The sequence below is a fragment of the Chionomys nivalis genome, chromosome 2, assembly GCF_950005125.1.
Source record: "Chionomys nivalis chromosome 2, mChiNiv1.1, whole genome shotgun sequence".
NCBI classification, from domain to species: Eukaryota; Metazoa; Chordata; class Mammalia; order Rodentia; family Cricetidae; genus Chionomys; species Chionomys nivalis.
The window spans coordinates 2,463,091-2,607,269 of record NC_080087.1 but is presented as its reverse complement, the minus strand read 5'-3'; the positions used below and the strand labels follow the sequence as shown (position 1 = coordinate 2,607,269).

The 144,179-nt window shown below is 37.1% G+C and overlaps 1 protein-coding gene across 1 annotated transcript; it reads right to left on the bottom strand.

Annotated features, from left to right (window-relative positions):
* Positions 1-36,530: 36,530 nt before the first annotated feature.
* Positions 36,531-130,608, bottom strand: Lnpep (leucyl and cystinyl aminopeptidase). Its single transcript, XM_057755752.1, has 18 exons — positions 130,377-130,608; positions 86,811-87,651; positions 81,224-81,362; positions 79,908-80,039; positions 74,821-74,941; positions 73,764-73,918; positions 71,451-71,564; positions 69,898-70,029; positions 66,422-66,553; positions 64,208-64,368; positions 63,907-63,995; positions 56,041-56,224; positions 54,693-54,849; positions 49,418-49,602; positions 47,578-47,739; positions 45,812-45,952; positions 45,139-45,220; positions 36,531-44,408 (listed from the first exon to the last, which is right to left on the bottom strand). The coding sequence occupies exons 1-18, from the start codon at positions 130,393-130,395 to the stop codon at positions 44,277-44,279; spliced, it is 3,078 nt and encodes a 1,025-aa protein (XP_057611735.1). The 5' UTR covers positions 130,396-130,608; the 3' UTR covers positions 36,531-44,276.
* Between the last annotated feature and the right edge of the window lie 13,571 nt (positions 130,609-144,179).

Below are 144,179 nucleotides of genomic sequence, written 5' to 3'. Positions count from 1 at the left end.
TTTTATAACTGTCATTATAACAAGCATTCTAATCTCAGAGTTATTAGGCATCAATCACAAAAATTGTTAAAAACAGACCTCTCAATTTCAGTGGGAAATACTCTGCTTTTCTTAGCAAATAGATATGAAGAGAAACTGAAGTTCATGATTATGAAAGATGAAAGAAATATTTCAAGCACATTTGGCATGCAATTGGTATGTAGGAAGTTTGCTGACCTTTCCCAAGCTATCTGATAAGATGTCATAGCTGATCTACTCCAAGCCACTGAATTATTTCTCCTCAGACTTCTTCACCTGCACAAACCAGAGTTAGAGGTTTCTACTTAATGGTTTGAAGCTCATAATTTTCTGCTTCTAGTCTGTGTTATATGAATTTGCAAAACACAAATACCTGTTTCTCTTACTATACATCAAATGCTATGCTAATGGGTTATAATTATCAGACTTTTTGTATTTCAATAGCTCTGTGATATTGGGAATACTGTTATCTCCATTTATAGAGTGTGAATATAGTAAGAGGGGTTACACAGATCTAAAAAAACATAAAATGAGAAGTTAGATGGATTTGAGTGTAAATACTTCCTCATCACTGACAAATTTAGTATTTCTCAGACTTTCATGAACATAAGAATCAGCTGGGGATTTTGAGAAGTCCAGTCTCTGATTCAGTAGTTCTGGATGAAACACAAGAATCTGAAAGTTTCCAAGTGACACTGACATTATTGATCTGAAGAGCATGCTTAAAGAAGAGTGTCCTCAACCACATCTGTCAAATTCTTGGCTCTGGCCTACCTGGAGGCCAAAGGGCCATGCGATGAGCTTTCTGATATATATGTTAAATGTGGAGGGAATTACATCGATATGTTGAGTCTTGCTCTGCCAATTATCATTACCTTTTATTTGCCCCATTAAAAGTCTTTGGAATCATAGGACCTATCGAAGTTTCTGGTCTCCTGTCAAATCCATTCACCATCACCAGTAGAAAAAACAGGGTTACTTAGCATTTGCAGTCTTTTTCAATTTATTTCATATAACTGCACTCACAAACTTTAAGGACTTAAAAGCTGGTGTAAAACTCTGCTACTTTTGTCCTGGGAGATTTTTCCAGGTTGAAAGCTACTGACAGAACCTCAAATCCTCAAGACAATTATGCAGCAGCTGCTCTTGTCTAGGAAGTATACGGTTTTGAAGTATGCTTACAAAAGAAAGTACACAGAATTTTGTGTAGGGCTGGGTTAGTGGCTAGGTATTGGTAAAGTCTAGGCACTCAGCCTGCAAAGTAGTCTATCCTTACGTTCTGTCTACCTTACTCAATGCCTGGAAAAAGCTCTCTTTTCCCTAAAGACTGAGCCATGAACCCACAATGCCTAGGTTTTAAACATCTGCATCCTCTTTATCTGCAGTGTAACTTCAGGTCAGCACTTCAAGAATAGCCTACATTGGACCTTAATTCTGGGTCAAGCTTAACCCTAGGGTTGTATTGGTATACCTGCTCACATACAAAGCTCTTCTCATAGTCCATGCTGTTTTTGTACTTTTTCTATACTCTTATACTAGACACGGGAATAATGCTTAATTCTTATAAAATGGAGAGCTAGAATAAGTGTATAGTGTTTATGAACCACAGTGTTCATTAACTACAGTTTATGAACTTCCATAGACTACTCAATGTTTTAGGTTGGGATGTAGTCTAGTCCCTTTCTAACACTGGACGAGTACCCAATATCTAATTAACTAAGTTAAAACACATAATGAATATTTAACATTTCATTTCTACTGCAGGAAGCCAGGTTCTGTAAGCCTAGTCCAGTGTCCATTGGCAGAGTGATCAGTCCTCCACGCATTCATAACAAGTGAGCCACTAGCAAAAAGGTACTATTTGAAATAAAACAAATAGCTCTTACCCATGGAAGGTATCAGCCTCAGGGCATCATAGTAGGCCATGACCTCAAAAGAATGACTGTTAAAACTTTCAAAACAGAGAAAATTGAATGTTAAAGACAACGGTGTTTTCAGCCAGGTGATTGTGACATACCTCTTTAATCCCAATACCCAGGAGGCAGAGACAGGCAGATCTCTGTGAGTTCGAGGTCAGCCTGGTCTACAAGAACTAATTCCAGGACAGCCATGGGTCAGGGCTATTACACAGAAAAACCCCATCTCAAAAAACAAAAACAAAACAGAAGACAATGGTGCTTGCTTCCCAACTAGGATCCTTAACATAGTAACAGACATAGAAAAAGAGATAATAAGAAAAGACAAAAGTCCTAGGTGACTACAGTAGGTTGAAATCACTTTTTTAGCTTTGTTTTTAATATAATCACTTTTATTCTTGAAAAGGATTGTCACCAAGCTCTCATGTTGGGACTAATGAGTCCTGGCCTTCAGATGCTCTTCCCTCCTAGAACTTTCTAATTAAAGTTACTAGAAGCTGTGCCTAGCTTAGAGGATCAGAGGATAGGATTTTCACCTGTTGGCCATTGTCTGCAGTGTATTTAAGCCTACATGGTGCTAATAAAGAGGGGCTTTTGGTACCAGTGTAAGAAAGTCTGTGTGTCGGTCTGTCTCTGTGTCTGTGTTCTCAACCTCCAGCCCCTTGCCCGAAGCTCGTGAACTGAGGTCTAGCGCATAGAATGTAGACAGGGGCCGCCGTGCGCGGCACTCTCATGCCCAGATATCTTCAAGTAATTGACATATGTGACCTGTCATTCAGTGTGTATGTGTGGGTGTAAGCACTTGTACATGGAGAGGCCAGAGGAGGACATCCTATCATTGAGCATGGGGCCAACCACTTTCTTTTAAAACTAGACCTGTTAACCAGAGATGCCTAGATATGCTCCTGAACTGCTATAGTTATACAAACTCGTGGTTAAATGCACCTTTTACATGTGTGCTGAGGAGCCATTAATCTCCATGCTTACACAGCAAGAAATCCTAACCACTGAGCCATCTCTTCAGTCCTTTTGATTCCATTTAGCAAGGAAAGAGAAGACCTTCTATGCTAAAGATTGGCGGAACCAGCAGTTGATGTGGGAGTCCCCTCTGTGTGCTGTGATTACCATTAATGAATAAGGAAACTGCTTTGGACCTATAGCAAACTTAGGTAGGCAGGAAAAGCTAAGCTGAATGCTGAGAAAAAGAAGGGCAGAATCAGAGAGATGCCATGGAGCCACCGCCAGAGATAGATGTGCTGAAAGGCTGCTGGTAGGCCATGACCTCATGGCGATACACAGCTTAATAAAAATGGATTAAATTAATATGTAAGAGATTAGCCAATAAGAAGCTAGAGCTAATGGGCCAAGCAGTGATTTAATTAATACAGTTTCTGTGTAATTATTTTGGGTCTAAACTAACTGAGCAATCGGGAACTAACTAGCAGCCTCCTATAAGCAGTAATTTTTAACATACAGTCTTCTAGTTTTAAGCTTTGAAAATCACCAGGAATTTCAACAGACAGATCCATATAATTTAAAACTAAGCAAGGGAAAAAAAACTTGTAGAAACACTTTATTGGCTTAAATATTGGCATGACATGCAAAGAATCTTAAGTAGTTCATATGTTCGATAAAATAGAGGAAGTGACAGTAAATTAAACCAAAGTTAGCATTTATCTATACAGAGTTTAACAGAATAATATAACTGAAAAGACAATTTATGAACAAAGAGCTTTATAGATAATTTATAAGGCGATCAAAAACCCAACTAATGATCTAAAAGCCAGACCAACAGAATCTTCCAAAATAAAATAAAAATATTCTATATCCAATATTTTCTTTAAATTAAACATAGATTTTTGAAAATTTATATCCCTTAAGTACATCCTTTTTGAGATGTTGCTCTCTATGTAGCTCTGACTATCTTAGAACTCACTACTTAGGTGAGCAAGAACTCAGTTTTATAGGTAAACCAGGCTGGCCCTCAAATTCACCATTATCTGCCTGTCTCTGCCTCACCAGCGCTGGCACTAAAGGTGTGAGTCAACCATGGCTAACCCTCAGAGAAGAAAATCTTAGAGGCATGTCATATGCTTCATGGTATTGTCTGCTTAGAAGTTCAGATTTTATTACACCACGCTGATGTCTCTAGAGAGGAGTACAGCCCCTGGTGTGAATGATGTCCAGTTCCTGTGGTTGTTAGGTAAGTCTCCTTCCTGAGGCTTCATTCACATGCAGGGAGTGACACAGAACAGTCGCTGTTGCTTGTAGCCTAAGATGTGGACTTGTTCCAAGGAATGAGGACTTTTCTCACACCCAACTTTCAAAATAAAGTAACTGAATAACTCTAAAAATAACAGCAATAAACAATATATCACCAAAAACCAGGTATCAACTGAAACAATAAACTTCTTCTCCCTCTCAGTGGGTGGGAGTCAAAACCAGCTGTCAGATTCACATGTCTGTTTCTTTTCTACTTAATTCAGTGTCCCTTTCAGTATCTTGGAATGGGCTTGGCTGCTCTGGGTGTCAGGGAAAAAAGCCAGGAAAAGCAACTGACTGCTACGTACACATGACAGTACGTAGACCCATCCTTAGACAGTCAGCCTCTTTCTCTGTCTTCCCCATCCTGAAAGCACATTTCTTTCTCCACAGGCTACTCTCTTGCCATAAGAATCATTTCACAAAACAAAATATGGGATGAAATATATTTCAGGCTAATGTAAGTCATTACTCCCTTGAAAAGAATTCACACAAAAAAGCCAGCATTTTGTAGGTAGGAGGAAAGGGTAGTGATTACCTGGCAATTCTGTTCAATTTAAAAGCTTTTTAAATAAGAATACTTAATGGGTTGAAAGGGGAAAAGAAATACCAGTTAGAAAATGAGTTTGTTTTGAGTAAGAAACAATTAGAGTAAATAGACCAGGTTTTTCAAGTCTGTTTCAAGGGTTCTACTTCAAAATTCATTAAAGAATTCTAAGGAAATAAAAATTTCAAGTACCATTTTATTCAACACAAAGGTGTCTGAGATACAGAGGAGAAGGAAAGTTAGATCACATCTGTAAGAGTTTTACAGGCAGCCAGTGTAGGATAAACATACAACAAGAGCAGCAGGGATTCTGGTTTCAAAATATACTTTAACTTGTCCACGAAAGCATCTTGAGAAGGTTAGCCACCTAGTTTAGTAAACAGTAATAGCAATGATATAACAAATCTTACAGTTCACAAAGCTCGTGTGTGTGTGTGTGTGTGTGTGTGTGTGGGTGTGTGTGTGTGTGTGAGAGAGAGAGAGAGAGAGAGAGACTTGGATGAAACAATGGGGAAAATGATAAACACCTACCACTTCTTTCTTCTTTTCTTTCCCTGTCCAATGTGTGATTTTAAGTGAAACTCAATCATTTCCTTTTCTGCCTTAACAGCCCCAATATACTAAATTATGGCCACCATAGTGAAGTCGTTTGTCATCTCTTGCTAATTGGCAAAATTTAGGAGGTGTTTGTACTCTTGGAGGTAGTGTTTCTCATTATAAGGCACATTCTGGCTAGTTCTCTACACTGAGTCAGAGACACAATGTGGTTAATAGACTTATTATTTGAGTTAATAAACAGTTTGGGGACATAGTTTTAAAAAATTTATCTTATTTTGGAATGTTAGTGGCACACTGCCTAGCTAGTTTTTCTCAAGATAAGAAAAAAAAAATGTGTTATCCACTTTACAACACATTTATCTGCCTTTTTCTGCATCTTCAAGTAAAAAATGTAAAAATGAGGTAAAAAAGAACATATTTAAGTTGTTTTAAATTTTTTCTGTTTTCTTATTTCTGGTTTTATTTAATTATGCTTTTAAAACTCATCATAAAATAGAACTGGTTAGTTAAACATCTGGGGCAGGTGTCCCTTTCAGGAGAGCATAGCGTCTAGAGACCTGAGGATTCTGCTGAATAGAATGCTTCTCAGACAGTTTTGTTTCAAAGAGCCTTAGCTACTCAGAGGCACCTTTCCTACCCTTTCTGTTTGCATTCCTCAGAGTCAGTTTTCAGCTAAGGGATTGGAAATTAAATAAAGGTGCATTAGAGAACACACATTCCCCAAATCACATAATTTCAAATTCATGAACTTTATCAAAAATTTAGCCATAATTCTTTAAGGAAATAACTCTATCAATCTCTTCAGGTTTTCACCCCAAACACAACATGAGCATCTTACAAAAATGATTATTACTCAACAATGTGCTTTTGTACAAGGCTAAGTGTTTTCATAACAGTCTTTTTCATCTGAAGAATAAATTAATTTACAGAAACTCATTTTCTCAGACATGTTATCATATGAAGACTGATTCAAGTTCTTTCTTGGACTTCCAACTTTCTCTCAGTTGTTTTTTAGAAGTTGTTTCTCTTGGTAAGCATACCACTAAGTGGCTCTAGAGCAATCACAAAGCTCCTTTGTGTGTCTGTCCGCTTATGTAAGAGTCACCCTGTGAAGAGAAAAGATATCATATCCCATGAGGAAATATAAACTAAACTAAAAGGAAGTAGAGGTTTCAATTAATAGCATTTAAAAGTAAATTACATTAAAATTGTACTAGTTTTACAACCATCATCCTTCTAAACCTATAAACCCAATCAAAACACAGACAAGAAAAAAATAGAAAGAAAAAGAAAAAACAAGAATGAGAAAGATAATCAAATACTTGAAGTAAGGTCACAAAGAGTGTACCTTGGAAGGGGATATTAAGACTCTAGTCCTTCATTCTTTCTTTGTTTCTTGGCTGCCATGAGGTAAGCAGCTTCCTCCCTCCATCATTTGCCCTCCCTAATGGCCACAGGCTATAAAACAATAGGGTCAACTGGCTGTAGCTGTAAACCTCGGCACATGTGATCCAAAACAAACTCTTCATCTTCTAACTTGATTTATTTTCAGTATTTGTTATGCAGTTGACAATCATACCATTATACACCAGAATTCAACCCAACACTCACCACACATGGTATTTCTCTGTGCCTTTATGTGAAAGTTGAAACTATATGTAATACTTCTACTAGACATTAGTTTTTTATGTTCCAAAAATATCACAAGTTATTTAATGAAGTACTAAATAATTATAATTAATGAGAGTTTTGTTGAAGTTCTTATTAAATTCTGTTATGTAAAAGTCCAAAGTTATAAATTTTGTATGTTTGCCTTCTTTAACACTCAAAGAAAGATCTAGGTTGTTGGTTTCCAAAGGAGTTCCTTTGGTGGTACAAGGACACGACCTATGATTTGGAATCCATTTATGTGCCCACAAAGCAAAAGCCTCTGTCAAAGGGCCATAGATTCATAAAGTGATAATGGAATTTTTCATGATTCTATGAAAACATTCAGAAATCCGAGGTCTTCTTTATTTGCTGAAAGTTAATTTTTTAAAGGACTCCCAACATATATATCAGTCAGTGACTGTAATGAGTACTGACATAAACAAGAATACACCATTTTAAAACTTTGGAATCTGGCTCAATCTACTCAGTGGAGTTCTCCAGAGAAATGGCAGTCTTGACCACATTGCTCTAAGACAAAGATAGAACTCACAGATTATGAGAAGGGTTAACTGTGTTTAAAAGTAGGAAAAAATATCCAGCCACCTATGTTAACTGTGAAGTTCACAGGGAAAGGACCGTACATATTTTTCAATGCAAATGATCATGAAAGACACCTTACCAAGAGTGAGACCACAGTGAACTAAGCAGACATCGGTCGCCTGGAGGAGATAGTGCCCTACTGTTTTCATGTAGGAAGAAATCTAATTCAGGGAATCACTGGAATAGCTAGAAGAACAGGCTCTAGGCTGTATTTCAGAGAATGATTTTCAAAATAACGAGATAACCTAGCACCCTAAGGAAACGGTTGCCTCCGTTACAGTCAGAGAACTGGGGATCTGGATGCTACAGTGGCAACTGCCAGACCCAGAATCAGACGACTTAAGTTGAAATCTAGCAGTGAAGAAGCTGCCGCTGCACTGTGAGCATCAGGAACGCCTCACCTTGAGGGAATAATTGAGGGAATAATTTTTCCAAACTCTAGGCTCTAAAGTCATTCTGTACTTGCTACAATGAATGCTCCCTGCTCACTCTTCCCTCTTAACTCAGTCTGGGAACAAGCCTTGCATTTGTACAACAGCAAAAGAGAACTAAATTTGTCAAAAAGCTACAGTATCAAAAGAAACTGGAAAATGTGGTTTTTAACTTTGCCTGGGAACTCTTAATGTTCTCAATCCTACCATCACCCACTAAGGTCAGGGTATAGGCCTAACTATAAATGGAGACTGTACTTTCGCTTCCTGGCTGCCCAGTCCTGAGTAATAACACAGCAACACATTAGTTACAAACTGTTTGGCTGATGGCTCAGGAGTATTCCTAGTTAACTCATATCTTAAATTAACCCATTTCTATTAGTTTATATTTTACCACAAGTCTCGTGGGCTTGTGGCTTTTTTCCTCATATCTTGCTTCCCTGGCAGCTGGTGGCATCTCCTTCACTCTGTCTTCTTTTTCTCAGTGTCTTTACTTGGATTTTCTACCTCCATTTATTCTGCCTGGTCATTGGCTGAAGAAGCCTCTTTATTAACCAGTGGTAATAAAACATATTCACAGCATATAGAGGGATATCCCCCATTACATAATAATTACTCAACCTAATTTGCCAACAATTCCCCCCCCCTTTTTAAGTTAAATTTTATTTATTTAGTATATGTGAGTCACAGTGTCTGTGGAGGACATGAGAGATTTACTCACTGGCCTGTAATTCTCTAAATAGGCTATGCTGGCTGACCAATGAGTGTCAAGAATCTACCTTTCCCTCCCTCCTCAGCGCTGGGATTATAAACATGTGACATCATACCCTACATTTTCCATCTACATCCTGGGGATCCAACTCTAGTCCTGTATTTGAAAGGCAAGCACTTTATTGAGTTATATTTCTTCAGCCCAAATATTAAATTTTCTAAACAAAACTTAGAAAGAATGTACTGATAGATTAACATTAAACATTATACTGCCAGTGTTAATTTTAAAAGCAATAATCGTGGAGGTTTAGGAGTATAACTCAATGATGCAGCTTATGGTCGGCATGCATGAGGTCCTATGTTCAAGCTCCACCAATAACAACAAGCTCAGGAGGGAAGTCAAATTATTTGAATACCATTCCCATGTGTGGCCATTTTTCCTCAAGGAAATTCTCACAGAACGGCCTGCACCTTTCCTGGACATTGTGATGTGCTGTTGACAGCCCATCAACACAGCACCTAATTACTTCCATAGGCAGGTTGCTGGAGTTTGCAGCAGAGCCCTAGGGGAAAGGCTCACCTCCTTTGCATTAAATTCCCTTCAGCATCCCTTTACAAACATGGTCAAGTGTGAGACAAGTCGTTGGCCCTGCCTATGTAAAGGCACTTTTTTCCCTTGAGCAAAAATTGCCAGCCTTAATGGGTTCCAGCTGTTGCATGGACGGTTGCCTGTTCAGATAGCCTGCAGCTTGTCCTGGCATTTCAAAGGGCTCCTACCAGGCCTGTATCATGTCTCCCTCTCCCGCCCCCATCCAGATGGCAAAGCTACCTTTGAACATGTGGTCCTACCCAGTTGCTGAGCATTGCCTCCAAGGGAAAGGAAATGGCTTCTTTCCACCACCTGGGATGGCCAGAGAACTGGGGGACTCAGGTTACTGGATCACTCCTGAGCCCAGCATCGGAAGGCAGGCCTGAACAACTCGATTAAGGTGCCTGTTTCAACTGTGCAAGCTAGATCCATAGAATTGGAAACAGCGGGAATTTTTTCGTCTGTAAATCTCTGTAGCTTTTGGGAACTTTTACACTCCAACATATGAAAATCCTGTGGATACTGGGCTACACAGAGGAGTGATCAGCATTTGATACTCACTGCACAGAAAACAAATGTGTATGTGGAGGGAGGAGACAGGCCAAACATAGAATTCTATGTGCAAGCTATGTCTATTTTCTCACCAGCATTACCATGTTGTGATCACTGGAAGATTCACAGACACCCTGCTTCCAAGCCTAGTTGTGGATCATCACGTGAATCAGTGGACTTTACTCTTTCCAGCTTAACTGACATTTTAACTCTTAGCTACACAGCTGAATTTCTCAGAAAACTTAGGTTATTCAAACATTTTGGGGTATATCTGTTTTTCTTGACAGAATTACTCTCTCTCTCTCTCTCTCTCTCTCTCTCTCTCACACACACACTTCTTTAGTTTACTAAATTATTTTACGTTTCAATGTAAAAAATATATGTTAACAATTGTCAATAAAATGACCCAAGGGTAAATCTTTCCAAGATAAGCCATATAGTCTGAGCCTCCAAAACTGTTAGTTCTCGTCCTTCTCTGCCAGCAGAAGACTAGGTTTAGCCTGCACAGGGGTTTCAAGTATAAGTAAGCAAGTCATAATCTCAGGAAATTAAGAAAGTGTACATTATTTTGGAAACTGGGCAGCAGAGGTGGTTGCTTCACAGGAAGGGACCCAACTCTTGAACTGTTTCTGTCTTCAGAGACTCCTGCTCTTCAGGAGCCAAGATTCCACGGCTGCCTTGATCATACTCCACAGAGGAGCAGCTCCTGGCCTTCAGCATGCCAAGTGTACAAGAGTTTTGTCTTATAAATGCACTGCTCCCAAACCAAATTAACACAAACATACTGAAGCAAAGGAGTTGGACATTGAGAAGATGATGGTAGAAGGATGTGATTAAAAATAGTAGAATTCTTATTAAACAAATAAGTTAAGCATCACTGTTTTATAGCTAAATCATGTTGCAAGGGATGGGGAGTATGATAAAATAAAAGGGCTTCCTATGGGGAATCCTGGGGCCATCATTCTGGACACTTCTTTTTTTGTGCCTAATTAAAAATAAAAGGTTTCCCCGGAGGTCTGCTTTAAAAATAGTAATGAGTTAATGTGCTAAGCTGGTTGGTACTAATCCACAAAAGCTTTCTCTGCAGTTAAATGTGTTTGTCTGTATTTGTAAGTAATTTCCTTAAAGAGACAATATGGCCATCATTCTGAAGAATTATCTATACAGGCAGGAGCCAAAGGCACTTGACAGAAATACCTGGAGGAATTCTGAACCAAGGGCTGTCTGCAGAGTATCAATTAGGCTAGCGTGATTTCCTCCTCCCTCTAGCATTATCCTTTCCTCAGTCTTTACAACCGACTCCCAACTGAAGCCATTTAAGTCAACATTTTAAAAAGTGATTTAATTACTCGTACGCAAAACAATCTTCAAGATCCCCAGGCAGTCTGACAAATAATAACTACTTATTTTGGATAAATATAGAACTTCACAATCCTCTATAAATGTTGATCTCAGCACTCAGTTTTAATCTTATCTATTTGCTTGTTTGTTCTGTGTCTTCTCACAGATTCTCAGACGTAGGCTCCTGTTTCCTCCTACCAGTTTCTGGTTTGGATCTTAAAACCCCCAAAGGCCTTGAGTTTGGATGGGAGAGAACCATTTAGGAGATGGGACCCCTTAAAAGGAAATAAGGTCATTGGAGACATATTCTTAAAGAGTATACTGAGGACTCAGGTCTCTGCCTCTCTCACTTCCTGATTGGCCTGAGATCAGCAGCTACCTCTGTTTTGAATTCCTACAATGATGATCTGCTTCAACCAAAGGCCCAAAGGCACATAGCCATGAAACCATGGACTAAAACATCTGGACACCTAAGTTAAAACAAAATCTTTCCTTCTTTAGTTGTTTATCTTAGGTTTTCTGTCACAGTGACGGGAAGCCATTTAACAGCTTTAGCAGCTACCTTCAGCCTGAGACCACCAACCTCAAGCATCTACTAATGGTCAGAATTCTCTTGGAAACCAGCCATGTTTACATGATTTGCGGGACTCCTGAAAACCCCATGTTATCACCCCAATTTGGCCTAACACATGAAGGTATACCACTTACTCTCTGCTCTTCATGGTCACACATGAATACATGATCATACCTCATGCTTCTCTGCTGTGGGAATCCCTCAGCTAGTAGCCTTTAAGATACCAGCCTACTTGGGCATGACCTCTTATAGTAAAAATGCCAATGTAAAGCACACACTTGCTCTCTTCTGACTGCTGGATTCAGTTTCTGTTCCCTGTTCACACAGAGGACTGTGATCTGTGAGTCTACTACTAAATAAATAACTCTTTAACTATTATACTCAATTAGGAGCTAGTGTGGGTTTTATTTTTAGTGTCCATTTTCATCTGGTGACCATGTGGATCACGACTCCATACCTCCCAGGTGGACTGGTTTAAAAGGCCCAAAAGGTCAGCGGCCCAGAAGGTCTCCTACTCCCACCCACCTGGCTTGATTTCACCTACTAAGCATTTTTTTTTTCCAAAACGCCACCACAGCAGAGCTAATCAAGATGACTCTGAAATTTCCGAGGCTTGTGCACAGTCTCCCCTCCCCCTACCGCTTTCCCTGCCATGAGCAGCAACTTGTGCAGCTTCCAGTTTGTGCTCCCTGCTTGTGAGCTCTGGATTCTTTGCTCCATGTACGAAATTGATTTAATTGCTTTAATTTGTCAAGCAAAGCATATTTGCCAGTATTTAACTAGGCACCAACAAGCAAAAACAAAGCGGTACAGGACTGTTCACGCTGCTGCCGGTCACATCCCTTCACCATGTGACTTCAACTGTGATACCTGCTGGACAACTATTACACCTACAACAATTTACTGAAATCTCATAACAAAAGTAACTATTTGATTAAGTAATAAATCAAAACTTAAAAGTTATATAATTGTAAACAATATTATCATCCAGGAATTTAATAACCTTTTTTGCTTATACTATGGATTGTATAGGGTTATAGATTGTAAGGCTTATATGGTTTTTCTAATACATTCATTTATTGGACATTGGGACTCAGTTTTCTTTTTCATATTATATTTTTAAGAAAATGGTTTGATAACAGAGCCAAGAATGAGGTATTTTTAGAAATGATATAGTCTTTACAGACTAATAATGAACAGCTAGCTGACAGGATTAATACCATCAAAAATCAAAAGTTACCTGATAAAATCAATATTATTTAAAAGGATAACATTAATTTTACAGACAAAATTCAATCCATGTCAAAGGATACTGAGAAATTATCTGAAAGAATTCATACTGTTGAATTCGACAACAAAAATCTATTAAAAAGTTGTTAAAGGTCAGCAGTTAGAATATCTCTCCAGGAAGTCAGTCTGCATGCTATCCAAATAATGTCCAATGATGAGATGTTATCTTTAAAGGAAAAATTTCAGACCTTGGAATCACGTGTGATGAATGAGGACCAGAGGCTAGGTGCCTCAATGAAATAACTAGAATAACTAGCCAAGAGATTCAGGCTTTACAAAAGACAGTAGTTAAAAGATTTGAAATGATTAAGGAAATTATTGGAGCTGATGAGCAGGGAAAGAAGGTACAAGGACTATATTTAACATTGCCAGTACCTATCAGAGATGACTTACCCAGAGTTTTTTAGCTTCCTACCCTGAAATCAACTCTGAAAAAGCATCAAGTTCTAAATGCCCAAAAGGATCCAAAGAATGTATATGGATACCTATAGGAATGCATGATCTAAGAGAAATTAAGCAAGCAGTAGTATTTTATGGCTTGCATTCAGCATTTGTTAGGGAGATGGTAAAGACATGGGCTTCTATCAATAAGGTTACCCCACATGACTGGCTTCAGTTAGTTTCAGCAGTCCTGGAAGATGGGCCACAACTACTGTGGAAATGATATTTCAGATAAGAGGCTAACATTTTAGAATAACATGGAAAAGCAAAAGGATCTGAGGCTTCCCAAGATCAAATTCTTGGTGCGGGCACTTATGCTGACCCATAAGATCTAACTCTTTACGATGAACAAATTGTGTATCTGCCACACAGCAGCCTTAAATGCTTGGGACAGGACTCAAGAACTAGGAAAATGAATTGAATCATATACCAGGGCTAAACAGGGCCAGAGAGAACCCTTTAGTATTTACAAAGATTAACTAAGGTTGTATGAAAAGGAATAACAGACCCAGAAGCTACACAAGTACTTATTTGTTGTGGTCCAGTGGCAGTCTGAACCATAAATTATTTCTCTGGACCGGCATGGAGGTGCAGAAATAAAGACACAACTCACATGACTTTATTGGGAGGGAGATTCTCTGTGATCCCTCATGAAATCCCTGAGTTCACATCCTGAAAATTCCTCTCATTTAGTCTCCAAACAGCCTTTATACCAAAACATAAACTGAGGGGGAAATTCATTATCATTCTGTTTCCTAGGTAACCAGGTGAATGGCTTTTAGTTACGTCCACATTTACCTGTGCCTGCTCTGTCACATCTTTCTGGTCTGTATGCTTTGTCACATAGGCTTGAATTAGCATCTCTATTCAGGCATCCTCCAAATTACAAAAAGGAGCATAACAACATCCTGACCCTTTGTTAGGGTAGTGACAGCTTGTCTGGAAGGCTATGTGACCACTTCAGGTACTAACTATGGCTTGAGAGTCTGGCTGTCATACCATGTAGAAACATGGGCCTATGCTTATTGAACCTGTGGCTTTTGAAAAGGCAAACTTAGAATCCAAAAACATACTTGGGCCTTTAAAGGTTAGATCAGCACCAATGGATGAATGGATCCTGCATACTTTGACTATAATACTGAGACTTAAGTAGAAGAAGCAATTTCCAATGGTATGAGGAGACATCAAAATGCCAAATGTTTAATTGTGGTAGAATAAGACATCTGAGAAGGATTGTAGACAAGGAATTCCTAGAAATAATGTCTCCTCTGGGAATGGCAAAAATAATGGATTAAGTAGCAGGTATGGCAAAGAACAACATTGGACCAATGAATATAGATCAATGAAAGACAGAAAAGGCAACTCAATTTCATCAGGTAACTCCTTGGGGGCCTCTTGTTGCAAGGAGCCTGCTTGTTCATCCTGGCAGCCTAGTTAGCTTAGCCCCAAAATAACCACACAGAAGTTGTATTAATTAAACACTGCTTGGCCCATTAGCTCTCACTTCTTATTGGCTAATTCTTATATTACTTTAACCCATTTCTATTAATCTGCGTATTACCACGTGGCAGTGCATAACCAGGTAAAATTCCTAGTGTCTGTCTCCAGCGGATCCATGGTGTATCTCTGACTCTGCTTTCTTCCTCTCAGAATTCAGTTTTATCTTCTCTGCCTACCTAAGTTCTGCCCTACCAGGCCAAGGCAGTTTCTTTTTTATTTTTAATATTTATTTATTATGCATTCAATATTCTGTCTGTGTGTATGCCTGCAGGCCAGAAGAGGGCACCAGACCCCATTACAGATGGTTGTGAGCCACCATGTGGTTGCTGGGAATTGAACTCAGGACCTTTGGAAGAACAGGCAATGCTCTTAACCTCTGAGACATCTCTCCAGGCCCCCGAGGCAGTTTCTTTATTCATTAACCAATACAAGCAACACACATAAGGGACTCCCACATCAGCCTCTTGCAAGCCGCCAGGTCAAACATGGTCAAGTCATTGCCAGTCACTGCAGAGGACATGTTTCCCCAGGAAAATTAAAAAATTCATTGCCTGCTGTAAAAAACCATACTGTTCTAGATGATGGAACAAACATGGAGGATTAATCAAAATTTTCAATAGGAAATAGGAAGCATATATTGAATGGTATAATAGGTTACTCACACTAATTATAACAGTAAATAGTAGAGTGAATACTTGTGAGCTATTATTTATAGGCAATTTATTGGTATAGATTCTTGCATATTGATACAAATTCAAATTATATTGAATATGTTCCTCTTTCTATCTACAATATTTGTACATCTAGGCAAAATTATTTTGTCATATTTTATGCATGTATGCTTCTACCTCTTCTTAAGACATTTTGTATATTGATACAATTTTAGGATATATTTATCAAATTGTACTATAAATTTATACCTTTGATCAAGATACTTACACATCATTTACATTTTGAGGTCATATGCTCATCTGTGGCACAGCTGTTTAAAGATTGTTTAATTTTCTAATGTGAAGTTTTAGTGTTAAAGCTATATGGGTATTAAGAATTATAGGTCAATAGTGATCCATGTTTGTCATACTTAGAGTTAGACTAATTAAGCTCTTTAGACACATAGAGATTGTATTCTTCATAGATAGGTAATCTTCAACCACTTCAAAGAGCTGTAGAGTATGGCATGTAAATAACTTAGGGTTCTGTTGAAATGAGACACAATTGCCCCACCAATCTATTTCCAAGAGAATGTTGAGCACTGAAGACACTCCACTCAGAGCTTGTTTTCTTCTTGGAAAAAAAAATGGACTTTGGGCAAAGAACTGCCAATGCATCAACCGCTGAAAAAATGCATGACATCCAGACAGCACAAGCAGTGTATAAGAAAAAAGACTATCAAATCTTGCCAAGACAGGGTAAGAGTTTTGAAAAATTTCCTGCCTCTGAAAATGTCAGTTACTCTAGGCCTTAGCCAAAGTTGGTTGTTCCAATGTTGCAAGTGAGACTTTGGGTAATTGCCCAGGTAGCCAGCTGTCTCTATCATTTATTGCACATTTTGGAAGTTGCTTGATTGCACTTCCTGTTTACTCAAGTAATATTACTTCCTTTCTCAGATCTTCAATGGGGTTACTTTCCTCTTATTACTTGGTCAAGTTATTTCTAATAGAAGACTTAGACTTCTTAAGTTAGGATAATTATTAAAATATTTATCATATGTTTCTTGTTTGATATTTTTATGGTGGTTGTAAGTCTAATTTTTATACTTGATATTTGTTTTTATTGTATATAGTTTTGTATTATGCTTAGAACTATCTTATTTAAACAAAAGGGGAAGGTGCTATAGGAACTCCTTCAGCCAGTAGCCTTTAAGATACCAGCCCTCTTGGGCATGGCCTCTTATACTATAAATGCTGATGTACAGTATGCACTTGCTCTTTTCTGGTTGCTGGATTCAGTTCCTGTTTCCCATTCATGCAGAGGATTGTGATCTGTGAGTCTACCCCAAAATAAATAACCCTTTATTATTCTCAATTCTGAGCCAGTGTGTAATTTCTTTAGCATCCATATTCACTTCTCAGCTTGGCCGGGTCATAGTTTAGCACCTGTAATACCAAGCTGATGTCTGACATGAGACCTGTCTTTCAGTTATACTAAGTCCACTGCAGGGTCAAACTTAACCTGTTTTTCTGACTTAGTCCTTATCCTTAGACATACATTTTTGGCTTCTCTAATATCTGAAGCTATAGTGTGAATAACCAAGTCTCTTGTATAGGAATAGCCCCCAAACCTGACTCACTTCTGCAGGAATAGCCCACATTGCTAACTTTGCAGGACTAGCCCACATTGCTGACTTTCTGGGGCATCTTCTCTCATCTCTGGCCAGACATCCTAGAATTAGATGTTTGATACATTGTTTCTTTCAGCAATGTCTGCTTATTCTTTATACCTAGCTCATTAGGATTATCCCCACTCTTAGTTGCAAGTCTCATGCTAGTTCTCTCTCCCCTTCCCTGTTTTCTATTCCTAGACACAGTCAGCAATATCTTGTACTGAAGGAAAACCAGAGTGTGATACATGCACAACAACAAAAAGGAATCAGTTGGCATTTGTTTTTATCTCTTTGTTGTCTGTGAAGTGAGGCTCTTGTACTTCATGTTTCTCCCATGTAAGGACAAAGTGCTTAGAATACATTCTCCATGTGTTCAATATCTTTGTAATCATCTACTTTATGTTATTTTCTTCTAGGTTTTTCCAATAGAGCCTGTGTGTCTTTCTGACTAGCCTGTCATATACAGACTGAGAATTAACAAGGAACTATAAAGGCCTACTGGTCTTTTTGGTTTCCACAAAGTGCTTCCATTCATGGGCACAGTAAATATTAATTCTGTCCTCTAAAGTTCTTGAACACAGCATTGTTTTTCTGACACAGACAGAAAACTGCTGCAGATTTGTTAAGAAGTGAGCTACAACAACAATGATGAAAGAAATTAAAAAGTTCTCTTAGATTTTTTTAGATTATAATTAGATTTCTCCTTTCCCTTCTCCTCTCTAAACTGTACCATAAACACCCCCATGCTCTCTTTCAAATTCGTGGCCCCCTTTTTATTACATACATATATGTATAACATATATATTCTTAATATAACCTTCTCCATCTGCATACTGCTGTTCATATGTGTGTTTTTAGGGCTGACCATTTGGTATTGGGTAACCATTGACATGTTCTTCCCCAGAGAAGATTAGTTCTCTTATTCTCAGTATTCTTAGCTGCCTGTAGTCTTTGTGTAGGGTTGAAGTTTTATAGACTATCCCCCATCCACTTGGCATGTCTACTGATGGCTCAAGCTTAGGCAGTCATGGTGAGACTTTGTGGATGTAGCTTCTGATATTACTAGGAGACACAATCTCACAGCAAACTCACTGATCCTCTGGTTCTTATAACCTTTCTGTCTCCTCTCTTGCAGTGTTACCTGAGTTTTAGGTGCAGGAATATTGTAAATGTCTCCATTGTACTGGATAATTTTTTTTTCTTAAGCAATTACAATGGGATTGTACTCTGAGCATTACTTTTGGCTTTGGACCAAACAGATAACCTAACTTGGTTTTTGTTTTCCTGTGAAAGAGAATAGAGAGTTAAACTACCTCCAAAGTCAAATTGAGTGTAAAAAATCAACCCTTGAACTTAGGCAAAAGGCTAAGATGTGATTAGAGGAATCATTGGGAGTCATGTCACTACAGAGTGTACTTCATAATAACAGTTCCAGTAATATCAGATGCTGTATGTAGCATATCAGAGCCTGCTAAGTACTCTACAGGGAAACCTTATGAGGTGATGCCTCAAAGCTGAGAAAACTTAGATTTACTGCAATGTCCCATAACTTGCCATATGACCACAGTTTTTGTTTTCATTTTTATATTTTTCTGTTAATAAAGTTAAAAAATTCAAATAAGTGTTGTATAGACAAATTGGGAAAAATCCCCATAATGCTAACTTAGCGCGTTCTTGAAGCTTATCCCCCAGGAATTCATGGCCATGTTCTTCACATTCAATTTTTCTAAGATGCCTCCATTGAAAGTGATAATTTAGGGCTGTGTGACTCATTAAATCTCCCCTAAGCACTCACAATTACTGAGTTTCAGAATCCTCATATTTGCTCAATGAAGTAGCGAAGTTAGATTTTATTGGTGCAATATAATAACATTAGCCCTCTGAAGAAAATCTAGTCCCTCACAGTTAATTTAAAATAGTCCTATTTCTGTCCTCACTGGTTTCCCAACACCCCACAGTCAACTTTACACAGCTAGAATTATCTGGGAAGAGAAACCTCAATTGAAAGAATGTTTCCATTAGATAACCTGGAGGAACTGTCAGGTGCCACCTCTGTGTAGTGGTTCTGGGTTGTGTAAGAAAGCAGACCGAACAAGTACTGGGAAACAATCCAGTAAGAAGCCCTCTTTCATGACTTTTGGTTCAGTTCCTGCCTTCAGGTTCCTACTTCAAGTTCCTGCCCTGATTTCTCTCACACGAGTATAACCTGAGAGCTACCAAGTGAAATAACCCTTTCCTCTCCAACTTGCTTTTGGTCATAGTCTTTATTACAGCGACAGAAACTTAACTAAGACCATTTCTAATGTTTATTCCATATAAATTTTTATTAGGAATTTATTCCTCACTAAAATAAAATAGAACATTTAAAAATTATTGGTGCAATGTTGCAGTATGGGGTTATAAATATTATAGATATGGCATTTTGTTTTCAGGTCTATGACTGTATTTCTCCAGAGAGTCTCAAATGGATCTATGTCTCAAAAGATGCCAACAACTGCTGATTTAGATATGATTATTACTTAAGGACTTCTCTGAGTACCATTGTTTTTCTACTTCTTACTACTTAGTGAATGCTCTTATTTGAGGAATTTGCATGAGTGGTAATACTTACATATCTGATGTGGAATTCTTCTCTATGTGTTGTGAATGAGTTTAATTGTCATTGGTTATTAAATAAGCTGCTTTGGCCTATGGCAAGGCAGAATATAGCTAGGCAGGAAAACTAAACTGAATTCAGGGAGAAAAAAGGCAGAAACAGGGAGACATCATGTAGCTGTCCCCAAAAGCAAGATGTGAGGTAACAAATCATGAACCTCATGATAAAATATAAAATAATAGAAATGGGTTAATTTAAGATGTTAGAGTTAGTAGGAATATGCCTGAGCCACTGGTCATACAGTATTGTAATTAATATAGTTTTTGGGTGATTATTTGGGTCTAGGTGGCAGGGAAATGAAAGTGCAGCCTCGATTTACACATTCAATAGAATTAGTCTCTGGAATCCTCTCTCTCTCTCTCTCTCTCTCTCTCTCTCTCTCTCTCTCTTTCTTTTGTATAAAAAGAGAATATAACTAAAGATGAAAAGCATTAGGAATTAGCACCAAGAAACAGGTCTGGAAAAGGTTGATTCTAGTCTCAGGCTACATCTGAAACTATTTAGTGTTTTCTCCCTCTTTGTTGCCAAGCAACTCTACTTGGCATTAGTAATAACTTTCTGAAGCTTAGAGTTCCTTTCTCAGTGTTAGGTTTTGTAGTAACCAGTTCTGTAGCAAGTGATTATATTCAGCTTTTCTAATTATACTTACAGATAAATTGTGCATATTATTATCACATTTGCTTCTGTAACAAAGTACCAAGAATTTCAGTGGTACATTCACAGAATTCCTGAATTCCTGTCTGCTTCTGAGGGTCCTTGTGATTCAAGTGAGACCAACCAGAAAATCCACAGTAATCTCCTTGTTTTCAGGCCAGCAGATTAACATCCTTAATTTCATCTGCAAACTCTGCTTTGCTATGCCAGGTAATAAATTAACAGGTTCTGGGATAAAGCATGTGGATTTTTTTAGGGTACCATTTGTTTATTACACAGTAGTGCTAAATCTTAATCAGAAATAGAAATAAGAAGGCAGAGAATGCTGCTTAGTGGTACAGTATGTACTTAGGGTGTCTGAAGCCCTGGGTCCAATCTCCAGCACCAAAAAGAAAAAAAAAAGAAAAGGAGTGGGGGCTAAAATGTACCTACATAAAACAGCAAAAGAATAATATCTTTGCTCCTTCTCTACAAATGTTCCTGTGCTTAATTGATTTTGGAGTCCTTGACAAACTGATTTAGCAGGGATAACTGCTACCCAGGAATGCACTTTTCTCTGGGTGGTAGAATAGAAATTTTTATCTATCTGTACCCTGTGACACTATGAAAATGACAAATTCATTTAGTGGATTATAAACACTAAATAAAGGAATAAGGGGCCACTAAAATGGCTCCCCTGCCAAAGGCTTCTGTGGCTAAGCCAGAGGACCTGAATGCATCCTCGATACCCATAGCATGGAAGGAAGAAAATGACACCTTGAAAGTCGTCCTCTGACTTCCACACACATTTTAAAAAAGAAAGCAGGAAGAAGAAAAAGTAAAACTACAAAACATTGAAATTAAGGCAAATAATTATGAAGCAATTGTTATATCTAGGTTTATATTTTGAGTTGGGAGGTAAAATAAATTTTAATACATCAGAATTATATTAGTTACTCTATTTTATAGTTTTCTGTCAACCAGCACAACTTTTTTTCCCCCTTAATTTCTTTCCTCAGTTCCCTGCCCCTCTTGACTTCTTTTCCCCCAGGTATCAATTTCAGTGTGATTACATATTTGTTTTACTTCATATGTGTTCTGGCATCTTTCAAAAATATATTTTATAGTTCACAAATTAAAAAATGATATGTGTACATATGCTTAATATCACTGCATTGCTGAAGAGCAACCCATAATGCTAAGTACCATACTTCTAGTCTGCCTTTCTCAGGCTAAACAAGGTTTAAATACAAGTGGTTCAATAGACGTACCTAGGATTCCTTAGAGAACTCTTTCGCATTCAAAAGTGACTGCCTAATTATACTGTTTTCAAGCATTACAATGCAAAGATGTCACTATTCCAAAACAGGCCACACCCAGGAGGGCATAGGTTGACATATGTCACAGGCAGGAGAGTTTGCTCAGGCTAATTATAGCAGGAAAACTCACTCACCGTAGGCGGCACCATTCCTTAAGCTGGGATTCTGGACTGCAGAGAGAGGAGAAAGCCAGTTGAGAACAAATGATCATTGCTCTCTGCATACTGATTATAAATGTAAAATGATTAGTTGCTTCAAGTCCCTGCCTCCTTTACTCCCCATCCCCGCAGTGGAACTATGAACTAAAATCAATTCTTTCCCCTTGAGTTATGTTTGCCATGATATTTTATCACAGCAGCAAGAGAAGAAGGTAAGACAACACGCAAAGTCTTTTCTGGGGGAATCCTAGCTCGCAACTGCTTTTCTAGCAACATTGTTACTTTTTACTATATTGACATTTTTGCTGATTGTGTAAAATTACTGGTAGTTAAAGCTACTGGTGCTACAGAAAGAGTTAGTGACACCAAACCATTCTAGTAGGTTTAGTTTTCAAAAACATGTGGTAATAGATATGAAAGGAAGGAAGGAGGGAAAAAGAAAACAATAGTAGGGTATTAGTATATAATTCTCTAAACTATTTTTTTCTGTAAACCTAAAATGCTTTAAAGTAAAATTTATTTTAAGACAAACAAAATATCGGTTTCTTTGCACAGTAAAAGGTATTCATCTTACCAAATCTAAATCCCTAAGTTTGTATAATTTAAATGTTTTCCACAGTGAACTGGAAATGCTTTACCACATAGCTGTTTCTATTAATTTCTGAAGCAAATGGATATATAAGGCCAAATTACTTGCACAATTAAGAAGTGAGGCTAACTAGTCAAAGAACACTAGTGTTAATTGAAAGAACACTTGCTGGAGTCCGGTGCTAGCCCAGACTCTAAATTATTTCTCTTGACCAGACTCCAACATAAACTATCTCTCTGGACCAGCATGGAGGTGCGGGAATAAAGACACAACTCACATGGCTTTATCGGGAGGGAGATTCTCTGTGATCTTTCATGAAATCTTGAGTTCACATCCTGAAAAATTTCCCCTCTTTATTCTCCAAACAGCCTTATATATCAAAACATAAACTGAGGGGTAAATACATTAGCATTCTGTTTCCTAGGTAACCAGGTGAATGGCTTTTAGTCATGTCCACAACTACCTGTGCTTGCTGTCACGTTTTCCTGGTCACTAGGCTAGCTGTCACATAGGCTTGAATTAGCATCGCTATTCAGGCTTCCTTCAAATTACAGAGAATGGAGCAAAACAACATCCCGACTCTTTGTTAGGGTAGCGACAGCCTGTCTGGAAGGTTACGTGACCACTTCAGGTGGGCAACTATGGCTTGATAGCTTGGCTGCCATATCATATAGAAATATGAGGCTACAAACACTAAAAAAGTGATTTTTCAATCATTAGTATTGAGTGGGTACTTTCTCACAAATTAATAAAATAATAACATATAAGATTCTGTAAAAGATGCTCTTCACTAAGGAAATGCAAATTAGAGTGATGATATTGAATAGTCTAATGTGAAAACAAATGAAAACTCCATAGAGAAAGGTTTAAACAAACTGCCGTGCATTCATACTGTGCAGTATTGTCTGTCAAAAGGAAGGAATGAGCTTCTGAAACTTGCAAATACTTGGGTGGCTCTCAAGGGAACTATGATGAGTGAAAAAAGCAAAGATGAAAGGCTCATGTACTATTTTTTGATATTCTAAAAATCAAATTATAGATTGAAATCAGATTAATTTTTTTCTAGAAGTTAGGTTATTAGTGGAGAAGGATAGAGATGAGAAGGATCTATAGGTTATCACTAGTTACATAAACCTATACACGTAACCAGTTTCCTTGCTTAGATATTGTACTATAATTATCTAAGTAGTCATTAGAGAACATCAGGTGTAGAATATATAGGATCTTTTCTGCTCTATCTTTGGAATTTCTTGTGAAACTATAATTATTTTAAAATTAAAAATTTTAAAGCCTAAAAATAGAAATGAGTACTGAGGATATAGCTTTCTTGGCAGAGTACGTATTTGATGTGCATTGATCCCCGGGTTTAATCCAGAGCGTTGCATAATCTGGGCATGGTGAGGCACACATACAATTCCAGCTCTGATGAGATGAAAGCATCCAAATGAAAAGTTCAAGGTCTTCTTTGGCTACACAGCTAGTTCAAGGACAATCTGGGCTTGTGGCGTGAAAGAGAGGAGAAAGGGGATGAGAAAAGGAAGGAAACGAATAGGAAAGAATTAAGCTTGTTACTTTAAGAGGCAATATTGCCTATGATATCATTTGTATATCTGTTACGACATACAGACAACTTCTTAACAGCTACATCTTTTAATATTGTATAATAAGAATAGTGACATTAATAAGTGTGACTTTCTTTTTGATGATATAATGAAACTAGTGGCCATCTGGAGTATCTTCATAATTCTGAACAAAGCTATTCTAGTGACTAGTACATATTTCAAATTGTTCATGAGTAGCAGGCTCAGTTAAAGTTTTAGACATGCCAAGTGGTCTCTAAACAGATAGAAGACAAAATGTTCATTGAAATGGCTTCATATCCCATAAATATTGCAATTAGTCTTTCAGAAATTACAATTTGTGGGTTGTTGGTGATCCACAAAGAATATTAATGGCTATCTGAACCCCCCTTACCTAACTGCTTATTTACATGAGGCTGGATCTTCTTTTATACTTTAACCAAAAATACATGTAACAGAGCCATGAAGAAGCAGATCTGAGAATCCAGCTGCCTTCTATTAGGTCAGGCATTGAAAGAGATTTACAAAAATGAAAAGCAATAGCTTTTTGTTTTGGAAAATGTAGTTATTTGTCATAAAATGTAATTTATGTTAGTCAGTAATCAGATACTTCTGTTACAAAATAAGTTTCCAATAAAATATATTTTTTAAATCTTAGTTTTAATTTAAAATAGGATTAGTATTAGTTCTAATGCATATAAATAAACTCTTACCGGGGTCTTAAAATAACTTGAAGAGCGTAAAGCAGTCCATTGAACAAAGAGTCTGAGACTTGCTGTTCTGCTATTTGTAATTTTAGTTTTTGTTGAGATAAAATTCACACACTATAAAATGTGGATAAAGTATAAAATTCAATAGTTTTGAGTTAATAAGATTGTGTCTAATTCCAGAAACATTCTCATCACCCCATAAGGAAACCTCATGCTCACTAAAACTCATTCTATACACGCCTCCTCCCTCCATCTGGCAGACACAAATCTGCTTTCAAATGAATAGTTCTAAGTAATGTAAGGGCTTTTGTGTCTATCTTTTTACATTTAGCACAAAATTTTCAAGGTTCATTCAGATTGAGGCATTATCTTTTATAATGAATAATATTTTAATGTATTGATGTGTTATTGTCTAAATCCAAGGCATTTGACACTAAGTTTTTATTTGTATTTTCTAGTGACTAATGAAGTTTAGTATTATGTATTTAGTGTTCATTTACTTATTTCCTGTGGAAAAATGTTCAGATTATTTGCCTGTTTTATTCTCTAAATTTTTTCTCTTTAAAAATTTAATATGTGTGTTTGATGTTTTTTTCTGCATATGTCTTTGTGCGATGCTGTTGGACATCAGAAGAGAGTGCTACATTCCATGAGACTGGACATACAGATGGTTGTGAATCATCATGTGGATGCTGGGAATCGAACCCCAAAGTGTTCTTTCTTCACCACTGTGTTGTTGCTCAAATCCCTCTTTGCCTGTTAAATCTGGGTTATCTTTTTATTGTAAGTCATTACGAAAAATTTTGAAATATATTGTGGCATTCTTTGTTGTTACTTCATTTTCTTAAAAGTGTCCTTGGGTCAGAAAACTTAACTTTGGTGTACTTTCTTTTTACCTATGTTGTCTTGCTATTTATGCTTTCATTGTCATATATTAACAACTGTTCCTTAATACAAGGTCATTAAATTTATTCCCATTTTTAAGAATTTCATAATTTTAGTCACTAAAATTGTGGTTTTGATCCATTTTGAATTATTTTTTATAGAACATGAGAAAGTGATCTCAATTTATTCTTTCACATGTGGATACCAAGTTAGTGCAATATTGTTGCCAAAAACTTTCCTCCACTGAATTATCTCATCAAAAATCACTGTCTTTAAATGTAATGGTTTATTTAGGGTTTTCAGTATGTGCTGTTGATTGACCTGCCTATCCTTCATAATTCTAACTACTATTGCTTTGTGGTGAGGTTGAGAGTGTGTGAGTCTAAGTCCTCTGTCTTTCTCTTAACTGAATACTTATTTTGTCTTTTCTAGGTTCTTTGAGGTTCTGTGGAACATTAGAGTTAGTTTGGCAGTTTCTACAAAGGTACCAGGTAGGATTCTGATAGAAATTGTATTGACTTAACAGATCAACTTAGAGATATTTTCATCTTAACTCTATTCAATGTCCCATTCATAAACACACAGAACATTTACATCTATCACATTCTTTATCTGAGCAATGTTTAATAGATTGCTCTTGTACCCTGTAAAGATTTGTCACTTGTACTGGTTTAATAAAACACTGATTGGCCAGTAGCCAGGCAGGAAGTATATGCAGGGCAACCAGACTAGGAGCATTCTGGGAAGAGAAAAGCCTTAGTCTGCAGTCAACACCCAGATGCAGAAGAAGCAAAATGAAAATGCTCCACTGAGAAAAGGTACCAAACCATGTAGCTAAACATAGATAAAACTTATGGGTTAGTTTGAGTTGTAAGAGCTAGTTAATAATAAGCCTGAGCAAATAGGGCCAAACAGTTTATAATTAATGTAAGCCTCTGTGTGTTTCTTTGGGATTGAACAACTGTGGGACCAAGTAGGACAGAAAATTCTGTCTACAATAGCTTTCAATGGACAAATGCTGAATAACCTCCTTCTCTTCCCCCTACTCTTCTCTTTTTTCATGGTCCTAGGAATTGAATTCTGGACTACATGCACATTAAACATGGACTGAAGTACATATTTAGCCTGCAGGATAATTTTTTCATTCATACTGATATTGCCCATTGTTAGTGTTTAAAAATAATACTGCTTTTATATACTAATGGTATTCTCTTCAAGCTTATACCTGTAATAGGTTTATTTAGGTTGGTGGAGCTGCACTTTGGGGCTTTTATTATATATATATATATATATATATATATATATATACACATATATATATATACATACATATATATATAATCATGTCATTTGTAATAAATATTATTTTATATGTTTTTTTCTAATATTGATACCTTTTATTTTTTTCTTGACATAATTTCTTGGATTGAACTATGATGTTGGATAGAAGTAGCTAGAAAAGATGCCTTTGTTTCTTAATTAAAGGAATACATTTCATTTTTTTCAGCACTAAAGATGATTCTAACTGTGGGCTTTTCACAGTTTCTTTTTAAAAGTTGAGGAGGCTCTCTTCTACAACTTGTGTTTTTAAACATGAAATGATTTATTAGCATCTAGTCAAGTGCATGGGTTTTATGTTTAATTCTTTAGCATGATATATTACATTAATTGGCTTTTAGGTGTAATCCATCCTCTCAGTTCTGGTATGTCTTACTTTGTAGTGATGTGCAATTTTTCCTGTGTTGTTGATTTCAATTAGCCATTACTCCATTTGGTATTTTTGTGCCTGTATCTATATAAGATGTTTATTTACCTTTACCAAGGACATTTACCTGTAGAGTGTGTGTGTGTGTGTACTTTATTTCTTTGTTTTGACTAGGTTTCAGTGTAATGGTTGCATCACAAAATTGGTTAGAGAGTTGAACCTTCTCTAACACTTTTATTTTTTCTTTCTTTTTCATTTATTTATGTATTTATTTATTTTTGTTTTTCAGGACAAGCTTTGGAGCCTGTCCTGGAACTTGTTCTGTAGACCAGACTGGCCTCAAACTCACAGAGATCCACCTGTCTCTGCCTCCTGAGTGCAAGGATTAAAGGCATGTGCCATTACCACCTAGATATCTATTGCTTTTCTTAAGAGTTTGCCAAAATTGCTGTTAAGTATTTGATATACTTCACAACAAATTTCATGTCTGGTTATGGATTTAACTGTGCAGGCAGATTTTTTGAGCAATACCTCATTTTCTACTTATTATAGGCTTATTCAAATGTTCTATTTATTCTAAAGTTTAGTTTAGTAGTTTATGTATTTCTAGGGTTTTGATCATTTCATAAAGCTATTTGACTTGCTGCACACAACTGTTCATACTATTCCTTGCAATCCTTTTTATTCTGTTAAGTCCTTTGTATTGTTCCTCTTTTAATTCCTGACTTTAGCAATCAGTCTTTTCTCTTTATTCTTGTTTAGCCTAAATAACCCTTTGGCTATTTATGAGTGTAGTACTTAAGTTTCTGCATATCTTCAACTCCTTCACATTTTCTCACTAACAATTTAATTCCAATGTGATAAGAAGACATAATTCATATTGTCATTAGGTTTGTTTTATAACTTCAATGTGGTCTGTGTTAGATAATGCTTCATGTGCACTTGCAAAAACTGTATATTGGGATGTATTATGGCGATCTTCTAAGCCAAGTTAGTTTGTGCTGTTTTCAAGTTCTCTGTAGTTTTGCTTCCTATGCCATTTCTCTAGCCATCATTGGAAGTACAGTTTAAAATTTCCAGCTACTGTTGGATTTTTTTTTCTTATTTTAAGTCAATTAGGTTTTGCTTCTTGCAATTTGTGGCTGTGTTTTAAAGTGAATATTGTTTATAATTCTTGTTTCTTGGTATTTTATATAAAGTAGAATACTGTGTCTTTAGTAAAAATTTGGTATTCAATTTATGTTATTTTTATCAGTTTAACTACTTTAGCTTTATTTGGTGATTATCATATTTTTTTTCCTCCTTTGACTATCAATCTATTTGTGTCTTTGAATCAAAGTGTGTTTCTTATAGACAATATAGAGTTGGGTCATCTAATCTAGTCTACCAATTTTTGATTTTCAATTGGAGGGCTTAATTTACTTATATTTCATATGAACTATGATAATAAAGTACTATTTCCAGCTACCATTTATTTTCTATGAATTTTGCCCTTTTGTACTTCAGTTTCCTCATCATTGAGTACTTCTGTGTTAATGTACATATTTTAGTGTACTATTTCAAATATTGTTCATCCTGGATCAGCAGTTAAAAGCACCAGCTGCTCTTCCAGAAGGACCTGGAATTTATTCCTAGAACCCACATAGTGGCTCACAACAACCTCTAACTTCAGTTCCAGCCTGATGTCTTCTGAACTCTGCAGGCACTGGGCACATACACAGTGCACAAAAATGCATGGAAGTAGAACACCAATACACATACACAAAACTTAAATTTTGTTTCTTCTACTTAATAATTGCATATTAATATAAAACAATCTAACAGTTGGGAAACAATACCTATTTAATTTAAATAGTATAAAAATCTGTCTCCTTTCATAATTCCAGTCCCTTTCTCATGATACTGTTTTTATGTGTTGCCAGCTTTGATTTATACTAGTAATAATGTAGTTGTTTTTCTTTTTTAAAAACATAGAATTTACGTATTCTTTGAGAATTTTATCTATGTTTGCAATGTATTTTGGTCATGTTCATCCTATTCCCATCCACCTCATTTCTGTGAGGCCCACCTGTGAGGTCAATAAAATAAAAGAAGAAAAGATTAACAAATAAAAAAGAATATTAACAAGTAGAAAAAGAAGAAAAGATTAACAAAAAATTATTTGTACTATGCAGTTAATTATGCTGTATCGTTTTTTGCTTTGATCTTTTTATTTCAACTCAAAAAGTCCTAGTGATTCATGTACATGGTTATGCTAACAACAAACTCCCAATTGTTCATCATCTGGGAATGTCTTTTCCTTGTTTATGAAGAATAGTTTTGTGGAGCATAGAGTTTTTTTTTCTCCTGTCATTCTCTCAGCATGTCATTACACTCCTTTTGATCTCCTTGGTTTCTGGTGATTTTACTATGTGGAGGTTGTTATTTCCCTCTTGTTTCAAGAGCCTGTTTTGGGATGTAGTGATCCCTGCCTGCTCTATATCCTCTCAGAAAACTCTCTGCTCCCCACCCCCTGGGGAGGTATCCCCTTACATAGTTCCTGCTGATCATAACTTTACCCAAGAGGATTGCCTTCCCTTACTGCTCATTTTCTGGCTGGTGACAATTTCTAAGCTATGTAAATTGGACTATAGGTCAGTTCAGCTATGTTCTAGGAAGGTATAGGATATCCTTTAGATCTCCCTTTAAAAAAAAGATTTCCCTTTAAAATGTAAAAGAAAAAGTGTCTATTTTAGATCACTTTATTTGAACTTCCTTCTTAACCATCTTCTCAAATAAGAGCACTGCCTTTGGACTCTCTGAGCATGGCGGACAATGAAGGCTGATGAGAAGCCAAGGACAATGGCACTAGGTTTCGATCCTAATACATGAACTGGCTTTGTGGGTGCTTAGCCTGTTTAGACGCTCACCTTCCTGGACATAGATAGAAGACCTTCGTCTTCCCGCAGGGCAGAGAATTTGGACTGCTCTTCAGTATCGAGAGGGAGGGGGAATGGTGTGGGGGGAGGAGAAGAGGAGTGGGGATAGGGGGAGGGGAGTGGGGGGAGGGGGCAATATTTGGGAGGAGGGGAGGGAAATGGGAAACGGGGAGAAGGTGGAAATTTTAATTAAAAAAGAATTAAAAAAAACAAAAAACAAAACAAAACAAAAAAAAAGCTTCACTTAAAAAGTACATACATACTCGGGAGGCAGAGGCAGGCGGATCTCTGGGAGTTCGAGGCTAGCCTTGTCTACAAGAGCTAGTTCCAGGACAGGCACCAAAGCTACAGAGAAACCCTGTCTCGAAAAACCAAAAAAAAAAAAACCAAAAAAAAAAAAAAGTACATACACGAGCACTTTTGTCAGGATTCCTTTGATTCCCGAGACTCTTCCAGTTTCTGAGTCTGGATCTGCTTCCATGAGGGCTATGTGAACTCTAAGCCTTCTCAAGAACCAGGTATTCTTACCAATCTGTCCAGCTACGGTGAGATTTAGGTAAGGACAAAACTACCAACTTCTCCTCCAACATCCCCAAATACCATCTAGCTACACCCCAAGCAGAGTTATATTAAAGCAAGAACCTTGGAGGTATAGAACGTCACAATTCCTTCCCTTATTACTAAGGCTAGAGGTCAAGGAAACAAGGCAGGCAGTTGTGCTTGTCATCCAGATACCAAACTGATGGGAAGGAGCATTTCCTGTCTGATTCATTTAACTGACTATATTCAAGTGTTTGAAGACCCCTCTTCCCTTAAACTCAAAATTACCTGCTTTGAGAATCAGTCTTGAAATGCTGTCTTCATTCTTGCTTCACCACACAGAGGAAGGCAGAGGAGAAAGATACTGTCATAGATCAGACTGAGGTGAGCCAAGCTAACTAACTGGAATTTAAGAAAGCCATGGGTTAAAACTGCAGCATTAAGTCAATTCCTTGCCTCTTGTCACTCACTTGGAACATTGTTAGGAACCAATACTCAACTGTGTGGTTTATTCAATGAGGAACAAAGTGCCTTTAGGTTCCAGACAATGATGTAGATGCTAAATATGGAATGTATGTAGCCTCTGTATGGAGAACTCAACTTCTGGTCATCCAACTGAACACCCATATGAGTAGAGGGGAACACTGGCTGGGGAATAATTCTGTGTCCCCTATACTCTGGCATCTATTAAGTAAAGAGAGTACAGCAACACCAGCCTCATATAACTTACAACCTTTCATTGTGACACCCCTTGTATCTGCTCCTTGTGAACTCAAATGGCCTTGATTATCTAACCACCACACAGTCTACATTTGTAAAACCCAGGAGGCACTTGCAGCTCATACTGTAACTAAGTCTCATGCACCTACCTAGCACCCAATCTATGCACAGTAGATAGATCACAAGAGGTATGGAATAAATTACCCATTTACAAGTACATCCTGCATGCCTCTTCAATCTGAGACTGGTTTCTCTTACTCAAAGTCTGGGTGTGCTCAGGGATTGTAAGCCAATTTTCTTGTTATCCTAGAAAATCATAAGAAAAATCCTTGCCAATATAAAGATCTGAAGTCTCCTCTTAGAACAATAGGTTTCCTCATAATAAATACTTAGGGGCTTGTAACAAGTGACACCAAGATATGACCAAAGTACAAAAGGACACAAACCAGTTTTTTTTGTTTGTTTGTTTGTTTTTAATTGTGGGACCAATTTTGTTGAAGTCCTGACATATTGGCCATGTGCATTTGAAATCCACAGTACTTTAAAGAAGAAAAATATTTCAAGTTCAAGGTGTTCAGAAGTGAGGAGTCAGCAAGGGGTCTGTTCTGTGTGTCTGTCTGTGTGCCCTTATGTGCATACACATGAATGTCTGTGAAAATGTGTGCATTTCATGTCTATGTAAGAAGATCCCTGAGAAATTCCCAGGTAAATGAGAGGCTCTTGGGAAGATAAATATCAAGAGACTCAGAATGGTAAATTTTCTTTTGGATGTCTGGGAAATCCTACATTGTAATGGGATGTTTTACTACCACCCAGTTCCTAAATAAATACACAGGGGTTTATCATTACTTATAAATCCCTGGCCTTAGCTTGGGTTGTTTCTTGACATATTATCCCATCTACTTTTTGTTTTTGGGCTTTTATCTTTCTCTATTTCTGTATACTTTACTTCTTTCTCTGTGGCTTGCTATGTAGTTGGGTGGCTGGCCCCTGGTGTCCTTTCCTTCTCTTGCTCCTCTTCCTCGTTTTCCCCTTCTATTTATAGTCTCTGCCTACCATCCCCACCTATCTTTGCTCCCGCCTTTCTATTGACCATTCAGCTCTTTATTAGATGATCGGGTGTTTTAGACAAAGAATCACAGCTTCAGAATGAAACAAACACAGCATAAACAAAAGCAACACACCTTAAAATAATATTCCACAACACTACATTGTTCAGCAATATGTTGGCTTTATCACATTTTGTTTCCTTCTGCTTGGCTTGGCACTTGCCACCTTACCAGTGATAATTACTCTCCTTCCTATGTATGATTTGGTGGTGACAGAGTTGGAAGCTATGCCACCTCTTTTGATAGTGAAATCATAATAGGATAACTTTTTTATTGAAATAATTCTTTTCCGAAAAAACAGTGTCCTATGGGCAACTGCACATCATCTGCCTCTATGTTAGATACATATATATTAAATGTATGTTATGTGAGATTTTAACTAAGGTGTAATCTCTGGTACCCTTAGTCTACAAATTGGTGTAGGGAGACTAAATCATTTAGGAGGTTTATTCCAGCACTAGCAATCAGAGAGTCTAGGACATTTGGCCAATTTCTCTGTATATGATTTTTTGTCTTAGTTAGAATCTGATTCTTTTACCTATTAAAAGCAAATAAGTTGAGAAGTACTACATTTCTTGAATACCTTTCAAGTACCAGGCCCATCTTCCCATATATTTGTGCTTCATGATTTGATGGTCAAGTAAATAATTATCTCAATTATAAATCAATCAAGAATGTAATTTGTAATTTTCTTATAATTAACCAAAATCCACCGACAGTGAGGGTTTTATTTCAACTGTGAGACCGACATGACTACATGCACTTTCTCTTCTCTTAGTTATGAGTGTGTGGGAACAGGATGCACACACCACAGCTCGTGTGGGAGTCAGAGGACAACTTGTGGAAATCAATTCTTCTTCCACAATGTGGCTGAGACTCAGGTTGCCAGGGTCACAGTAAATGCCTTTACTGAGTAAGCCATCTCACTGGGCTGTTTGCTTTTTTTTTTAAACATATAGTACTCCCTTAAATAAAATATAAGCAAATTCAAGGCTTCAAATTGCAAAAAGCATACTTTAGACTTTATTCCTATAATATCCTAGCTAGTATGTTGTATAACCTTATTCAATTTACAGGAAACACTTCCATTTGCAACAGGATGTTAACACACATCTCGTAATTTTAACCACCAGAGTTGAATTTATGCTTTCTGGGATGGGCAGAATGTTTTCATGGAATGTTACAGTTCCAGATGTTTTTATTTCATGTTAACACTCCTGCAAGGTAGGTAGGTGAGAAGTATCCTAACTAGTAAGACTAAAATCATCTTTTCCTTTAAGTAGGGAAAAACAGGTGTGAAAGAAGTCCTGGTTCTGACTCGTGTCCCTCTGTCCTGAAGTTTTTCAATATTATAATTTCATCAAATCATGAAGCTTTAGTTAACCATGTAGTAACAGTAATATCTCAATAATTTCTGCTGAAATAAAAATTGACACCATTGACATAGACAGGATGATATCAAGATAGGGCAGTTACTATGCAAGGCTGCACATGGCAGCCCCATGTGTGGAGAAGAGATACTGAAAGCAAAAAAGGCTTCCCATTTCCCAGCTTCAGCACGTACACCAACTTATTGCCTAAATAAGCAATACACTGGCACCCGAGGTCTCCTGCCTTTCTTTGGCCTCTTCTAAATACCCACTCTTCCCTTCAAACTATAGCCACCTGGTGCTTGTCAACAGTTTAATTTTGGTAACTATTTTACTTGCATTATGTTCTTTTATAAAAATGAGTTGGAAAGACTGAAAATTACTATAAGTAAAGGTCTTGCATATAATTCAGCTCAGCCCAAACCAAATATAATATGTTCTCAAAATTGCATTTAACCTCAACTAGACTTTGACCAGCTAGCTGGATGTCATACACAAAGGAAAATAAAAGTACATAAGCACAGGCATTGGAAACTTACCACCAATTATCAGATTGAGGTGAATGAAATTGGTAATTTAAAGGGATGTTTTTGCTCTGGTAATAAAACACCAATCTATAGCATATGTCAACTGTTCAATCCACACACAAATCTAAGTAAACACTGGAGGCTTTGTGTGTGATGGAAAAGGGGAGACTTTATGGAAAGAATCAAAGAAAAGCAGAAGGCCAACATTAAATCAAATTCTTTTGGGCCATTATTTTTAAAAATAGGGAGTTTATCAAACCCATTATCGGCCCCCAAAATCTAGTGGAATTAAGTGTTCTTTATACTTCTGAATTTTAGTTAAATTATTTACTGTTGATATTTGTAAATATAAAGCATGTAGCCAGCTTTTAAAAATAAAAATTCTTGCAATTTCTGAGCATTCTGTAAATGCTCGCAATGATCATCAGAATTTTCTTTTTAAAAAGGCACAGCATAACAGCTTTTAAATTCCCAGAACAGGGCTGTGGGTGAGAATTAAAAGACTCATTAAATTTGTCTTCAAATGCCCAACATTAACTCTAATAATTACTGTAAAAGAACACCAGTTTTCATTCCCTATTTGGAATGAAATTTGAATTCTTAATTCAAGACTACTCATGGAGAGGGAAGACCACTTTTGTGACCCTAGCTAGGAACATAACTGTAACAGAGTCCTTCCAGAAGGGCTGGTACCTGTATTCCTACTCGCATGATCAAGCAGGGGCAACTGCTAGCCTTCAATGGATTAACGCTAACCTAGGTAGTGTATTAATTGATATGGAGCTCATTGCTACTTTCAGGATCTGAGTGTTCATAAGAATTGCTGCTGTGCAAAAGTAACTGTCCTAAAACCAGCCCCCTAACCGTTACTGAGCCTACTGTCCCAAACATTCACATGTGTAACTGCCAGTGCAGAGACCAATCGTCTATATATGAAATAAGCATTCTTTTGTTGTTTTCCACACAAGGGCCAGGGGAATGAGGGGTTGCTATGGGCAGCTGATTATCTGTAGATGCTACTGACATCAATAGTCAGGGTGGGTGCTGAACAATCTATGGTGTGCACAACAGTCTCTCAAAGCAAATAATTATTCAGCCCAAAATGTTGACAGTGTCAGTTTGGGTTATCTTTGAGTTTTATGTGTTAAAGACACTAGGTGAGGCAGGAAGCAAATTAGATACATTAGTGTATATGGGTGCAGCTCTGATGGAACTCAGAATCTAGGATGAAATACAACATATATTCTGTCTAATTAGATGAATCCACACAATGTTTATATTTAAATACTTTATTTTCATTTCACAAAGAAAGCAAGTGTTTGCAGTTAAACATGCCGTTTAATTAGTGCTGGTCATATGCAAAACAAGTACAAAGAAAAATAAGCATTTTCCCTTTACAAGTAAAACAACACAATTTGCATATACAATATTACACATACATACTATTTTTAAAATTTCCCACAAAAGACAGAATAGAATACAAATTTAGAATTCTACCCACAAACTCAGACTGAAGGAACTGAAGGTCTTTAGTGGTGTTTAAAAAAAAAAAAAGTAATACCTTTTTAAGTTTCCAAGTAATTACTTTCCAAAGTATTTGCAAGAGATTCTTCCTCACAGCCACAAGGAACACTTGGCTTTAATCAAGAGAGCCCTGACTACAGTTTGTCTTAACGTGATTTGTTGATGAAGGCAAATGCTCCAATTATGTAGCAATTCTCCTCTCTCTCCCTCTCCCTGTCTCTTCCTGTCTCTCCCTCCCTCCCTCCCTCTCTCCCTCCCTCCCCCCCCCCCCTCTCTCTCTCACACACACACACACACACACAAAATTATTTTACTGATGATTTATACAGTCCAACTTCTGGAGCATTTCTTTGAGCTAAGCCATGACCTTTACTTCCTTTGAAGTATTTCAAATTAAAAGCAATTCAAAAATATCACTAATGACTACCATGACTAACTCCAAAAAGGTGGCCCTTTCTCTTTTATTTATGATCAAAGGTAAATGTGTCATGAATAACTTTTTCCTACAGCAGCAGGTATAAGTAACAACAATGTTACTAGGCTAATTTCCAACACATTCCTGAGAAATCTGATATGGTAAATAAGATGTCTTTGAGAATTTCTAGGAGTCCTATCTATCACTCAATGTTTCTTAAATGGATATGGCAAATCTTCTTCATGGAATATTGGTTTAAAAAAGTAGTGAGAACAAAAGAAAGCTAAGACATAGGAAGGATGGGGGAGGCATGTACATGCATTTTCTTTGATGCAAACAAATGTGTAGTCATAACTTTTACCATGTGGTGGATGAAAAGACAATGTGAAATCTAAAAATGCTGAGAGCATACAGGCTTGGTTGCATGAGATGCACACAGAAACACAAAGCTAACTAGGATGTAGCATTAGCTTAAATTTGTGAGTACAACTTAAGACAGAAACTAACAACAATAAAGGCACTGAAGGCAAAAGGAAACAAACAAACAAACAAAAAACCAGAATAGGGATGATTCAATTAATAGAGAACTAAGGGAAGAGATAAAGCCACACAAAAGAGTTCTGGGTAAGAGGGGGCCAATTGCCCTGCCATCTGTGGATGATCTAAGATAGAAAGGTCTTGCTTCTGAAATTCTTTTTGGGACCATGTTGTCTGTCAGTCACCAGAGGAGTAGCAATCACTCAAATGGTCATTTCTAATAATCACAATGACTTCTTCTGGGTATACAAGAACATGCAATAGAACTCTGGAGATAAATCTGAATTTTGGGCCTCACAGCAACACCATTCTTAAGAGGTCTTCAAATCAGTTACAGTAAATACCAATATTGGCTCATGAACTTCAATAACTTACCTCAAGCAATAAGGAGATTTAAACACACTTTTACTCAGCACTGCCCTCTGTTTTTTCTGGTATTTACAAAACCAAAGCTGGCCTTTCACTGTCTCAGGTTAAATCAACACTAGAATTACTGGGTCTGATTAATTTCCACAATGCAGCCACATCTAAGCATCTTCTCCCATCTTATTTGGTGCATACGCATTGCCACTATTTGTCATGGAGTCACAGGGCTACACTTCCAGTCAGGTGCCCAAGATATAACAAGTCTTTGTTTTTTTCCTAGGTGTATGTAGAAATCTTCAAGGGAATAAATATTAAGGGAAACAATGAAGGCAAGGGAGAAAATTGAGTATGTATGTGTATATATTTGTATCCTTAAAAAAATATATATCTCAGAGAATAACCAGAAAAAAAAACCCCACAAACTAGTTAGTGCTAAGTGAGGAAATAGGCAAGAAAGGATATGCTCTATCATATTATAAAATTCATTTTCACCATGGCCTTTACAGTTAGGCAAACGACTACAAAATAAAATAAAGAAACAAAAAATATTTATACTAAGAATAGTCTAGTATCAAAAATATAAATTCAAAATAATTAAGTAAAAACCACAACACTGCTTAACTCACAACTGCCAACAGGCATAAGGGGATGGGGAGAATCGGAGGTATGTTATATACCGATCCTCAGTTTTGATTAAGTACCCATTTATTCATGCAAAGGACTAGGGGCCTAATCAGTACCATAAAAAATATATTTTAAAAGCATGCATTCTATCCCTTTTTCCTAACCACTACCCACATAAGAAATCCCCCCTCCCACTGCCAAAAAAAACCCCCAAATTATAAAATTACTGCCTTTCTAGGCAATGAGGAAAAGGGAGCAGGGGAGAGTTATCATACGTCTGGACCTCCACGTTTCATTATGTATCTACAAACCCCAGCAAAGAACTGGTGCTATGTGGAATAACATATAGAATGTAGCAATTATTTATATATATTCAAAATATATGTACACCCAGACCCCCCCCCCCCAAAGCAAACAAAAGAGCTAGTCTACCACTGCCCATCAGGCAATGAGGGATAGGGAGTGTGGAGAGTTTTCATAGAATCAATCTCAGTGTTCATTAAGTAATATTTAAAAAAATAGTCATGACAAGGACCAGGTTCAAAATGATGTTAACACCACAAGGTATTTACAATATATATAATACAATATATATATATATATATACACACACACACATACATACATAGACATGGTTAACTTTTTCTCTAACAAACTGTGTTATAAGCAACAGACAGACAAAACAAAGACCCAAGCCCTATAGTGCTCACACACCACTAGAGTACGGCACAGGTGACAGTGAAGGAAGATGTTCCATGACTCTGGGTACAGACTCACTTCATTTGACAATAAGTTGAAACACAGAAGTACATTGGAAGTGAAATAATGAAATAACTGTTGACAAACTTTTAAATACATTTAAAAAAGTAAAAACCCAGAACTCTTTCACCCCATACTGCTATGCCAAAGTTACACAACTACTCTAAAGCCATTGCCCAGACAGGCAATGAGGGAAGGGGATAGGGAGATTTTTCATAGAATGAACCTCGATATTTCTTATGCACCTAAGTGTCCACAGACAGATTTAGGTACAAATGAAGTTAACAACAACAAAAAAATTAAAAATTTATATTTACATTTTAAAGTATATACATATTCCACCCCTCCGGTGGAACAGAGTTAGAAAATCTCTGCTATTCTACAATTGCCTACAGAGGCAACGAGGAAAGGGGAAAGAGGAAGTTTTCATACATCCGGACCTCCACGTCTCATTAGGTACCTATATGTCCATGTAAAGGACGCAGTACCAAATGAAATAATATAGTATAGTAACAAAATTATATACATTTGTAAGAGTGTATTTCCCGCCCTTAGTCCCCCCTAAAGCTAAGAATAAAAGGAAAATCTTTCTCACACTGAAGGAATAAGAATGATAGGGCACTAAATTCAGAGCTCAATGCTTTGTCAGAAACCAAGTCCACGTGAAGGATAGCTACCCAACGAAATGCAGTGACCAAGAAGCACATAGCAAAAACACAGTGAAAGCATATGCCAGAACTCCACCTCCAGTAGTAGCCCCAAAGCACTGCCTGTGCTACTTGACACTCACTGCAATGCATGTCCAATGCAAGAGAAGGAAAAACCTTCTTAGAAAGATCCCCCACTTTCCTCATAAATCCACAGAAAGGACAGGGAAAACAAGAAAGTAAAAATGCAGCAATAGCATGTTTATGTTAAAAAAGTATATACCATTGCCCCAAACTACTTTTCTAGTCTAGCAAAAACCAACCAATCAAACAACAATCCTCAACACCCAAATCCAGCTATCAAAATACTTTAAAAAGTTTTGCAGCCAGACAATAAGACAAAAGAAAAGAGGGCATTGTTATACATCTGAACCCCACTGGTACCTTCCACTCTGAGCACCCAGTGAATTAATATAACACAGTAGTAAGAACATATATACAGACATTAAGTACACTTCCCTGCACACACTCATAGCCATTCTAATGGCAATAAGAGGTGAGACGAATATGTGACTGTTTACATCCAGTCTTCCACATTTCATCAGGTATTTTCACATGCATTTCAAGGGTATAGGACCAAATATAATTAGTAATAAAAAGGCACAGCAAGCAGTACTCTACTCTCTCGCACACTATACCAAACAGAACAGTTAGATGTTGTCTTAAGAGGCAACAAGGAAAAGGTAAAAATCTGTCATACTCATTCACAATGGTTATTAAGTTATCTATGCAAAGAAAAAAGTCTAAGTGAAATATATAAAAAGTAGTATTGCATTTATAAATGTGCTTGAAAGGATAAGAGGCAACTTATGTTCTGAAGACTAGAGCAAAACAGTAGGCACTATTACCACTCTGTTACTCCAATGCATCGGTGTGGACTTGCATGGTTTATGTACATGTCCACAAGAATGCATGGAGAGCAGCAATAAGTAAGTCCCAAATAGCAGCAAAATTGTTGCTAAACACTTTTAAAAGAAGCTACCTTGCTCCCCTTTTGAAACTCATGACATCATTTCAAAAATTAAAACCAAATTACTCTATAGCTGTTACCTACAGTAGGCAACATGGAAGAGGAGAGATTATCAGAGAGCAGTATTTCACTCTTTACCAGGACAACATCTGTAAAACAAAATAGAAAACATACAGAAGTACATGTGTATGTCTCAAAAGTATCCATCACCCCCTCAAATTCCCACAAACCCTCTAAAAACCAATCACTTATTCTGCTAATTATTGCCCAACTAGGCAGTAAGGGATGGGGAAAAGAGTAGATTTGTCATACTTTGAGACTTCCACTTTTCATTTTGTACTTCTTTGATATTTCACAGATTTTAGAACAAAATAAAAGAACACAAAACCCAGAAAAATATATACCTGAGTTTTAAGAACTACAAATCTAAGAAGACAGAACATTTCCAAAGCAGAGAATTCATTCTGTATAAACAAAAGTAAGGTCGGGGCGGAGGGGAATCTACATTATACCTATGATCCCAGTTCTTAGAGGCCCATATAAATCAACCCTTTCCTATCTGTGAACTCAGTCTGGGACTGCAGTCCTCAGTAATAGTGCACTTGAGATGTACTGTGCCATCCCTGAAATCCACAGAACACGTTCATATATAAGTGCTCAGCAGTCTGGTTGAAAATTATCATTCAATGTTCTTTAGATTAAGTACCTTTAAAATCCAATTCAACAACAGAATATCAATCATGCAACAAACACAAAACTTAATTTTTATTTCTTGTTTCCCAATAATCAATCAGAAAGAATTGTTTGGTACCCAGTAAACCTGATGCAGCTAGATTTGTTTTTTATACCCAGGACTCTTCTGGAAGCTTTTGTTCTAATAGTGGCTAAAGTTTCATAAAATGAAAACACACATGGCAAAGAAAACTAGTTAGGTAGAACCTGTGACAGCAAGAAAGTTTGTAAACACTGAACACTGACAAATACAATTTCATTTTAAAGACAAAATGAGACAGAGAAGGCACAAGTTTCTGGGGGTAAACTGCCATTACTTTATCATAGCTAACTCCATATTAGTAGAGTAAATTTACCTCTTCCAATTCCTAACTTTCAGATCTCCAAATGAATTTTTTCCACAAATCTAGAATTTCTATTTTTCCAGCTCTATTTTTCCTAATAATCAATATATGCCTTCACATTACATTCAAGTACACCCTTTCTCTGTAGTCAACAGAACACTCTTAACTGCTTGCTACCCAGTGATGTCAGGTATTATACTCAAAGCACAAGCTGACCCCTGTGAGTCAATCTTCCTTCCTAGAAGTACAGAATGCAAGGTAAATTTTGGAGGAGGAAAATCTGAATGCTACCAATATACTTACGAGACTATAAATGCTACCTCTCAGCCTACATTCTTGACTTTGAGTTAGCTGTAAGAAGATGCACATAAGCAGGCTAACAAAACATGAAAATCTACAGAATTCTGTGGGGAAATTAAGAGGAGGTCTATCAAAATTAAAAACAATTGAGGTGAGGATTATCGGTAAGAGTGAAAATACTATGGCTCCAGTATCCTGGGAATGAATAGCTTCTGACAGCAATACATCAAGAATTACCTCTTCTTTTTTTTGCACATATCCTCATAAGACTCTATGTACAACACTGCACACCACACACATTCACATTCATACATGGAAGAAAGAGTTATTTAAGACAAAATTTGCCATATGCAGAGTTACATAGATTTTAGGATCAATGCAAAGATGGGCAGATAAATCTCAAGATTGAACTGGTCTTGAGAAGTAGCAAAAGTTAAACTCTGTATCAAAGTAGAATTTAGTAATACAACATGGTAAAAAACCAAAAAGAGGCAACCAAACCCACAAGAGTATTTTTCCTTCACTCTAAAAATACAAAACCCCCCTAACCTTCAATATCAACTAAACTACCATTCATTTACCAAAAGCACAAAGGAAATAAAGATCTACAATTAACTATTTCACGAAGATATCAAGATGATTCTGAGATTCTCAGGAATAACATTTTCTACTCAAAAACACAAAAATGTTTAGAAAAGACTAAACTGGGAGCAAACACTAGGATTACAGTAGGCTATTTTCAGATTGTCAGCCATTAAAATTTTGTTATATAAAAATATTTTCATAAAATAAACTATAACTTTGTATTCAACTCCACGTATTCTAACTTTACAACAGCTGAATAAAAAAAGTGGTCTTTCTATGGTCTGACTGTGGAGTGTTTTCAGTGTTCACAAATGAGTAATTCCCTTTTATGTACATGGACAGTTTTCAAACAAAATATAGAATTCTCGTGAGTTATTAAGAAGAAAACTCCTCCCCTAAGAATCAAAGAAACACAACAACCTAGGAATAAGTCTGCATAGCTCAAAAAATTCAAGTACAGTATTTCTCCTTCGAAAGGAGTGAAAACGCCCGCATTCTGCTCTGGATACCCTCCCTCACGATTCCTTTGCTTGATCCTTGGCCACTTTTTAATATTAGTTTGGCCAAAAGAAAAGAAAAAAAAGCTATTTTTTTTAACTAAACAAAATCACTGTTTTAAACAGTGAAAAAAAGAATTCATAGCCCACCATATGTTCAACTATTCCTTTTCCACACTCTCATTGTCCCTTTAAGGTACTATGGTGAACTTCAAAATAAAATGCTTTAATTTCTTGAGAAATGTTTCTAATACACACCCTAACATAAAATTAAAAAAAAAAAACACATGGGTATGATTCACAGAGAAAATAGTATGATTTGTTAGGTCAAAAGGCAACTTAAACAAATTACATTCTTGGTGGGAAAATAACGACAAAAACACCAGTGCTACTCAACAGAAAGCTTGCCAAGGCATAGAAGTACTCCTCCACAGCAGACGTCTACCAGCAGGACTAACCACGTGTATGGAGTGGGAAGGTACTGGAACTCATGATAAAATAATGAACATCAACTCAGTTCAGAACACCTTACAGTAGTGCCATAAAGATGAAGCTGAAAGTGTTAAATATTTGGAAAACTGAGATTTTGGACCTGTATGTTCATCTGTTCAATTCAACAGAAACAAGAAAAATCTTTAGAACCTGGTTATTCTGCAGGAAAAATTATAATATAGATATAAACATTTTTAAAAGACCCCCAATCAGGGCAGACCTGCATACCTGAGGTCAGTTGTCTACAGCTGTATCTTCAATGCCTTTTTTTGCTTGACTCTTCCAGGCTAACTACCACATTCCAGGAGCATCTATCAACAAGACGCAGCAAACAGCTGACCAATCAACAGCCTGCAAATAGGGTAGCTCTTACAGCAGACTTTCCTTGGTTGCACTGTGTCAACAACTCTCTGAACACTAAGAAATGGAACACAATTTCAAATATGATTTTTTTTCTCCATTTGTGTGTCCAAAGTAAAATTACTCACTGTTTTTGTAGACGGTGGGCATACAGGTGAATATAACTTTGTAATAAATAATTACTTACTGCCTAAACACATTTCAGAAAAGACATGAAAAACACAATTGGGCCCTGAGCTAACTAGAACTAACAGTGCAAAACAACTCAGTAGCATGCCTGCCTTCACTTCAACCTTTACAAAACCAGCAGAGCTGTGGGCACCGGAAGGTCAGCTGTGTGTGCTACAGCCACAATGTCAGAGTTTTCAGATTCCTTGACATCCACTGGATATTCAGCTGAATAACTTCCAAAGCCTCTTGGACACAGCGAAGCTGCAAGGTTGCCTCTGACTGATTTTCAAAGAATGCCTGGACCTGTAAACACCAGAGAAACATTTTAAACAGGAGAGACCGAGGTTCCCCTGACCTTGTGACACCTTGGAATCAGCAGCCCTACAGCCAAAGCATTTGCATCTATCAAGTGTGGTAATATCTTTTCTTCATTGCTGGTGCCTTTACTCCTGTGTCTATTACTTCTTTCCATATTATTTCTTTCTTTCTTTCTTTTTTTTTAAATATTTATTTATTATGTATACAATATTCTGTCTGTGTGTATGCCTGAAGGCCAGAAGAGGGCACCAGACCTCATTACAGATGGCTGTGAGCCACCATGTGGTTGCTGGGAATTGAACTCAGGACCTTTGGCAGAGCAGGCAATGCTCTTAACCGCTGAGCCATCTCTCCAGCCCCTCCATATTATTTCTTAAAATAAAAAAAAGAACTCTGAAGAAAATTAAAGCAATTTAAAATTAGGCTTGATAAATAAATTCACATTTTGAATGGAATTCTTCAAAAATAATTTCATTACTACTTCAATTATTTTACTGAGGAGAGAGCAAGTAGTGCTGAGAATGGAACCAGAACTTCACTTCACCTCCTTGCTATATATGCAACTATTTAAAAATAATCTCAATGCAGAATCATTACCACTGATGAAAGAAGATGGAAGAGACTAGAATTAGCATGAAAAGTCTCTATTTCACTTAAACAGAGCAGCCTAAGGGGAGACCATGCAGCTTCCTTCTTAGAATTGTGTACAACTAACCTCAGACAAATGTGCCTTCGTTGAAAACAAGTGAGTTGACCCAGCAACAATACTCTGTATGGTATAGGAGCCCAGATGGAACCTGAAGAAACACAAATAATAAGAGAGAAAAATTAAGCAGGTTCTGACAACCAAAGAACTGTTGTTCTAGAGCATGAAGGAAATGCTATACTGTAAAGTAGGGGTTTCCTCTTGGAAATGCAGCACAGAAGTTGGGGTGTCTTTACACACTACTGCCAGTGGGCAGGAAAGGAGGTGGGAGCTTGGGGTATTGAGGTAGAATCTTAATCTGGCTCTCAAAAATCATCTATACCCAGAAACATTATTATTGTTTTAAGAGACGAATGAAGCACCTACATGTGCTACCTAGCTAAGTGTGGTTCCTTAACTGATGTCTTGGCAATCAAGAAATAGTTCTAACACATATAGCAACTATTCTGAAATAGTCTGGGCTGTGCTAGAATGAACAGCTTGTAAGGTATACTTGGCCTTGACCAGTGTTTCAATGGATACCACTGCTGAGTGCAATGCTTCTAAATATAGAAAGTTGTTGCTTAAGAAGTGTTTTCCCACTTAGGACAAATCAGAACCCAGGAGCCAGCAAAGCACCGGGAGCCTATTGTAAATGCACAGTCTGAGGATATGGAATTCAGTCATTCCCCAAGAATCTTACTTATGTACAAGCTTATTCCAGTTTTCTTTAACAAAATCCCATGCCAGCAAGTGTCCAGGAAAGTGCCTGCCCACTGTCCTGATGATAAGTGACAACTTCTGTGTTCGGATGATATCACCATCAAGGCTACTTTTCATTAACCTGAAGAAAAAAAACAGATTTAGCCTTCAAAATTATTGTATTTGAAGTGATGACCAAACTTGTATTAGCACTGGGTTCCAATGTAAACCTCTATCAATTCAAGCTAAATCAGGTTGGACTAGGCTAAGATTAGTACACAAGTTAAAACCTGTCAATTATTTTAATCATCATGATACACATATTCATGTTGTTATACAACGATTTACAATAGATCAAGGAAGAAAATTCTGCAACTTACTACAATTTTGGAAACTAGCATATTTTCTGGTTTTTCAGGTCAGGAATACTTAGCCTGTATACTTCAGCTTGCATACCCACAGACCTGATACTATTAAAAAATAAAGGAAAAGAGGACCAGGTGAAGGGTCCTAAGAAGCATTTTCACATTTTACTCTTTGTGCTCAGGTGCTGTTTGTATATGTATAATGGGAGTTTATAGTATGCTGTGCTAAGGTCAGAGTCTAGCCGTTGCTTTAAAGATAATGCTTATTCAGCCCCAGTCCAGCTGGTCTTGGTGAGCTCCCAACAGATCAGCCCCACTGTCTCAGTGGGTGGGTGCACCCCTCGGGGTCCTGACTTCACCAAGGCCAGCTGGACTGGGACTGAAAAAGCATGGGATAAAAACCGGACTCTGAACATGGCGGACAATGAGGGCTGATGAGAAGCCTAGGACAATGGCACTGGGTTTTGACCCTACTGCATGTGCTGGCTTTGTGGGAGCCTAGCTGGTTTGGATGCTCACTTTCCTAGACATGGATCGAGGGGGAAGGTCCTTGGACTTTCCACAGGACAGGGAACTCTGGCTGCTGTTTGGACTGCAGAGGGAGGGGGAGAGGGATGGGGGGAGGGGGAGAGGAGTGGGAGGGAAATGGGAGGCTGGGAGGAGGCAGAATTTTTTTTCAATAAAATAAATAAATAAATAAAAACGAAAAAAAAAAAGAAAAAAAAGATAATGCTTATTTACAAAGTATCATTTAGAAAGTGGATCTGGGCAGGGTCCAAGGATGTCTCTGGGACACTGTTAGGATTTAGCTGAGTGAACGTATATAAGAGAAGCAGTGACGCTAAGATGCTCTCTCTATCCCTGGTATGACTTTCAGTACCTATGTCCTAAGGTGCATGCGCTTTGACTCTCCTTGGACACTTGAGCCTTTAACTCTGTCTCTTCCTGTTCTCTTTGTCAGGGCTGACTGCCTTTTTTTCACCCACATGATGTTTCCATTCCTAGGCCAGGTAGCTGGACATTAGGAAGAAGTTAAATTCAAAGGAAGATAGAAAAATAGTTCTCTTTTTCTGAAGTGTTTACATTTGCAAAGTGACAGCATGAGTAGATTGATATGTAGTACAGCAGATTTTAGCACATCATGCCAAGGGAGCACAACATTTTCCAGCAGGGCACAGATGGGGTTTATGATTACTAATATCTTCAAATCTCTCAAACAAAGTGCATTCTGAACCATCTGTTAAGTTCAATCCTCAAGCTGAAGCCCGGTTCGTGAAAACTCATCACAACCTTGTCCAATTCAGGTCTAAGAAGTCAGTGAGAGTTCAAGAGAAAGTGGGCTCCTGTCCTAAAAAGCAAAGTGCTTTTATCTTTTGGTTTCTTTGTTTGAACGGTTCCATACCAGTAAAGTTTCTGTACATCCTCTGAGCTGGCAAGAGCTTCAAGTATTTTGTTCTTTTCTGCTTCAGAGCCCATGGAGAAATACATGCTTAAGAGGAATGACCAGCCTGTCTCGGTTCTTGCTCCAACTTTGAACACAGTGGTCATGACATCAGTAGGCAGGCTACAAAAGAGAGTGAAACATGAGAATAACAAGGAAAAATATCTGACTACAAAGGCAAGGAATTGACTGGTAGTGTCTCTGGGTCCAAATAATAATTGTAAATCTTCATACAATTTTTAGAAATGAGTAAAAAGGTAATTCAATGACTGCTACCTTTCTATAGTTATGACCTTAAAGAACACAAGTTGAATTTAATATAATAATTATTTACTGAGTAGACATGTACCTGCATACTGGGAAGGAATGAGACACACCCCTTTCTCTGTAGGAGATCATGGGCTATCCCAAAGTATACAGAATAACTATATGCATTATGATACAGTGTGCTAAATGTGACGGTATAAATAGAGCAGCAAATGTGTGCTTGGGAGGCAGGAAGCGGATGAAACACAACTGCCTTTACTTAGGTCTCAGAGCTAGGACAGATTTCAGAACCTTATTCAAATTCCCTGTCTCAGCTTTCCAAATATTTTAATCATTGCTCCAAAATGTTCAATAAGGAACCTGGAAAGAATTAATCATATCCAGAACATTTCTCCTAACTGCTCACTCCTTTCACTTCTAAATGAAAGGAGACAGCCATCATACTCTGAGAAATAGCTGTTATCAAAACCTCAGAAAATTAGGGTTTCCTGTGGAGATATCGTGCATCACCACCATTTAAAGTACTTGCCACACAAGCGTGAGGACCTGAGGTCAGTAACAGCAGAACTGGGTTTACATGCACTTGTGATTCCAGTGCTGGTCAGTTGGAGACGGGTGGATAGAGAGATCAATGGTAGAGCATTTGTCCAGAAAGTGTGAGACTGTTAGATCCTCAGCACCACAGGGGAAAAAAAGTTTTAAATACAAACAAATGAAGCAGAAAACTAGGCAAAATATGAAAGTGCTTGCTTTAATCTCAGTACTCAGAAGGCAGAGGTAGACCAACAAGGGTTACACAGTGAGACCCTATCTCAAAACCAAATCAACCAAACAAAACCAGAAAACATGTTGTGGTAACATTGTGTAAAAACAAACAAACAAAAACAAACAAACAAAAGCAAAACAATACAAACACACAAAAAACTCTGGAGTATTTATACTCTGTTAGTGGAAACATAAAATCACATACTTACTATGGGAAACATATCATGAAAGTCCTTAAAAATTAAAAATGGAATGCTAGGGAAAATAGTTAGATCAGTACAGTGCTTGCTGAGCATGCATGAGTACTTGAGTCTGATCTCCAGAACCAACAGAATAAAGTCAAAGGGTGGTATAAACTTGAAATCCCAGGGGCTTTCTGGCCAGTCAATCTAGACTATTTAGGGGAAGTCACTATCTAAAAAAAAGTGTTTCTGAGGATTTGACATGAAAGATTGTTTTCTGGCTTCCTACACATGAGTTCTCACACAAACACACATATATATGCACATGATAAAAACAAAACAAATAAAAGTTCTCTATGATCCAGCAATAGCACTTTTGAATATATACTGAAAGAATTTAAATCAGATTTGCCAAAGCTAATTATATGCTCAAATTCATGGCAGATTTACAATGCCAAGAAGCAGAAGCAATTCAAATCTCATAAAAAATGTATTAAATTTGGCACATGCATATAGTGGAATATCATTCCTTCCTTCTTTAGGAAATAATGAAGGAAAAGATCCATTCAAGTATATGTGCACTTCACCTCTGAGTTCCGTTTGATGCCATCCAAATGTCAAACAGCTTTGTGGCTTCAGTGGTACAATTATCTAGGTTATGGGCACAGGCAAATTCCAGCAAGGCTGAACGGAGCTCTCGAGCAGATGGCGTGCCCTCATCAGTCCAAGTCTGCTGCTGGATTTGGTTCTGGAGCAATTTATATATTCTGGTCTACAATAATGAAATGTGATTATGATATTAATAATTCAATAAATCATGAAATCAGTACAACTAGATATCTTTTCTCTAAGATTTACCCAATAAGAAAAAAATGACAAGATATTACTTATTAAATATTAACTGACATATAAGGCCTACATTTAGCTGGTATGGAGTAACCAATAACAAAGCTACAGACAAGTAAGACTTAAGAATGATACAACTAAACTCAGGAAGATTTTATGGTGTCTACACCGTAGAGAACCTTTATTCTGTGTGTACCTGACTAAAAGCTACCTCCTTCCTACCTAAAATATCATCCAACTGCTGGAATTTCCTTGCCTGATGACTTCTGTATTGACAAATTCAAAAATAAGAGAGAGAATATACCACCATTACTATTTATTGTAATAAATATAGACCAGGCTGGCTGTGAACGTACAATTTTCTTGCTGAGATTACAAGTAAATGTTACCATGTTCTGCTAAAATACGTTTCTTTACTAATGATTTAATACTTAAACATATTTAACATACCACCTAGTTTAAGGTCATAGCAAATTAACCTAAAAAAAAAAACTTAAAAGAAAATGAGGTCTCTAGGGAATAGTATATATTCCCATTTTTAATGTAAAATAGTCAAAGTTACAGAAAAATATAAAAATAGATGTATAGTGCACATCCAAATGTTATTCATCTAGATTTATGTTTCTAACTCTTCAGTTTTGTGTACATGGTACATATACACTACTTTGTTTTAGTAGAATTGTTTGTAAACTATAGAGACAATAAAATTTCATTTACATATACTTAATCTACATGTGATCAAAATACCCTGTGGACAATTGTTCAATCTCATCTGCTATTCTATACAATTCATTGTTACAGTTAGTTCTGAATGAGAAGCCATTGTGAAATATGTGTGTATTATGGAATCAGCAACCCCCCTTTTAATCTCTCTCCTACACAGAATCATAAGAGCTATTCACAGGATATGGAAGTCCTTTCATGTTGCAAGTTATTGTGCACCACAGAGGGAGAAGATACACAAGATTTAACAATACTGTAAAAAATATGCACCCAGGAAATCCTAGAGGAGAAAAACTTTGATATAAAATGCTTAGTTTTTTTCCTCTGTAAAGAATATATCTACAAGCTATACATGAGGAGGATCAAATTTAAACAAACAAACAAAATCAATTGATGTCCCTTTTCCTCAGTATCTAAGCATCAGTGAATTTCTCCTTACCAGTTACTTTACATCACTACCACCATCCTACCTGTGCTGGCTACTTTTATGTCAACTTGACATAAACCATAGTTATCTGATTCTCAAATGAGAAACTATAGTTATATGGATCCTCAAATGAGAAACTATCCCCGTAAGATCTGGTTGTAGGTAGGCTGGCAGAGCATTTTCTTAATTAGTAATTGGTGGCTAATTGGTTCTGGGCGTTAATGAAAACAGGATGAGCAAGTCATGAGAAGCAGGCCAGTAAGCAGCACTCCATGGCCTCTGTATTAGCTCCTGCCTCCAGGTTCCTGCACTATCAGAGTTTCTGATTTTCTGCAATGATGGCCCAATATCTGGAAATATAGTGAAAAACAATTTTACCCAAGTTGCTTTTGATCGTTGTGTTTCATCAAAGCAACAGAAACCCTAACACACTACCTCATCCCAATAATAAAGTATCATAGATGAGTTATGAAAAACTCTTTTAATCTCCCAAATTCAGTTTAAGTTCTTTCAAAGTATTATGCTCTTTTTGAAGACCACCATCCATCCCTAAAGACAAGAAGAATTGGTATAAGAAGTTCTCAAGGCTTGTGACAACACATCAACTTGCCTTTGTTTGTTTAAAGACAAACAGAGACTAGATACCTTGCGGAATGTTTGAGGTGGTAGAGTTTGAGAGTTACTGGGAGAACGTGGAGAAGATACTGGCTGTGCTAGCTGTCAGTGCAGGGCATTCCACTGGGCTCCTGTGTCTGTATTGGTACCTGCTGTCTTTAATTGATAGACCCACTCAAAAGCATAAAGACAGCACTATCCCTGACTATTGACACAGACCATATGTCTACTGTTTTTGTCCCAAAAGAACGAAGAATCAAAGAAAATTTAAAGGTACTTATAACCAGAAACAAAGAAACAATGTGTGGGAAAGTTACAACTTAGAATTTTATCTTCATAAACCTCAGTGGAGAGACACAGCAGCACCAGTGGGAATGGCACTTTGAAGCACTAGAGGAGAGAAAGCCTGACACTTGAGGATGCTCAGACTAAGCTTTAAGCACCCACACCCCACAATGAGAGGGCTTGATTTTGCTAGTCTCCTTATACCAAATGATTAAGAGAGATTCTCAAAATATTTTAAGTATATTTGAAAATATGATAAACATTTTACTAACATAATTCTACTTTCATAAAAATCCTGCTATTTTAAATGTGACTATTTAAATAAGTGAATCAGGTTATGTCTTCAATATTACTTATATTAATAAGAGTATAGCAGGTGCCTCAAGTTGCCTTTGTCTCATAAAATGAAATACACTTTTCATATGGTTTCTAAATTAGTCTCTTGAAGTTAAGGTGATTAAACAACAGGATTTAACACTATTTTCATTAAGAATGGCAAGAAGAAGAAGGTAATAAAGAGATGTGTCACATAAGCAATAAAATGCAGCAACAGTAACAAAATTATTTTAAAAATAAAACAGGAAAGAATGATGACACTTGCTATATATTAAATTTTGATTTACTGTTTTAATTTTACATCAATACACTCAGGGAGGTTCTTTCCCAAGTTAACAAAATTTCTTAAAAGTGATTTGTCAGTTTTATTGCAAAGGTTTATCCCACCAATGCGTCATATTTAAGAGAATGACAGATTTGTAAGTTATAAAAGAGGAATATGGCTAAAGCCAGACATTAACTTCAGATGTTAACAATTTAACACAATTCAAATGTACCTCCAGACCCTACCCACCACACCACAGCATACTCCACAGAACGCTGTATACATTATGCATAACTTTCATAATAAAATGACAAATTAATCTGTATAGTGTTCTGGCTATAATGACATAAATATTAATCAGATACCAATATTAAACAGCAATACACTTGAATATTTGACTCAAGGGCTTGAAATGCCTGCCATTCCACTTCCTAAATACAAAGTGGTAATAGTTTTGATGCTATCAAAATCCCCGAAGAATAAACAAGAATTTTAAAGCTTCCCTTCTTTGTGAACTAAAGTCAACTTGGTATTTAACTATGAATTTAAGGTGAAATAGTACTAAAAGGGTCCAAGACTTAGAAACAGACACCAAGTCTCCAATCCTTGTTCTTTACTCATCAGTTCCCTGAATCCTAGTCTATAGTATGTTCCAAACAAATACCTGAAACCATAGAGGATGAAGATGCAACAAGACAAGTTACTTGAACACCAACAGGAAAATATTCCCAAGACCCAATTTGCAATTTCAGCAAAGGAATAGCTTGAGATAATTACCAAGTGCTTCCTAAGACTAATCTTAGATAGAACAGAGAACAGTAGATGGAATAAAGGCTTCTGCTACCATGGAATTAACTACCTAGATAGCTTTAGAATAGGCAGACATTCTGCCTCCCTTTAGGGTATTTTTTTAAACCCTTCAAATCAGTGTCCTTCAAGTGTGGTAAAAACGAGTGATGTGTAGTAGTATTGTCTGCTACGACTGATACCACATGGAGTAGTGTACCTTAGCCCAGGTCACAAAACCGTAAATGGGAACAGTCTCTGTAGACATAACCAAGTGAAAATGAAGCTATACAGGGTTACTATGGGGTCTAACTAAGGGTTGGTATATCTATGACAGCTGTCAAATCGGGGTACAGAAACACAGTACAGTGCCTTGTCAACAGAGATAGGACAGGAATGACAATAATTTAAACAAGAAACACAAGGATTACTCGCATTCACTTAAAGTTAAGAGAAAGGTAGGTAGTAGATTATCCTTTACAAGGCAGTCTACCCTGGCAACACCTTGACTTCTAGCCTCCAGAGGCATAATAAATAAATTCCTGCTATTTCTGTATATCAAGTTTGTAGTAATAAATTAAGGCAATACTAGGAAACTAATATACTACCTTAATTATTATTGAAGCATCAAAAGTAACAGCTGAACACTATCAGGTGACTGGTTTTAAGGTGAAGTCTAATACTAAGTTGAAGACTCCTTGGAAACTGGTACAGTCACTGCTACGTACCAGCAGCATTGCTCATGGGAGGTTAGTCGGTAACAACTCCTAAGCAGGTAATTTTCAGAACATACTGCATTTTAAAAAGACCACTAACAAATTAATAAGAGATTTATTTTCTAAAAGATGTTATTTTAATGTGTGTAAAAACAAAAGATGGTTCCCAAAGATATTTTCCTTTTAGATGGCTCCATTTGGTAGCAGTCAAATGTCTATATTTTGATATTCAAATAATACTATTTCATATAAAAGCTGAACCAACTTTTCATCATAAGGATTGGCATTTTTCATTCAGAGCAGAGATTTTTATAATGAGTAAAATAAAGAAATTGGAATCTAACCATTTGATTTCTTTTTTTTTAAAAATAACTTCTATTTTTTTTTAAAAAAAGAAAACAAACTTTTTTTTCACTTTACATACCAATCCCAGTTCCTACTCCCTCCCCTCCTCCCATTCTGTCCACCTAATCCCCACCCTACCTCCCATCCACTCCTCAGAGAGGGTAAGGCACATTGCTTTGGGGAAGGTTCAAGGCCCTTCCTACTATATCTGGGCTGAATAATCCATCCAAAGAGAATAGGTTCCCAAAAAGCCAGTACAAGCAGTAGGGATAAATTCTGGTGCCACTGCTGGTGGCCCTGCAGTATGCCCCAGCCATACAACTGTCACCAACATTTCAAGGGTCTAGTTTGGTCCTACGCTGGTTCCTTTGCTGTCCAGCTGGAGTAGATGTGCTCTTAACCGCTGAGCCATCTCTCCAGCCCTGTTTCATTTTTTAAAAGGCATGTTAGGCCTGAATAGAAATTCAAATAACAGTATCAAAGGTAAGTCACAAAAGACTGAAAAAAGAAAGACTTACCACCAATCTTGAGGCCAGGTCCATATGTCCCAGTTTTTCCAGGAGGTTATAGATGAGGCCTGTCTGGAACAGGGCTTCAGTGATGGGTGCAGTGTGGGTCTCATTTCTAAGATAGTCAATCAAATCAAATGCCATCCGAATAGGCACTTTGCCAAGGCTAAAGAATAAATAAATAAGAAGTGTAAATTTGCCGAGATACACATAACATGGAGGGAAACTTTAAAGTGAGTCAGTGAGTCTGCAGACAAGAAACTTACGTTTATAGTAATATTAGGCAAAGTTAGACTGATGTAATTATATTTAAGTGGCTCACAGGTAAAGATGCATTTTAACAGATAGACAACAGCTCATTTTTGGATTTAGAAGTCACCTATTGCTACTGACTTAGTAAAAGTATCACACAGACTTGGAAAAGATGACTACTACTGATCTTATCCACTAATCCCTTCAATTTACCCCATGGTTGGGAGTGTCATACTCAGTATCTGAATCAGAAAAAGACAGATTTCATTTCTTGCTGTAATAAGTCTGCCACATTTGTTAAGACATGGTCCATTGGGAGTTTACAGTGAGTAACTTTTAAAAACTAAGCAGTTAGGTGGGGAAGAGAGGTAAACCTCTGAGATATTGAAGTCAAACTGTTCTACATAGCCAATTCCAGGCCAGCCAAGGCTACACAGTGACACTCTTGTCTCAAACAAACAAACAAACCCAATAGGCAGTTTGTAGAAGTTATAACAGTAATGTTTGAAAAGATATAATAAGGCTACTTCATATTTAAAACACAAGTCAAAAATGGAAAGTAATAATAAGTATTCTTTGTGTTTCAAGGCCTAGAATCAATCTAAAATTGAAAATTACTCAGAAGATACCTTTATTAAAGGCCACTGCCATTTTGGGCTTTGGGTTTCTATAATGTACATGGTGGGGAGGCAAGTCACACACATATAAGGACATTCCAGTTATTAGAGATGCTATTCAATTAATAGGTTAGCACTAAGCTTTAGACAGAAGCCAACTACTTCTTGAAGACAATTCTCTCATGAATTAATGTGAAGTTTGAATTCCTACAACATTTTTACTGAACAAAGTATGTATCCTGCTTGTTGGTATCTATTCTTGAACTAATAGTTGATCCTGTTTTATGCTATCAATGTGTTTACAGCTGGTATTTCCAATACATTATAAAATCTCTGAAAGCCACAAACATGCCTCCATTTTCCAAATCTTCTAAAACTATACTTAACAGTCATATATACTTGTTATTTAAAAATGTGTTCTGAATTGTTCTTTACTGCAATAAAATCTTAAAAAATAGCAATAACAATGTAAATCAAGTATACTCTACCCTGCAAGTTCAAAGATGTTATTGATGAGGTTAGCTCGGTCTTTGTCACTGAGAACATAAGGATTTCTTTTCAACTGATTGATTAGAGCTGCCCAGTCATCATCAGCATAGTGAACAATGTAATAGCCAGTCATATTTGTGTTGACTTTGACCCACTGTACTTGTTCTGTAAGATTGATGGTATCTAAAAGAGAGGAAAAATTAAAACAAGAGAAAAAACAATAGAGGGCTTTTTGTTTGTTTGTTTTGGTTAACAATGCATGTTTTCATATCCATGATTCTTTTAAGAAACTAAATGCTGGTACAGTATGTTTCAATGAAGTTTGCTAGTCATTTAAACATTATTTAATCCTCATAAATTATTGGCTCTAGAACAGGCACTGGAGATCAAATGATGAAGAAAGCAGACAGACCTGTTTTTAAAATCTGATAAAAACATCTAGATATAATATCACTTAAGTGTCACTGGTGGAAAAAGAAAACAAACCATTCCATGGAAGCACACAGAAATATTTCACACTGAAGGGCAGTCTGGAGAGGCTTCATAAAATAAAAGATGCCTAAGATGTCATTCTTTTAAGTGACTTCAGAAAACACAAATCGTAAGAAAATATGCACAGGAGAGAGATGGTGGGAAAGGACGCTGTGAAGAGTAGAGCAACGGTGTATAAGATAATATGTCCTATATAAGATATGTCCTATACAAAATATGTCCTGTACAAGATATGTCCTGTACAAGATATGTCCTGTACAAGATAAGTCCTGTACAAGATATGTCCTGTACAAGATATGTCCTGTACAAGATATGTCCTGTACAAGATATGTCCTGTACAAGATATGTCCTATATAAGATATGTCCTGTACAAGATATGTCCTGTACAAGATATGTCCTGTACAAAATATGTCCTATATAAGATATGTCCTGTACAAAATATGTCCTGTACAAAATATGTCCTGTACAAAATAGGTCCTATATAAGATGTGTCCTATATAAAATATGTCCTGTACAAAATATGTCCTGTACAAAATATGTCCTATATAAGATGTGTCCTATATAAAATATGTCCTGTACAAAATATGTCCAATATAAGATATGTCCTATATAAGATATGTCCTGTACAATATATGTCCTATACAAAATATGTCCTATACAACATATGTCCTGTACAAAATACGTCCTGTACAAAATATGTCCTGTACAAGATATGTCCTGTACAAGATATGTCCTATACAAGTTATGTCCTATACAAAATATGTCCTATACAAAATATGTCCTGTACAAAATATGTCCTATACAAGATATGTCCTGTACAAAATATATCCTGTACAAAATATGTCCCTTCTCAACTTTTGTCTTTTACTATACTAGTTAAGAAAAAAAATGTCATTTAGAAAATACTTCAAGGCTAACAAAATAAAAATTAGGAAAGGTTTAAGGTGTTTTTAGGCACAAGTTAAGAAACAATTGAGTTAAAATAACAGAATAATGCCAAGTATTTTTTAACACAAATATACATACATATGTGCATGCATGGGTGTGTGTGTGTGTTTTGAGAAAATTATTAAAAATGCCAATTTTGGGGAGGAAGGGGATATAATATGCAAACAAGAAGCAACTGACTACAGAATATAGTGATGAATTTTCAATATGCTTAGAATTACTAATAAAAACGTTATTAAAAGTTGACAACAGGATGTAGGTGCAGCAGCAGATCATGCTTGAAAAGACCTTGAGGTGATGATTTGCTAGAATAAAAGCCCTGTGTGCTCACTGATCCTTTACTGCTAACCTCTCAGTTGATATAGTGAGGTACCTAGCAGGAGATTACGAATCTTTACCAAGTGAATGAATAAATGACTAAAGTCATTACAAATAGTTTCAAATCATATTAAAGTCTGAATGATAAATTGTGATCTTAAGATAAAAAATATTTTTATTAATTTTAAAAAAGAAAAAACTAATCAAAACCAACGATACTATAGTGGAGTATATTTAGTGTCATGTTTCCCTGTACTTGTTTATATTAATGTAGTGTCTCCTACAGTCGTCCTACGTGTGACCCTGTACTCGTTTATATTAATGTAGTCTTTCCTACAGTCGTCCTACATGTGACCCTGTACTCGTTTATATTAATGTAGTCTTTCCTACAGTCGTCCTACATGTGACCCTGTACTCGTTTATATTAATGTAGTCTTTCCTACAGTCGTCCTACATGTGCTGGTGTTCTTCCTGCATTTTTGCCTTCAAGAATTCCCAACCCCTTCACTTCCACTGTCTTCATGCGCAATACTCAACTACCCAACTTTCCATCTCGGGACTCGTCCTACTTTGGCTAGTCTCCTATTTTAATACATTACTTAAAATACTTGCCTATCACAATACTTGTATAGTGAACTATTTTTATACTAGGTGTTTTAGAAACACATTTTAAAAATGAAAGACATATTAGTACTTGAAGCTTTACTTATAGTTCGTCAAGTTCAAAAGAATGAATTATTAAAATTTATCTGATTCCTTTTATTACTCTAATTTTGCTGATATTTTGGATATTATGAAGATGGAAATGTTTCTAATTATACCTTAATAAAACTATCATTTTATCATTCTTCTATATTAAAAGATTCAATATTAATTTTTCTTTTATTTTTGACATAATAACAGACAGGAATGATCAGTTAGATGAAATAAATTCATTTCTTTTTCCAGAGTAGTATGGAGTTCTGAGGAGTATTTGTGATGAAAACAGTCATGGTTCCAGGTTAGGGACATTATAAACAGGCTTATAACAGATGAGAATAATTGTATAATAGTTAATCCAAAAAGTACCAATATTTTCCATTTGGATTTGCAAGCAGAATCTTCTATGGAGCTTTTAAAAACAAATTCTCTGAAAGAAGGATCACATAGCCCTATCTCCACTGACTTAAAAATGATAAGCACGACAATTGTTTCATTGGATAGGTTCAGGAAATAGTGACATAATGACTATTTTCACTGATGAGCATGTGCTATACTACAAACATGGCCAACTCCAGATGGCAGAGAGAAGAAATGCAGCTGGGAGTATATTATTACTGTCATTAAGTTGCCAGAACATAAGCAACACAGCCAACAGCAGAAGGTGAGACCTTTCACGTCTTCTGAATGAACTAGAATGCAGGACCTCAAAACCATAGGTATCAAAAATAATTGTTTTAATAAGAGACCTAACTGGTTGCCAGTTCAAATGTAGATGAGATGAGAATACTCTCATATGTTTTTAATTTATTATAATCATTAACAGATTAGCAGTTCAGTTTTCAGTCTATTGTATAATAAAATAGTGAGCAATTTAATTTTAAATGGCAAAACCCAGACAAAATAATCTAATTGTGATTTTAAAAACCATTTGTAAGTTATGAAAATTAACTACTGTTTTATAAAGAAATAACAAAGTACTGAAACAAAAAGAATACATGTTTTTATTAAAAAACTAGAAAAATATGACATCAAGTCTGTTCCAGGTGTTACCACAGTACATAATTTAACTGCACTCCATGCAAAAGTCCCCATCCTTGCATCACTCCTTTACTCTGTATCTTATTAAGTAGAAAAAAAAGATCAGATAACAGCATATAAAGGTATGTTAGTAAGTCACCTCCCCTTCTTTATCTTTCTAATTGCTTTTCCTTCCAATGATATATCTTTTAGTTTCATAGCAATATTTCTGGTATGGTGATACCCTTTTTCAGAAACGTAACATTAAAATTTCCAGTTAAATTAATTATCTCCTACAGTTAAGAATTTTAAGTTTGGAAAAAAATATAGGTAACAGAAAGGTAGGAAGAACAAGGTTGAAAATTTTAGGGTAACCTGAAAAATGATCCCCTTTATCCTGTTATTATGTACAACAATTATTCAACAGTGGAAATGGGGGCAAAGAAGCTAATTGAATATAACTTCTACACAAGATTTAACCAGCAAGCTAAGTGCGGAGCCCTACTGTAGACTGAAGAAACCAAAGAGGAGCCTATATTGTAGCAATATATGAAATAAAATAAGCCTAAAGTCATTTTCTCTGCTACATTTTGAGGATAGAAAAAATTAAAATGCAACTAAATTGAGAGAAATTACTGCTGGGGTATCAGGAGCCAAGAAGATTCAACTGTCCACAGGGTCAAACATTTTCTCCTAAGAGCAGTGTGTTTTCAATATGCACTCTTAAATTTGAACTGGCAGAAATTAAAGCAGCAACAGCCACTGGAGAACTACATAGTTACTAACAGGAAACAGATGTTGCTTACATCAAATTGGGCCAGTTCCAGTCTCAGATTCAACAATTTTATTCCTTTTTTTTATATTCCCTTTTACTATGAGTCTTTTCAATGAAGGGAAGTAAGGCATCTCTTTTGGCTTTCAGTGTTTTTTCCTTATACGTTTTTATAGTCAAAATTAACATTCAGTGATTTCATTTATTCATTCAGTAATTGCTTGTGTACCTACTACATACTAAGTTCATTAAAGCAATTTATGAACCGCAATATTTACCCTCAATGGGAGATAAATATAACATGGAGAGAGACACAAGTGCAGAGTACTTACAGAATACTCTGAGTGAAAAGTACAAAATGTTATTTGAAACTATAAAGTGGAATCTACCTTGTCTTAGGATGCAGACTGGAACAAGCCATGGCTAAGGGCAGAGAAATGAATGGGAGGAGGTCAAGGGAAGGGGTGTCAGGGTGTTCTTCAAGGAGAGACAACAACACACAAAAGGATTAAACACAATAGACAGTGTGGCTTGTTAAGATACTGGAAAAATTTCTGTGCAGCAAAATTAGAGTACATCAGGTAAGGGAGATAGAAAGGGAGTAGAAGAGAGGGAAAGGGAAAAAAGGGAGACAGAGGGAGAATAGATGGAAAAGAGGGAGAAGGTAGTGGGAAGAGGAAAGAGAGGGGAAACATAGATGGAGGTGGAGGGGAAGGAGAGAGGGGGAGAGGAAAAGGGGGAAGAGTGAAGAAGAGGGGAAGAGAAAGCATAGTGGGGAGAGGAAAGGAGGGAGGCTATGGTTCGTGTATATAGTATGTCACTCCTACACTCATGAATTGAAGGCTTGGTCCAAAACTAGAGAATCTAATCATTAAGAAGTCACTAGTTAACTCACTGTTAAGTTGGTAGAGAATGGGCACTTATGAGGTAGGGTCTGGAGGAAGAAGAAGGTTACTACTTTGGAATGTTTCTAAGATATAACTCATCAATGTTTTTCTTCTCCTCCCCATCTCCCAAAGCCAGGAACTAAAACCCATGAAACACCGAGCTGAAATAAATCTTCCCCCCTTTAAATTATTTGTTATTCTGTTTCAGTAACAGAGTTGACTAGTGTAAGGACTAAGTAGGGAAGTTGGTGCTATTTTATACAGCATGAATCTCAAATAGAGTTCACCACACACATATAAACAGTTTTTTAAAGAACAGACAGAAGCAGATTTCTTATTACTTATTTCTAATACCAGCAAAAATTTAAATACTATTTGGAAGTCTGCAAATTTTCCTTGTTGGGTCTTTTTAATGTTCTGTTGTATTTAGACTATACTGCTGAAGGAACAGAGGGGAAGGGTATTCTTCTTCCTCAGCTCAGAGTACCACTTTAGGGACTCTAATCTTTAGAGTTCTGTTTCACCAGGGAAAGCAGCACTTTTTCACACATTAATCAAAGAGATGGGATCATTTTCTGCTCTGAGGACTTCAAACAGTGAGACTGATGCATAGGTGCTGTGACTCTTCTGCAGTGTGTGACACATTCATATATTGAAGCTGACAGCCTCCACTGTCACCATACAATACAGACGGGTAGCTTAGTTTTGAGTATCCACTCACAAAAGGTAATAGCCCTCAATTTTTTTTTTTTTTTTTTTGGTTTTTCGAGACAGGGTTTCTCTGTGGTTTTGGAGCCTGTCCTGGAACTAGCTCTTGTAGACCAGGCTGGTCTCGAACTCACAGAGATCCACCTGCCTCTGCCTCCCGAGTGCTGGGATTAAAGGCGTGCGCCACCACCGCCCGGCAATAGCCCTCAATTTTGAGAAGCACTGATAAAAAGAAAAAAAGATAAAATGGGGGAAATATCTTAACATCTGATATCTTCATTAGGAAATATTTTTAATAAAAAATTGATGAATCATGGGTATAAAAATGAAAGACTGTGTCAATTACCATATATGTTTTTAAAGGAAAGATATGGAAATCATATGTATATAATGATTTCAAGTAAAACATTTTAAAATGACAAAGAAAGCACAAAAAAACTTATGGTAGCATTAGAAAACTTTTCCCATAATTTATGTAATGCAGATACACTATGCCTAAAGGTTCTTTAGTAAGTGCCTTAGCAATGGAATCTAACATAAACTTAACATACACCAGACATGATTTTGGGCACTCCATATAAATAAACTCTAAAAATCCTTATCACAACCCTATTTTGGAGTAGGCTCTGAGCCAAATACCTAATCTAAAAGCCGGTTAAGTGGTAAATGGGAGAGGCATGGTGTGATCAGGCAATTGGGCTTTACTCACCTATCAAAAATGTACATTTAAAAACATATCCAGATCTAAGCAAGAACTTTCCCTTTTTCATAAATCTAAAGTATTCATGGCTGATTTTCACAGAACGCAAGAGTCTTATGTTCTTTTTGGATGTAAATAAAATTGATATATGTGTAGGTATCACAGATGTATTTCACAAATGGTTAGAAATTATACTTCAGTGGCTTTTTATGGATAGCTTATGGGTAAGCATATACAGACCAATTGCCTCTTATCTGAAAAGCTTTGGACCAGAAGTATTTCAAATCTCGGAGCATTGTAGATTTTCTGCTATTTGCACAGATTTTAATAGTAGAACATTCCCAATGTGGAATCCTGAAACCTAAAATGATCTAAATATGAAATATTTTGACCGTTATAATGAAGCTCAATTAGGGATACTCAGCCTCTGTCACTGTTGTGACTTATTATCTTTTTGTTATGATAGTTCCTTATTCTATTTTTTATTGCCAAAAAAAAGGGAAATGTGTTATGAGATATTCTTTTTGTACAGTGTGAAGATGTGTTTCTGCTAAGGCACCTCGTGATTGCTTTATTAAAGAGCTGAATGGTCAGTAGCTAGGCAGAAGAGGATAGGTGGGCATTTCAGGGAGATAGAGGAACTTGGGGGAAGAACCTGAGAGGTGGGGAATTCACCAGGAGGCACAGAAGTTAGACATACTGTACCGAGGAGAGGTAATGAGCCATGTGGCAGAGCATAGGTTAATATAAACAGGTTAATTTACATTTTAAGAGCTAGTTGTGAACAAGTCTAAGCTAAGGTCAAGCTTTCATAATTAATAAGATGTCTCAATGTCATTATTTGGGAGCTGGTGGTCCAAACAAAGTCTGGCTACCTTCATGTCTACAGGATATGTTGTGATGGGCATTCATTGTAAATCTGAGTTATAAATCAACCTTTATTATGCATATAAACAATCTATAAAATGCCTGTTAAATGCACTGGCCCCAGACTAGGACTTGAAAGTAGATAATAACACTTAATGCAAATGCTCTGGTTCTTTTACTTATTTTAAAACATAAAATATTTATGCAGTACTTAACAATAAAACATTGTCAAAATATTCTTTGCAACTTCTTAACCTTATTTCTTACAACTAAGAGCCAATTCTATAATATAAACAGTCAGTCTTATTGTAGTAAAGTGTTAAATAATTATTTATGACACTAGATCAGAGAATTACACACTGTAAAGTAAAATCTATTATCTGCCCTATGGTCAAATTTTTAAAATTACATTACTAGTAATTTTTTATCAGAAAGGAATTAGCTATTATCACACCTGATTTCTTGTCCAGTAGTGAAACTGATCGATATTCTGAATAGTTTCTTCCATCAGTGACATAGGATATTGGAATATGCCAAAGGTAGCTGCAGAAGTAAAACATTGGAGGGTTAGTTCTTCCTAATACTTCACCTATTTATTTAGGAGATGATGGTTTAGGACACTAACAAAGTTTCCAAAATTCTTCCAGAGAGGAAATCCCTCATTAGGATTCACAAGAATGATGGTTATATGACACCTAAAATTCTTATACCTGAAGGTGGAAACTAGATGGGCTGAGAAGAAAGAAGGATAATACCTGGCATCTGAAGCCTGAATTTCTGGTTGCATGTTTAGAAAAAATCTTTCTTGTTGTAGAAGGAGTTCAGTCCCCTTCCTCTGGACAGTCACTATTGGGAATCCTTTCTGTAGGGTCCAGGTTTTCATCATTTTCTTTACATCTAGTGTCTTGTTCGTGACCTATTAAATTAAGAAGAATTAATTTTGCTTAATGATAAAATTGTTTAAAAGTTTTAGTTTAATTTCCCTGTTCCTTTTCCTCTTTCCCTAATGTACTTCATGGAGACCACAAAGAATCAATGCTTAGTTGAGTGTACATTTAGAAAACAAACTAGCTTGGAATCTAAGTGAGTGTTTCATAAGGCATGAGTGGGACCATGCTGAAAAGTAGCAGATGTGCTACCAACCTGTAGAATTTAACATTAGAATCCATAAAAGATGAAAGTGCACTTTCAAGCCACAGAACTACTATTTCAGAGACACAGCTGGTGAGAAGCAGTACAGGATGGAAGCACTGCCACTCCGTCCAGAGAAACAGCAAGCCCAGACTCCTCTTTTTTTTTCCTACTCTGCTTCTTCAGTGTCAATCTGTTAAAGAACCAGTCTTGGGGCAGAGCTACAAGGTTATGAGGGCCAGCTGCAGAAAACTCTAGTCCCTTAACCGAGTCTCTTAGAGAACAACAGTAAATTCTTTTTGATGATGATAGATCTTATTTTCCCCAAATAAATTAACTTTTCTGCAAAACCTAAAATCTGATGTCTCATATTATTAGACCCTGTAAAGCTCACGAACCCCCAATGATCAAAAAGAGATTCACACATACAAAAAAGGTGGTCTCTTTAAAGAAAGAAGGCTAAATTTTATGATTTAGCTCACTCTTCTGGATTACATATAGGTGTAAATTCAAGCCACTACAACATCATAAAACCTACACTATTACATCACCAAGGAAGGCCCTACCTAAAGCACCATATGCTGCTTAAGCACAAAAGTATAGAACAATGTCTTCCATTTTCATTAAGGTATTAATCTTATATTTATTTCAGGACCAGAGGCTGGGAAGAAAAGCAAGGTACTTTGAGAACTTTAAAGAAGAGACTAGTATACAGTCTGATATGAATGCTAAAAAAAATAGTAACTAGGTTGGGATGGGACAACATCACTATTTGCAGTGAGTGATAAAGGCAGGCATATATGTTCCAAATGTCAAAATATGTATGAATGGGAACTAAGTAAGTGATAGCTCTTCAATGAAATGCCAACATATGATTGGAGTAAAAAAAATACAGAAGCAGGTGTTAGGGAATAAGAATTAATTCCTTATCTCAAACAAAACTCAGTAGGGAAGTCCTATCTTCTAGGCAAAAACTTAACACTAGAAAATACCAACAATTCAGAGTGGGCAAGAAAGAATAAATGAGGCACATTCAAAGCAAAGGAGTTCTTGACTCAGCATCCATAAGACTCTGAAACTATGTGTGATGTCTTGCATGTATGGGTTTTTCTAAGGCAAATGACAAGAACTTTATCAGATTTTCAGATATATCTGTGATCTTGAAGAGCACAAAGAACCACCAATTTAGATCAGAATAACAAACTCGAGCCTATGAGAATTGTGCAGCCAATATATGTACCATAGACATGCTGGGCCCATACACTGCTCTGAAGAATAATTCTACCTAATTACACTGCTTGTTAGAAAATAGAAGTGTAACAGATTCCAAAGAGAGAAACAACTCAAGGGAAGTATGTAACTCATGGTACTCATTGATTTGATGTCATCTTGTGATATATCATCTCCCAAGAAGGATTCGAGCCTCAAAATCAAGAGATTCATAAGGTTGCAAACAGTATCATTAACTGAAGGTAGAAAAACTAGAAAACATATAGGAAAATAAATTTTTGCAAATATCAAGTATCAAAAATATGCAATATTCATTAATACTGAGAAGAAAATTTTTCCTTACCCAACAAAAGGAATGGAGATTAAGGTACAGAATGATTATAGCTACCCATGGCCAGATCCTTTTTTTGTAACAATAAGCAGTATTTTCATTTCTTGACTTTAATAACAAATATTTATATGCTAAGCTCTATCTTCTCTCTCTTAAATAACTATCATTGGTACCATGTATATGTGTGATAATTGGTACCATTTATATGTGTGATAGAAATATAAACAGGGGACCTCTCATAGTTCACAGACAGGACTGAACTATCCAGACCACTTACCTCATTAAAACTGTCCCAGAGATCATCGCTTTGAATGGATGCATAACTGTGATTGTGCAGGTAAAGAATGATAGCATGCTGAAACACATCTTCACTAAGGTAAGTCTTCAACATCAACAAGAGAGAAGCTCCCTGTCCACAAATTGAAAAAATAGGGGAGAAAATGACGGACTATTGCAGGCCATAGGATCAAGAATCTAAATGGAAAATATATTATCTCTAAAACACATGATTTCATATATGCAACATATTATAATACATTATTAGTCTTGTATACATAGATGTAAACCGTGTTCAAATACAATTATTTAAAGATATAAACATTAACAAAAGGAGTTAGATTCCTATGCACACTAAATCTATCATGAGCCATTCTTTGTGGTCTATCAGTGTACGTTGTTTTCATGTCATTATTAAAATGATAAACATTTGTGTATTTTTAGTAGAAGCATATGACAAATTTTCTATGGCATCTCATCTCATCTCCCACCTCCAATTCTTAAAGTGGTAGCTGCATCCATGCACATACACCAAGGAAGTCATAGTTAGCAGAGCTTTCAAGATCTCTCTGATGGTAGTAGCAATTACATTCTAATTTTAGCCTCCCATGTTGCAGAAATAATCAGGATCTTTCTTCTTCTGAAGGATGTCTATGCTAATGAATATATAGAGGAACAAGCAAATACTAAGATTCCATAGCTGGGCTTGCAAGTGTTCAGGCATTACTATACCCCTCACACACATTACTTTTCTAACCAGGAAGCAACTACCTGTTTGGTGTCTTTTCTAAATTGAGAGAGAAGTCACATTGCCCTATTTGCAATTGATATTATTTTCTTTATCTGGTTTATGTTTATCTCTTCTATACTGAAGGCTAGTTGGGTGAACAATTCAAAGATACAACTACAGAAAATAGTGCCTACTACAATGCCTAGCAGCAGACATTAAACAGTGTTTGAATAAATTTCACTTGTTATAAAAATGTAGCACTATCAAGTTATCAAGATTATAAGTATAGATAAATTTAATAGCTATTCCACTCTCTTTTCACTCTATAGCTATATTTATTCTATACATTTAAGCATTCTTATTCTTAATAGTCCCTTTTTTCTACACGATGAATGTCTTCTCTATAATATTCCCATCAACAAAACACAAATGTTAAATATTCTCTTACACACACACACACACACACACACACACACACACACACACATCAATGACTCTCACCATTCCTTAATTTCATGCCTCCTCTAGTTACCACACTAGTTCTTGCTTCTCATTTGTAATAAAACTCTACGGTCATCAACATTTGCTCTCTTCCCATGTTCTTTTATACCACAGATGAACTACTACTCTACTACCAATATCATAACCAAGGTCACTGGTGAATTTCTGGTGCCAGATCAATCTCACTTCTCTTACTTGCCTTATTAACAATGCACTGATAGAAGTTAATACGATTGATTTCCCACTCCTGCTTGAAAGTCTTTAGAGACCCAGCTTTGGGATAGTGTTCCTAACTTTATCTCCAATCCATGGTCTTTTTTTACTGAATCTTATCTTCCCAATGACTAAAGTTTGGTGTGCCCTGCCATTTGCTTTTTCATTGCTTCCAACTCTAGGGGCTTTAGCCTCCTGACTTATATATCTAACTAGATTTTACTTCTGAATTTCAGACTCATATTCAACTACCTACTTGTGCATTAAGGATCATTAATAAATAAAGTAAGAGATACTGGCTTAGGCCCTCATTGAGTCAGTTGATCTGATAACTGAGATGGTACTTAGTGATGAACAGGTAGGAGGCATACACAGCACTGATGCACTGGAGAAAAGGTTGACTTGTACCAAGGCAGGACAGCATGAACTTTTCCATAACTCAGAATGACATGCCATTCAAAATTTATGAATTGCTTATTACTGGACTTTTCTTTTTAATATTCTTCATAGGATGATTAGTAATAAGTAACTGAAGCCACAGAAAATAAAACTTCAGATAAAGGGAAAGTAGGGTATATATTTTTAGGCCAAATTAAACTGCTGACTTTTTTTGTTGTTGTTGTTAAAAGTACTATTAATTTCCTTCCTTCCTGATGAAGGCTTGAATCTGGAAAACATTTCTGCCTTACCCTGTCACCCACCAAGGTCTTCAAGTTCAAAAACTCATCTTACTTTTAGATCTACTTTCTTCCCATTGTTATGACCACTCATTTTGAATGTTCACCATTGCATGTCTGACATTCGGTGTCACGTCTCATTTTTGTTTCCTCCCTACTATAATCTACTTTATAAATTGAATCCAATTTAAGTTTTCTAAATATCAAGTTTAAATAAGTCATCCTTATATTAAAAAATGCCTAGATTTCTTATGGCATTCAGGCCCTGCTGCAGCTGAGGGTCATGCTTCCTTTCTTACCTTCCCAACTCACTCTGACCCCATCTCTGCATAAACGTCACTGCCCCAGCCATCAGCACTCCTGATTCTTCTCTGTGGAGCACACTATTCCATTCATGCCCCACCCTGTATTGTATTCTTAGAAACATTTCAAATCTCTTCTTCAGAGTATCTCTTCAGTGTGTATAAATTCTCTGTACTGGTTCAGCACATACACCTTCTCTTACTCTTCCACATGTATTTACCACCCAATTTTGAGCTTTTTTCTAATATGAGTTCTATCCTCAAATGTTCGATGTGCTTTCTTCTCTATCTAGCACAGGGATTTACTAGCTAAGTAATCTGGCAATCAAACACAAAGGGCTAATCGAGAAAAAAAAAGGCTAATTGGTTTTAACATTATCCTCTGACATTATAAATTCTAGTAACACTGGTACCATACTTCCTCTGTTCTCCAACCTGCTCAGATCCCAACAGAGCTTCTACTTTCCATCCACAGACCTGGTGCTTATACTTCACACCCTGAAGGGTAATCATAACCGTCAATTATTAAAATAACCTTTTTGAATAATTATTTTGGTGATCTTGATTCTGGAAAGTATTTTGAGTAACAAAATAAAGGGCTTTGCGCAGGTCCTTCTTTTCTCAGAACACATTCTACTTATAGAACAATAGATAAAACTAACTTTGAAAGATGAATTATAGAATCTGCTTCATTGCATGAATACTAGTCACAGTGACTGAGAGGGAGACAGAGAAATACAAAAGTTAAGACAAAAGTTTAAACAGCTTGACATGCTTAAAATTTAAACAGTATAATAGGATACCCCCAAAGCAATATTTATGCAGTTTTTAATATGAATTAAGCTGTTTGCTGACTTACAAAATGAATTTAAAGTCTATTAAAAGTATACTTCTTAGCTAGGTGGTGGTGGTGCAAGCCTTTCTTTAATCCCAGCACTTGGTAGGCAGAGTCAGCCAGATCTGAGTTCATGGTCAGGCTGGTCTACAGAGTGAGTTCCAGGACAAAGAAACCCTGTCTCAAAAAAAAAGAACTTTTCTTTGTGCATAGTAATACCTTAAAATAGGAAAGAGAATCAAACATCTCTTCTATTTGTTCTGAAGACTGAACAGATGATGATATTGGATGAGATGAATTCAAGGAATCTTTCCTCATGGTTTTCAATCGAGCATCTAGGAAGTCTTCATACTAGTAAAAAAATTGAGTGGTAGGAAGTCATTATCAGTATAAAGGCAATTTTACATTTGCTACAGGATTTTACAAATTGCTACAGGATAAAAAATTCTGGGTTTACTAAATTTTAGCATATAAGTTTATATGCTAATTATAAATATTTATAAATACTGAAAATATAGTATATAAATATTCCTTAAATTTAAAACTGTACTTAAAATTGAGGGACATAAGAATTAACATTTCCAAATGAAGAGCACAACTTTAAAATTAAAAATCTACAACTAATGAAAGTGAATTTCCAAATCTGAATATCCAAGATAAATATTCATTCAACAAAGACTAAAGCATACTTTTAAAATAAAAGTTGAAACTTAGGACAGAAACTTGGTCCTTACCTTGAGTTTCTGTTAAAATAATATACAATTCTTAGTTAAGGTTATTTTATATAAAGTACAACTCAGTCTGAAAGCATAGCTCAGTCAAGAGTGTCCCTAGAATGCATATTAGAATTTTAAGCATTCTGGGCACCCCCAAGTGGTGAGACTGTGTATTTCATTGCTTAATTAAGTAGCACACTTAATACTACTTAGTATTCCAACTGAAAATTACTTAAGTTTTAAACAAGCCCTGTATACAGAAATGTCAAACTGGAAATTCTCAAGAGTATTACTTCAAGAACCTGAATAATGTCTGTGGGGAGTCTAACAGCAAGTCACAGAATTTTAGGGTTGAAAACATTTCTATGTGGGAGGTTTTCCTATAGTTTGAGGGACCCATGTTCATGCTTTCTCTCAGCTGCCCAATAATGCTTGAATTATTTCAGCAATATCTGTCAAATTATAGCCTACTATGTCTGAACATCTGTGAGTATAGGAAATATCTCCAAACTCTAATGACACAACTCACAGCATAATAGCTCTCTATAGGAGGATGTTATTCAAGTCTTTGAAACAGGATGACGTGGTGTGTACCCAGAAAGGACAATTTATTTATTTATTCATTCACTTATTATTTTAGCAACTTATATGCTGCTTAAGAACTGCTGGGAGAATGCACTCAGTGACTATGCAAAGCAGTATTGAAGTCAGTCTTCATTTCATTTCTCTTTATAGAAATACTTTAAGTTTTTTAACAAAACAAATTTTCCACCTTTATCCAAATTCCTTCAAACAGAAAACCACTTTAAAAATAAAAGGTAGCAGTTAAAATATTCATCCTGAAGTAAAAAATATGATCACACATAACTATTTCAACATTCAATGAACTACATCAATAAGCAAGAGTGTGATTCTAATTGTAAAATCTCCAGAATTACAGATGTGGCTATAGCTTTCTAAAAATATTTTCTTGCCTCAAATGCATAGAAAATACATGGTAAATAACTCATAACCTCCCTATTCCCTCCTCATAGGATAATGAAACACAGTACTTACACTGTTGAGCTCTTTGAATATTTTTTCCACAGAGAAATACTCCATGAAAGTTGCAAAGCCTTCATTTAGCCACAGGTCATTCCACCACTGCATTGTAACCAGATTACCAAACCACTGTAGGAAAGACAAGCTAGTAACTAGTATGACATATATATTCAAAGGAATTTCTTAACTGGATTAACTATCGAGCTAATTACAGATAATCATATAAAAATATCTTAAAATAAACTGTATCCAGAGCAATTAAAGACATAAAAGTTATACAAACTGTATAAAAAATAAAGAATTTTAAAAGTTATATAAACTTATTTTAGAAGTAAAATAAAACATCAACATTTTACCTTAGCTGAATGGGAAAAGAAGCAGGAAAGACTATGAATATATTTATTTATTAAAATATGTATGAACTTTTAACATACAGTATACATTAAACTATATAGATAATGACTATTTTAAGTTGCTTCATTAAAGTGAGACTTCTTAGATAATTAAATTATCCGATCTAATACCAAGTTAGTAAGATTATTTTCCATTATATGTGCAAACTTCTATGACAACTAATGATTTTCCTATTGTCAGAGGGTCTGGATTTCATGCTTCTTTTCTATTACCTGAGTTCAAGACACAATTCACACAAGATTCGAGTAACATTCTTATAGAAACCTGGCACATGTGTCCACACACACACAGAGAAGAAATCAGAGAATTCTTTAAATGCTTTTTTACATATAGTAGTAAAAAGAAGGGAAAAGGTAACAGATCTTCCTAGGTCTCTTTTGGGTATGGAGAGATGGCTCAGCAGTTAGTACTTGCCCTGCAATTCTAAGGACCTGAGTTTGGATCTCAGCAATCACGTAACAAGCCCTCATGCAATTCTACACAAATATCTGCAATCCCAGCTCTAGGGAGGAACAAACAGGCAAATCACTGTGGTCTGTGAGCTCCCAATCTCACTAAATGTGAGTTTTATGTTTGTGAAGAGACCATGCCTCAGAACAGGTAGAGGTGAAGAGGACACCTGATGCTCTCTTCTCTGCTTTACATGTGCACTCACATACTCATACATTCACAGACAGACAGACACAGACACACACAGGCACACATACACAGACACATACAGACACAGACACATACAGGCCCCCACACATACACAGACACAGACACATATAGGCACACATACACACACACACACACACACACACACACACAGACACATACAGCCCCCCCCCCAGACACATACAGGCACACACACACACACACACACACACACAAAGACACATACAGCCCCCCCCCACACACACAGACACATACAGGCATACATACACACACACACACACACAGACACATATAGGCCCCCACACATACACAGACACATACAGGCACACATACACAGACACACACAGACACAGACACATACAGGCCCACACACATACACAGACACAGACACATACAGGCACATATACACATATACAAATAAACAAAGTTCTTTTTAAAATACTTGCAATAAAAAGTGGTCATAGGGTATACAAATTTTTCAGTGTAGTCTGGGTTTTATTTCAAATCAGTAGCAAAAAAATAAGGTTATTACTACAACAAAACAAAATTACTTTTGAGAGTTCAATCATTAATTTTTCTAAGATACTATCTTAAAAATATATTTAACAGGAAGATGTGTTATAAAGCCCTAAACAAAAGAAAAAAATAAGAGAAATATTCTAAGTGGTAATGAATGGTCCCAGAAATAACAAGATTCGAAAAAAAAGCTTCATTTATCAGCTTGCCAACAAGTTTTTACAAGGGTCACACAGCCATCTACAGAGTTAACTACTACATCTTCGTAGTTCCTAGATGTGATGCAGATATGTATTAATAAGGAAAAAATTATATTCAATGGTTAGGGAATTTAGCTCAGCAGTAAAGTACTGTCTAACAAATACAAAGTTCTGGGCTTGGCCCCAGCACTGAGGTAATAAAAATGATAATCTGAAGATACATTTCTTCTTCAAGGCTTAATGGTAAAATTTAATAGCTGTATAAGTTTAAACAAATCTTTTTTTTTTTAAATCATTTCTTAGGGCTGAGTCTCATTTTCTATACATGTAAAATGGAATTACCACTCACCTTAGACATTTGTGAGATGAGATAATGGATGTGAAGATGACTTAATATGAAGTTCTAACAGATATTATTTTCCCTTGGCCATTAAGTTTGTATTTAAAAAGCATTATTTTCTATGTAATAGCAACACTAAAAGCACAGGAGGTGTTTACTAAAACTCTAGGGCTTTGGTGTAAGAGCACTGGTTGGTAATACCTGGTGTGCCAGCTCATGAGCGATGATTTTTGTAACCAGTTTTCTATCTGCTACTGAAGAACTGGCATTGTCATACAGAAGAGTCTCTTCTCGGAACGTAAGCAGGCCCCAATTTTCCATTGCTCCCGCTTCAAAGTCAGGAATGGCCACCAAATCTGGACATAACAAGAATGAAGAGATCAATTCCTCATCTAAGGAACACCCTAAGTCAAGATTCTCTACCCAGTAAAGACAATGACATCTTCCATGATCCTTAACACTGAGAATCTTCCTTTTTCTAGATCTACATGCTATGTACCTGGTTGTCAGCTGACGGAGAAATGATAAAACCCTTTTGTGATCAACAATTCTAATGTCTCCAAAGGAAAAAAAAATAGCCTATTTCCCTCACAATGAATCAGACTGGAGTAAGCAAGACAGAGCCCAGGTCAAATCCTTCTATGTTCTTCAGAACCAGCATCACACTGAACAGAAATCTTGCTTTCATAGGCTCCCAGTATTTACTTTTTAATATTTGAATTGGAATTTTCTTGAAAGTTAGTTAAACTCCAGATGGAGCTCTAAGCAAATTCCTACAACCCCATAAACTTATAAGTTATATAAGTAACTTAAAGTTCAAGTTTAAAAAACTTATAGATTGTAAATAATCTTAATAAATACAATTTTTACAACATAAACAATGCTTCTTGGTGGTGGTGGCACACGCCTTTAATCCCAGCACTCGGGAGGCAGAGGCAGGCAGATCTTTGTGAGCCATGTGAGTTCGAGGCCAGCCTGGTCTACAACAGCTAGTTCCAGGACAGGCTCCAGAGCTACAGAGAAACCCTGTCTCGAAAAAACAAAAAAAAACAAAAAACAAAAAACAAAACAAACAAACAAACAAAAAACCCAAAAAAAACCAACAACAAAAAACCAAAACCAAACAAAGAAAAAAACCAAAAAACAAAAAAAAAACCAATAATTTTGGCAAAAGCTTTTTATAAAAAAAATCATTTGTGAAGCAAATCTTCATTACAAATTGCACTAAAAATCAAAGACACTATTATTAATAGCTTACCCAATTTCTTAAGTGGGTATTGAATTTCAAAGTAATTTTGATAAAATTCAAGGAGCTTTACGGTTGTGTCCAAGGCATGGTGAACTTGATCAATCTTTTCTGGTACAGCATATATAGAAACCTAAAGAGAAACATAATCCATAATGTAAAGATAGGTAAAATTAAAATTCCATGATATTCAGCTGGGCACTGTTAGGACCAGCAAATTCAAGAAGTGCATACTATATGAGATCTTTTAGGATAGAAACTCTTGCTTATAATTCTTCCAATCCACACACAACAAGTCATCTATATCCATATCCACACAAAAGAACTACCTAGTGTTTTAATTTTTTTAAAGTTTTTCCAATATCTCAAATAAACTGTGTTACATCTCAGAGCAAATTATATGCACTAGCCTATCTAATTGTACAATCTTACACTCCTATGACATAGAAATGCTCTTATTTATGGACTACAGCGATGATGAGTTATCTGCAGCACAAACTAAGGTGATCATCCTTTTGGCACCTATTATCATGCCTGTACTCCAGGAGGCACTAAATACATATTAGTAAACAAATACTAACCTCAGTTGTTGGTTTGCTTTTATGGATCATGTAATATAAAAAAAACCCTATCATTAGACACCCTCACTATAATTCAGGTCTTGCCTTGCTCATTCACTTCAGGGTACACACTCATAAAATGCAAATACAAAAAAACCACACAGGTTGCTTAAATGCCTATGCTTTCTACCTACCATTTGGTAGACAAATGAAAAGTTTAAGTACATATGATATGATTATTAAAGAAACTGAAATTTGACTAGGGGATGAAATTATTATCAATCCTAGAACACTATTAGGAGAAGGGGTACTTTGAATTTTTTTTTACTCTAATTCTTTTCTTTTCCTTAAAGAAAAAAAAAAAGTGCAGCCTAGTCTATAGAGACAGCTCCAGGACGGCCAAGGCTACACAGAGAAACTTTGTCTTAAAGAAAAGAAAAAACAGAAAAGAAAAAAAAGTAAAGAACATGTGCTTTTAACTTTTTAATACATATACATCATCTCTTCATTATATTTATATCAACCTTATTCTAAAATAATAATAAAACAGTGGAAAACAAGAACAATGTATCTAAGTAGAAATGATTTTTTTTTTTTTTGCCATTTTGTGGTCTGAAGGATTTAAAATACAACTACGTGCATATTAGGCTAGCCCTCTACCACTCAAGTTAAGTCCCCAGGCCTCTTTCTACTTTTTATTTGGACACAGGGTCTAAGTAAGTTCTCCAGGCTCAGTCTGAACTCATTTTGTAGCTCAGGCACATCTTGAACCTGTGATTCTCCTACCTTAGCATCCTGACTTAGTAATATTACAGGTCTTCACTAAACAACAACCTGCCTTAAACAACAGTCTGGGTTGGGTAAGAGAACACTAATTACTCCTATATGGTGATTTAGGGTACAGTTCTGTGGTACAGGAGTATGTTAAAAAGTCTAAGGCTCTGGGTTGAAACTTAATAAAAAGATTAAAGAAAAAAAGAAAAAGAAAAACAAAATCTTAGTCACAGTCAAATGAAAGTCTACTGGCAACTAGGTCTTAATAGCTATATTAAAGTCTTAAAGCCTAAATGCTTTCTTGTCATCTACTACTAAGACCATTTAAGAGATTTCTATAACTACAACTATGGAAATCCCTACTTATCTAGAGCAAAGGGTTCTTTACAACTGAAAAATAGAGGATCTGGTAGGTTTAACCTGTCTGTGCCTTAAAGTAATAAAAACAAAAACTAGCTAACAAAAGCAGAACTATGTGAAGTAATAACATGGCCCTTAGGGTCTAAAGGACACACTGCCTTTCCAAAACAGGTTAACTGAACACATTACAGAAAGCAAGAATTTCTAACATAAAGAATATATTGAGTCTCTTCTTTCTCCAACCCTTCCTATGTTCCTCCCACTAATCAAATTTATGGGCTCTGAAATTTTATTATTTTAACAATAATGTATTGTTAATATGTTATATATATATGTGTGTATTTATTGACATATATATATATATATACACACACACAATTAATGGGGCAGTTAAGAGGGGAGGATTAAAGTAATAATATAACAATATAATCTTAATGACTGATTAGATGAACTAGAAGGAAATTATATCAAATGGGTAAAGTGTACCAGGATGATTGAAAGACACTTGGGATATGTCCTGTTTAGTTTAATGTCAACTTGACACAAGCTAAAGTCATCTGAAAGAAGGGAACCTCAATTGTGTAAATGCTGCCACAAGATCCAATTTTAGGTCATTTTATTAATTAAAGATTGATAGGGGAGGGCCCAGTTCATGGTGGGTAGTGCTATCCTTAGGTTATATAAGAAAGCAGGCTGAACAAAGCCCATAGAAACAAGCTAGTAAGCAGCACCCCTCCACGGCTCCTTCATTAGCTTCCATTTTCAGGATCCTGCCTTGTTTGAGTTCCTGTCCTGACTTCCTTCAATGACGAACAGTGCTATGGAAGTATAAGCCAAACAAACCCTTTCCTCTCCAAGTTTCTTTGGTTATGGTGTTTCATCACAACAGGAACCTTAACATGACTTAAATTACTTTAGAAATTTTGAACAAAAACATGTTTGTGAATAAATTAAAATTATATTGATAGTACAATTGAGGGCTCTAGTTAAATGCTACATGCCAGATTTGGTACTCATATCTGACTGATGAAATTAATTCTTTCAACTAGCCCATCAATGACAAAGACAGAAGCAGGAAGCAAGGAAACAAACAGAACAAAACAAAAACCTCAAGAGAAACATGAAGTTCCTAGCACAGCCTGCTAATACAAAGTATAGCCCTATCCATTTCCTAATAAAAAAGGAGAAAAATAGTAAAACTATTTGGTGTGGGAAGTCCTTCTGTATATGTGTTGTATTTTGTGGTTAATGAATAAAGAAGCTGGCTTGGCCTGTGAAAGGGCAGAGCAGAGCTAGGCGGGCGGGCGTGTGTGTGTGTGGGGGGGGCGACTAAACTGAATGCTGGGAGAAAAAAGGTGGAGTTGCAAGATGTCATGTAGCTGCCAGAGGGGAAGGATGTGAACTGTCAGCTGGAATCTTGCCGGTAGGCCACAAGCCTCATGGTAAAATATAAAATAATGGAAATGGGTTAATCCTAGATGTAAGAACTAGGTAGCAATCTGCTTAAGTGATTGGTCAAGCAGTGATTTAATTAATACAATTTCTGTGTGGTTATTCAAGTCTAGGCAGCTGGGAATGAACAAGCAGCCTCCAACAACAACTATTGCTTATTCATACTGTTAAAAAAACATATTTACTACTAGGAAGCACTAAAAATGAGATTAAATCTCTTGGTGTGCAAAAGATTAAATGATATGGTTATATATGGAAAATGTATTGTGTACTCTAACTATGCATATGTACTTATATGCATATATAATACATATATACATATAAATGGATTTTATTTCCTGTGCATCTCTGTATATATATTACAGTCCTGAAAAATGAGGTGTAGAGGGGATCAGGATATAGTCTCTTCAAGAGATTAGAGCTAGTAATTATGAAGAACCAATTCCATCCATACCAAAGACATATTCTTGTTAAACTGTTCTGCCATCTAATACAGATGAATAAAAGCCTCTGCCTACCACCCAAAAAAGATTTGTGAAACTCTTCGCTTACACTTTCCTCCCAGTGTAAAGCATACATGGCGATGGGTTATATATTTGATAATACATTGTGACACTGGGAGTGATGGAAGAATTCACTCTAGAACAACTGATAATACAGTTGAGCTTGTAAAGAATGGTCTTAAATATCAAAATGACAAATTTTAATGTAATCTTACAGACAATAATAAGCTAGCATGGCAGATTTGGGGCAGGTTTGAAAAGTAAATAGGAAGTAGGTACTTAAAAAGAATTCTTCTCTATCATCAGTGTTTAAATCTCTACTATAAAATAAAAGTTCAAATCAAATAACTATTTACACATGAGTACTAATGACAAAGAAAAACAAAATATCCTGATTAAAACACCAATTATGAGAAAATAGAAATAAACTAGGCCCTTAAGTTAAACAATCGTACACATTCTCCATGAATAAAATCAACAAGGGCTTGTTTTTTTCTTCTGGTTTTGGGGATTGAAACTAGAGCCTTTCACATGCTTAGAAACATTGCTGATCTGTAGACCAGTACCTAAATTTTTTTGGTTTTTTTGGTTTTTGTTTTTTTCGAGGCAGGGTTTCTCTGTTTAACAGTCCTAGCTGTCCTGGAACTCACTCTTGTAGATCAGGCTTGCCTCAGACTCACGGAGACCCTCCTGCCTATTCCTCCTGAGTGCTGGGATTAAAGGCATGCACCACCACTGCCCGGCTACTAAATTTTTTTAAAAGAGTATTCATCTCGTTTTTACAGCCAATATACTATTATAATCAATAGCCACACAAACTACTATAACTCTTGAAGTATGGCAAGCAGAGATTCTCCATACATTTTATTTTAGTTTAAACCTATAGAGCGATATAAGGCTACTACTGACCATCATATTTTCTACAGTACAGTTCTAGAAAAGCTAGTATGTTATATTGTCTTATAATGATTCTACTATAAAATAGGAAACTTGAAAACTACTGATTTTCAGGTATTAAATGAATGGCAATAAATAAGAGTTAAGTGTTGTGGGATATCCACACCCTGAGATTGTGTTAATAAAGTTAACTTTGAATTGGGGTGAAGCCAGCAACTAGTTGACAAGGACTAGCATATACAGAGGACCCAGGATACAATAGAGGCACAGGATTAGCAGGATTTTTTGGACTTTCTTTTTGGTGTAGGAGGTGTAGAGAAGGTCAGCTGATTGCTCTTCCATGGCTTCTTTGGTCTATCAGGTTTCCAACCCAATATCTGACTCCCAAGTCTTTACTGGTAATAGAACAACTTAGATAAATACAACAGTTAAGTAAAAGTAGTATTTCTGTTACAAAATATCAGAATTTGATCTAAAAGCCTGTCATTAAAGAATGAATTCTACCTAGCTTACTATATAAATAGGTGTTCAGAGAATTAGTACAGAAACATACCAGGGTTCCATTTACATCCCGACTCAGGTTCCTCATCTCCCCTACAATGAAAGCAACCAGGTACGTGCTCATTTTAACACTTTCAGAAAATTCATCCCGAATAAGACCTTCTTCTGCAGGGACTGATGACTTCTATAGCCAAAGGGAAAAAAGATGACAGTTCGGTAATTAAAGCAATCAATGACAAATATACTAAGAAACTAAAAATTAATGTAGATAATACTTGCAGATTTTAATCTTTCAACACAAATTTCTAGAGAACAAAGCCCCTTCTTTCAGTTTCTTCTACCACCCTTGATCAAGAGGACACACCGAATATCATGAAAACCCCAACATAGCTCTCAATATATTTAAGTTATGGGGAGCATTAGTTTTGTCTTTCCATTTAAAAATTGTAGCAAAACTCAACTCCTTCCCCTATCCCAGAACCTTAGGACAACTGACTTTAAAAAGGAACTATAGCTAAGATATCTTCTAACACAATCTAGTGCTCCATGAGGAAAACTTAGTGGAATCAAATATGTTAGGTCACCAGGGAAGTCTGCAACAGACTGAAGGTGAGAAATGCCAGTAATTCTCAGGATTTCTCAACCATGAATCTGGTTACACTTGGGTTATCAGACAAGTAGATGCCCACCTCTGTAAGAGACTGATTAAGGTGAAGAGTTTGGATACAAGTAGGGCTGTGACAATGATGGATCATGCTGTCTACTGTCTATAAGGGTAGCTTGCATTACCTGCCTGCTGTGGCTATTCCTCGCCCCTAGCTACACAGGTTCTACAAAGCACCACACAGACCACACAAAGCCATTCAGGTAGACACAAAAGGAGCCCTAAGTTATGTTTAGCATAAAACTCCTCTGCTGGGTGTTGCCTCTACTATCTACCACACAATTAACACTCAAGAAAGAGGCTCCAGTTTTTGTTGTCCATTTCTACATGACAACAATCCAAAGTTTTATTTGCCAAAACACCAAGAATAATCACAGTTCCACACTCTCAACACTGCTTAGGAGAGCAAGTTCACCATTTCTCAAGTAATTTCCTGCGTTTGTACTAATTCATAGTGTTCGTATTTGTGCAACTGTAGAGCAAGAAAACACTTCACATTCCTACTCACACATTCTAAATCCTGCAGCGTCTTTTCCTTCCTCAAGAGTTCCTTAGCCTAGCAAATTTTTCCATTTTTATTTAACTATTTCAGAAGTATACACATATGAATCTAAATATTCCTACCAATAGTACAGTAAAGAGGGATCCAACTGTTCTCAGAGATAAGAGGTCCATCCAAAGATTTTACCTTCATGTCACAATACCTTAGGCATATTTGATAATGCAGTATGATGTTCATTCCTTGTGATCTTGATGATAAATGTGGCCTTAAATGCTGGCTCATCAAAACAAGGAAAAGCAGATCTTGCTGCCAGAGGTTCAAATTGAGTTGCTGCAAAGTACCTAAAAATAAATGCAAATTCAATACAATAGTTATTGATTGTCTACTAGACAGGGCACCCTGCCAAGTACCAGGGGTATGAAGACAAATACATTTCCAGACTTTAAAGGACCCACAATTAACTAAGAGAGACAAAAGTCTAGAGTGGCATCTTCAAGCAGGCTTCAAACCATATCCTAACAATGGAAGCACATTAGGAGTATCAATTGCCATAAAACAAATTCTGCTGGAGTTAAAGACACTGTAGAGAAACTAGTACAAAGTCTGAATTGGTCCTTGAACACCAAAAATACCTGATAAAGTACAGAAGGGAAAAAAAAAAAAACTTGAAAAAGAAGGCAGCATAAGGGAAAAAGGCAGTATGTGTCTATAATCTGGGGCAGCTGTGGAGTGTGGTGGGATTCACAAAGGTAGCTTCTTAAATGAGTTTTTGACATGAAGCCCTTAAGGAGGATTGTCACTATTTGCTATTAAACATCTGGGTTTGCAACACTGAATCTCAAACCTATAAAATTCGCTTTCATGAAAATAGAAAAAAAAATTGTTCTTTAACAGTATTCTGCTTTCCTTTTTCTTTTCTTTTTAAAAGATTTATTTATTTATTATGTGTAGTGTTCTGTCTGTATGCTTGTTGGCCAGAAGAGGGCACAAGATCTCATTACAGATGGCTGTGAGTCACCATGTGGTTGCTGGGAATTTAACTCAGGACCTCTGGAAGAGCAGTCAGTGCTCTTAACCTCTGAGCCATCTCTCCAGCCGCCCTCCTTTTTCTTTTCAAGGATGAACAGAAAGGATGTGCTCCCTTCCACACCACAACAGCAGCAGTTAAGACTACAATACATACAAAGAAACTGGATTATTGGTCATGTGAAAAGCACAAAAATAAGCATGAGTTAATGGTAGATTTCTAATCAAGGAAAAAAAGCTGATCCCCATGTGGAAGACCATGCAGAGTATCAGGGCAAGTGTACCTCTCTTGTATCAGCTTATATAGCAGCCACAGGCACCCTCACGGCACCCTCTGATTTCAGTCCTTAGACTTCACTTTTAGAAGATAAGCAGAAAAGAGAAAACTGGATTTGGAGTCCACATTTATTAGCCATATGACTCTGTCCAGTCTGCAACTTATATCTCAGTTTTTTATCATATGTTATGGTTTAGACAGGATTCTCTGCACCAAGCCCAGAGTTTAGTCAGAATCCAGTAAAACGTTACAAAAACAAAACATCTGTATACTACATAGGTGGTTCTATATAGATGCTTATTACTAATTCTAGGAAACTACAACACTTTCCCACACTTAAATCATTAACGTCTTTCCTGATAAGAATGGTCCCAGAAAAGGCAGTGTGAACTTCATGTAATAACCATGCCAACATTCATTTTTCTGTTGTTTTAAAAAACTTTTTATTATGTATACAGTGTTCTGCCTGCATATATTACTGCTTGACAGAAGAGGAGACCCTAGATCTCATTTGTGCATGGTTGTAAGCCACCATGTGGTTGCTGGGAATTAAATTCAGTACCTCTGGAAGAGCTGCCAGTGCTCTTAACCTCTAAGCCATCTTTCCAACCCCCATGCCAACATTTCTTTATGGCCATCATTTTTACCTAGTAAAAGGAATGGGATAAAGTCCAATGGAATAAAAATTACATCATAACATTCTTCTCTTTGCTTGAGACAGTCTTGTTATTTGAGACATGGTTTCTCTGTGTAGCCTTGGCTATCCTGGAACTCACTCTGTGGACCAGGCTGGCCTCAAACTCACAGAGATCCACCTGCCTCTGCCTCCCAAATGCTGGGATTAAAAGCATGAGCCACTACTGCTTGGCTGAGACAGGTGGTAAATATCCCAAATTGGCCTCATACATATGTACATACGCATGTACACACACACGCACACACACACACACACACACACACACACATCACACACATACACCTGTATTCTGTATTGAAATTCTGATCCTCCTGCCTCTACCTCCCAAGTGCTGGGAATGCAAGTACATTCCATCACGCCTGACTCTGTCTCTCTGTCTCTCTCTGTCTGTCTGTCTCTGTCTCTCTCCCTATCTATCTATCTATCTATCTATCTATCTATCTATCTATCTATCTCCTAACATTAATTAATTATCCTAACATTCTAAGAAAAACCAAACCAAGCAAAAATAAAACAAACAAAAAATTTTTAATTATTGTTCAAGCAATATAATAACTATCTCACTCAAACTTCTCTGAGAATGCTCCTTTCTGAAGACACGATGTATTCTCTATTCTGAATACAAGATGCCTATTCTTTCTTGTGACTATGTCTGCTTTCAGAAAAACTTGTTACAGCATTTTCTCAAGCCAATTTGAAGACAGGAATTAGCTGGGAGTTGAGTAAGAGAATCCTTAGCACTGGTAAAAATAACATGCAAAGAAAAGAAGTGTGAACCGGGGAAGCAGTTCAATTCAGTGGTTAAGAAACGTGGGTTTGTGTTCCCCTTCTGCCAGACTATTACTATATGTACCTTTTCCCTGGGCTATTACGAATATATTAGTATTTCTTAGTGAGTTTGACAAGGGAAGGCAGAAGACTAAAGAAACATAAAATGCTCTAAGCATTTTATAGTGTTTTAGTTTCCAATAAGTATTGGCTACTGTTATCCTTAATTTTAGGAAATTCAGAGTTCAGCATAATAGAGTATGGGCTATGAGAAAAAACAAAGGCCAGATAATGCAGATCTTCAAACTGTTAGAAATAAGTAGTGTGAAAGAGCTGTACACTGAAAGCTAGCATGATCACCTCTGCTAACGAAAACAAGTGCAGAGAAAAAACAGGCATGCGCTACATTCATAACAGTGTGGAAAGTAGGTAATTTCCTGACCACAAGCAATGTCTATTCAAAGCATCAGACATTATGATTTTCCAGGCAGCATGAGTATTGGTGGTATAATGATGAGAAAATCTGCCTTCCAAGCAACAAGAAATGCATCTCCCTAATCATTTTCTCAGTTTAAATATTTATTCTAATTATAATGGGGGGTAGTATAAAAGTCTCCAGCAAAATTTTGTAGGATTAATAGTTTTCAGACATCCTGAAGATAAGAATGAAGATAGACAATCATGTGGGACCTTCACTGTTACTAACAAGCAGGTAAATAAACTTAGATTCTGTTTTTTTCCAAACCAGTTTAAAATACTATTTTAAATTCTCTATTTCTTAGCTTCAAGTCCCATGTTTTCCTAACATGTACCATAACTCAATTCAGCCCATGTCAAGAATTTACACATGCTTATACTAAAAATCACTGGATTCCACTACAGAGCATTCATTCTTCCCATTATGTACCAATAGCCCAACGATTCCATAGAAATAATCTAATTAGATGAGATATCTCTGGAGCTTGTCTTAGAGTTCTGTTTGCAATTATTAAGTCACTGTCTTATAATGTGCATGGTGTGTCTGTTTGTATGTCTATCTATATATGTGGATAATTCTACATACAAAATGTACACTGCAAATAGGGAGCAAAATACTGTATTTCCTAGGGATAACAGAGATTACAAACCAATAACTAAAGCTAAAAACTACAAGGCTACCATTACAATCTCAAATTTGTGCTCAATTTTAGATAATCATTCAACAACTGAAATATACAGACAGCATTCTATTTGTTTTAAAATTATATATAAAAGAAAAATTGTCATTTATCTGACATTAAAATTAAGTAGAGGTCACTAAAATATAACCATTTTTCAAATTCTAACTACCGTATAAAATCCTCAAATATATGTGAAAAGCAGATGCACAATTTGATATGAAAAGAAAATTGAAGCAGATTTTGATAATTCTTAATATCCAAAAGAGAGTTGCAGACTTGTACAAAAAAAAAAAAAAAAAAAAACAACAACAACAACAAAAAAAAAAAAACCCTACTTAGTACTTGAGTGTTCTTGGATAACTGAGAAAGAAAAGAATTTTTTTTCTATTGTTTGACAAAAGCTAAGAAAGAAACATCCATTCTATAGCGAATTAAACATGTCTCGTGTGTGGGAAAAAAAAAGAACTAACACGTTCTTTTTGTTTTCAATTAGTAAAATTACTCTTTTAAAAATATTTTTTCGGGGCTGGAGAGATGGCTCAGAGGTTAAGAGCACTGCCTGCTCTTCCAAAGGTTCTGAGTTCAATTCCTAGCAACCACATGGTAGCTCATAACCATCTGTAATGGGGTCTGGTGCCCTCTTCTGGACTGCAGGCATAAACACAGAAAGAATATTGTATACATTATATATATATATATATATATATATATATATATATATATGATATTTTTTCATATTTGTATTGAGTGAGGTAACCCCAACCCAGAAAGACAAATATAATATGTATTCACTCATAAGTGGCTTTTAGACATAAAACAAAGAAAAACCAGCCTACAGTCCATAACCCTAGAGAAACTAGACAACAAAGAGGACCCTATGAGAGACATACAGGGATCTACATAGGAAGGTGAAAAAGACAAGATCTCCTGAGTAAATCAGCAATGTGGGGGTCATGGTAGAGGGAGAAGGGGAGCGGAGGAAGAGAGGGAGGGGAATGTAGAGAATGTATAGCTCAATGAAAACAATAAAATATTTTTAAAAAAATATCTTTTCCTTCAATAAATTGAAAATAAAGACTCTAAAACACTGAACAAAACAACAACAATATATTAATATATATTAGTCAACTGGCCAGTGTCAATAGTTCTTAAATTAGTTTACCAAGTATTATGAGTGCATTGTGTAAGAATGCTCTACTAACATAATGGGCATATAAGTAGTCTTGTGCACAGAGGAGAGATGACATTATCATTATTTGTGAATATTCTATAGTAATATATACTACATATTTCAGAAAACCCATCTATGGTATGAATATGAACATTAAACAACAAAGTATAATCCAACTAGGCTATGGAATACTCTTATATTGTGTATTTTTTTTTCTTTTTGAGTTATGATTCTTTCCTACACTTTTAAAGATTCCACAGTCAAACTGGCATTTTAAAAAGTAAACCAGTAATGAGTAAACTAAAAATGATGTATGTATGCCACATTTCATACCCTCTTTTTCCAAATCATTAAGTACCTCCTAAAATTTCTGCCTGCAGTTTCAGGGAAGGTGACACTATTCATCTCATAAAACATGAAAAGCTCAAAAAAAGCTTGTCAGTTTGTGATGATAGAGAATATAACCTCTCACCCCTTCTACCACACTCCTACTCTCTTCCACCACAAATCTCACTCCAAGTTCTACCTAAAAGAATAGTATATTTTTACATATTACACATAACTTACTAAATTTTAAAACATGTAAAAACATTTATAGTGTGGGCAAAAGGATCGGCACTGCAGAAGTTACATGCAGAAGTTACCATGCAGAAGGACACAGAACAAAAACCATTTAGGAGGTTTACATACTTTTTCTCATTACTTTTATCTGTGTAGGTGATGCCATAAAACCCATAATAAGAGTTAGATATATTTGCTGAATACTCTATCTTCAAGGTATAATTGTGACCTGCTAGAAGGGCTTCAGGGGCAACAATGGCGATTTGTTCATGATACGGATATTCCAGGATTTCAACTTGTTTTTCTTGACTTGAAACTGCTGACATAAATGTCACTCTTGAAATATTATGTCCTGTGCTATGGAGAATGATATTCCATGTGGCTTGAAGAGCCTGAAGTGAAATTGTCACAGAACCCCTGAATGTCATTGAGGTTAGGTTTGGATGTAGGTTAAGTTCATAGCGCTGAGGCATAATGGCAGTGGGAAGCCTAATTTGTGCCCAAGGAAACAATTTCCCATTTGTAGCAATTGGCTGAATTAGGCCTGTTGACTGGTTTCTTTTCTGGCAGCCTTCTTTGGTAAAGGTACATCTAGGCAGTAGATAAATCACCATGATTACAGAGACAGCAACCACAATGACAAAAACACAGAGCACTAAGGTCCTGGCAGAGGGTACTGAACAAGTCCCATCTGGACTCTGCCTGTAGCCTGTTGCACTGTTTCGAAGGCCTGAGCTTCTGTTCATGAAGGACATGCCCAGCAGCTTTGCAGATGATTCATAATCCTCTTCGTCCTCATCCATCTCATGTTCACCAAGACCTCTCACCAAGAGCCTCGAACCCCGGGGCTCATATTCCACTTCATCAGGCTCCAGAGGATGTAAACAAGGTTCTTTGGCTAAATCTACAACGTCTGGTTCTTCTTCAAACATGCTGTTTTCAATCATATTCCTTGGAAGTTGAAGTCGATCTACAAAATTAAGACATAAAGATAAGTCAGAAGTACGGGAATACCAAATTTAGGGGGAGGAGAAGAGGAATGGGGATAGGGGGAGGGGAGTGGGGGGAGGAGGCAATATGTGAGAGGAGGGGGAGGGAAATGGGAAACGGGGAGGAGGCGGAAATTTTAATTAAAAAAGAATAAAATAAAAAAATACCAAATTTAGTAATTTTTTTTAATCACTAAGACTTATTTCTACCTTAAATCTATTAGAATTAAATAGAGGCTTTACAGTCTAGAGTTGTTCATTAAAAACTCAAGCATGCATAAAAACGTATACTATATTCATGAGCCAAAAAAAAAATAAAAATAAAAACAAAACAAAAACTAGCATATGGTTAATATTAAAGAAAGAAGGTATAAAGCTAATTGTCTTTCTGTCACAGATTTTTTTCATTGTTAGTGGTCACTAAGTGCATAAAAATGTATCTGATAGTGAAAAAGAATGGCAACTATAGCTATATAGCAGCTTACTGAGATCTATACAGATTTGACGCCTGGCTAATTTTGGTGTGTGATATTTTACTTGAGTTTTTTTCTTTTAATAAGGAAAGTATAGTAATTTTTTTAAACAGCTGTGATTTTATAGTGCATTCTTTAATACTGTCCTACCTAATACCGTGGGTTCTAGGCTTGACATTAGAGGATGTTACTCTGGCCATCTCTGCCTGTGTCTGTTTTTAAACAGTTAGGACTGAGTGGAGCCCAAAGAACTGTAGTCAATGCCTTTCTTCTAGGGTCTGGAATTCTTGGCCGAATACTGCAATCCACGTTATAAGGCCTGTGTGGGTCTCCTTCCTGAGTTCCACTCTCCCTTGGGCAAATTAGAAATGGGTCTGTCTACTTCTAGGCTTAAAAGATGGCTCCTCAAGAGCATGGGCGATTGTTTCCCTCAGGATGTTTCTGCTCCACAGCAAAATGATAGAAGAAAATTACTTAGGAAATTTGATGAGTGAGAAACAGTAACATGGACAAAAGCTTGGAAAACAGATCAAGCTCCAGTCCAAACGCCTGCTTTTCCACCTTTTGTAGCTTTCACAAGGACAACTTTCCCACCCTTCAACACAGAACAAGCACGAGTCAGGGAAGTGCTGGGACCATCTGATCCATTTGCCAAGAATCACTTAGGAGAAAGGTCTCAAGAAGCAAAGGGGTAAAAAATACTACATGGGACATTCAATATTTTGTATTTAAAAAATTCCACCTTGTAAGAGATTTCAAGGTCCATCAAATTGAAATCAGGTTTAACTTGTTCTCACCAGGCACTTCACAACTGACATTTTTAATCTTCACAACAGTTCTGTAAGCGGCAAAAATTAAGGCATGGAAAAACAAACAGAAATGGACTGATTTAATATCAAAGCCATATAGATATTTACTTATATAATTGATATTTGCGCCCAGATTCTTAAAAAAATTATTTCAAATTTTAATCTCACTTTAATGTACTGTATCTTCTGACCCATATTAACTTAATGTAAGAGAAGCACTTTTAAAAATTTGTTACCTGGCAATGAAATTACTAAAAATATTATTCATCATCATCAGAACAAAACTGACATTAACTACTTAATACCCAGAAAAATATAGTTCTCAATAAAAAGTGAACAGTAGTAACTCATAACTTACAAAATGAAAGAACTGCTAATATTAGGGTAAAGCTTAAAATTGTGCTACTCAAAGTGCAGAATAAAGACCACAGTACCCATATTAGTTACATTGCAGCTTCTTACATAGGCAGTCTCCTTCCCTCCTAGGTATGACTTTCAGGAAATTACCCAGTGAATTTCATGAATGCAACTTCAGAAGCATTGATCTGAAGGTACGAACACCAATCACACTAGTCCTGGGTGCTCAGGCCATAGCAGACTGTTTTGCATATCTGAGAACAAGTCAGATGATTGTATTGCATTCTCTCCCCCACAAGTCTTTTTTGTTCCTTAGTTCTTTCTGGCTGGATGCCACCATTTCCTCTTTCTACCTTCATTCACATTGGTGTATACCTGTTATTGTGTAATAAACTCACTAGAGCATTAATCAAGAAAACTCATTTTTTCTTTCTTTTTTTAAAGTATTTATTTATTTATTTATTTATTTATTTATTATGTATACAATATTCTGTCTGTGTGTTCGTCTGCAGATCAGAAGAGGGCACCAGACCTCATTACAGATGGTTGTGAGCCACCATGTGGTTGCTGGGAATTGAACTCAGGACCTTTGGAAGAGCAGGCGATGCTCTTAACCACCCAGCCATCTCTCCAGCCCCTCATTTTTTCTTTTTAAGAGTTAGCTGTCATTCATACTTTTGTGCACTTATGACTTAGGGAACACAGAAACTCAAGTAAGATGGCCAACCATTTTCTACTTCTCCACTCTGAATTTTGTAAAAATTATGCTAACTTAAAAAGATTCTTTGAATAAAATTTCTACTCATTTGTAGGTATGGATTTGGAAAGTGGCTACCTACCCTCCTGTGAATGGCACGTGAGAGAACAGGGTTATAGTATCCTGTTTTTTAGAATTTAGTTTTCTAATATAGTGCTCCATATTGCCTGTGATGGTCGAATTCAATGAATATTTGTTTGAGGGTTGTATTAGTTACTTTTCTGTTGTGATAAATATCAAGAACAAAATCAACTTAAGAATAGGTTTTGTTTTTTGACTTAGGATCTAAAGGGTTAAGAGTCCACTCAAGTAGGTACTGTATAACATGCCTGCAGGAGCAGGAAGCTGGCTGACCACATTTCCATCCACACATGAGAGGGAGAGAGGGAGAGAGGGAGGGAGGGAGGGAGGGAGGGAGGGAGGGAGGGAGAGAGAGAGAGAGAGAGAGAGAGAGAGAGAGAGAGAGAGAGAGAGAGAGAGAGAGAGAGGAGTAGGACATGGGGTGAGGCTATAAACTCTCAAAGCATGCCCCAGTGATATATTTCCTCCAGCAAGGCTCAACCTCCTAAAGGTTCCATAACCACCCAAAGAGCATCACCCAGCAGGGACTGAGCGTTCAAATACATGAGCCCATGGGGGTCATTTCTCACCCATACCACCAAAGGTATTCATTCTATTCATGCAATCTTACATTGAAATATTATTAAAAATTGTTTGTAAGCCCTTAATAAATTAATAACCTTTCTGATGTGTTTAAACTTCTGTGAGATGAAATTATGCTCCTTAAGCATCTCATACCAAGCCAGATGTGTATGAGTTCTAGTCAGTATTGTTTATTCAGTAAATGTTAAAATATCACTGGGTGAAGAACCAGCTTACTATTAGAGCATTTCAATTTAATAACTAAGATCCATCAAAACGGTTTTAGTTTGACTGTTGTCTTAGGTAGGGTTTCTGTAGGCTAATCCTATGGAGGCATTTTCTTGATTAAAAGCCCTTCTACCCACCTACAGGTGGATCAGAGGCAGGTGGATCGCTAAGTTTGGTCTACAGAGCAGGTTTCAGGACAGTACCCTATAATATATCATTTCCCCTTTACTTTCCAAATATAAAAGAAACAAAAAGGAAAGTGAAGTTTCACATGTACATATATAAACAGTAAAGGCATAATTTACCTGCCGTACAAATGTGTTTTCTTGCTTAGCATGTATAAGCAAGACATCTAACAATTCATATTATAAACATTTCACAATTGAAAAATAAAACAAACAACTAGTAGCTTAAAAAACAGCACATTGTCTTGACGTTTTGGCTGTGAGAAGGGCCTTTAATGGTTGAACCATCTCTCCAGCCCAAAAGCAGAGTTTTCTGAAGCTTCCTAAAGCTACATACAGACACTGTAACACAACAAATCCCTAGTTGAAATTTCACTTCTAAATAACATGGATCTGTGTGGCTGTAAACTAAGAAAATTGATCATATTTCTATCCCTCAGATGCTGTACCTAGACTCAATGTTTATGGACCACAGCTAATCTGCAAACTGTTTATTACCCATCTGTGATAGGACAGTCATAGAAAATTAGTATCTAAAACCTTTTATTACAATCAGACAGTAATTCCATGTCTGTTGAATTCAATGCTATTAAAATGAAACTTACTTTTGCATATCTTTTTTTTCATTTTCTCTAATAATTCTTTCTTATATAATCAACAAACACCTACATTAAAAAAAATACGCTGTGTGTTTGAATCAGACAATCTGAAAGCAATGGTTCTGGGCCATGGAAGTCCAGATAAATAAGTACTAGATTATGATTCAGGTGGTGGGAGCAACTAGTCATATGACAGAGGTAGAAAGTACAAAATGATGTTCCTTTGGCTTGGAAGAATCAGTGGTGTAGCATCACAGAGGGAAATCTACATCTATCAAGTCCTACACTTCAGCTGGGAAAATTGAAATAAGGAAAATCAGACCCTGAGATTGAGAATACATGTTTTCAGTTTGTCTTTCTGTAGTTTTCTTCATCTCTCTCCCTGACCCTTTATGTCACTGCCCCATATCCATGAAAGAAAGCAATGGGAATTAGGAAAGCACAGCATATGAATAATAATATATTTAATATGCTTTTTAGATAGCTGGTCAGAACTATTTAATTAACAGCATAATAGAGAGATTATAGTTTGTCAGATGAATGTTTAAATCTTAGCTCTTTTATTGACTACTAGAGCTGAAAGAGATTACTTCTCCTAGTCTTAGTTTCCTTACCTATAGTGCAGTCACCATGAATTTATAAGATGTCATAAGGAGTATGTAGTGAGTACTGGGCTCAAAATAAGGATGCCGATAGATGATTAAGATTACTAAATTGTAATTTAAATCACAGAGTGGCTGAAACCACTCCAAGGGAGACAAGAGTCAGAGTTTCTAGGAGCGGACAGTGGAAGAAATGCAGTATGGGAGAGTAAAAAGGAACAGATGAGCAATCAAGAAATCAGGAGCAGCATGCCTGGGGCCAAGAGTAAGATTTCATAAGGAAAGGGCTGACAGGAAACATAGTAGAGCGGTCAAGTAAAACCAGGGTTTAAGGAGGAAGCAACTTAAGCATGCATTGCTAAGGGAAAGGGAAAATAAAGATAAAATGTGCTGTGGAGGTAGAACTGAGGGAAAACACACAGACAGCATCTCAGAGTGATCGAAACAGGTCACAAGAACTCCAAGGAGGATTATCATGACTAAACCAGACTCTTCCTCTGAGCCTAGAAGGTGAAGACCGAGAAGAGTCACGTCCGTGAGAAGAGATCCACTGACAGCCTGTGTCCTCTGTGACAGGAGAAACAAGTCCATATGCCTAGCACAACAGCAAGAATAGAGACGGCAAAGATATTTGTGAAGAACAATAAAAGACAGGTTCCATAAAAGAGGATCAAGGAATACTGACTAAAAAGAAGAGTACTGCTGAGACATTCACATAGTCCAGTGCTTACCAGCCCAGGCCTCAAGAGAAAAAAAAAATGTACATTTTACCACAATTAAAGTTAAAAAAAAATAGACAAAAATTAAAACATAAAAAAAGCAAATCATGACTCCAGAGCTTCATAAGCAGGGAGGATGTGGTAAGAGGCCAGGGGAAGTGTATGGGGGTGGGAGGGGTGTGCTAACAAGAAAGTGATTAACTGAGGTGCAATTTGAAGAACAGGAAAGAATACAAACCATGACAAATAGCATAGCAAGAGACTTGGATTAAAAGAAGCAAATTTTCCAGATACAATCGCTTTAAACAGTCACCCCATTCTCTGAGGATATGAAATAGTATGTATTTTAAAATTAACATGCCAAAATCCCCCCAAAGCCTAATCTAAACAAACTTTCTTGAGCAGATACAAGGCTTGCTATATTCAAATGAGGCTGTAATAGCTAATAGGTATTGCTCTACTTCTGAGACTCCACCCCATGATCTACTGATACCAAGCCAAATGCTGTAAACATGGAAAACATATAATACATTCTAGACTACCTCTAGTTATAGACTTCATTAATGTTCCTGTCAGTGTGTTTCTTTTGTGAAAATTGGATATATGGCTGAAGCTGTGAAGCAAGACAAGACAATCATGGAGAAATGATTCAGTCCTGAAGGAATTAATCACTTTTCCCAGCTGAGTGCAGTGGCATACACCTCTTGGTCCTGCTACTTCCAAGGCTGAGAAAGGAAGACCACCCCAGGAGTAGAAAGTCAGCATAGGAAACACAGCAAGACCCTCTGAAAGGAAGAGGGGAACAAAGGAAATAAGAATTGCTTTTTTCTTACAAGCTACCACTGTATTTAAAGTTCATTTCAACACACTAAAATTGTTGTCCCAACCAGACAAAATGCTGTTGACACTAAGCTGTTCTTCCTCTTGTACTGTTATTCATCCTGCACAAACGGTACGAGTGTTTTCACATACCAGACAACAGACAGATCAAGTATGTGACTTCTAAGGGAAAAAAGGATGAGTATTGATGTAAATTTAGGATGGGTAATTACGCTGACCCATTTCTGACTCAGAGTAAGACCATTATCACGTCTAGGCCGGATGGCTGGCAACCACAGCAATCCCCTACAAGTGTTTCAGAGCATGCTGATACTGAAACACCGCTTACCTGCCCACCACAACCCCATGACCATGAAAAGCAGCCCCTTAAAATGCCTCTAGACAGTTTTTCTTTGCTTTTAGACAAAAGCAGTTATACTACAATGTATCTAATAAGCTTTACTTCTGTACTTTCCTTTCTCAGTGAATTCTTTATCTAAATCACAAGATTGTGACCTTTGTTCCACACAGTAATGAGCCCCAAATAACTCTGGTTCTCTGCCTTGGTACAATTTTCCAGTAGTAGAATGACAAGCTGGAGTCCAAGTGGAACAAGACGGGCAGACAGAGACTTGGACAGAGGAGAAAGGTAGCGAGGGATAAGGGACCACATAGGCTTGTACAGGATTTACTGAGAACCCTTTGTCAAATGCAATACATACCCTCATACAAGAGGGGAACAATATCCCTGAAAGGAAATAGAAGTACCAGAAGTCAAGCAATATAGGGAAACGACAGTATACAAACCAACCACAGCAAGAACTCATTTGGCATCAACTTCTAACACTAGGGAGCAGGAGTCAGACCCTCAAGTAAGGTCTACGGTACACTTACACTAAAAAAGTCTAAGACCAAGGCCTAAGGAAACCCACAGGAAAAAAAAGAATTTGAGAATGAGTTGTTAGGTCAGCAAGACCTGAGAATAGCCTTGAGATAAAACTAAGCCTATAACCAGGTGATCAGCCAGTTAACTAAGTAGCCTTTAGAATATCAACACTCCATGGAAAAATAAAAACAAACAAACGACAACAAAATACTCACACAATATGTCTTCAGTACTGTCCAAAATGTAATTAGAAAACATTAGTCACTCAATTAACACAAGAAAATGTGAACCATAAGAAAATAAGTCACCTGCTACATACTTAATTTTAGAACAGCTGCTGTAAATATGTTTCAAAGAATAAAGGAAAACAACTTTAAAAGTAAAGCAAAGGGCTATGTAAACAGATAGGAAATTCACCAGAAAAACTGAAGCTAAATAAAAGGAATCAGAGACTGGGGAGATGGCTCAATGGGTAAGAATACTTGCTGCAAAATCATTAAGACCTAGGTTTAAGCCTCCATATTCAAGTAAAAAAAAAAAAAGCAGGCAAGATCCTGCAGTAAGCCCATCACTGGGCAGAGAAGACAGGCTAAACTCAGGAGCCTGCTAGCCTGCCAGCCTAGCAAAAACTGAAAATCATGTTCAGTGAAATACCCTGTCTGAAAGGAACAAGGCAAGAAGCAACAGAGAACATTCTGCATCTTCCTCTGCACATGCACATATGAACACACCCTGTGGTGCTGTGAACAGAATGCCCATAGGGAGTGGCCCTATTAGGAGGTGTGGTCTTGCTGGAGTAGGTGTAGATTTATTGGAGGAAGGGTGTCACTAGGGGGTGGGTTTTGAGGTCTCAGAAGCTCAAAAGCTCAGTGTGTCTTGTCACTTCATCCTGCTGCCTGTGGATCCAGATGTAGAACTCTTGCTACCTCTCCAGCACCATGTCTGCCTGCACACTTCCATGTGTTCTGCCATGACAAGGACTAAATCTCTGAACTGTAAGATAGCCCCAATTGAATGTATTTCTTTATAAGAGTTGTTGTGGTCGTGGTGTCTCTTCACAACAATAAAAACTCTCAGGCACACCGCCTTTTCCCAAATACACACACACACACACACACACACACAGAGAGAGGGAGAGAGAGAGGGAGAGAGAGGGAGAGAGAGAGAGAGAGAGAGGGACTGGAGAGGGGAAAATAGGCAATTAGGTATCTGTAGTACTGATAAGTTCACTAATTTAAAAAATGAAAAAAAAGAATGTACTTAACAGCAGCTGGAAATAGCAGGAAAAAAAAGCCACATGAACTTGAAAGGTCATTAAAAATTACCAATTTAAGGAACAAAGAGGTAAAATATTGAAGAAAAATTGAAACTCCATCAGTTATTTTGTGGGTTAATATCAAATATTATGACAAGTTAACAAGAGCCCAAGAAGACTCATGTAAAAATGAGACAGAAAGAATTATTTGAATAATAGTTAAAATTCCCCCGTTTAAAAAAAATCCAAAAATGTTAAGCATATCCACGAAAATAATAATTGAAAAATAACATACTAGACACATTATGATCTAAACAAAAAGAAGCAAAACAAAAAAAGCAAAACCTTTTCAAAGAAGCCTCAAAATAAATACATTATCTTTAAGAGAAAACAACACTAATGTCTTACAATAGTTGGTCCAAAAATTAATACAGAATTTTTAATAGACTAAGAGTAAAACTATGACATCTACTTTGCATCCCATCCCCAATAAGAGTATTTTTCAGAAACAAGGATAGTGTGTTTCAACATAGATGAAAGCTGAGTATTCATCTCCATACTACAAAAAATATAGAGCAGATATTTTTAAAATGAACAAAAATATTAGATATATAGCGAGATAAATAGATATGTAGATATGTAGATATATAGATATCAAACACAGTAGATGTATAGAAAGAAAAATAACACCAGAAATGATATGTGAGTACTAAAAATAAAAAATGCATTCTTTTATGTTGATATGTGAACATCAAAATAAATGTGAAGGACCAAGCTAAAAAAAAATACGTTCTTTATCAATAATCTTTTTAAAAGAATATGCTTAAAGAAAGAACATTGTAGAATTCGTGTTTATAAAACATGTAATAAAAGATGGATGGCGGGTAAGGAAAGTGGGGGATGACACAATAAGGATGGACTGAGTAAGAATTAGGTTATTAATAGAGGAGGATAATGAGTTATTGCAAGAGAGAGAAGGTAGGAAATAAAAAGGGTTAAATGTAAAATGTGAAGTTATTGAATATACTATGTACATAGATTTTAATAAGTTAAAATAAATACTATTAGCCACAGAACACTGCAAAATTTATTAGAAATGTATAGTTAGCAGAAAAGATAAAATACTAAAATTATATAATATAAAATAAAAATTTTAAAAATACTAAAGAGAAAATAAAATATATACTAAGTTCAACCTCATACACAATTATGTTCATTTTAAACAGATTAAACATTGAACTAAATTCAGATTGCTACACTGCAGAGGAAGCAAAAACCAACAAAATGCTGTTTGTAAGACATATTTAAAATTTAAAGACATAGATAGGTTAACAAACTGTATGGAAATCTTACAATTTTAAAATCCAACAGGGTTATACACCTTTCTTAATTACACATAAACCTAATTACAGAGTTCCCAAATCAATCAAGAAAATTAAATTAAAAAAGCAAAAGAACTATCAATCATCATGGCTGGAGATTCTATCAGATTTTCTTCATAATTCATAGGGAAAGAAGATAAAAATGTCATAGAAGGTTTGAAAGTATGATCAGTTAATTCTGTCTAATTGACATCTAGAGAACTTTGAGGCAAACAATTGCAAAATACATATGGCCTGCCTAACATGATGGAATAAAATATGCATCAGTAAACTTCAGAAAAATTATTATTATTATTGGTAGTAGTATTAGTAGCGCTAGGGATTAACCACAGAGCCTCATGAATGCTAAGCACAAGCTCTACCATTAAGCTACACCACTGGCCCTCGCCCAGGAAATCGTCTTTTATAGACTTTGTTCTATAACCACAATGGAAACAATTAAAAATTCAAGCAGTAAATTATTAGATAATTTCTAGATATTTGGGGAAATAAAACTTCCATATAATCCACTGGTTAAACCACAAGGAATTTATAAAGCATTTAAAACAAGTAATAACACAAAATTTCTAGGGCTTTTGTTTGTTTGTTTTGCTTTAAATGCCCATATTAGAAAAATGTTCAAAACTAATAGCAGAACTTTTCATTCTAAGGAGCTAGTAAGACTAATAAAACAAGTATCAGTAAGTAGAAGAGGAAACAAAGAGGAGAAACTCGTGAAATACAAAATAGAAACAACAGGTCAAAGCAAATCACACCACTTGAGGGAAGGCAAGCAGCGTCTTGCTTCTCAAACTCCTCTCCTAGGAACTGGCCTAAAAGTCCACACATTTCAAACACTGGTACAGCTTCAAGACCAAGAGTTTACTCCTCCAAAGTCTCATCCAGCTAACTAAAGGCAAATCAGGAATAAATCCTGAGCTAGACACAGCATCTGTCCTTTCAAATCATTCTGGCAAAGAGAACCAGCTAGTGACTACTGTTACTATGCCCAAAATAAAATCAATAAAAATAAAAAAATACACCTACCATTCCCCACTATCCAGGAAGCAGCTCTCATCCATCTCTATCTTTTAATTTTTTAACCTTTTAATTCTTAAAAAGGAAAATTCTTTTACATGTACGTTTAAAAATTTTAACTGTATAGTTTTGATATGAAAAGGGCGAAGGGTCTCATTTCTAAGTAAACTCTTTAAAATTCTTACTTCATTTCAGGTAACCACAACTCTAAGGCTTTCTTTTGCAAAAATTACACACACACACGCGTGCACACACACACACACACACATCCTACACAGAAATTTATGTTACAGCTATGTATAATAATCTCCAAAGCTAACACTGTTGCTCTGAATCTCAGAGACCCATTGACCAAACCTATTTATAAGCTAACTAAATCAGTCCTTGTCTCAGATGAGCTTTTAGAACTCCACAAAGTACACACCATGCACAGTGCTGGTCTGTTGATGGAATGAGACCACAGGTGCTGCAAACACTGCAATGGTGCCTGGCCGCCACAGCACTTCTTTGCTCCCTATTCTACCTTATTGTCTCCTCATGTGGTATACCTTTCTCCTTCTTCATAAATTATACAGTCCAGTATAATGTTTTATATCTCTACAGTTTCTTTTAAAAATCAATCCAACTATTTTTAGGATACCTTTCTGTGACCAATTCTTCTCTATTCCTTAAATGAGTATACCATAAAATACAAGACATAATTCTTAGGATATAAATACCATGGCAAAAACAACTGTTATAGGTCCTAAAAATTAATAACTATGATTCCCATAGACATTCCACAGATAGCACTGGTGTGGGAGCTCCTTCTGTCTATGTGTTGCTTTTATTGGCTAATGAATAAAGAAACTGGCTTGACCTATAGCAAGGTAGAACTCAGGTAGGAGGGAAAAGCTAGGCGAATGCTTGGAGAAAGAGGGTAGAGTCAGAGAGAAGCCATGTAGCCCCACCAGAGACAGATGCTGGACTGAACTTTACCCGGTAAGAGACAGCCATGTGGTGATACACAGATTAGTGGAGATGGGTTAAATTAATATGTAAGAGCTAGCCAATAAGAAGCTAGAGCTAATACACCAAGCAGTGATTTAATTAACACAGTTTCTGTGTGGTTACTTCGGGTCTGAGCTGCCGAGCGACCAGAACAACCAAGTAGCCTTCCTAAAACATAGCACAAATAATAAAAACCCAGAGACAGATATTGAGGTTCAAGTTGAAGATCAGAAAAGCAATGCAGCCAACCACTAGGGAGTTCTTACCTCTACCAAGGCTCAGACAAACAAAGGGTGATTCTGTCTTCAGAGTGACAGTAGACTGCAATGCTCTCCTCAAACTGCAAACTGAGACCCTGAGCTCCTGTCTCCTCCTATTTTATAGTCTTCTCTAGTGCTGGGCAATTAAAGGCAGGCACCACCAATGCCTGGCCTGTATGGCTAACTAGTGTGGTTAGCTTTGCACTCTGATCTTCAGGCAAGCTTTGTTTATTAAAACACAAATAAAATATCACTATAACTACTGTCATATAATCCACTTTCCCTCTACAGTAAACCTAGTCAATCAAGGGAAAGCAACTTGACTTTTAGTAAACTTCACATTATTATTCTAAATTAACTCTGCCAACTTGAAAGATTATCCAACAGAGGCTTACTTTCTGGTAACTACTGTACATAGAGTTTTGTTTATAATTAGACTATGTGATACTAATTATATCAGTAGCCATGCCCATGTTCTATGGAGGATACAGAGAGAGTCAAGAGTCATTCCAGAATCATGAGTCACCTCCCTCCCCACATTGCACATCACTAACTACCTGTCAAACCCGGAAAATGAAAACTGTACAGAAAGTGAACTATATGGCCTTTAGAGTTTAGGATGAAATATTGAGTCCAAAATCTGCCCTGTACTTACTTTTAGAATAATGAGCACACTTTAATATGTATGACTTTTTTCTTATTATTAAAAATTGAAAGAAGTAAAATTAATAAAATTCCAAGGGCTAGTTTGCACTTGAACTAGAACAGGGCATTTTCCTATTAAGTAAACTGTACTTAAAACATTTTGCTTCACTCACATACAGATCTTTGAGGGAGATATTCATGTCATTCACCTTGGTAAATATGTCTAAAAGGGGAGAAGCCTGCAATAACATCTGAAAAAAAGCAGCATCCAACACATTAATATTAAGTCATAATTAATGAAATTACCCACGCTTATTCATTAACTCTTCAAAAACTGAACTTAGGTTTACTGATACTTGGGCATGACCGAGTTCACATACTAGTTAAGAGGTTAACAAGCTCCTTTTAACACTTACAATGGGATCAAATCTTAAAGAAGGCCTAGGAATAATTCAGCAATTATGAGCTGTAGCTGTATTTCATACCTAATGAATACCAACTCTTGAGATCACTGCTAAGATGTCATTTGCATCACATACATAGATAAATTCATTAAAAAAAAAAAGAGTCCAGACTCACTTTTTCCTTGAGACCCAATGATGGAGGTGGGTCATCTTTCTATCTGTTGTTTTATTGGTTAAGTAATAAAGAAACTGCCTTGGCCCCTTTGATAGGACAGAAAATTAGGTAGGTGGAGTAAACAGAACAGAATGCTGGGAGAAAGAAGCCGAGTCAGGAGTCGCCATGATTCTCCCACTCCAGACAGACGCAGGTTAAGACCTTTCCTGGTAAGCCAGCTCATGGTACTACACAGAATATTAGAAATGGGTTAGATCAATATGTAAGAGCTAGTCAATAAGAGGCTGGAACTAATGGGCCAGGCAGTGATTAAAAGAATACAGTTTCCGTGTAATTATTTCGGGGCATAAGCTAGCCATGCGGGCGGCTGGGTGCCGGGGACGCAGCCCCGCCGCTCATATTACAACAACCCACAAACACCAAAACTGATTTCTTTTAAGATCTACAACAGTGTTCTTGAAGGACCTCAGTAACTATGGATTTACATATTTGTTTCTGGGTGATTTCAATGTCCACATTTTACACTTTAAGTCATTTGACCTCCCAGGCATTTGCCAAAGGACTGCCTTGACAAGAAAGATGCTACAATAGTTCCTAACACTCCTAGGGATTGGGTGACCTAAGGCTATGCTCATTTGCCTTTATGTAACAAAAAAAGGTAACTTGCAGCTGGTCTTACAACTACAATTTGTAAGAAGACAATTTATTTATTCTCAAACTTTTCTGGTTAGAATAACCAAAAGGGCAGCATTACACAGACACCAAGCGTAATTTACCAAACTGATACACTGAGTCAATGAATTTCTACCATTTGCAAATCATATTATATGAAGAGCCTAGTCACAACTTTTATTTTCTGTAGTTTTGTATATTTTGAGCAAAAATTAATACCTCTGTACAAGAGAGAAGAACAAAGATTAATTCCTAGCTGGTTTAATTTTGCATGTATGAAAGATGATTTAAGCATCTATATAGGAAAGCATTTGAGATGAAAAGAAATCTGCTAGAGAACTTCAGGACACAAAGTATCAGTGCCTGAAAGCTCTGCAAAGAGAACAGGAGCAGATCAGGGATAGAAGCAGCAAACATCCACAGCATACTGCAGTCCTTAACAGAAAGAAGCAAAAGAGAAAAGACTGCAAAAGTCATTTCCTATAGAAAAAGGAAAAAGGTTTCTACCTGGACAAACAAGATGAGCAACTTCCATCAGTAGATCCATATACTAGATAAAATTTTAGTCAATTAGCCAACATGGCAACTATATCTATATATTTTAATCTATAAGTAAAATGTTAATGGAAGAATTTTCTTTGTAGTTTACATTTTTCACTAGCTTTTAGAAATTTCTCTTTAACATGACCTCAAGATAACAAACCCAGTTTGGCAAAGTTATACTTACTGATGAGCTTATACCAGGATTCTTAAAATCATGCTTCATTAATACATATCAAGGTCTAAAATGTTTTTTCACCATGAAAGTTCAAAAGAGAGAAGTATTTTATATATATATATATATATATTATACAGGAATATATGTCAGAGAATGTTTTTACACACTACATACACACACACACACACAGAGAGAGAGAGAGAGAGAGAGAGAGAGAGAGAGAGAGAGAGAGGATACATAATTTTTTAAATAAAAGTTTGCGAGATAGCTACTGTGTAGCAATGCTTGCTGAACAAACCTGATGACCAGTGTTTGATTCCCAGAAACCATGGGATTCAATGGGTACAAAAAGATGGGTACAATGGCATATCCATTGCAAATGGGAGGCAGAAACAGGAGAATCCACCAGAAGCTGGTGGGTCAGATAGACTGGATTGCACAGCCCAGCAGAAATAGCAAGAGACCCTGCCTCAATGCTTCAACAAGGTAGAAAGAGATTAACTCCTTAAAGCTGTCCTCTGAATTCCACATTTAGCTGTGGTATAAGTATGGCTGCATTCCCACACACACATAGTACACAATGCTCACACTTTCACACAAACAAAACAGTAATAAATTAACTTAAAAAATGTTTAGGGGCTGGTGATATAGCTCAGAAGTAAAGGCACTTGCAACCAAGCCTGATGACCTGAGTTTGAACCATGTGTCTGGAAGGACTGAATCAAACCAACATGCACAAGTTGTTCTCTGACCTCTAAATGCAACCCATACCCAACACACATACAATAAATAAAAATTAAGTAAATTTTATGGCAATATTCTCACAAAGAAAAAAAAAGAAGGAAGGAAGAATAAATGGCAAGAGACAGCATTCATTCTATTTATTCTTACTATAAATATCTGGGGCTGGGTACTTATAAAGAAAGGAAAAGGATTATCTGGCTCACAGTTTTGTATCTTGCTGAATCCAGAGAGCATGTAGCTCTGATTAGGCACCCTTGAGTGTATTACCTCATGCTGGATTGCACCACAATGGCAGGAACATAAAGGAAGGCAGGAAGACAGCCAGAACAAGGGGTGTCAGGCTCACTTGTTCTATAACAACCTTCTCCTCAGTGCTAACTCAAGATTCCAAGAAAATACATTATTCCCTTCCAAGGACTACGCTCTCAATAGCCTTCCAAAGTTCCACCTCTTAAAAGTTCCGTCGCCTCCCAACACCACACTAAGAAACAAGTTCCCAGGAATGTGTGAACTTTGGTGGACAAACCACAGAACAAAGCTGTTTAATAGCAGCAGATGGGTATGCTCATGCTTAAGATAGTATTATACAGACAGATTATACATATGTACCTTAAATATAGAAAGGTATTCAAAATACAGTCTAAAGGAAGAAAAGCAGGCTATGGAATTTTAAATAAACATGTATCCAATAGGATACAATGAAAATTTAAAAAAACATATATTAATTCCTGAGAGAGAGAGCTTAGATATGCTGGATATTTTTATTACGCAACTTTCCTTTTATACGTAAATGGAATAAACTTTCACACATGCACATACAATGGTTTAAATATGGTAAGAAAGAAAGGTAGTTAATTAATGAAAAAACAATATTATTGGCTTAGAGAGAAATCAGGAAAACTAGATACCAGGATAGTATTTGCTATTTCTCTTTTGTGGGATCTCTTATTAGGAAGGAGTTTTATCTTTACTACTTGATTTTTTTATAGTCCTTGTAACTTGGTTTAATAAATGAAGCAGAAAAATTTTGGCAGAATTTTTAATGCTGAGCCCTGGGAAACTGTGTAAACTTTATTATTCATTACTACTTTTACAGCTCTACTAGAGGGAATTCAAGCTAGCTTCCTTGTGGGTTGGATCACATTGAAAGATATCCAGCCAGCCAGCCTCCATAGCCAAATACTTAAGTGAAGCTCTCTTAGAAGCACCTAGTCAAGGTGACAGCCAAAGACTGCTTAGGAGTCACTTCAGACAGGAAGAGCAGAAGAACACTTACCTAAACCCAACCCAAAATGCTGAGCTAAAGAATCATTAGCAAATAAAGTGCTTGTTTTTTTGAGACAGGGTTTCTCTGTAGCTTTAGAGCCTGTCCTGGAACTTACTTGTTCAGTAGACCAGGCTGGTCTCGAATTCACAGAGATCTGCCTGCCTCTGTCTCCCGAGTGCCACCACCACCCGGCAGTGGTTGTTGTTTTAAGCCATAAATTTAAAAAATTCTACGTAATAACATATGATCTCCTTATTCCTTATATAGTATAACCATCAATATATTAGTGATCTTATTTTCTGAAGGATTCAAGCTCAGTTATAAGCCCCTGACTTATTTATTCTTACAGAACTTTATTCCTGAAGAGCAAACTTAGCACACACTGCACATATCAGCTTATAGTTCCATGACATCTGAGGTAGCAATGCACACAGGATCTCGCTGTTACTTCAGACTCGACTTAGAAACAGGAAAGAACAAAACAATCTGCATTCTTCATACAAAAACTCCTGTACATAGACGTAGGCTTTTCACCCTAAGCCTAAGGGGTTTGATGTATATGACTTCATTATCAACAAAACTACCTTACCACGCTACAATGACGATAAGCAGCAACACTTACCAAAGGCTCTTTCACATAATAACACTGAGCTGAGCAAAAGAATAAACAGAAAAGGATAGCTAAGAATTTCTCTGGAAGTTCTGCCACTTCCTATGTAACCCTGGGGGATCCTTCCAAGTTTAGTTTGCTCATCTGTAAGCAGTACCAATAACACCTTTGTCCAAAAGGAGGAGGATAATATATGATATAAATATATACATATACATCACTATGATATATATTTTATATAATATATATTATATATTAAAATCAATGAGAAGAAATACCCCACTCACTAAATTATATAAGACATAAAGCATTCAGAACACAATCTAGCACACTATCAAGTACTTAATGACTAGTCTCATGTATTATTGACCAGAATCTTATATCCATCTCATTTCCCTGTCATCGATATTCAAACTGTTTTCTTTATGTTTCCTACTAAAGCAGAGACAATAAGATGAATTTTCTCCCTCTCTCATTGAAATTAGGAAATTAGAACCAGGCATGGTGGGATATACCTCTAGCCCCCAGCACTTGGAAGGTAAAGGCAGGTAGATTTCTGAGTTTGAGGCTAGCCAAGTCTACATAGTGAATTTCAAGACAGATGGGGCTATGGAGAGAGATCCTGTTACAACAAATAAAAATCTAGTGTCTCCTGTATTGAAACTTCAAGTTTCCTATTAGAAAACTAAGTGCTGACGGAAGAAAACAATCATTGGGACCTTAAATAAGCCTTTAAAGAGATTCTAAGAAATTTTATGCATAAAACAATTACGTTTGTTGAAGGCTATTTACTAAAACTGACAGGAAGAAAACATATTTTTAGAAATAATTTTTATTTTTGAGATTAATTATATTATTCTCTCCTTCCCATTCTTCCCTTCAAATCTTCCCATGTACCATCTCCTACTCTCTTTCAAATTCACAGCCTCTTTTTCTTATACACACATATAAACACCCTTAAATATATAAGTACAACTGCTCAGTCTGTAAAATTTAAATTATCTACAGGAAGATGGAAGTGAAACAATGCAGTCCACACAGACTCAGCATAGTGATTCTGAATGCCACCACATTCTCAGAGTCACAGGAAATGGTTAAAGTAACTTCAGAGCAGTCATTCGGGTTTGTATCACAAATATTTTTTAAAAATAATTATCTTCAAATAATAAGATATCTTAGAATTGTCTGAGTATTCACAAATGGAAGCAAATCCACACTGATATTACAAGATACTGTTTGAGATAGTCTTATTCTATTTTTTTTTTAAAAAAAGCAATGGGAATGCAGATTTTAATGTATTTTCATACTATTACACTAAAATAAATTCTTAAAATCTAATCAGAAAGATAAAAATCACAATAAGAGCCAAACTTACAGGTAAAAGCTAAGCAACAAAGTTTAATACCAATCTCAGACAAAACAGAGTAAACATGATGAGGATTCATATCTTTAGAGAATGCTCACCCCAGCCAGTTGATGATTTTGAGAAAACTCTGTTGTTTCTTTTTCTCCTACACTACTTGCTCCTTTCTGGTACAGTAAAATAAGTATCTGGGTGAAAATCTGTAATTTAATGCTTTCTAAATGATAAAACTCCACAAAATTCTTAAATGTCTTTATAAAGTCTTTTGAATATATTTTAATACTCCCATTTCTTTTTCTTTCACTTATATATCATTCCAATTAACAACTTAAAAGTTTATAGCAAATCATTCTGCACTTGTTTTGCTGTTTAGTTTTCATGGACAGTATTTCACTACTGGTTCAGACTGGCCTTGACCTCACTATGTACTCACGGTCTCGATCTAGTAGTGATACTCTATGCGATCTCATAGTTATACTACTTAAAATAAATAGGCTGAATTAAATATATTGAAATATACATTTATTACTATTTATTACCATTAGAATTATAGATTTATAAGACTTGTGATTTTAAATACAGAAGAAATTCCTGTCACCAGGAATTGTTTTATCTTCCCAGGTTCAGGCACAATTCCTGGGTTTGGTTCCTACTACAATATCAAAATCAAAAAATAAAACAACATAATCGAACAACAAAAAGAAGCCAAACTTTACACATTATCAAAAATTAAAATGAAGATTTCAGCAAATTATTAAATTAGATGAGTTTTATTATTGTGTGGCTATTTGGGTGAAGTGATCACATAAACCAAGTCACAATAATTCCAATAATAGTATCTCATCATCAATTTTGTACATAGAATACCTCAATAATAATTTTACAGAGACAGTAAAATTAACAGTATAATAATCATGAATAAAATAGAATCAATCCTGGATAAGTTATTTTGGGCTCAATATAATCAAATAAGTCCTTAAAAGTGGAGATGAGAGGCAGAGATCATAGTAAAAATAATATGAACAGGGCGTGGCTTGCCTTTTGCAGCTCTGAAGATGAAAGGGGGAGCAGGAGCAAAGAAGTGTAAGTGGCCTCTAGAAGCTGGGAAACTGAAGCCCATGGCTACTACTCAAAGCCCACAGAGAGCATTACTGCACTGGCAACACCTGGTAAAGTATGTGGTGGATCTGACCTACAGAATTGTAGAGAGTAAGTTTGTATTTTATTCTCTAATCTGTGATCATTTGTTATGGTTGTAGTGGAAAATTAACAAACTGCTATACACCGCATATCCACATTTGCAGCTGGCCAGATCCCCTCTTCTAGTACCAGGCAGTAGGTGGAAGCTTACCCAAAGTCAGAAGTGACATTTCCAGTCATACTTGCTTGGTATAGCTATTAGGTAATTCAACTAGTTTATGAAACATGAAGAAATAAATTCTGAGAAGTTGGCTGAAATTTTTGAAAAAGTTCAATAAAGGGAAGGTCCTAAACCTGTTCTTGAATTATGTGTGAAACTCAGAGACTGGGAAAACCACCACTGAACTAAACCAGCTTTGCCCTCAGATCACTTCATAGCTGTTCTTGGTTCACTTCACCTTACAGTAGATGATGGAGAGAAAACTTGGCAAAGCAATCTACATAAGGATTAGTGTCTATTTTAATACTGTTCTCTTTACTTTGAGCAGTCTGCCCTTAGCACAGGACAGTCACAAAGTAATTGCTGGTGCCAATTAGGTAAAATTTCACTAAGTCTGGTATGTCTGTATAGAGGAACCAGGAAAAATAGTCCCTGCAGGCTACAGTGTTGAGAGAATGCCAGAGAGAAGAGAATCAGAGAAATGTTTGTCTATGAACCTACAAAAATTACAGAATAACCAGAGAACTATACACATATAGAATAATCAAAACTACAATGTAGCAATGTGTATTAGTGTCTATTACTGCTTGCAATAGTTGTTATTCTTATCACTGTGACAGAATACCTGACAGAAACAAAAGAACATTAACTTTGGCACAGTGTCTAGAGGGGCAGATGATCATGAACAAAAGGCATTGAGACTCAAGAGTGCTCAGCTGGTGACAAAGGGAATCAGGATATAATGCTCACATCATGGCAGAAAGGATGCAGGAAGCAGAACTGGAAGCAAGGGTCAGGCAATGACCTCAAAGTCTCACCCCTAGTAGCCAACATCCACCATCCATGTACATAAGGTTAATTAACTTGCCAAAACATCACCACCTGGTGATGAGCCTATGGAGAATATTACATTCAAACCATACACTGCTACAACACTTGTCACAAACCTGAAAAGCTTATTGGAACACAAATTAATTATTGCAAAATTCTATATGTTGGTGTGGGATTCTCCTCTGTATGTTTAGAATATGATTTATTATCACTGGTTAGTAAAGAAGCTGCTTTGGCCTATGGAAGGGCAGAATATAGGTAGGCGGGAAAACTAAACTGAATGCAGGGAGAAAGAAGGCGGAGTCAGAGTCAGACAGATGCCATGTAGCTGCCAAAGGAGAAAGACACCAGAACCTTACCAATAAATCACAGCCTCATGGCAATACATAGATTAATAGAAACGGGTTAATTTAAGATATAAGAACTAGCTAGAAATATGCCTGAGCCATCGGCCAAACAGTGTTGTAAATGATATAGTTTTATGTGATTATTCGGGTCTGGATGGCTGGGAAAAGAATAAAGTCAGTCTCCATTTACAATATGTAAAAAGTCCATAATGGAACTCACTGAGGCAAAATCAAGGTATTAATGGTGCTATGATTCCTGCAAAGGTTCTTGAAATGAATTCATTTCCCCATCTTTTCCATATTCTGGAAACTGCATCCAGCAAAGGCCAAGTGAGTCTTACAGTGTACGGCACTGATATTAACACTTTAAGAAATCTTTATGGCTTCAATGGGCTCAAGTGGATAATCCTAGATAATCTCTTTCAAGAGTTGAAAAAAATTTTTATGTTTTGTGGGTTTATTAGAAACGGTGTTTTACTATATAGTATTGGTTTGCCTCCTGAGTGCTGGGATTGTAGGTGTATAACACTGTATCTGACACAATGTAACATCCACCTGGAACTTTAACTCCCTCCAAGAACAGAACATGGAAATATATAAAGACCATTATTTACTCCTGCCATGCAAAAGGTAGGAAAACTGAATTGATTGGAACTGATATTCACACAAAATGGAACAGGTTTCAAGAGCTGAACCCAATATTGAAATGAAGTTCTCCAGAGAACTAAACCAGATACTGAATCTACACTGCATAATATTAGCAACCTACAAATCACAATCCAAGACTACTTTACAAAGTACTGAGAAAATGTTAATTTTCCTTGTAAAAGGCAATCAAGACCTGATAAAACTTTCAGCTTTAAAGCTTGTTGTTATAACTTTGTTTTGAAATAAAATAGAACATGATGTAATAGTGAGACTAAAATTTTAGAAGAGGGACTAGAAAGATGGCTCAGAGGTTAAGAGCACTGGCTGCTTTTTCAGGGATCCCGAGTTCAATTTTCAGCAACCACATGGTGGCTCACAGTCATCTATAATGATATCTGGTGTCCCCTTCTCTCATGCAGGCATACATGCAAACAGAACACTGTATACATAATAAATACATATTTTTTTAAAGTTTCAAGAGAAAAAAAGTGAGTTAAAATTTTAAATTGAAAGAAAATTCTAAAATTAAGGAAAACCTAAACAAAAATCCTGACCAGTATCTGTGGTGGTTTGAATGAGAATGTCTCCGTCTTCCCTACCTATCTCAGATGTTTGAATACTTCTTTCCCAGTTGGTGGCATTGTTTGGGTAGGCTTAAGAATTGCAGCCTCACTGGAAGAAGTCTATCACTGAAGTCTGGCTTTGATGTTTAAAAGCCACTCATTCCAAGAATTCCAAGTGTGACAGATGCTCTCTTGTGCTCTGGTGCACACCCCCCCCTCCTCCTCCTCCTGTCCTCCTTCCTCTCTCCCTCTCTCCCTCCCCCCCCTCTGCCTGCCACCCCCCAGCCATAAGAGACCCTCTTCCTCTGGAACTACGAGCCTAAAAACCCTTCATGATGTGAAGTGTCTTGCTCATGGTATTTATCACAACAGAATGTTAAGTAATCGTCTCAAATGGAATGATGTCAAAGGAAAGAGAATCAGAGCCCCAGCATTACCTTTTTATGAAGCAATAAAAATTGGAGGAAAATCTGTGAGTTATCTATGTGCAGAACAGATAAAAATTACAGTTTCTATTGCTGCCTTCATCACCCACTCTTTGTACAAGTGTAGCAAATACCTGACAGAAACAATTAGAAAGTTTGCTTTGGCTTGCCATGGTCCAGAATATCTGAAATACTCTTATCACTCAGAAAGACTACAGAGTAACCTATTTTAAAGAAATGCAAAACCATTAAACAACCATTTCCAAAAGAAGCTAAAATAGCCAAACATTTAAAAATCTGATAATAACCAATGTCCTCAGGGAAATGCAAGTTAAAGCACACTAAGATAATCATTATGCACATCCACTGGGTTGTCTATAATTAAAAGATTAACCATAGTAAGTTAATAAACACTCCTTATATATTTATTACCTATGGACATATAAAGGGAAACGACTAATATAAAATTTGTGACTGTTTCTTGTAACACAACGAGTAAAAATCCCTAAAGCAACAACAACAAGTGCTCCTAGGTATTTACCCAAAAGCAGTTGATGAAGGTCTACAAAAGACTTCCTGAGATGTCCATCAAATGGTAACAGACAAATCATGGAGCAGCTATACAACGCAACACTATTCAACACTTTTAAAAAATAAATTCTTAGCCGGGCGGTGGTGGCGCACGCCTTTAATCCCAGCACTCGGGAGGCAGAGGCAGGCGGATCTCTGTGAGTTCGAGACCAGCCTGGTCTACAAGAGCTAGTTCCAGGACAGGCTCCAAAACCACAGGGAAACCCTGTCTCGAAAAACCAAAATAAATAAATAAATAAATAAATAAATAAATAAATAAATAAATTCTTGTGAAAGAAGCCAGTATGAAAAGGAATATTGTCAATTTACATTTAAATAAAATAGATTTACTACATTTATAAACAATTACAAGTTTTTGCAAATTTGCAAAATTGTAACAACAAGCCGATTTTGAATGCCAAAGAACTGGGATGAAAGAATGCATTCATTGTTAAGCTTTTTGGTTTTTTTATGATTGTTAGTTTGCCCTGAATTTAAGTTTAGAAAGTTTAATATACCAAATTCTATATTCTGTCAATTATATTTTAAATAAATGCTGATTGGTCATTAGGCAGGAAGTATAGGCAGGACAACAAGACAGGAAGTAGAGGCGGGTCAATGAGAATCAGAGAATTCTGGGAAGGAGGAAGCCCATTCCTCTGCAGTTGTGAACCCACCACAGAAGAAGCCAGATATGACTGCCTCACTAAAAAAAGGTACCGAGCCATGTGACTAGCATAGACAAGAATAATGGGCTAATATAAGTTATAAGAGTTAATAAGAAGCCTGAGCTAGTGGGCAAATCAGTTTATAACTAATGTAGACCTATGTTATTTCTTTGGGACTTAACAATTGCGGGAACCAGGCAGGACAGAAACTCCAACAAAACCAAATCAGGAGTTTGGGTACTCTGATTTTAATTACACTGAAGATTAGTCTGGGAGGTTTGTACTCTTGACCAATTGCTACATACTCACATGCTAGATTCTTTGTTTCACAATTACCTTCAGTTCATTCACACAAAGAACCACAAAAAAGTCTTCTGCTTGAAAGTACTTTTAGGCAGGATAAAACCAGCAATGTGAAGGGCTAATTGTCTAAATACAACAATAGTTATTTTAAATGACTGGATTAGAATGGAGAGGCACATCATCTGCTTTTATAGGACTCTACTTCCATCAGCAGAACCTACATGCACATTACAGAATGTACATGTTTACATCTGAACACAGTTTAGCACACCATTTAATGTTAGCAAGATTGAAGGGAAGACAGTTTTAGAATAGCCACTGATAATGTAATCTGAACTTAACAGATTCAACGACCAGTATTTTATCATGCTATAATGCAATTAACATCTGCAGAAATCCTTAAGTCAACAGACAAACCTTCTGCAGCCACATTAATATAGTTAGAGTGAAATATTATTTACTCTACAGTGTGTCTGATAGTCAGAGGCCAGACAAATATTTTTAATTCCTTAACCTTGACAATAAAAACAAATATAAACTGATAAGTACTGGTTAGAAATAGCCCCAGGCTCAGAATTAAAAATAACTATTAAGTTATGCCATGGAAATATTGTTAGCATTCAGGCATTCTCACAGGTCTGCCCTCAGGGGCCAAGCAACGGCAGGGCAGTCATCATCAGCCACCAAGATTTTACATGAGTTTCCTACAGATCCTTTTTCTGCAGTAATCTTTGAAGTTTCCCGGAAGATGGGGCCCCACAGCAACAACTCCACATGATTGAGATGACATCATGATGCTGATAGTGGTGCTATAAAACCGATTTTGGGGTACCAGCTGCTGACATGGTGCACCCTCTCATGACGTTGACATTCTGATCAGAACTTCAAATAATAACTTTGGAAAAAAAACCCTACAGACTGCTCAGAAATTGTTTGCAACTACACTAAACAGTAATCTTGAAACTTAACTATCACTCTACTTTTGCAGGATCCCATAAAGAGAACATTGCCCCCATGACAGTGGGAAGCAATTCTAGAGGACAATACCCCCTCCCAAAAAAGTTTGTTCTCAGGGCTGGGAACACCATTTAGGGGTTGTTGACTATTATTTCTATCAGGTAGAGGGTTGAAGTGGAAACTATGTAGGTTCAGAGATTTAAAAAGTGGGGGGATAATAGTGGGTGATAGAGTGAACACCTGTGGGCTATTATATATGGGTAATTTACATTGGTATAGTCTATAATAGTGGGTGATAGAGTGAATACCTGTGGGCTATTATATATGGGTAATTTACATTGGTATAGTCTATAATAGTGGGTGATAGAGTGAATACCTGTGGGCTATTATATATGGGTAATTTACATTGGTATAGTCTATAATAGTGGGTGATTGATAGAGTGAATACCTGTGGGCTATTATATATGGGTAATTTACATTGGTATAGTCTATAATAGTGGGTGATTGATAGAGTGAACACCTGTGGGCTATTATATATGGGTAATTTACATTGGTATAGTCTATAATAGTGGGTGATAGAGTGAACACCTGTGGGCTATTATATATGGGTAATTTACATTGGTATAGTCTATAATAGTGGGTGATAGAGTGAATACCTGTGGGCTATTATATATGGGTAATTTACATTGGTATAGTCTATAATAGTGGGTGATTGATAGAGTGAATACCTGTGGGCTATTATATATGGGTAATTTACATTGGTATAGTCTATAATAGTGGGTGATTGATAGAGTGAATACCTGTGGGCTATTATATATGGGTAATTTACATTGGTATAGTCTATGTATACTGACACAAGTTCAAATTATACTTGTTATTTCTGTTTATAATATTTGTACACCTATGCAAAGTTATTCTGTCAGAATGTATACATGCATGTTTCTGCCTCTGTTTAGGACATTTTGTATGTTGATACAACTTTTAGGATGTATTTTCGTATTGCATTAATATTATTCTTACCTCTGATCAAGATATTTATACATTGTTTATATTTTCAGGTCATTGTCCTCATCTGCTGCACATTTGTTTACAGTCTATCTAATATTATTAATATTCTGACATAAACTTTTAGTTCTTAAGTTATACAGGTATTAAATATTATAGGTCAATAGTTGTTCATTTTTGTTATATATATAGTCAGATTAATTAGGTTCTTTAGATACATAGAAATTGTATTCTGCCTAGACAGGTAATCTTCAACGACTTCAAAGATCTGTAGAACATGGCATTTAAATAACTTAGGGTTCTGTTGACATGACACGACTGCTCCCGACAGCACCAATCTATTCTCGAGAGAATATTGAGCACTGAAGACACTCCACTCGGAGTTTGTTTTCTTCTTGGCCCAATTGGCCTTTGGGCAAGGAACTGCCCATGCCTCAACCACTGAGTACATGATATCTGGACTGGATAAGCAGGACATAAGGAAAAGGACTGTCAAACCTTGCCAAGACAGGGTAAGACGGTTCTGAAAAATTCCCTGCCTCTGAAACTGGTCTCTCAGTTACGCTAGGCCTTAGCCAAAGTTGGTTGCTTCAACATTGCCAATAAGACTTTGGGTGATTGCTCAGTTAGTCAATTGTCTCCATCATATATTGCTCGACTCAAGTAATATTATCTCCTTTCTCAGACCTTCAATGGGGTTGAAGATTAGACAGTCATAGTTACCTTCCTCTTATGATTTAGCTAAGCTTATTTCCAGTGCCAGACTTAGACTCAGACTCTTTGGAATAGAATGTTTATTAAAACAATTGTCATGTGTTCCTTGCTTAATATTGTTTATGTTGGTTGTAATTTTATACTTGATATCTGTTCCTATTGTATATAGTTTTGTATTGGGTTTGGATCACTCTTGTTTAGACAAAAGGGGGAGGTGATGGAGAGGCTTTGTTAACCAATTATCTTCAAGAGGTGGGACCAAGTTAGGGTGTGGCTTTCTGGGACCCAGAGAAAAACTGGCGTATAGCCTAGGTGCTTTCTCTCTCTGTGGTTCCCTTGCAGCACAGCTGAGCTTGGACTTCTCATTCTTGTTTTGTGAGTTTTTCCCCTTATAATAAATAAAAATATAATTGTTTATCTTTTAGCTAGCCTGGTTATTTCCTGAATCAAGCTAACTTCTATACATCACACTCCGTATATGCATGTGCCATATCCCCTTATGAAAAGCTCTCTTTTTCCTTCCACTCTTGCTCAGAGGCAGCCTTTTAACCCCACCACCCTTAAACCCTTCATGTGAGATCTGTTGCATGGTGTGACTTTTTGGCACCCCTTGACTCCAACTTGCCAACCTCATTTCTTTGATCCTAAATCATTACAAGTATTATTTACTAACTTCTGCTTAAAAAAAAAAGTCAAGCGTATAAACAATAGTTTATACAAACTGAAGTCTTACAAATTTTTATTTTTAGTTAAAAAAAGAAAATACCAAAATACAATTGGGGGAGAGTAAACTTTCAGACCCACAGCAAAACTCATGAAATAAAGAACTGCATACTGTAGTAAGGAGGAGCAGGCCGCTTTCCCAGCACCTGGCTAGCTTAGCCCCCGAAGTAACCACACAGAAATTGTATTAATTACATTACTGCCTGACCGTTAGCTCTAGCCTCTTATTGGTTAACTCTCACTTCTTGACTTAACCCATTTCTAATAATCTGTATTTTACCACGAGGTCGTGGCTTACCGGGAAAGATTCAGCGTGTCTGACCTGGCAGCTGGCTCCATGGCGGCAATCCCTGACCATGCTTTCTTCCTCCCAGAATTCAGTTCTGTCTACACCACCTACCTAATTGCTGCCCTATCAAAAAGGCCAAGGCAGTTTCTTTATTAAACCAATGAAAGCAATAAACAGAAGGACTTCCTACACCAGCATACCATGTATGACAACATATTATTTGCCCACATTTTATGTTCCATAAACAGGAAGCCAACATAGGCAGTGAAAACCCCTTCCATATTTTCTTATTTAATGAGATTAAATGAACCTTAATTGACTTCATAAACCTTTGTGTGGCACCCATGTGGTTGGTGGAGAGGTTAATTAAGTACTGCTGATATAAAGAAAGAAATTAGTAGTTTGGACTTAAACAAGTTTTTTAGTAAACTTTTATTAAATTTTCTCTAAGAGAAGGATATAACAAAAGATTTCCGCCTTTCTGCAACGAGACCTGTTTCTTTTTATAACTGACCAACATTTTCCACTAACAAAATACCAGTCAGGTATTTATATAAAATTAGCACAAAGTTCACAGGAATAGCCTCCTCTCTCCATAGGCAATCAAATGGGAATTATAATTTTGACAAATTAGCTATCTATACTAGGTAATATCTAATCCCACAGGCTAGTCCCAGCTGACCTGATTAAGCTCAAGGCAAAACTTAAGAGCACAGAACAATCCTAGTTATTTACAATGAGAAGGAACCCAGACAAAAAGAGAGAATGGATTTTGATTCTCTTAAAAGTCTAGAACTTTCTGTGTGAAGAGAGATATGGGACAAAGAACTTTAGATCATCCTCCACTCCTGGTTCCACATTAGGACATGCAGAAAACAAAAATAAATTTAGCTATGGAGATCTTTAATTCACTGAAATCCCACTAAGATAAGTCAAAAAACAGAAAAGAGCTAAGAAGTGAATGATAATCTCTACTTTACAAGAGTGCTGGGAATGCCGAAACCCTGTAAACACAAATAGAAACAATAACAATGAATCAAATAGCATTCTTATTCCTATTGTGTGTGTGTATATGTGTGAGTGTGTGTGTGTGAGCACATGAAGGCACCTCTGTATTTAATTATATCCCCTTAAGTTCTTTTTTAAATAGGGTCTTATTTAGCCCTGGCTTACCTGAGACTTGCTATTTAGACCAGGCTGACCTCATGTTTACACAGCAATCCTTATGCCAAATACTGTTATCACAGGTGTGTGTCAGTGTGGTCTACTAATTAAGGTTTAATGAGGCCATGAGAGTAAATTCTGAATCTGACAGAAGTGGTATACTTTTAAGAGGAAAAAAACACCAAAGCTTGCTTGTTCCACATCTGCAAAAGAAAGGACACTTGGGTAAACAGAAGATGGATGTCAAAAAAAAAAAAAAAAAAAAAAAAAAAAAGAAAGAAAGAAAGAAAGAAAGAGAAAACCCTCATTAAAATCTAACTATGCTGATACCTTGGTCTTGGCTAAATGTCAGAACTGATTTTTATCATTGGATTAACATCAAGATAAAATGCCCTCTGATTTTATCATTAGATCAACATCAAGATAAAATGCCCTCTGACTTTTCATCCTGGGTAGTCATACTTGTGCTTTCATACCTTAGCTCAAACTCAACTAATGAATTTACAAGTCATTCCATTATATCATTGACATCCTTGCCTCTCCATAGCCTTGCTATCAATAGCTACAATATAGCTTCACTCTTTTTAATTTTTTCAAAAAGTCATATCAAAGATTGTGTAAGATCTGCTCATGCCTTCTTATTAGCTCTGTGGGATATTAGAAAATTCAGTTTTAAAAGCAAACTATAATTGGTTGGGTATAATGAGTCTTTCTCTGTTCTGCCAGCCAACTCCCAAATTAATGACACAGAGACTTCTTATTAATTATGAAAGCTCAGCCTTAGTTTAGGCTTGTTTCTACCTAGCTCTTATAACTTAAATGAACCAATTTCTCTCCTTCTGCATGTCCTGCTTCCTCTGTGTCTGGCTGGTGACTCCCTTTCTTCTTCTCAGAGCTCTCTCTGTCTGGAAGTCCCACCTACACCTTCTGTCTAGCTACTGGCTGTTTAGCTTTTCATTAAACCAATTACAGTGACATATCTTTACACATTGTAATCAAATATCTCACAACAGTTGGGGGCTGTGATGTAGAATTCCCCTCTGCATGCTGTAAATATGTTTTATTAAATTTGTTTATAAAGAAATCTCCTTTGCCCTATGGTAGGACAGAATAAAGCCAGGTGGGAAATATGAACAGAAATATATAGAGTAGGTAGAGTCAAAGAGATGCCATGTAGCTGCCAGAGGAGAAAGATGCCAGAACCTTTCCAGTAAGCCACAGCATCGTGGCAATACACAGATTAATAGAAATGGGTTAATTAAAGATGTAATGGTTAGCTAGGAATTTGCCTGGGTCATTGGCCAAGCAGTGTTGTAATTAATATAGTTTCTGTGTGATTACTCAGGTCTGGGTGGCAGGGAAACATAAGCAGTCTCCACTGACAAGATTAATTTTATGGCTCTCTAATGAAGGGCAAAATGCTCCATTCAAGTCCCTAAATGGTCCCACAGTACCACAGGAAGAAAAATTGATTTAACCACACTACTTGGGCCTCAAAGGGACAGCAGTTCTCTAGCCATGGAATAAGTATAGAAGATGAAAAATGGAAAAGAAAATATTGGGTCACTTTCCAACTTCAACTTCAAAATACTTTCAGAGAAAGAAAAGCCCCACTCCTACATCACATTCCACCTCTCAAACACTGAGATAGTGTTGCATTAGATACTGTCTTCTTTCTATAAAGCATATGATCTGAAGTTCAACAAGAATCAATAAATGTAGTTCACTGAAAAGGGAAGTTGAATAAACAATTAAGAATATTCTAAGCAGGGTGTGGCAGCTCACACATGTAATCCTAGCACACAGGAACAGGATTGCTGCAAATTTGAGGCCAACTTGGTCTAGATAGCAAGTTCCAAGCCAGCCAGGGCTACAAAGAGGGACAGTCTTCCAAAAAACAAACAAACGAAAAGATCCTTTACTATGGAGAAGTTTCTAGGAAAAGGAAGAGGAAAGACAGACCTCCAAATTAAAAGAATACAAATAAAGGGCTTTTTTGAAGTAATGTTAATCTAAAATAACAATACATACTCGACATGTTTGGAACACTGTTAGATGACAAGAGTAACTAAATACACAGAATTGTCTAACTGTTCTGTTTGTTTGGGACAATGTCTCAGCACGTTGCCTTCAAGCTGGAGATTCTCCTGCTTCAATCACTAAGTGCTAGGATTTATAGATATATGTTTCATGTTCAACTAAAAATTATGTTTTTATGTATATGGTATATGTAATTAATGGCTCCTGTAAGAATAAGTATATACATTTCTTGTACTGAGTCAAACAAATATTTATAAGTATTTAACAAATGAAATCCTAGTCATGTAGCATTTCTGCTTTTATAAAATATCATTTATGCTTCTCTTGTGGGAATCTCTTTCCCCTTAGTTTCTATACTGTTCCCTGAAATCTACCCGCCCAGCCACCAAATACTTTTAAGAGAATAACATTCTTCTTCTTTGTTCCTGTTCAAAATCACTAGCATTTGAGTTTCTAAAGTTCGAAATATTATCTCTGGTAAGAAAAAAATAGAAAATAGAGATCCAAACCCATGGTAAGATGGAGGAAGGGAGGTAAATTGCAAAATTCATAATGTATTCTCAGAATCAAAACTGCTGCCAAGTTACACTCTATCAGCAAAAATAGTAAAATGTTAATTACAAACATAAACACAAATTAATCAGCAAAGTCAGTTTACTGAGTCTCCTATGAGGAAATATAGCAAGAGAGCTACTCTGAGTCTGATATTACAAACACTTGTATCTCTGATGTCTGAAAAACACAGGCCTTAATGCCAGCTGATAAAGTACATTTACTTCATATTATCTTATAAAGACAATTCTTTTGGTCTATTTCAACTTTACCTATAATACAGACTATATTTACTATCTAATCTAAGATTAAAGCAGGTTCTACCTCACTAAATAATGAGGTATTTCACATTACATTCACTTGAGGGAACCAAAATCCTATATACAACAGAATTAGAAATGGGGATGAAGGGTTTCTGTATTTTTAGCCCAAATTCCCAAAAGGTGTGGTGGCCTATAAATGTGAGTCTATTTCGACATTATCTGAAGGTCAGAGTTTTAGCTGGCTCAATGTTGTGGCTACACATCCTGACCTAGGGTGTAGTTACTTGGTCTTTTTGACATTAGGATGGCCCATATAAGTAGATCCGCTCCACCCTGAACAATGGTCAGGATATTCAGGCATACTTCTGCTCCTCCTTTTGAAATACGAGTCTGACCTTGGGAGTGGCTGCCATCAGGATACTTGGTCTATAGTGGGTTCACTGCCTAAACAAGAGAATGCTAATGACTTGACATCTCAAATATTGAAGCAAATAACTGTTCTAGTTGTCCTTTGTAGCATATTAAGGCAGTCTTTTGTCTTCTTTCCCCTGTTGTATTGGGGTATAAAAGTGTATAGAAAATTAAACATGGGCAAATTTCAGTATTCACTGGAACTCCCTACCAATACTATCCTATATTTCTGTTTTATTATTTTCACTCACATTTTTATTTTCTTTACTTAGTTTTCTAATCCTCATGGCCCTACCCTGGTAAGTGGTGTGCTTGTCAAAGATGGTCCCCAGCAAAAGGTGTTACAAATTCATTAATAGTTAATATATATATAAAACAGAAAGAGTCTAACTGTTCTGGCTAGAGGCTTCAGTAAAGCATTAAACAAGAGAAATAAAATTCATTCCAAATTTTACAAAAATCTCACTATGGCTGGTGTAGTGTAACTTGGATAAGAATGGATAACAACAGGCTAGAAGTTTAAATGTTTAAGTCACCAGGAAGTGGCACTATTGGGGAAGGATTAGGCTGTATGTCCTTGTAGATGCCCTTGGAGCAGTGTCACTTGGGGTGGGCTTTCATGCTTCAAAAGCCCTTGACAAGTCCAGTCCCTTTCTTTCTCTGTCTGCTATCTATGGATGAGGATGTAAAGCCGTCAAATACTGTTCTAGCACCATGCCTGTCTGTTTCCCTCCATCATGATCAGAGACTAATCTTTTAAAACTGTAAACAAGTCTTCAATTAAATACTTTCTTTTGTAAGAGTTGCTTTGGCCATGGTAGCTCTGCAGCAACAGAACAGCGACTAAGACAACTAGAATATAAACTACTGTTTCTTCAACCACTACTAATAACAGAAAGAGATGTGAAATTCTGTATAAAACTTAGTTTTCAAACTAAAACAATATCCCATAACACTGTTAAGTTAAAAATTACTGGCACAGGCTGGGAAAAGCCAGAATTTGAATGAAGGTATCTGAATTGCCCACCACAACACTACATTGTACAATCCAAGTCTTACAAATTAAGATTGATTCACAGAGTTTCATGATGAATAAAGAAAAGTACAAAACCAAATGAATTTGAGAGAAAGAGAGACTTGTGAGAGGGGACCCATAATTCTCAAGTTCTTGAAAGTTCTCAAGGATAATAGTTGGCTTGGGCTGATAGACTTTTTTAAAAAGTTACTCATGCCAGAATATAAGATCTCCAAGGGCAGGAGCCAGGTCACAATCCTACCTAGACTCCCTATTTAAGAACAAAGTTTGAAGCAAGTTAAGATATGCTAAAGACAGAAGTTTGTGTTTTAATTTGTGAAGGTATCTTTTTATAATATTTAGAAAATAGACAAGCTAAAAGAAAAACAAAAAAAGGTAAAATAATTGTTTATTGAGTAAGAAAAGCAGAAGTGGGGGAGGCGGTAACTACAACAGAGGGAAAACACAATCAAAATATCTTATACACATGTATAAATTGTCATAGTGAATCCCATTATTTTGTATAATTAACGTACAATTCCAAAAATATTTGTTAATTAAGAAAATTTAAACAGTACCCAAGATGTATCAAAATTTAGTTCTATGCTTAATCCTAGATGGGACATCTTTATCAACCTTCCATCTCTCATCCACAGAAGAAGAGATAGAAAGAATGGAAAAAACTGAGAATAGTGCTGTAAAATGGTATCTTTAGGACATGGCATAGCTTCTCAAAGCAGTTGTGGTTACAGGTACAAGATCAAGCCAGTCAAAATTCTAGCAGGGATTGGGAAGGGTTTCACAAGGCCCCACATCCAGTTTAGGAACTATTGAGAGGTGATAGCTACTGGGAGAAATAGGGCCTTTTTTTTTTTTTTTTTTTTTTTGGAGTAGATACTAGTAGGTTGCCCATATTCCACTAAGGGGTCATGCCCATACTTATTAGGGCAGTACTAACTAGAATCAGTGGGTTATGGGGTGGAAGGTGCAGTGGAAGACAAAGAAAAAGGAGGAGGGTTGGAAGAAGTTGGAATAAAGGAGTGGATATGATCAGAATATATGTAGACATGTATAAAATTCTCAAAAATAAAAAGTAGTATTTTAAAAATTTATATTAGGAAAGATCCTTTCTGAGCAGTTCATGATAGTTTTAAAACAAAGGCTCAACCTCAAATTTGATGCAGTTATTGGATGCAAAGTTAAATGAAAAAAAACTGGTTTTCTTGAAAACTAATTTACTAGATTTAAGTTGACTTTATCTAATATTAATCAAAATTTTAATGTTTCAATTTTTGTTTTTCTCATTATCTCCTTTTGAAGCTGTGATTATGCTTAGGAAATAAGCATAATCACATCATAGAAACAAATGTCCTTAGGAACTGCTCTTATGAATGGGAGGGCGGGAAGCTCGACTTCATGATGATAATTTTCCAATATTTTGTAGCTGTTCAGCAAATTTTTAGAATTTACAATATAAACTTTTTAAGATTTTTGCAACTACACTTTACATTTATATAATTCACATTTCCTCTACTATTCCAGAAACTTTAACCCAGGGAAGTAGATTTCAGGCTAAGGAACAGGAAAATGTGTTTACAAATATCAATAAGGGAAATGAATAACATTTCAATCTAAACAAAAAACTCATAGTAGAAAATATTTCAGTTAGTGAATGAATTTGCCAGGCCCAATCTAAGATTTTACTAAGTAATTATTTTGGGTAATTTATTGAAATACATTTTTTTTTTTTTTGGTTTTTTTTTGGTTTTTTCGAGACAGGGTTTCTCTGTGGTTTTGGAGCCTGTCCTGGAACTAGCTCTTGTAGACCAGGCTGGTCTCGAACTCACAGAGATCCGCCTGCCTCTGCCTCCCAAGTGCTGGGATTAAAGGCGTGCGCCACCACCGCCCGGCCTTGAAATACATTTTTGTGATAAATCTCTGAAATACTTTCCATCTGATTCATCAGACTAATAAAATACAAGGTGTATGAAAATTTTAAATCCCTAAAGCAGTAATTTTTCTCACTGAATTACAACTATTGCCTATAGGCGAGTTTGTTTAACCCATTAAAGTAACTTTAATTAAAAAGCTAAAATTGTAACCATATTTTTAAACAAATCAATCACAGTCATTCAATTATATAAACTAAACAGATATATAAATTCTTCAGCTTTAGTATTTTAATATCAGTATTTTAGCATTTCTAAAACTGGCAATTAATTGAAACATAAATGTGGCTCATCTGCAATGAACAACTAGACTGGAGCAAAGCGCACAGTGTCATAGTAAGCCTGTGCTTATCTACTTAAAGACTCCTTTATTTAGATTCAGTGATTGTTCCTGCGTGCTACCACCAACTGGAAAATTTACCAAACCTCTCAGGAATCACTGTATAATTAGAGCTGCTGTCTAAAAAAATAATACACTCTTATCCCCACTGAGTAGCACCCAATCCTCTAAGATTATTCTAAACTGTCTTTCTAATCTAGCCACCCACTCTAATATTGATGACATACTATCAGTGAGCCCAAAGGCTGACACAGCACCTATTTCAAAGAGTAGAAAAATTACTGCTACTAAGTATATAGAAAGGCCAGCCCAAGCTCCTAGGCAGGACTTTGGTAAATCTAGATAGACCAGTTCTTCCCACCAAGTCTCAAGGGCCACAGCAACTTTCCCTAATCAAACCACAGAATCTTTTTTGGTAACCAAAACTAGATAAGCATTATACTACATTTATAAAACTGCGTCAATATCCACTTAAAAAAATAGTCTTTTAGGCACTTAACTCTCCCTAGTCTGTACTACTTATTGTCATACAAGTTTCCTCACTCCTAGGATGATGTAATGCTTTTTGGGTGATGGATGTTCTGACAGTTGTTTTGAAATCTTCCAAAGTAAGTTTCAGCTGTAAGAAACACCATGCCCTCCAGCTGGAGAGAGAACTAAATCCATAAGAGCACTTGCTGTACAAGCATGAGGACCTGAGTTTGACTCATCATAATCATTCCTCCCTCTGAAAAAGCTGGGCATGGCCATGTGTGCCTTTAACTCTGCAGGAGAAAAGTCAGGAGGATCCTCAGGATTTGTTGGTTACCAGCCTAGCCATAAAATACAGTGAGCTCTAGCTAGGTTCAGATAGAGACCATCTCAAGGGAATTAAGACAGACTGATATAGGACAGTAACACACACACACACACACACACACAAGACTAATGGCCAGAGCCTCCTCTGCTATCAGGAATTTCCTTTATGACACTTGAGGTAGTTAACCTGGGAAATGCTTCTGCAGAGCACCATCATTTGCTATAAGAAAAGGGAAGACGGGCCAGGCGGTGGTGGCGCACGCCTTTAATCCCAGAACTCGGGAGGCAGAGGCAGGTGGATCTCTGTGAGTTCGAGGTCAGCCTGGTCTACAAGAGCTAGTTCCAGGACAGGAACCAAAAGCTATGGAGAAACCCTGTCTCGAAAATTCAAAAAAAAAAAGAAAAAAAGAAAAAAAAAAGAAATAAGAAAGAAAAGAAAAGGGAAGACATCAACCCAAGGAGGTGACTTCTTATTGCATTCTCCATTCTCCCTTGACTGAGGCAGCTTTCCCCACAGAAACATCAGGAAACCTTCTCAACTCCCCTCATCCCTCATCAGTTGGCCTCCTCCAGTAGAATCCTCTAGTTAGAAAAAAGTTTATACTCCCCAGCCTGCAGAAGCACAGATAACTTGAGTCAAACTATTTCAGTGACCACATTCTGGAAATATGTGGAAGGTCCAGGAGGCCTTTCCTTAAGCAATACATATGAGAAGGAAAAGAACTTCAAAGGGTCTCCTATAATTAAACTTAACACTCCATTGTTTTTGAAAACTTCTTTGGAAGCTTCAGTTTTATTTGGCAAAAGGCTTGGTTCCTAGTTTAGCTGCTAAGGTTAGAATTAAAGTCAGTCGATTCTTTGTTCAACCATAACCACCAAAAGCAAAGTGAAACAAACCAAACACTAAGAAGAGGAAAAGATTGCTACCATGATAGAAATGGGTGACTATGGTCTTGTTTTCTTCAAATCCAGAATATGCTGGACACTAAATAGTCCTACCTTATAGTGACTGACTTTTTCTGACTAGAAGAAAAGAAGGTAGTACAGTTAAATTCCTAGCAAATGTTTTCTATTTCCTGCAAGCACCTTCATTCCTTGATTATGGTCCTGCCACGGGCATAAGAGCCTTACTATTGTTACTTATAATGCTCCACACTAGAGCAACAAGTAGCATTCTCTATAAAGGTCACTAGATATAAAAAGAGTTATCACATCATAAGGGCTCCAAAGTTTCCCACAATTCATATTCCTATAGTTTTCCGTCAATGGAAATGGTATCTATAAGGGGATGGGAGGACTCCTTACCAAACGTTTAGCATCAGGAGTTCAACTTCAACCCCATACAGTTTTCCAGACACCGAGTAACTGACAGAACATAGCTACACCACACACAACTTAACTGCCGGAACCACAGTCCTAATATGGCTTTATCCCAAAGTCCAGAGTAATTTTGGTTAAGCTTTGGAGACGATAAAAATGCTGTTTTCTAATAGAGCTTTTACATGACATTAGTGTACTGTAACCTTGTCAGTGACAAATGTTATATGAACAGTATAGAAAAACAATGAATATTTCTCTCAAAATTGGAATATTATCTTAGGCCAAGTTCCATTGCCTGCATTTTCTACATTTATACATTTTTATACTAGCATGAAAACAAAACTAAATGATTTCAATTCATTTCTTATTTGGGTTTGCATTATTTGATGATACATTTATGAAATGTAGCAGAAAATCTATTTCTAAAGTGAACATTTCAAAGTGGCTGTGTGACTGAATTACTGAGCAAGAAATCATCACTGGATTTTCCATATGATAACTCCTTTTCTTTTTCTTTTTTTTTCTTTTTTTTTTCGAGACAGGGTTTCTCTGTAGCTTTTGGTGCCTGTCCTGGAACTAGCTCTTGTAGACCAGGTTGGCCTTGAACTCACAGAGATTGCCTGCCTCTGCCTCCCAAATGCTAGAATTTAAGGTGTGTGCCACCACCGCCCGGCAATAACTCCTTTTCTTTTTGGTTGTATCTCTTTCAGATTGAGTTCTCAAAGATCACACACAGATAAATAACAACCATTGCTATAATAGTTTCTAAAATATGTCTTTGATTCTGTCTTAAGACACATTTGAAGCCGGACGGTGGTGGCGCACGCCTTTAATCCCAGCACTCGGGAGGCTGAGGCAGGCGGATCTCTGTGAGTTCGAGACCAGCCTGGTCTACAAGAGCTAGTTCCAGGACAGGCTCCAAAACCACAGAGAAACCCTGTCTCGAAAAACCAAAAAAAGAAAAAAAAGACACATTTGAAAATCAATACATAATAACAAAGATGTTCTAACACTGCTTCCTAGTTTAAACTGGACTACTTTCTAGCTACCCTTTCTACCTATTTTTTATAATCCTTGATTTCTTTGTTGTTGCTGCTGTTATTGTTGTTTGAGGCAAGGTCTCATTTTATAGCCTGGAACTTGCTATGTGAACCAGCCTAGTCCAGAGCCAGATGGAGGTTCACCTGCCTCCATCTCCCTGAGTGCTGGGATTAAAGGCATGGGCCATGACTCCTGGCTAACCCTTAATTTCTATATCAGATTTCCCCAACTGAAATTTAAATGACAAGGCAAAAAGGGAAAAGACATACACATTTAATTCATATCTTATTACAGAAAAACTTTAATGAGTTTTCTTTCGATGAAGTAATCTGCCATAGAGCAAAAGCAATTTCCCAGCATATATATATTAAGGTACACATAAATGGTACATAGTAAGCTCTCATTTTTAAAATAATACTATAAACTTGTTTTTAGAAAGATATACATATCTATAAGACAGCTGATATTTATAAGATAAAAGATGACATCACAATTTTATACTGCTTTACAACTCATACATAAATAATTTGTTGTCAAGACTTTCCATTTTAAAAGCTAAAAAACACTTTCAAATGGATACCAACCTAAAAATAAACACTCCCAATTCTGAAAGACAGGAGGTCTCCCTTGTTTATGTACCAGTGTACAGTAATAAAATGACTTGTGTGGAGGCGAAATAATTCATATAAAAATGACAACCTCTACTAGATTTTTTGTTACAGCACTTCAAAATATCAATGATTTTCAAACCGCTAGATTTACTTGCAATCATACCACAAACTAGCATTTGTAAGCAAAACATATACTAAGTAATAACAGGAAGTTAATTCATCCCCTATGTTTGTAAAGTATATTTGTTAAATCTGATAAATCTCCCCCAAACTCTCTTTAATTAAATATTTCAAGTAGCTTCAAAATGCATTCAGAGATTTCCAGACCTGATCCTGGACCTCTTCAACCAGATTTTGCAATTGAGTCCTGACATTTTAGCATGTCTTAACACAAATTGAAGTTATTATGAAATATCCTAAACAAATGAGGATAAAGGCAAATGGGCATCAAATAATTAGCTGTCTTAATCTAGTATCTCTCTCAGAAAATCTAGAGAGTTTCCATCAACTTTCTGTGATGCTGGTAAAGAACCAAGTCACTACTCGCAAAGGTTTCACCTATACCTGCTTGAAGGCGAAGGCGTAAGTCACAAGCAATCCCACACCAGTTTGGAATTATGATTAATAGAATGCTTATTTATTTAAAGGGGGTGTTGCGGGAGGTCCTTCTGCTCCTCCAGCCCCTGCTGACCAGGATGAGGCAACTACTGTCAAACCAATCTTAAATACTGGTCAACACATTCCTCTACCCATAAGAAGTCACCAGAGACCCAGCCAGACCAGTCTTCAGTGGAGTAACAGTCCCTCTTAAGGTCAAGGCCAAAAATACTTCCTGAGTCAAACAGGAATTCCTAGCACAGAAGTCCATCCGTATAGGTCTTTTCTAGAAGCATGAATTTTAAGTGGGTCCAACGGTTATTAACTGGACAGATAAACATAAGATATTTAACACATGAACCCATTACATTACTTTGGGAGAGATCCAGGCTCAAGAAAATGAGCCCCAACAGCAGCACATTTCACAGAAAATAGGGGAACTGCAGAAACCAGTGAGTACTGAAGGCTGGAATGACAAAGCTGAATTCATTTACTTTACAAATTTGTAGGTCAGTGAATGAACTACTGATAGTATTTTAAGAAAGCCCTGGGTCTAGAGTTACTGAAACTATTCTTTACTACACACCCATACATATCTCTTTATGCAGGGACATGCACGAGCATGAAAATGAGAAAATTTACTAAAAGAGGGCCAATGTATAACAAAAGCCAATATTAAGCTTGATAAATCCTTCAATCACACATTCTATGATGATAAAATAGCCTGTAAGAGATCACCTATAGAATTACATGTGCATGCTATGCACTCAAAATAACTAAATACAAAAATAAAGTTTCCATTATATAATATTATATTTGAAAACAATAGAAAATTCTACAACAAAAACTTTCAAAGGTTTTGAATACCTAGTCCACCTTAACGCCTTCAAAGCACCTTAAATTAGAATATCCAAGGTGTTCTTGACTTTATATGTTGCAGTTCCTATTTTCCTTGTGAAAGGAATAAGATCACATTAACATGACACACTGCCAACTAGTCTCCAGCATCAACTATGAAAATTGGGTAGACAGAAAAAAATTAGAAATTCAACTTCCTATATGAAAGTTGAAACTTTGCCTCTTTATTTTGCTCTAGGATTTTTCCACTGTCCTCCCAAATGAAACAATTTGCAAATACATGTAAAGGAGGATATTCTACAGGAGGAAAAAAGACTTTAAGGTGTGAGAATGTACTTTAATTCTGTAGGGGAAAGTTCAGTAAATCAACCAGCTTTAAACCTGACTAAGTGAATGACTTATGCTTGTTGTGTAGACATTGTTTTCATTTGGGTGAAATGTAAAATCCTACAAACAAGGGGGCTTCAAGAATACTGCCTAAAAGAAAGACAACGCCTTCAAATATCTATTTGCAAGAACCTAATACCCGTTTTTTAAGCATATTTTACATTCAAGTACTAGATGGTCTCTTTGGTGACTTTCAATTCAAATCTTACTTAATTCTCTGCGTAATTTTACCATACAATTCTTAGAGCCTTGGTAATTACAAATAGAACACAAATGAGAAAAAAAAATACAGAGTTAAAGCTGTCATCACTAAGCCTAATTAAACATTGTAGACAGAAAGATGGCTGTATAATACAGCATTCTGAATGAGGGGAAAGGAGAACATAATGAGTAGTCACAGCCCAGGAATAAAGTTAAACACACACAAAGTTGGGAAGGACAGCGGACAGTGTGCAACATCTCTCCCAGTCCCCTACCTGAAGTAACTAAACCACACCGGATATATATGCCAACTACAAGAGTGGATCCTCTAATTTCAGTACGTCCTACCGTTTACTAGCAGTTTTCTTACTTTACATCCTAACGGAGAATCCACATATCATAAAATGATGAGACACCTCACCCCTAAAATATTGTGACTCCAGCACTTCTGGCCCAGACAAAAGTCGTGGAGTGAAAGGTTGTGGCTGTTTTCTGGACTGGGCTGCTTTGACTTTCATCCCCTGTTACCAAATGAGTGATATTCAATGGGTCTCCAAGTAGAAGACCAGTATTCCCAGATGGTAAAAAAAAAAAAAAAAAAAAAAAAAAAGAAGAAGAAGAAGAAGAAGAAGAAGAAGCTTGCTCTTCCGGCGGAGTGCTCAGCAGCAACAGAGAAAAAGATGGCAATACCCGGCGGCACCTTCACTGCACGGAGTATTACCAACCACCTCGGGTAAGTTTTCTTCCCTGCGGTGCACTAAATCAACGCTGCCAGGCCCGCGGCCCCACCCCGCCCTGTTACGGAAAGGCAAGCGAGCAGCTAGCTGGAGGACGGGCGGACAGCTCCAGGCTCCCAGCACGAGTTGGGTTTCTCCCGGGCGCCGCTTATCCGGGCCGTGGCCGCCTCCCCAGGGATCAACGCGGTTGCCAACTTCGCCGCCGCCCCTTCCTCCGCCCAAGCATCCCAAACTTTGCCACTGCCTCACCTGGAGGCTCCGTGCTGGCCCCCGGGAGCGGGCTGACCTTCACGCCCGCCCTAGCCGCCCCTGGCCCGTCTGCCGCCCCCAGTCCTCCTGGGAAACCCTTGGCAGGGACACCCGGCAGCCCGACCCCCGTGCCATAACTGACCCTCTCAACCCTGAAAGCCCAGGAATCCGAGTCTCGGACCAGCCACTTACCATTGGTAAAGGGCTCCATCTTCGCCCCACCACGGGTCCTCACAAGCCGAGCGCCCCAAGCTTCCTACTACAGAGCTGAAGCGGCCCTGCCGACTGAGCATGCCCAGCGTGGCCTCTGAGGGCTGCCGGGGAGGTGCGGCGAGGGGCGGCGCCGCTCCCCCGCGCGGAAACAACACCTTCGTTCCGGGTTTTCGCAACTGCTGCCGAAGACCCACTGAGGCGTGGACACTGAGCTCAGCTCAACCCCTGGCCCACACCGCCAAGAGGCGGGTGGGAGGGGGAGGGGAAGGGAGGCGAGGCGGGGCTTGGGCGGGGCTTGGAGAGGCCCCGCCCACAGCGGCATACTTGAGGCCACCGAGATGTCGGTGCTGCCTAGCTGCACCCCGGTTCCAACAACTGGTGCACCCACGGCGTACGGCTGTGTTCCGGGTGGAGCAACCCCAGCCCTGAGCCCGGAAACGCGGCTAGTGATGACGGATGGGATGGACAGCAGAGGGGCTGTCGCTAAGCTAAATTCGCAACCTGAAAGCCGTGCAGGGCGGGGAGCGTCGGTCTCTGCCGGAGGCTAGACCCCGGGACAGCGCTCTTCCTAGCCGCTGGCGTGAGCCTTGCGGCGCTTGTCGGCAGGACTTCCTTCCAGAAGCAGAGCGCCTGGCTGCAGCTGCTGCTGCTGCTGCTGCTACAAAACCCCCGACCGCAGGGGAGGAGGGTCCCTGGCCAGTTCTCTGCTTTTTTTGCTCAGGGCCGGGCCTCGAGATGGAGAGCAGATCACAAAACCCGGCGCGGGATACAGGAGAACGGACTGTGCGCGAAGGGGTTGTGGGCAGAGGCCCGCCGCTAGTCCAGTCTAAACTCGACACCTGCGATACCCTTGCTCACAACCATCGGGATCCGCGGCCTGGCCCCGCAGAGCTAGACCGGAGGGAGCTAAATTTCCCCTTCCCCCCAGTACTCGCGCCATTGCCTCGGGCCCACAGTCTCCATTGTTTCCGGTGCCAAATCGGGGCAGCCCCCACTAGCTGAGGAGACCCCTAGACACTGTGCGGCCCGAGAGCCCCGAGAAGGCTCTCAAGGGTGTTTGCTCTTCCCTCTCCGACTGAGGGGCGCCAGCACCCGGTGATTAGGCCTCTAACCCTCCCACCCAGCAGCAAAGCTCCTCTCCCCCCTCTCCCCACCCCGCGCACTGCCTCGGCCCCTGCAGCGACTTGGCTTGGCCTAGGACTCACAACGCTAGCCAACTGTCACACACTCCTCCCTGGCTGTCAACACTGGCGTCTGGTGCAAACAAACCTGAACTGGCACAAATATCCGGGGCAAAAAAAAAGGGGAGGCAGAGATGTTGTTCGACCGGTAAGGAAATTTGAATTATGTTCAAAGAAGTAAAACCGAAGTGCAATATTTTTAAGACGTCAAAATTCTTACTCCCCTCTCCAGATTTACAACGTCCTATGAATACCAACTGTACTTGGAGTAACCCCTAAACTCCTTACCTAACTCTGGGTCGTCATCAACGCACCTGTCCTTTGCTGGCCCCTGAGGCCTTCATGAGGTTCCTAGAAGTTGCCAGGTTTCATTCAGTGTTGTTAGCCATTCCTTGCAAAACTTCTCCACAGCTTGTTTTGTTTGCTTTCTTCTTCCTGTCATTTTCTTAGCTCAGATGTCACCCCTGCTGAGAATCCTCTGGCCACACCTAAAATAGCAACAAGCACAGCAGACTATAAAGATTTCTCCTGCAGTTTTCTTCAGAGTACTCATAGCTGTCAAAAAGCTAATTGTTTATCAGCCTTTCTCTTAAGAATGCAAGTTCTTTTCTGTAAAATGGAGCCAAAATCTCCAAGTGTGTACTTCCAGGCCTTTCCTATTTGACTTGGTCACATAAGAAGAGTCCTTCCAGGTCAGTGCAAGTGCATCAAGCTATATTCTCTGCCCCGGGCAGCTTTGTTGGCATGGAAGAAGGGCATTGCCTTGAAAACTAGAGTCCTGAGTTCAAGCCTAACTGTTTTGTTCTAGCCATTCTGTGTAAATTTGTACAAAGTTGGATAAGGAAAAGTAAAATAACAGTAACAACCCAAAGTGGAAATTCAAAAATAAATAAATAAATAGAATGCAAGTTCTGTGGGGCAATCCTTTGCCTTCGCTTTTTAAGGCTATGAGTCCTAATTCCTAAATATTTTAAATAACTACACTATAATGTTTAGAGTTCTAATTTCCTGCCCGTATAAAAACCTTTCCAGTGAAGGTCTTTATATTGAAGTCTCCAAATTGTCTGTTTGTGGTCAGTACAGAGAGAGTGTTCATCACATCATCTCTCAGCGCTGCTTCCGTGTGAAAGATAGGCTGAGCCCTTAGGCCGGTCGCCATCTCAGAGCAATTCAGACCAAAAATAGAAAGTGAACCATAGGAACTTTGTTGAAATGAGCGTGCTTCACATTGGTATTGCTTAAATAGGAAACTCCTCCTTTATTAGGTCATTTTATGTTCCTTTGGTGTTATTTTTGTTGCCAGAGCACTCAGTAGCAGAGATTTTTAAAAATCCACAGCTTGTTAAATCACTTCACCTCACCTGTAAGTTACAATCTATCATGCTTTTAAGTGTGAATCACATTGTCTTGGGTTTTGTTTTATTTTTTTTCCAGCTCTGAAGACTTTGTGGCAAAGTGTTTCACAATTTGCATTCATAAATTCGAGGGAACCAAGAGACATCTCTGACAAGAAGGCTATTTCTTTACCAACCTCTTGCACATCATCTCTGTTATGATCTGCTGGCCTGTCACCTGGATACCCTGTCCCGCTAAGAGACAAGCCCAGCCCACTCCCAACTCTCCCCTTCCGTCAAGCAGATCTGAAATCTCCCTATGTCCCTCTTCTGAAGAGGTGGCAGCTGCCTCTCCACCGCGCCCCCCTCTTCCTCCTTTTCCTCTCCCTTCTTCCCCTTTCCTCTCTATAACCCACTAAATAAATTCTATATCAAACCCCTCTCTCACCTGCCACGGCCTCCCACCTGTAATGGCCCTGAGAAGACCTTGGGTGACCCACTGCTGCCCCTCGTGGGCCTTCCCCCCCACCTTATCTTGCGGGGCGGTGGTGGCGCACGCCTTTAATCCCAGCACTCGGGAGGCAGAAGCAGGCAGATCTCCGTGAGTTCGAGGCCAGCCTGGTCTACAAAGGGAGTTCCAGGACAGGCTCCAAAGCTACAGAGAAACCCTGTCTCAAAAAAACCAAAAAAAGAGTAACAATCTCTACTATTCAGGAATACAAGCAAAGGTACCAGAGGACCATTCAGCCTCAGGACTTTGTTTTGAAGGCAAATAGTAAATAAAACCAACATATTTCAGAATCCTGCCTAGCCTTTAGTATTTTTCCCTCTCTGTCAAATACTGTTTTTTGAGAGAAAATGATTGCAGAGTTTTTGCTCTTACAATCTATTATATTTCTCTCTTTAATGCCATCTTTCTTCCACACAGATTCTCATCTTTATTTTAATGTTCTAACAGTTGAGGTTATTACAAAGTTACTATTTATTATCAGAGGAGGCAGGGCGACATTATCTAATTCATCTTACAATTTTCAGAATCATTGCTGCATATTATTTAACATTTAAATTATAACAGAGAAAAATATTAATAACTTGAAATGAAAACTATTAGCATCCTGCATAACTATCATTTGTTTATAAAGAAACAAAAATGAGAGCATAAATTATTACAGCTGTTATGGAAAATAGTAGACAACATCCCCAGGATATTCTGTGCTAGAATCTGGCTGTATTGTTTCTAAGTGTATATCCAAAGGAAAATACCTGCTTTTCAAAGAGGTATCTTAACAGCCATGCTTTTTTGCTAAGAAATCAAACTAGATATCCAACAATAGTTGGATGCATGTATACACACACACACACACACTCACACACAATGAATGTAACTCAGAAATAAAAAGAAATGTCCTACTATCTATAGCAAAATGATGTAGAATATTTAACTATGTAAAGTTGTGTTACATTTGTTTAATTATGTAAAGATGTATTGCTGTTTTCACTTTGCCTGCCTAAGGCACCTAATTGATACAATAAAAAGCTGAATGGCCAATAGCGAGGGAAGTGGTATAGGCAGGACTTCTGCACAGGAAGAGTAGGTAAAAGGAGAAATTTATGCTCAGGGGAAGACAGAAAAGAGATGCTAAGGAAACTCCAGGAACCAGACAGACAGCTAGGGAAGGAGCAGGAAAATAGGACAGAATAAAAGAAAGGTAAAAAGCCCTAAGGCAAAATGTAGGTGAATAGAAACAGATTAAAATAAATTAAAAGAGCTAGTGGCCTAAGTTAATGCCAATCATTCATAATTAATAATAAGTCTTCATGTCTTTATTTGGCAGTTGACAGCCCAAAGAAAATTTCGACTACAAGATGGATAAAATATTATGCTAATTTAAGTTAGAAATAGAATGACAAAAGCTGTGTATTTTTTCTTTATTTTATTATTAATTTTATTGTCATTATTGATTTTGGTTTTTCAAGACAGGGCTTCTCTGAGTAGCCCTGGCTATAAAGAAACTCACTATATAGACCAGGCTAGCCCCAAATTCAGAGTTCTGCCTGACTCTACCTCCCAAATGCTGTGGTTAAAGCTGTGTGCAACCAGCACCTGGCATATATTCTTACATATGTGTATGCTAAAACATTGTCAACCTGAAGAATAGTAGTGGTTATTAGAGCCCAGGAGTTTAAAAAGTAGAAACAGAGATATTGGGACTCTAGTAGAGAAGCAATAAATTCTACAGCAGGCAGGTTGACTAACTCACAATAACTTCTTACAGTAGTCATGAATAAGGAGGAGCACATAAAGGCCCCAAACACAAAGTAATAAGATGTGAACATTAATTACCCTAATTTGGTCTGTACATATATACATATATTGAAATATTATACTATATATGAAATATGTATAGTTTTTATGCAGGTTTTAAATTTAAGGAGATGAAATAGCACTCTGATCATTACACACTATATACATGTATGAAATTATCACATATACTCCATAATGCTAACTTAAACCCTTCGTCATGACTCCTTTGGCGATCTCCAAATTCTTAACAGTAGCAAATTCATAACAGTAGCAAAATTGCAGTCATGAAGTCATGTGGGATTCCCCTCTGTGTGCTCTGAATACCATTGGTTAATAAAGAAACTGTCTTGGGCCTGTGCAGGGAATAGAGGTAGGCGGGGAAAACCAAACTGAATATGAGAAGAGAGAAGCCAGGTAAACCTACCAAACACAAATGCCAGAACTTTCTCAGTAAGCCACAGCCACGTGGCGATACATAGATTACTAGAAATGGGTTAAATTAAGATATAAGAGTTAGCAAATAAAAAGCTAGAGCTAATGGGCCAAGCAGTGATTTAAGTAATACAGTTTCTGTGTCATTATTTCAGGGCTAAACAGTGGGAAACCAACAAGCAGCCTCCCTCCAACAATAAAGTAGCAATAAAAATAATCTTTGTGGTTGGGGGTCACTACAACCTAAAGCACTGTATTAAAGGTTCACAACATTAGGAAAGTTGAGAACCACTGCCATAGATACACTGTTTTAAAGTTATGGGTCTGCAAGATGGTTTAGCAGGTAAAGAAAGGTCCTTGCCACCAAGTTCTGGAACCCAATATCAAGAAGTTTCCCTCACACCTTCACATGCAAGCCATGTGAAACTAAAACCCATGACATTTTAATTTTTCAGCTGAAATTAGAATTTTTCCATTTAAATAAACTATTCCAATTTAAAGTAAAGAAGATCAACAACCTAGATTTTGATAGATATGCTAACTTTTTAAAATTAAAATAGAGTGCCTGATTTACTATAGATCAGTAAATCTACACCTCATAGTAAGTATGTGAGAGATCATGAGATGAGAACAGGTAGATTCTGAAATTGGAACAGTTTGTGTTCTAAACCAGTACACTGGAAATTGCTAGATCTTGCCAACATATACAAGGGAGTTAGTGTCAGTGACTGTCATTCTTAAGAGTGCATATCCATAACTAATGATTAATTTATATTGCCTGTCAAATTTACACAGATTTGAAAGTGTCATTTGTTTCACAATATTGAAATACATGAAATCTGTTGCTTCCTAACAAAAAAAGAATGACAATTGACAAGTGATGATTAAAGTCATATAAATTTTTTAAAAATTTATAAAAGCAGGATAATCCAAATAACTCATGTAAAGCTCTGATATCAGCAAGAAGATTCATCTTTATCAAGAAGGAATAACTACCTAGTAGTTCAAATGCTTTGGACAACAAAATCCAAAATCCCTGAACCAAAATAGTTTAAAGATAAGTGCTAAGTTTCAAACCAGGGACAAACAGATGAGGTGCCCATTTAACATATCAAAGCACACCTGGGTGCCAGGTTCTCTCAGCATCCCTTAGTCTCTCTCTGATACAGAGTATGGCTAGCATACCCAGACCCCTACCCTGAACTTTGCAGCCCAGGGGTTGGACTGCCCTCCCCCCAGAGGCTCTTCCCTGTATAATCCAGACATTTTGGTTGCTTGCCCCTGTCTCCTGGCTGCCACACTGGTTTCCCTCTCTCCTCTCCACATGGCCCAACTCAGTCTGGTCATGTCCAGTCTGTACTCCCACAGATGGCCCTCCACTTGTACTCTATCTACAATACACTTTCCTCTCCACCATACCTAGGAGCAGTCATGTCCTCTTCCCTTTTTATTTCGCCTTTTCATTCAGTAAGAAAATCTGTCATTACGCAGAAGGATTCCAAAAACATGTTGATCCTCAGCTTCAACAGGACCCCAGCTGCTCATTTCCACCCTTACCTCAGAGTGATTGATTTTTCCTCTTTCAGCTGTCATGTGGTCCAAATGGCAGAAGCTGAAAGAGGGCAGGCAGAAGAAGAGATTTTCATGTTTCCTTTTTGAAAATAAAAAAAAACTTTCCTCAGAAAGCCCTCAGAATTCTTTTTTTTTGAAGAACACTGCATTTATTGACATTATTGTGATAATTGAAAAGCTATTATCAAGCACATTTCGTTTTTTTATTGAAAAAAAATTTCCGCCTCCTCCCAGCCTCCCATTTCCCTCCCCCTCCCCCCACTCCCTTCCCCCTCCCCCTGACTCCTCTCCCTCTCCCTCTCCAGTCCAAAGAGCAGTCAGGGTTCCCTGCCCTATGGAAAGGCCAAGGTCCTCGCCCCTCCATCCAGGTCTAGGAATGTGAGCATCCATACTGTCTAGGCTCCCACAAAGCCAGAACATGAAGTAGGATCAAAACCCAGTGCCATTGTCCTTGACTTCTCATCAGCCCTCATTGTCCGCCATGTTCAGAGAATCCAGTTTTATCCCATGCTTTTTCAGTACCAGTCCAGCTGGCCTTGGTGAGCTCCCAATAGATCAGCCCCACTGTCTCAGTGGGTGGGTGCACCCCTCGCGGTCCTGACTTCCTTGCTCATGTTCTCCCTCCTTCTGCTCCTTATTGGGACCTTGGGAGCTCATTCCGGTGCTCCAATGTGGGTCTCTGTTTCTATCTCCATCCATCGCCAGATGAAGGTTCCCAGTGATGGCTCTCCTGGTGCCCAGCCCTCAGAATTCTTATGTCTCATTTGCTAAATCTGTATTTTGCGCATTTCTAAAGAAACCACTAGAAATGAAGAGGTTTCTTAAACAATAGTCTTGAAGGGCTGAGGTTAGAGCTTGCCTTTGTTTCATGTAAAAGAAGGGTAAGGTTATTTGACTACAAATTTAAAATTTATGTCCACTAAAGGTAGACATATTTTAGTGCTATTTTGATAATTCCCACGATACTTATACAGAAAAAAATAAGATACAGCTCCTCAAATGCAATATAACTTTGCATATAAGATAATATAAATAAGCAATATGACTAAGATTACAAACCAAGACATATATGACTAGACCTTGAATTTTGATATAATGTAACTACTAAAGATGAAAAGTAAATCTAAAGAAGCATCAATATTAGTTTGCTAAGAATACCACAAAGACCACTGAAATCTGCATGACTTTGTAGAATTTGTTGTAGCAAACTTCTAGAGGATATAAGTCTAAGTTCTAAGTAGTGTCGAGAACAGATGTGGTGTGGGAAGTCCTACTGTATGTGTGTTGCTTTTATGGGTTAATAAATAAAGGTCAATGGTTTGGCAGAGTGGGGCTGCAGGTAGACTAAACTGAATCCTGGGAGAAAGAAGGCAGAGTCAGAAAACATGTAGCCTCGCCAAGACAGACACCAGACAGAACCTTGCTGGTAAGCCACAGTCACGTGGTAATACACAGATGAATAGAAACGGGTTAATTTAAGATATGAGCTACCTAAAAAGACACTTAAGCTATTGACAAACAGTATTGCAAATAATATAGTTTCTGAGTGATTATTTCAGGAGTCTGGATGGCTGGGAACAAACAAGCTGCCTCTATCAACACAGGCACTCTTGGAAGACACTAGAGAAAGATGTGTTTCAGAACTGTCTTCTAGGTGCTGGCAGTTTCTTGTGATAGGATAATCCCTGTGTGTAACCGGCTTTCTTAGATTGCCAGCCCCCAAATCATGACACAAAGATTGTTATTAGTTATGAATGCTCAGCCTTCATTTAGGCTTGTCCCAGTAGCTCTTATAAGCTATTTTAACCTGTTTCCCTTCATCTACATTTGTCTTGGGGCTTTTTACCTTTCTTTCCTTCCATATGTCCTATTTTCCTGCTTCCTCCTTATCTGGCTGACTGGTGACTGCCTGGGTGGCTGGTTCTGGGCAGCCCCTTCTTTTTCTCCCTCATCTTTGCTCCTATCTCCTCTCCAGCCTAGATCCCTATTTCTACTTATTCTCTCTGCCCTCCAGCCCCATGTATCCCTCTTTTGCTTAGTTATTGACTATTTAGCATCTTTAAATTTTCTTTTATTTTTTTATAAAGAAAACAAGCTATCCTTTTTCATTTTACATACCAATCCCAGTTCCCACTCCCTCCCTTCCTCCAATTCCCTCCACCTATCCCCCACACCACCTAGCCACTCCTCAGAGAGGGTAAGGCACACTGCTCTGGGGAAGGTTCAAGGCCCTTCCTACTATATCTAGGCTGATTAGGTATTTACCCAAAGAAAATAGGTCCCCCAAAAGCCAGTACAAGCAGTTGGGATAAATCCTGGTGCCACTGCCAGTGGTCCTGCTGTCTGCCCAGCCATACAACTGTCACTCACCTTCAAAGGGACTAGTTTGGGCCTATGCTGGTTCCTTCCCTGTCCAGCTGGAGTTGGTGAGCTCCCATTAGCTAAGGTAAACTGTTTCAGTGGGTGTCCCCTTTACAGTCTTGACCTCTTTGCCCATATTCTCATTGCTCCCACTCTTCAACTGGACTTTGGGAGCTCAGTCCAGTGCTCCAATGTTGGTCTCTTGCCTCTGTTTCCATCAGTTGCTGGATAAAGGTTCTAGGGAGATATTTAAGATATTTATCAGTCTGACTACAGGGCAAGTCAAGATCAGGCCCCCTCTCCTCTATTGCTTAGGCTCTTATTGTAGATTTCTTGGAATTTTTCTAGTGCCAGGTTTCTCGCTAGCCTTTTAATGGCTCCTTCAATCAAAATAATCTCTTTCCTTGCTTTCATCTCTATCCTTCCTCCATTTCAACTATCCTGTTCTTTCAAGTTTTCTTCCCCCTTCCCCTTCTCTCCTCCTCTTCCCCTTCCACCCTCTCTTCTTCCCCCCACCCCCATGTTCCCAATTTTGTCAGGTGATATTGTCAATTCCCCCTTTCCAGGTGAATATATGTATCTTTTTCTTAGGGTTCTCCTTGTTACTTAGCTTTTCTAGGATCATGAACTATAGGCTCAATATCCTTTGCTTTACAGTTAGTATCTACTTATGAGTGAGTATATACCATGTTCATCTTTCTGGATCTGGGTTACCTCACTCATGATGGTTTTCTCTAATTCTATCCATTTATATGCAAATTTCAAGATGTCTTTTTTTTGTGGCTGAGTAGTACTCTCTTGTGTGTAAATGGACAATAAAGGAACTTCCAGAGGCATCAACATCCCTGACATAAAACTCTATTATGGAGCTACAGTAATGAAAATATCTTGATATTGGCATAAAAACAGCCAGGTCGCCCAATGGAATCAAATCAAAGTTCTGAAAGTAATCCACACACCTATGAACACCTGATTTTTGACAAAGACGCTAAAATTATACAATGGGAAAACAAGAAAACATCTTCAAAAAATGGTGCTGATGTAACTGGATGTCAATACATAGGAGAATGAAAATAGATCCACATCTATCACCATGCACAAAACTCAAATCCAAATGGATTAAAGACCTCAATATAAATCCAACCACACTGAACCTGACAGAAGAGAAAGTGAGAAGTAGCCTTCAATGCATGGGCACAGGAGGCCACTTCCTAAATATAACCCCAGTAGCACAGACACTGAGAGCAACAATAAATAAATGGGATCTCTTGAAACTGAGAAGCTTCTGTAAAGCAAAGGACACAGTCAATAAGACAAAAAGGCAGCCTACTGAATGGGAAAAGATCTTCACCAACCCCACATCAGACAGAGGACTGATCTTAAAAATATATAAAGAACTCAAGAAATTAGACATCAAGATTCCAAATAACCCATTTAAAAAATGGGGTGCAAAACTAAACAAAATCCTTAACAGAAGAATCTCAAATGGCTGAATGACACTTAAGAAAATGTTTAACATCCTTAGCCATCAGGAAAATGCAAATCAGAACAACTTTGAGATACCATCTTATGCCAGTTAGAATGGCTAAGATCAAAAACACCAATGATAGTTTATGCTGGAGAGGATGTGGAGTAACGGGAACACTCCTCCATTGCTGGTGGAAATGCAAACTTATACAACCACTCTGGAAATCAGTATGGCAGTTTCTCAGAAAATTGAGAATCAACCTACTTCAGGACCCAGCAATACCACAAATCTTGAACATATACCCAAAAGTGCTCAATCATACTACAAGGACATTTGTTCAACTGTGTTCATAGCTTCATTATTTGTAGTAGCCAGAACCTAGATGTCCCTCAATCAAAGAATAGATAAAGGAAATGTGGCCATTCAGCTTCTTATTAGTCTAATCAGGTGCCTTAGGCAGGCACAGCAACATATCTTTTATGTAGTAAAATAAGTGCAGCATAAACAAATATAGTATATTTTTGCCTAGTAAAGTAATATTCCACAATATCTTTGTTCACATGGCATTCTACTTGAATGCACATGTGTTCACATTTTCCCCTTCTTAGAAGGATTTCAGTCACATTAGTCTAGAGGACCAATCTTACTCCACTCTGGCCTTAAATTAGATAATTTTAATCTTCACCAATTCTATTTTGAAGTAAGATTTCATTCTGAGAAAATGAGAATTATGACTGTAGCAGTAAGGAAAAATTGTGAGGAAACTATTCAATTCCTGACAACTTTGTGAAAGAAATAGGTGATGTGGGTGGTTCTTCTGCATATGTATTGCTTTTATTGGTTAATAAATAAATAATCTGCTTTGGCCTGTGATAGGGCATAATAGAGCTAGATGGGAAAACTAAACTGAATGCTGGGAGAAAGTAGGCAGAGTCAGGGGGAAGCTGTGTAGCTGCCAGAGGAGACAGACACTGGAACTTGGCCACAGCCACATGGTGATATACAGATTAATAGAAATGAGTTAATTTGAGATATAAGAGCTAGCTAGAAAGATGCTTAAGCTATTGGCCAAACAGTATTGCAAATAATATAGTTTCTATGTGTTTATTTGGGTCTGAGTGAAAGGGAAACAAATGAACAGCTTCCCCAACAAATAAAGATGAAGTTAAATATCAAAATAGATTTTACTTTGAAGAATGACATTAAGCCATGAATAAAGAGCCTATAGAATGAGAAAAAATGTTTGACAATTACATGCTTCACAGTCAAATTATATCTAAAATATATAAATAACTTATAATTCCATAATGAAAATAACCATGAGGCTGGGCAGAGATGGTACACACCTTTAATTCCAGCGCTTGGGAGGCAAAGACAGACAGATATCTGTGTGTTTGAAGCCAGCCTGATCTACAAAGCAAGTTTCAGGACACTCTTCAAAGCTATACAAAGAAACCCTGTCTTGAAAAATGCCAAAGTAATAATAATGATAATAATGTATTTATTCCTAAACCACTGAGGCAACATAATGCTGTCAATGTATCCATGAGTATAAAGTATCTACCAGAGAATGGGAAGCCTCTCAGACACTATGTCCTAAGAAAACTGACTCTTTCCTGCAACAATCATAAATTACCAATAACTGCTCACCCAGGGCAGGGACTTTGTGAACCCGTCCCTCATACATAGTAGAATTTTGGCAGGGTTGATTTTTGTGTAGGCCTTGTACAGGCCTTTTACATATATTCATAGCTCCTGTGAATCCATGTATACAATGGCCCTGCCATATCTGGTAATATTGTTTCTCAGCAATCTTCCACTACTTCTAGTTCTTACATACTTTCACCTTTTCTGATGATTGTTGAGCCTGAGAAGAAAGGAGTACAATTATAGACGTCCCACTTAGGGCTGACCACTCCACAGTCTCTTATTCATTGTGCTTTTATCAGTTGTGAATTTTTATATTAATTACCATCTACTGCAAAAAAAAAAGCTTTACTGATAGAGTTGAAAACTACACTAATCTACAAGGGACAATTTCTACTACTCTCATCTAGAAGAATGAACAACAGTATGTTCTCCCCTAGATCCTGTGACCTGCACAGTCAAGAGTTTATTTTGACAATTAACAGATATAAGGTCCATCTTGTGGAGCTAGCCTTAAATACAATCAAAGGAGTTGTTTGATCTCAAAACATTATTGCCACTATTGTAACAGTGGGCATATCTTGCCAGGCCAGCCTTTATTGTAACTCAAAGTGCCCATAGCTGGTAACACTGATGATTACCTTACTTCTCCAGTAGTGTGTTTGGCACCTTCCAACACTATGAAGGATATTCAGTAGGTATGACACTTCCAGGACAGTGCCAGTTTGATTTTTCTCTGTCCTATGACTCAAGGGTATGATGTACTCAGTAATAGGGTCTTACCATCGAGTTCTAGAGAATGACCCAAATGATGACAATAGTTTTATTGTCTCGGGGGACACCAATGACCATCAACTCAGAGAGAGGTAACCTAAAACCTTGCCCTAGTCAGAATGGTCTATGTTGTGATTAAACAGTTCCATACTAGCCCAGAATGGAGTATAATAAGAGTTTATTTGTTAGGGGGTAAACTCAGAAAGAGCAGTGATCCACATTCCTCTGTGTGCTCTGGGAACTGAAATGAATCCAGCACCCAAGGATTTATTTTTACATGCACACTTTTACATCTGCATTCATAGTACATGAGACCACACCCTAAGTGGGCCAGTATCTTAATGGATATTGACTGAAGGAGTTCCCACAGCACCTCCCCATTTTGTCTAAATAGAAGAGTTTTAAGCCTAATACAAAACTATATACAATAAGAACAAATATCAAATATAAAAATTAGAATTACAGCCGGGCGGTGGTGGCACACGCCTTTAATCCCAGCACTCGGGAGGCAGAGGCAGGCAGATCTCTGGGAGTTCGAGGCCAGCCTAGTCTACAAGAGCTAGTTCTGGACGGGCACCAAAGCTACAGAGAAACCCTGTCTCGAAAAAACCAAAAAAAAAAAAAAAATTAGAATTACAACCAGCATGAACAATATCAAGCATGAAGTAATGCTAAATGTTTCAATAGTTATCCTATCCTAAGGATTCT

Excerpts from the sequence above, each read along its gene's own strand:
- Lnpep (XM_057755752.1), bottom strand. Across the intron at positions 71,565-73,763 it reads CTCATGAGCTGGCACACCAG|TGGTTTGGTAATCTGGTTAC; the intron begins GTATTACCAACC and ends TCTTTCCTACAG. Across the intron at positions 63,996-64,207 it reads ATTCAGGCTTCAGATGCCAG|CTACCTTTGGCATATTCCAA; the intron begins GTATTATCCTTC and ends TTACTTCTGCAG.